This window comes from Oncorhynchus mykiss, chromosome 28 (genome assembly GCF_057628025.1).
Source record: "Oncorhynchus mykiss isolate SJ-2025 chromosome 28, ASM5762802v1, whole genome shotgun sequence".
NCBI classification, from domain to species: domain Eukaryota; kingdom Metazoa; phylum Chordata; class Actinopteri; order Salmoniformes; family Salmonidae; genus Oncorhynchus; species Oncorhynchus mykiss.
Window position 1 is genome coordinate 5,115,511 of NC_143049.1, and position 144,179 is coordinate 5,259,689.

The 144,179-nt window shown below is 42.6% G+C and overlaps 5 protein-coding genes and 1 non-coding gene across 43 annotated transcripts; 5 read left to right on the forward strand and 1 right to left on the reverse strand.

The window, feature by feature from the left end:
- The first annotated feature begins 12,312 nt into the window (after window positions 1-12,312).
- On the forward strand, window positions 12,313-31,896 carry LOC110508370 (MAU2 chromatid cohesion factor homolog). 4 transcript variants are annotated; one of them, XM_021588853.3, is made up of 19 exons: window positions 12,313-13,152; window positions 13,364-13,381; window positions 15,505-15,570; window positions 15,948-16,068; window positions 20,444-20,538; window positions 20,682-20,709; window positions 21,020-21,175; window positions 25,336-25,482; window positions 25,570-25,660; window positions 25,833-25,936; window positions 26,026-26,103; window positions 26,236-26,310; window positions 26,401-26,484; window positions 26,579-26,628; window positions 26,720-26,797; window positions 26,961-27,072; window positions 27,188-27,278; window positions 27,357-27,484; window positions 29,837-31,896. In XM_021588853.3, exons 3-19 carry the CDS (start codon window positions 15,521-15,523, stop codon window positions 29,912-29,914), a joined length of 1,566 nt encoding a protein of 521 aa, XP_021444528.1. In that variant the 5' UTR covers window positions 12,313-13,152; window positions 13,364-13,381; window positions 15,505-15,520; the 3' UTR covers window positions 29,915-31,896. The 4 variants fall into 4 exon arrangements, with proteins under 4 accessions (XP_021444528.1, XP_090081771.1, XP_021444524.1 ...); XM_090225645.1 differs by having other exon boundaries at window positions 26,236-26,301; XM_021588849.3 differs by having other exon boundaries at window positions 15,948-16,043.
- Window positions 31,897-41,137: 9,241 nt separating this feature from the next.
- On the forward strand, window positions 41,138-90,907 carry LOC110508371 (transcriptional repressor p66-alpha). 20 transcript variants are annotated; one of them, XM_090225646.1, is made up of 12 exons: window positions 41,178-41,346; window positions 52,837-52,972; window positions 67,726-68,244; window positions 72,129-72,258; window positions 76,338-76,487; window positions 76,787-76,864; window positions 76,998-77,126; window positions 77,437-77,628; window positions 85,829-86,102; window positions 86,269-86,714; window positions 87,850-88,081; window positions 88,563-90,907. In XM_090225646.1, the coding sequence occupies exons 3-12, from the start codon at window positions 67,730-67,732 to the stop codon at window positions 88,697-88,699; spliced, it is 2,283 nt and encodes a 760-aa protein (XP_090081772.1). In that variant the 5' UTR covers window positions 41,178-41,346; window positions 52,837-52,972; window positions 67,726-67,729; the 3' UTR covers window positions 88,700-90,907. The 20 variants fall into 20 exon arrangements, with proteins under 20 accessions (XP_021444529.3, XP_090081783.1, XP_090081778.1 ...); XM_090225649.1 differs by having other exon boundaries at window positions 76,338-76,466; XM_090225659.1 differs by having other exon boundaries at window positions 76,338-76,466; window positions 87,850-87,964.
- Window positions 90,908-91,463: 556 nt separating this feature from the next.
- Window positions 91,464-95,613, forward strand: LOC110508372 (NADH dehydrogenase [ubiquinone] 1 alpha subcomplex subunit 13). Of its 2 annotated transcripts, none has more exons than XM_021588863.3 (5): window positions 91,464-91,806; window positions 93,345-93,423; window positions 93,523-93,594; window positions 95,099-95,168; window positions 95,365-95,613. In XM_021588863.3, the coding sequence occupies exons 1-5, from the start codon at window positions 91,713-91,715 to the stop codon at window positions 95,482-95,484; spliced, it is 435 nt and encodes a 144-aa protein (XP_021444538.1). In that variant the 5' UTR covers window positions 91,464-91,712; the 3' UTR covers window positions 95,485-95,613. The 2 variants fall into 2 exon arrangements, with proteins under 2 accessions (XP_021444538.1, XP_036822828.1); XM_036966933.2 differs by having other exon boundaries at window positions 91,632-91,806; window positions 95,369-95,613.
- Window positions 95,614-101,130: 5,517 nt separating this feature from the next.
- Window positions 101,131-108,659, reverse strand: LOC110508373 (cold-inducible RNA-binding protein B). Of its 15 annotated transcripts, none has more exons than XR_016492902.1 (8): window positions 108,527-108,659; window positions 107,709-107,818; window positions 107,521-107,627; window positions 107,160-107,277; window positions 106,796-106,964; window positions 105,988-106,049; window positions 103,480-103,578; window positions 101,131-101,452 (listed from the first exon to the last, which is right to left on the reverse strand). XR_016492902.1 is itself a non-coding variant. In XM_021588867.3 (7 exons), exons 2-6 carry the CDS (start codon window positions 107,806-107,808, stop codon window positions 105,989-105,991), a joined length of 555 nt encoding a protein of 184 aa, XP_021444542.2. In that variant the 5' UTR covers window positions 107,809-107,818; window positions 108,527-108,659; the 3' UTR covers window positions 104,778-105,640; window position 105,988. The 15 variants fall into 15 exon arrangements, 7 of the variants coding, with proteins under 7 accessions (XP_021444542.2, XP_021444541.2, XP_090081791.1 ...); XR_005040289.2 differs by having other exon boundaries at window positions 107,133-107,277; XR_016492901.1 differs by having other exon boundaries at window positions 107,112-107,277.
- Window positions 108,660-123,639: 14,980 nt separating this feature from the next.
- Window positions 123,640-129,907, forward strand: LOC110509198 (uncharacterized). The gene is made up of 8 exons (XM_021590179.3): window positions 123,640-126,222; window positions 126,309-126,496; window positions 126,561-126,658; window positions 126,816-126,973; window positions 127,076-127,268; window positions 128,290-128,434; window positions 128,524-128,599; window positions 128,825-129,907. The coding sequence occupies exons 1-8, from the start codon at window positions 124,563-124,565 to the stop codon at window positions 128,929-128,931; spliced, it is 2,625 nt and encodes an 874-aa protein (XP_021445854.3). The 5' UTR covers window positions 123,640-124,562; the 3' UTR covers window positions 128,932-129,907.
- Window positions 129,908-137,778: 7,871 nt separating this feature from the next.
- trnas-uga (transfer RNA serine (anticodon UGA)) lies at window positions 137,779-137,860 on the forward strand. The gene has a single exon. It is a non-coding gene; the product is annotated as a tRNA-Ser (tRNA).
- The last annotated feature ends 6,319 nt before the right edge of the window (window positions 137,861-144,179 follow it).

Consider the following 144,179-nt stretch of genomic DNA (forward strand, 5'->3'; position numbering starts at 1 on the left):
ACAAACAAGGTAAATGTGGTTACAAGAAATGATAGGAGAATGTGCCCTTGTGGGCTAAACCGGCATGGCAGCTTGTTAGACAAAAGGGGAAGTGGGGGTCGACTTAGAAGTCACTACAGAGTGATAATTATAACAATTGAAATGCTAATCCTTTGCACATGAACGCACACTCATTCAGGAACAATTTCTCTCTCTCTCTCTCTCTCTGGGATAGTTCAGAGTGACATTCATTTGTTATAGAATAGATGTTTTGGCGGTTGTCGTTCTTCACGTTCAATGATACCGAATTCCTAGCAGCAGACTAGTAATTAATATCAAAGACTTGTTCTTATTCTGTCGGGTATCGATAGTCTAAGAGTTTAACCACGTAGTATGGTTAAAAGATTCAGCAATGTTCTACAACCTTTGTCCTCCCCTAATGGAGAAAAATATGGTCTGGTGATAATTTCTCAAAGTTGGATTTTATTCGGAATGGTAGAAAAGGGCTGTCCCAGGACGCCTGATCCTAACTGGGCTCAGGGGCGGTCCTCTGATTTAGTTAACTCCAATCCCCTTTTTGAGGTTTCCTTCATTAAAGAGTCCAAAATCATATTACACAATTTTACAAACAGTATCATACTCGTTCATCTTATACAACAATTAGATGTAAACAGGGAGAGGGGGATGGGGGCAGGGAGAGGGGGATGGGGCTTGCTATACCCAAAGAGGCCAACGCCATGACACAGTCATCACCTAGGGGCTCACGGTCACATTCTAAGGACAGTGACTCAGCTGCACCCACACAAATGTGTGACCAGACTATGATACAGGCTACTCACATGCCTATGCCTGTGTCAACCTCACAGTTGACAGACATTGTTATCGCCGTTACCCTACGAGAGATAGGCGGGCACACCTAAATGTTTATAAAAAGTTGCACATTTACTAAAAATACAAAACTTAGATATCACATTTACATAAGTGTTCAGGGCCTTTACTCAGTACTTTGTTGGAGCACCTTTGGCAGTGATTACAGCCCAGAGTCTTCTTGGGTATGACACTACAAGCTTGGCACACCTGTATTTGGGGAGTTTCTCCCATTCTTCTCTGCAGATCCTCTCAAGCTCTATCAGGTTGGATGGGGAGCGTCGCTGTACAGCTGTTTTTAGGTCTCCACAGAGATGTTTGATCAAGTCCGGGCTCTGACTGGGCTACTCAAGGACATTGAGAGACTTGTCCCAAAGCCACTCCTGCGTTGTCTTGGCTGTGTGCTTAGGGTCATTGTCCTGTTGGAAGGTAAACCTTCACCCCAGTCTGAGATCCTGAGCAGGTTTTCATCAATGATCTCTGTACTTTGCTACGTTCATCTTTCCCTCAATCCTGACTAGTCTCCCAGTCCCTGCTGCTGAAAACATACCCACAGCATGGTGCTGCCCCCACCATGCTTCACCGTAGGGATGGTGCAAGGTTTCCTCCAGACTTGACGCTTGGCATTCAGGCTAAACAGTTCAGTTTCATGGTCAGAGTCCTTTAGGTGCATTTTGGCAAACTTCAAGTAGGCTGTCATGTTCCTTTTATGGGGGAGTTGCTTCCCTCTGGCCACTAACATAAAGGCCTGATTGGTGGAGTGCTGCAGAGATGGTTGTCTTTCTGGGAGGTTCTGCCATCTCCACAGAGGAACTCTAGAGCTTCGTCAGAGTGACCATCAGATTCTTGGTCACCTGCCTGACCAAGGCCCTTCTCCCCCGATTGCTCAGTATGGCTGTGCGGCCAGCTGTAGGAAGAGTCTTCTCTTCCTACAGAAGTTCCAAACTTCTTCCAATTAAGAATGATGGATGCCACTGCGTTCTTAGGCACCTTCAATGCTGCAGAAATGCTTTGGTATCCTTCCCTGGATCGGTCGCTCGACACAATCCTGTCTCGGAGCTCTACGGACAATTCCTTTGACCTCATGGCTTGGTTTTTGATCTGACATGCACTGTCAACTGTGGGACCTTTTATATAAACAGGTGTGTGCCTTTTCAAAAAATGTCCAATCAATTGAATACATTGAGACATTTTGATGATCTGTTTAGATTTTTGTGCTTAGAGATGTGGAAATGTACCACTGTTGTTCTGTGCCGTTATTTGCCTGTTTGTGGCCCGCCTGTTAGCTTGCACGATTCTTTCCATTCTCCTTAGACTTCTCATCAACAAGCTGTTTTCGCCGAAAAGACTGCGGCTGACTGGATGTTTTGTTTGTCACTCCATTCTTGGTAAACCCCAGACCCTGTTGTGTGTGTGAAAATCCCAGGAGGCCAGCCATTTCTGAGATACTGGAACCGACGCGCCTAGCACCAATGATCATACCACACTCAAAGTCTCTTAGGTCACTGGTTTTGCCCATTCTAATATTCAATCCAACAGTAACTGAATGCCTCAAAGCCTGCTTTATATTGCAAGCCACAGCCACGTGACTCACTGTCTGAAGGAACAAATCATGTCATAAACGGGGTGGTGTACCATTGGCCACTGAGTGTATATCATACTTTATATGTTTATACTTTACAAACATACATTTTCATTGTAGTTCTCAATCTGTAGTAGAAAACTCAGTTTAAAATCTATAGGTTTAGCAAACGGTTAAGTGATTATCAATTTAGAGCAGTTGAATAAAGAAATAGTCAAATGTATTTTAACAAATGAGAAGACAATCATATCAACAGTAATGTGAGCATTGCATTTTGAAAATAAATTACTTTATTTGAACATGTATTGTAATGTGATGATGAAACTCTTTTCAAGTTTGGTGAAAAAAGTGCCTATGATTGTGTTATACTTATTCAATTGAAAATGTGCTTAGCACTTTGAAACAATTGCCTTTTTGATGATCCGTTTTGTACTAAACTTTGCGAAAATGTACCACATTTTTGTATTGCACCAAAGCAATTGGAAAAAACTTTGTATTTCCAGTTTTGTATTTTCAAATAGTGACACAATTTGCATGCAAAACATGTAAACAATGGCCAACCTTAACTGAACTACAGACCAAATGTTGTCCCACCCCATCAGCTGGCACATTTTCCAAGCACCTCCAACTGATTGCGAGGGAACATGCTTCGGATGACAACCTTTGGTGATTGTTTACATATTGTGTATCACGTGCAATGTGTCAGGAGATTGAAAATACATGAGATAGAACCTACCGGCACCGCAAAAAGTCAGGCAAACAATACTTTACAGTGGATATGTTATCTCCACTTCCTACCGTCTTAAGGACCAACAGCACAAACAGCAGGTAAAGCAAGAGTAATATTTTATTCAACATTCTGGCTTGTAGAGACTATTTGCAATCTATTTGAATAATTCTGAGAACTTGGATTGTAAATTACTGAAGACAATAGCGGACGAGATTGCCACGTATTTAATTTAAAATTTATTTATTTCACCTTTATTTAACCAGGTAGGCCAGTTGAGAACAAGTTCTCATTTACAACTGCGACCTGGCCAAGATAAAGCAAAGCTGTCATGTTCTGACCCTAGTTATTGTGTTAATTGTTTGTTTTAGTTGGTCAGGACGTGAGTTGGGTGGGCATTCTATGTTTTGTGTGTCTAGGTTGTTTTTCTGTGTTCGGCCTAGTATGGTTCTCAATCAGAGGCAGGTGTCGTTAGTTGTCTCTGATTGAGAATCATACTTAGGTAGCCTGGGTTTCACTGTTTGTTTGTGGGTGATTGTTTCCGTGTCTGTGTTTTACACCACACGGTACTGTTTTCGGTTTTGGTTATTCACGTTACGTTTATTGTTTTTGTATGTAGTGTTCAGTTTGTGTTTAAATAAACAACCATGGACACTTACCACGCTGCATATTGGTCCTCCGATCCTTCTCGCCTCTCCTCTTCCGACGAAGAGGAGGAAAACCATTACAAAAGCAGTTACTAGAAAGTGGACGGAAGCAAAAGTTATTCCCCTACCTAAGAATAGTAAAAAAAACTTTACTGGTGCAAATAGCCAACCAATCAGCCTGTTACCGACCCTTAGTAAGCTTTTGGGAAAAAATTTTTTTTGACCAGATGCAATGCAATTTCACAGTAAACAAATTGACATCAGACTTTCAGCACGCTTATAGGGAAGGATATTCAACAAGCACAGTACTTACACAAATTACTGATGATTGGCTGAGAAGAATTGATGATAAAAAGATTGTGGGGTCTGTTTTGTTTGACTTCAGTGCAGCTTTTGACATTATCGATGATAGTCTGTTGCTGGAGAAACGTATGTGTTATGGCTTTACACCCCGTGCTGTATTGTGGATAAAGAGTTACCTGTCTACATGAACACAGAGGGTGTTCTTTAATGGAAGCCTCTCCAACAAAATCCAGATAGAATCAGGAATTCCCCAGGGCAGCTGCCTAGGCCCCTTACTTTTTCAATCTTTACTAACAACATGCCACTGTCTTTGAGTAAAGCCACTGTGTCTATGTACAGTACCAGTCAAAAGCTGACACACCTACTCATTCAAAGGTTTCTTTAATTCTGTAGAATAATAGTGAAGACATCAAAAATATGAAATAACACATATGGAATCATGTAGTAACCAAAAAAAGTGTTCAACAAATCAAAATATATTTTAGATTCTTCAAAGTAGCCACCATTTGCCTTGATGACAGCTTTGCACACACTTGGCATTCTCTCAACTAGCTTCACCTGGAATGCTTTCCCATCAGTTTTGAAGGAGTTCCCACATATGCTGAGCACTTGTTGGCTGCTTATCCTTCACTCTGTGGTCCAACTCACCCCAAACCATCTCAATTGTGTATCCCCCTTTCCCTTTCCCTAAACATAAAATAAAGATGTTTATCTGTCTTTCTGTGACCATCGATAACTTCAGAACAAATGTGACTACAAATACAAAGTTGCCAATTTCTTTGTAATTGTTACTAACAAGCGAAGGAAAAAAATATGATTCAATGAAAAAAATATAAATACAGTAGCCTATATGCTACATAGAGCTATATATATTTCAATGATATTGAAATCAATTTCATGTTCATTCAATTGAGTTTTATTTAGCTATTTGTATGCTACTGTCTAATTTTTGCCTCAATATATTCCATGATGTGTAACGGGTGCAATGATGTGCCAAATCTTGATTTAGTGCATTATTATAGGGTAAGCATTAGAGTAAGCCACCTCAATATTTGTAGCCATAGGTGATAATATATCTCTAGGAGCTGATCCGTCGTCAGTATTGTGGAATAGGAATAATTATAATGTTAAGGTAAGATTTGAAAGGGGGAACACTGATACGAGAGCAGCACTGCCTTTCTTTCAATTCTATCAGAACGTTCTTTCTGCGTGGTGTGTTTTGGGAAAATGCATGTTACATCTTCGGCTGTTGTATGAAGATGCATCTTTAAAAACACTCATAAGCCTAAATTCAATCGCAATCGGGAAACTGGGCCCTGGGCCGGTGTCAGATCTGCCTTTAAATTTTTTAAATTTTTATTAACAACAAATCAATACAGAAAGTACATGGGGAACACAAGTATATATAATAAATAATATACAAAGGACAATTGGGCTAGGGGTTACAAGATCACATTACACAAGTACCTTAAGGGACTTGCACTTATAATTCTAACAGCGTTGTTGTTATTTGAGTATTAATTGTCTTAAAAGAGTTCCATTTCTATTTGTAAGGTAAGAAAATGTGTTGTTTTGTTTGTACATTTACATTTGTGAATATGAAATTTAGCCAAAACAACAAATGAAATTAATTACATAAAATTGTTTTAACTTATCTCTATCTATTGGTATAAAAAAAAGTTTCCTTACATGAATACAATGCCAAAAAAAGATGCAACACCATTTCTGGGCGGTCATTACAAAAGGTACAATTTGAATTCGTTTTTTTCTTAAACTTCTTCATATAGTGGTTGGCAGGATAATATTTATGAATCATTTTAAGTGCCAGATCTGACTGCCTATCGAATCAGACTGACCGTCGTGCCGATCTGCATCACAAACAAACGTTTTGTAAGCTGATTCGCTGATTCTCTCCCTTAACTCCGTCCCATAGTTACTGTTGCTAAGACGAATCCGGGCGTGTGAGATCACGGGAGAAGGGAAGTGTGCAGGCCAGGAATTGTTGTGGTGGTCTGGTGGTGGTAAGTGGGATGGTCTCTTCCCGGGCCTGGATGAGGATACTCCCTATTCTCTCCGCCAGCTGGTCCAGATCTTTGGGGTTCTGAGTTGTTACTGCAATATTTGTTATCTTGTCTGTTTTCTTGTAGTTGTATCTTTGCTTTTCAGGTGCTTGTTGGAGTTGGAGAGAGAAGGAGGCAAGGACAGGAAGGTGGTCACTTCCCACGTCGTGGCTGACAGAGAAGCTAAGAAGCTTAGCAGCCAAGTCCGGGGAGCAGAGGACAAGATCAAGGATGTCTGCCGTGGAGTTTGAAGAATGGATGTGTGTGGGCTCGTTGGTGTTGAGGATGGCCAGGTTTGTGCTGTCGAGGATATCCCTTAATGCTCTTCCCGATGTGTTTGTAGTATTACAGTTGAAGTTGATGTGTTTGGCATTAAAATCTCCCATTATGATGGTGTGGCAGTTGTTGTCTGCAAGGGTGGCGATCAATTTTTCGGAGGGTGTTGTTGCGGATGGACAGTATATGGTGGCTACCAGAAGAGTTGTTTGTGCATTTAGGAGTAGTTTCGCTGCAGTGTACTCATTGTTGTTGTGTTCTTCTTTAGTGAGGTTGAAAACGGCTTCAGAGTACTCTATTCCTTCTTTTAAAAGCAGTGCCACACCCCCTCTGCATCCCTCTAGTCGATCCTTCCTTAGAATGTTAAAGCCAGGAATACAGAATCTTACATTAGTACTTAGGAAGGTTTCGTTGATAGAGGCAATGCTGGTTTGCTTTTCTAGAAGAAGTTGCTTCAGCTCCTGCTTGTTTCCCCTTAACCCTCTGATGTTGATATGTAGAACATTTATTGGAGTAGCCATTTGGTTTGGAGTGTATTTAACTTGGAATCGCCTTCTACAGCCTTAAGAGGGGCCATCTCTGTGTTTCCTTATGCTGTCCATAACTCTCTTTACCATTTCTTCATCTCCGCATATTCCTTTCAGATCCTCCTGCAGGTGAGTGGTGCTGGTGAGAGGCTGGGAGCCGGAGAGGCTTGGTGTTGCGAGATGGTTGGTAGTGGCTGTGCTGATGGTGGTAGTAGTCCTGGTGGGATTGGTGGTGGTGAGGGCTAGATAGGTGGGGCATTGTCTGGAGACCGATGAGTGGGCGCCGCCACAGTTGGCACAGCTGGCATAATTTTTCTCTTTGGGGCACTCTTTATGGTGGTGGTTTTCAGCACATCGCAGACATTTGATCTGTTTTTTGCAGTCTGTGGAGACGTGGTTGAATTCTTGACATTTGTAGCACTGTTTGATAATGGCGGGGGGTGGCCGTGCTTTTTCCACCCTGAAGTGGAAGTAGTTCATGTAGAATCCCTCTAGCAGTAGGCCAGGCGCGTCGTCCGGGTTGCTGAGGTGAAAACGGATGAAAGTGGTCGGTTGCTGTGTGGCTCGGCTGACGATCCTGTATACTTTAGTGGTTGTAATGCGCTGCCTCTCCAGCTCTTGCTGGATTTCGTCGCTTGTGGTTTCCATTTGGATGCCCTTGATGATAAGCTGTTTAGTGGGTTTGTTGTCTTGGGTGGTTTGGTTTCCTCTCTGTGCCAACCTACACTTTATCGTTGTCCCGTTGAAGGCCCCTGTGGGCCAGGGGGAGAGGAGGGAGTTCAGGGAGTGGATATCCTTGACAAATACAAGGATTCCACTTCTTCTCATCTGGATGAGCTTTTGCAGCTGGATATTAGGTTTATTGCGTAGGATTTCTTTGTAGATGTCTTTGTTTGAAGGAGGTGGGAGGGCATCACTGTTCAAGAAGTCAATTACCACAGGAGACAGTTTTTGCTTGTCGCTTGTGCTTTCCCTTCTGGCCTGTTTTTGTGGGTGGCTACTGTACAGCATCCCATATCTTCCCATATTGTGGGTGACAATATCAGAATAGGTATCTTGAGGTGGGGATAGAGGTTGAGCTTGTGGAGGGTTAGTTGCCGTGCCCATTTCCATGAGGGTATCTTGTAGTTGGAGAGCAAAGGGGGCAAGATATTGGAGCTGGACTAGTACTTCATGCTATAGGGTCTGTTTTGTCCTTGGTATGTGGTATTTCTTCTCCGGTGGTGATGCTTGGTGGAGAGATTGAGATGGTGTCCTTGTTTGGTTCAATACACTCCTTGGGTGGCCTGGTAGCATTCATTGGTTTGCTAGGTTCTTCAGGGGTGGGTTCGGGAGAGTTAATCTCTCATGCTGTTGACCAATGATGCAGATTTATGCGGCTGGAATACGCCCCTAGGAGAAACGGGGTGTGGTTTCGGCTAACGTTGTTTAGGGGGAAAAAGACGCAGCTGGCAATGGTGAGTCAACAGTGTGCTCTGCTAACTAGCTAGCAACCTATTTTACTGTATAAAATCAGCTTGATTTGGTTTGTATTTATTTTACTTTTAAATTTTGAATAAAGAAGACTCCGTGTCTACTGGGCTAGCTAGCTACATTAACAACAAGGAGAAAATGTGTGTTTGTACATGAGGTTCCAAGTTAGAAGTACTTGTTTATGAAAGTTTGCAAGCTTAATATGGATTTTACCCATATCAAAGTATACAATCTGGAATAATAAAGACATAAAATACAAAAACAACTGGTTTGACAACAACATTATTTGGGTTAAACAATTATTGAATAATGATGGACAACTATATGAGTATCCAGAATTTATGCCAACACACGATGTTACATTCACTCCTGAGGATTATCAAATTGTTATTAGAGCTGTCCTGAAAGGTGTTGTTAGAGCTGTCCCTGAAGGTGTTGTTAGAGCTGTCCCTAAAGGTGCTGTTAGAGCTGTCCCTAAAGGTGCTGTTAGAGCTGTCCCTAAAGGTGCTGTTCTTCTTTTAGGAGAATATAACAATACTCCAAGTGCAACTGTTGAGGATTTTGTAGCCTCAATACATTTAGAAGGAATTGACATTTTAAACTATAAATGTAATAACATGTATATAAGGTAACTATGTCAATGTGTTACTATTCCCTCTGCTAAAATGTACTGGAATTCAGCCCTAGGACAAGTGAACTGGAACAATGTCTCGTTGTTGTCTGGTAAATATCATATATCTAATAAGGTGAAAGAAGTATCATAACTCATTCATAGAATCTACCCTGTAAAGACTTTATTATATACAGATTTAAAATAGCTATTAATAACAAATGTGTATTTTGTGGTTGTGACCCAGAAACTCTTGATCATATATTTTGGGACTGTTCTTATGTCAGAAGATTTTATTTGAAAAGAAAAGACTATTAATGTTAATCTGAGAGACTCTGATATTATGTTTTATTTTGAACCAAATGATATGGACCCTGATTTAACTTTCATTTGTTACAAAAATACCTGCTACAAAAATAACTATCAAAGCAGATTTGACAGTATTGAGTATTGAGCTTTATGGTTTCAGAAAAGAATGTGTCACAGCGCTGTGGGATACCTGTACAGGCTTCATACATTTCCTTTGGATCAGGGGTCAAACTCATTCCATGGAGGGCATATGCAGCGTTCCAATCAACTGGGAACTCGGACAAAACAAGCTCCAACTGGGGGAAAAAAATTGATTTGAATGGTCATCCAACTCCACAAATTTCTTCTTTCTAGATCTCTGACCTGAAGATCACTGACGTCATAATTTGACCTTGTATTTTTCTGAGATCCCAGTTGTTTTGAACACAGCAATAGTGCCTACAGGTTTTTGTTTTTTCCTTTCAATTAAAGCTTAAACAACAATGTGAGGGGATTTATTTACTCATTAGTTACCTTGATTTACCAATCAAGTACAGGGGAGGAGTGAAAACCTGCAGACATTCAGCACTCCGATGAAATAATTTTGACACGTGCCTTGGATGGTAAGATGAAACGGCTCAATATCATCATCTGCCAGCCTTTGGGCTACTAGCTAGCTAGCTGGTTGATAATCAAATAAACTTTTGCACAAGCGTTGATCTCTTCCCTTGTCGATATCCCCGCACCATCTGTGGATCCCACCGAATAAAATATTCAGTTGACAGCCTGCCTCCACCCCAGGGTCTAAGGTTATTTGAGGTTAGTGATGGCGATAGAACTCATTCTACACCCCAAAATAGCAGGGTTAGCTACAGTTGAAGTTTACACACACTTAGGTTGGAGTCACTTGTTTTTAAACCACTCCACAAATTTCTTGTTAACAAACTATAGTTTTGGCAAGTCGGTTAGGACATCTACTTTGTGCATGACACAAGTAATTTGTCCAACAATTGTTTACAGAGACAGATTATTTCACTTACAATTTACTGTATCACAATTCCAGTGGGTCAGAAATGTACATACACTAAGTTGACTGTGCCTTTAAACAGCTTGGAAAATTCCAGAAAATGATGTCATGGCTTTAGAAGCTTCTGATAGGCTACTTGACATAATTTTTTGAAAATTGGAGGTGTACCTGTGGATGTATTTCAAGAGCAACATTCAAACTCAGTGCCTCTTTGCTTGACATCATGGGAAAATCAAACCTGACTCAGTTACACCAGCTCTGTCAGAAGGAATGGGCCAAAATTCACCCAACTTATTGTGGCAAGCTTCCGGAAGGCTACCTGAAACGTTTGACCAAAGTTAAACAATTTAAAGGCAACGCTACCAAATACTAATTGAGTGTTTGTAAACTTCTGACCCACTGGGAATGTGATGAAATAAATAAAAGCTGAAGTAAATCATTCTCTCTACTATTATTCTGACATTTCACATTCTTAAAATAAAGTGGTGATCCTAACTGACTTAAAACAGGGGATTTTTACTAGGATTAAATGTCAGGAATTGTGAAAAACTGAGTTCAAATGTATTTGGCTAAGATGTATGTAAACTTCCGACTTCAACTGTATCTTTCACGTCGATGTTCAGTCTGTCCACGTTTTGCAAACAAAACTCTTGAAAGTGAATGACTTTCGTGTCATTAACATCTTTAGATCCTGGAGGCACTGTCTGTGACATCTGTTTCATGGCCCAAACTATGACTTTAGTAAATTGCACCTTCCATGTTGTTTGTATTTGCTGTGACTGACACTTTTCGTAGCAAGGACGAATGCAGTGGGATTGTGGGAAATGAAGTCAGTGGGAGGTGACGCATGCTTTACTACATTGTCATTGCTTGGATGGTCCGTTTGAGGGGCTTTTTGGTGGGAATTTCTTTGAGTCTTCTATGAATTTTGCAAGTAACTAAACATGCAACAAATATTGTAATTTACGAAAGCGGGCACACATAGTTATATAAAAAAGTTAATATTATTTATGCAGATTCTAATCAATGTTCACAACAAACAGTGCAAGGTCTTCCTTTATAGTTTAGCAAGTGTGTTAGTGATGGGCTGGAGCAAAAGCCTGCACACCATATAAGCTCTTCTGGACCAGTGTCCTATATAGAGATGAAGTTCATGCATACATATATCATGTATGTATTATCCCTAATCTGATATTGTCCCTGGCCGCTGGGCAACCCCTCAACACCCCCTATCGATCGGCCACAGAGGGGCGCCACTGGTCATTTTAGGACGTTTTGTAACTACGGACACCTGGGAACCCAATGTGAATCAATGAGAGAGCTCTGCAGAAAACAACGGAGTGGCTGCCCATTGTGACTCGCTTGTGGGCGTGCTGGCAGCATATGGCAGCCTTATCGGTTGTGCGTCTAGCTATGTTACTTATATCTGCATTGCATGACAAATATCAGCAAGGGCAAGCTTGCAAAATGGTACATGTCATTTGCAGTAAATGCCTTAGCTAGATTATTTATATCCACTGTTTCACAAGACGACAGTCTGGTTTGCTCGTTGTTTCAGGAGCCCCTAAAACATTAAACGACCATAATTACAATTTCAATTTCATACTCATGTCACAACACCCATAAAGCTAGCCTGTTAGTTAGTCAGCTAGCTTGCTAAATCGCGATTTTCGTAAATGAACTTTGACAAGAAAATATGCATAATCGTTTGTCTCTACATTAACTAACATATTCCTCTCAACATGATTCGTTGTGACGTTATAATCACATTTGCTTCCATCCTAGTATTGTTGTCAGCCACCTTTGCTGAAGAAAGTCTCCAGCCTTGGGTCGCATAGCGTCACATTCGTCATGGGAACCACTCGATATGATTGGCCATCGCCCAGCCGTCTCCGCCGGTGATTTGCATAACAGTGTATAACAGTGTATATGTTTCATTTGGCCCCATCAACACCTGGTAACCCTGTGCACATATAGGCCCAACTCCGCGGATAATCTCTCCCTCCAGCAGGTGGTGTTTCGCCCATCAAGCAATACGTTTTGTATGACGAGTTTCAACAAAACAAGAAACTGCTTATTTGCTACATGAGTTTTATTTGATCGAATATAAATGTATTTTGTTACGAGTGTACTGCTGTAGGACACGTGACTCCCAGGAAACAGAAAAAAACACTATCGGAGTTGTCTCGATGGTAATGCATATTCATGTCATGAGGCTAGTCGCACAGCGTCTCTGTCCATTGAATACATGCGGCTGACGTCAACCCGTACCGAATATTTAAAAGGTGTTACAATAATGAGATGTATCCACCAATCCAAAGTCAAAGCCTAAACTGGACAGCCCGCTTTGTGGATAACGACCCCCACTATTAGGGCGGAGAGACATGTCATCTTTTTAGTATATCCATCATCTTTGTCAATGACAATTTACACAATTTAACCACTACATTCACAAGTCAGAGAGCATAACCGATCTTAGATCAGCGCCCTGGAGCAAACTATCGCTGAACAGCGGCAGTCGTGTGATAGCGACTGTTGCTTTTGTTAGCAAAATGGCGACAAGCGGAGAAGCCCCGGAATCTTGGTATCTGGCTCTGCTCGGCTTTGCGGAACATTTTCGCACCTCAAGTCCCCCCAAGATCCGTCTCTGCGTCCACTGTCTGCAGGCGGTGTTCCAGTTTAAGCCGCCGCAGAGGGTCGAAGCCCGAACTCATCTCCAACTGGGCTCGGTACTCTACCACCACACCAAGAACACGGAACTCGCCCGGAGCCACTTGGAGAAAGCGGTGAGCATTCCCTAGGAAACTTCCTGGATATTGTGGAGGGGAAAGTAAGGCCGCAGTTATGGCAAAGCGGTCTGTGTGTTGCAGATCAGAAAAGTGAACCAACGTTGTTGATTTCATCAGTGAGAATATTACATTAATTGTTAGGACATCAACATTCCATGTACAAAACGGATGATTGAAACTAACTTTCGCACTCTGTTTTCTTCCACAGTGGTTCATATCACAACAAGTATCCTTTTGCATTAGAATGGTTGTGTGTGTGTGAGTATGCCTCTAACGCAGTAGTTCTCAAACGTCTCCTCGGGGGACGCCCCGGCCGTTCCATTTATTTGATCTGTAGAACAGCTAATTCAACTTGTTAATGAATCATCAAACCCTTGACTAGGTGAATCAGGTGAGCTAGTTCAGGCCTACAACAACATAGTGAAACATCTGGCGTTCCCCGAGGAGGGGATATACTGTTTATATGGTTGTTGTTGTTGCGAGCCACTGAGTCAATAAGCATCGTTGTATAAATACTATCTCAGGGATGTGTAACTCCAGTCCTGGGGGGCCTGACTTATGTCACACTTTTCCCCAGCTAACACAGCTGACTTCAATAATCAACTAATCATGATTTTCAGTTTAGAATGCAGATAGTTTAATCAACTGTGTTTGCTAGGGATGGGGAAATGATGTCACGCTGTACTTTCGTGGTTCATGTTGCGTAAAATGCTGCCACCACTTCCGCACTGAGTTCTTGAAAAGACAAGGCTGAGAAGCAAGGGACTTTTTGGTGGTTCGAGGCCCGGGGTTTCGAATATGGAGGACAGGGAAGGGAGGTTGATAGGGGTCAAGTACAAGGGGGAAAACCTGATACAAGAGAGGAGGTTGAGAGAGAGAAGTACATACATGGGAAATCATGCTACAGCAGTTCAGAAGGTGGCATTGACAAGAGGAAGATGGGGACAGGGTCAAGGGAACAAGGAAAAACATTGGGGAAAGAGTAGATGGGTGTACAAAAATGGAAACCATACTTTTAGTAGCTCAGAAAGTGAAACTGATGAGTGACATGGAGTTGAAGAGAGCGAGGATAACGTTTAAAATAATAAAATGGAGGAGAGGAGCTGCAAGGGTTGGCGGTTGATGTGTCTGTGAAAGAAAATGAATGGTTCCTGCCCAGTGGGAGTGAGATTGTTGGAGAGATCCTTGCCTTCTGGCTGATAACATATGTGGTGTCAGGTTGGAAAAGAGTTTGGTGACAGAGTCAGTGAAAGGAACTTAAAGTTTTATTCTGTCCAGAGGGAACGGGCGCTCGTCACCACGCGCCTGGGGACAACCGTGACCTGCTTTGCTCTCTGGGAGTGCGGAGCGTTGAAAGGAGTGATACCTGGTGAAGTGTTAAGGAGGATCAACTGAAATGGAAGATTCCCGGTGTCTGATACCGGCCGTTTAGTGCGTCCCAGGCTCCGTGGAGAGTGTGAAACGGAAGACACTGATGTGAGAAGTGTGCAGTCCGGGCATGAGACAAAGGAATGTGTGGTATCGGTGGAAAAAGGTGTGTGTGTGTAACTGTAGGGGTACCCATGGTGCTGGAGATCAGAAGGGTCCTGTGAGAGAGGGGCAGGTTGAGGTTGCCAGGATCAGAGTATTACAGAAGTTGTCGTATGTTGAGTTAGTGAAGAGAGGAAGATAGGATCCCTTGCCCTGAACCCAAGAGGCCCCCCTTTGAGTAGGCATACACCAATAGAGAGTGATGGGAATAATGTGCTTCAGAAAGGTTGGTTTCTTCCCTTTCAAAGCTGTGGTTGTCAACTGTAGCGCAGAAATTGAACGTGAATCTCAGAAGATAGATGTGGTGACAACTGCAGAGAAGAATACTCGGGTGTAGATTTTACTGCAGAAGAGTTACAAGGTGTGTTAAACGATAGTGTCCCCTCCTCCAAGGCTATTTGTCTCCACTTTTCCCTGGCCCTTTTCCCCACAAAGTTGAATGAATTCACACTCCAGAAGAGTAGGTGGAAACACAGGGCTACATAGAAATGTAATCTGGCCTCATACTCCAGAAGAGTAGGTGGAAACACAGGGCTAAGTACAAATGTAATCTGGCCTCATACTCCAGAAGAGTAGGTGAAAACACATGGCTAAGTAGAAATGTAATCTGGTCTCATACTCCAATATAGTAGGTTGCGGTGTATGCACCTCTCGGTTGCAGTCCGCCAATACATATTTAAAGAGAGGTTTGCTAACCTCTGATCTAACTGGAGAAGTGTTGACCTTGCTTTCAATTATTTATTTTTTAATCTTCATTGATTGTAGTGTTGTTGTGCAGATTGCAGAGAAACATTTTTTTTCCTTTACAAATAATACCAGATCCCTCAGTTTGAAGATGTCAAATTTGAGGCTGCAAGTCTTCTGTCAGAGCTCTATTGCCAACAGGTAAGGGAAGTGTTGTTATCCTTGGCACCCTGTTGCCTTCCTCCACCTTGCACTAGGCCATTTCCTGCATTTAAAAAGTTCTGTTCACATGTTTGTCTTTGCGATTTTATTTGTTCATCCTTTCTGTAGTCATTCAACCTTTTTTCAAGATGATGTCATACTCATGTCAAAATGTCATACTCATTCATTTTACTTTTTGGCTGTTATGTCATCACAAAATAAGCTTGATCAGTAATCCTTGCATTGTCTTTTCCCTCATTGAGCTGCTTTTGCATGTAAGTGAACTCTGAAACTAAGATAAAGTAGCATATGGTAGTTTAGAAAACACTTTTGATTGTAGGTTTTGGTAAAAGTGATTTTCTCTGGTCTGTTTTTAGAATCTGGTTGACTCTGCAAAGCCCTTGCTGCGGAAGGCCATTCAGATCTCCCAACAGACTCCCTACTGGCACTGCAGATTACTCTTCCAACTGGCGGTACGTCAATCTAACAACTAAACCTGTACGTTTTGAAATAACCTCTATTTAGTGCCTTCAGAAAGTATTCACACCCCTTGACTTATTCCACATTTTGTTGTTACAGCCTGAATTCAAAATGGAATAAAACAAAAAACATTATCACACATCTACACACAACACCCCATAATGACAAAGTAAAAAAAATACAAAAAGTTTTTAAATGCTTGCTAATTTATAGAAAATGAAATGCAGGTCTCACGTTAGAACCACCGTTGGCAGCTATTACAGATGTGAGTCTTTCTGGGTAAGTCTTTAAGAGCTTTGGACACCTGGATTGTATAATATTTGCAAAAATCCTTCAAGCTCTGTCAAGTTGTGTTTTGATCTTAGCTTGACAGCCATTTTCAAGTCTTCCCATAGATTTTCAAGTAGATTTAACTAGGTCACTCAGGAACATTCAATGTCGTCTTAGTAAGCAACTCCTTGTGTTTTAGGTTATTGACCTGCTGAAAGGTGAATTTGTCTCCCAGTGTCTGCTGGAAAGCCGACTGAACCAGATTTTCCTCTAGGATTTTGCCTGTGCTTAGCGCTATTCTGTTTGTTTTTATCCCAGAACACTCGCTTGTCCTTGCCGATGACAAGCATACCCATAACATAATGCAGCCACCACCATGCTTGAAAATCTGAAGTGGTAGTCAGTGATGTCCTATTGGATTTGCCCCAAACATAACGCTTTGTATTCAGGACATGAAGTTAATTTCTTTGCAACATTTTTTTGTCTCTACAGTTTTATACCAAACAAACGCAACATGTAAAGTGTTGGTTTCATGAGCTGAAAAAAATAAGCTTATTGCTCTCAAATTTTGTGCACAATGCTTCCGGTTTAGCAAGTGGCCATCCTTAAGACACAAATGTATGCACCGACGCTGCACAAATGTCAACCTGCTGTCTCCATTCGCTGGGGAAAGGAGACATTGGGTTTGGATAGGAAGGGAAGGGGAGTGACCTTTGGTCGTGTAAAATGTTTTGTCAGTTTTCTCTTATTTTTGCAAATGCTTGGTCTGTTCACACATTTTTCCTTTCAATATTTTAGATGGCTAATAATAGTAATATTGGAAATAGGTAGGCCTAATCCTATAAAGTTTTTTTTATCTTGGAATACTAAGAAGATGCATAATATTGTCAAGGGTCTTCTCCCAGTTGGAAAAAGCTAACAGCAAAGGTAGTATTTTTTTTACACGAGACCCATTTACTCATTAAAGATCAGTCAAGGCTACAAAACTCCAGGTTCAGTCAGGTTTTCCACTCAGACTCTAACTCCAACTCCATAGCCGGAGGGGTTGCACTTTTGGTTAGTAAAATCATACATTTCTCTACTGTTATTTCAGACACCATTATTTTTCTCGTATTGAGTATTACTTTATTGATCGTAAGTTACTTCCAAATGTCACCGCTTCTGATTATTTACCCATTGTAATTTCTGACCATGGACCTTTAGCCCTCGACACAGTCCTATCAGGACAAACCCGTACTCCTCTCTGGAGATTTAATTATCTTCTCCTGTCTGATTGTAGACTTCTGTAAAGTTATCTCTACTTCTATTGATCATTTTATTTTTTCAAATCATACAAGCTCAACCTCTCATTCTCTTTTATGGGAATCACTTAAGGCCTTATTTTTCTCATTTAAACAAAACTCAGGAAGCTAAACTAGAAGAACTCTAGAGCCATCCTTCACTTAGACCACTAAAATGCCTTGATGCCTTCTCCAGAGCTGTAAAAGCAATGGTTGAACTTACAATCTGAATTCAATCTCTTGTCCACTACAGATGCAGAACGGTTACTATTGCGTTCACGTGGTACCTAGTATGAACATGGCGACAGGGCAAGTCGTCTGCTCGCACACCAATTTAAAAGGCTGCGCTTCTACCCGTCCGATTCCCCAAATTAAAGATTCCTTTCATAGCTTGATTTCTGATACTACTGGGATCAATGACACCTTCAAATGTTTATTCCTCCCTGGCCTGTATATGTCTACATTTCCATCAGATTCTGCCAATATGACTACATTTCTGTCTTAACTGGAGATGCCCTTGATTCTCCTCTCAGCCTTGAGGTTCATCTATCAAGTTGATGCAGAGCAGTAAGGCTCCAGGGCTGATGGGTTTCCAACTTCTTTAAGAAATTCTATACCAAGTTAGCCCCTTTAATTTTGTCTATGTATAATGAATCACTTTAAAGTGGCTCACTGCCACCTACCCTAACATCCCTTAAAGGTAAAGACCCTACTTCCTGTTCTTCATTTAGGCACCTAAGCCTCAATGTGGATGTAAAGGTGCTAGAGGGGTCTGGGAGTAAGTAGTCTTACCAGGACTCTTATCACAGGAAAAAACAGCCTTTTATAAAGGATTATTTGCTGCTGTTAAAAAAAATCTGGATCATTCCTGCAGTGCTCCAGCAGACAGACTTGCCTTTTCAGTTTAAGCTCTCTTTTCTCAAATACCTTGGAGTGAATGTAACTTGTTCATTTCATTCTCTTTTTTCCCCTGCAAACTTTGCTCCCCTGCTTACGCAAATGAAATCTGATTTTCAGAGCTGTGGTAGCTTACCACTGTCACTTATAGGAAGGGTTGATGCTGTAAAAATGAACAGTTTACCAAAATTCCTTTATCGATTTCAATCTACCCCATTTTTAAATTTTTTTTTATAAAGAATTAAAAAATGTTTTTGTTTTTTAAAAGTCAATCAGACTGTTACCACATTTATCTGGGGAGGAAAGGTACCCAGAGTTAGATCTTTACTTCAGAGATGCAAGGTTAGTGGAGGGCTGGCACTGCCCAACTTTTTACACTATTACCAGGCAGCCAACATAATTGCCATTCTGGTTACAAGTTCCAGATACCCCATGCTGCCACCTAGAGGCACATTCTGGTATTTCTGCTTCTCTTCCTGCTTTACTCTGCTCTTCTCTCCCAGCATCCCCTTCTGGCTATACTGGCAATCCTGTAGTGCTTTCCACATTTAAGATTTGGTACCAGTTTTGACGGCATTTTAAAATTCTCCTCTGCATCTACTATGGGCCTTATTGATAAGAGTCACTTATTCTCTGCTTCCCTAATAGATAATAGCTTTCCTTTTCCAGTGAGAGAGCATTAAGTCCTTCCAAGGCTTTTAAATGTAAATGTCATTGTTCTAGTTTTCCCAACCTGGCCTCTAAATACTCTTTGCCTCCATCTCACTTTTTCCGTTACCATCAAATTAGGCATTGTGTCTCCTCCCAATTTTCTGGCTTCCCTGCTCCACCCCCTTGCCAACCCTGGGATGGCTTATTGCCTCTATTACCTCGACAGAGAGCAGTCATTTCTCAGATGTATCTGTGTATTATGTCATTGGACAAACACACCACCAACAACTAAATCTGCTTGGGTACGGGAAATGGTTGTTGAATTTACACAGCAGTGGTGGGATGAAGCTATTGATAGAGTAGAGCTCCACTACATCTTGTGCTCGGCCTCATACAATTTTAAGGTTTTACATAGAGTGCATCCATCCACCTGACAGGTGTGGCACATCAAGAAGCTGATTAAACAGCATGATCATTACTCAGGTGTACCTTGTGCTGGGGACAATAAAAGGCCGCTCTAAAATGTACAGTTTAATCACACAACACAATGCTACAGATGTCTGAAGTTTTGAGAGCGTGTGCAATTGGCATGCTGACTGCATGAGCTGCAGAGCTGCTGTAAAACAGTTTTTCTTTCAGTATACTCTAGTGCCTTATTGTAAACAGGATGCATGTTTTGGATTTTTTTCTTCTTCTGTCATTTAGCTTAGTATTGTGGAGTAACTACAATGTTGTTGATCCATCCTCAGTTTTCTCCTATCACAACCGTTAAAATCACCAAAATCACTCATAGTGAAGTCCCTGAGCGGTTTCTTTCCTCTCCGGCAACTGCGTTAGGAAGGACGCCTGTATTTTTATAGTGACTGGGTGTATTGACACACCATCCAAAGTGTAATGAATAACTTCACCATGCTCAAAGGGATATTCAATGTCTTAATATTTCTACCAATAGGTTCCTTTCTTTGCACGGCATTGGGAACCTCCTGGTCTTTGGTTGAATCCTTTTGAAATTCACTGCTCGACGGAGGGAGCTTACAGATAATTGCATGTGCGGGGTACAGAGATGAGGTAGTCATTCAAAAAAAATCATGTTAAACATTGTACACAGTGAGTCCATGTGACTGAACATGTTTAGGCTTGCCATAACAATGTAAATGGAACCCATTTTAAGTTCGTGCTGTAACACAACTAAATGTGGAACATGTAAAGGGGTGTGAATACTTTCTGAAGGAACTGTACTTTATATATTGATCATTAGTTACTTTGCTCAATGGTCCTGTTTTTCTTCCCCTCAGCAACTGCACACGCTGGAGAAGGATCTAGTGTCAGCCTGTGACCTCCTGGGGGTCGGGGCAGAGTATGCCCGGGTAGTGGGCTCCGAGTACACCAGGTAGTGTATCATGGTACAACATAAGTTGAACCATTTTGAGCAGTTTCCGTCACGCACGTACATTGTCAAGGTGTTTTACTGCTCTGATGACTAGTAGTCTGGTTATGATGTTACTGAACCTTGTTTTCTATCCTCCCGCACAGAGCCCTCTTTCTTTTGAGCAAAGGAATGGTAAGTTGAGAAACATACAGATCATCTCAAGATTCTCTCATGATGATGAATTCAAATTAAGTAATGATAATTTTTATAACGTAAATTCAATATTAAATTCTGCTGGAGGCACTTGGACCATTGCTTCCTGAACTGTTTTAATGAAAGTCTCGATGCCCACCTAATAAACAAAACAAATGTTATTTTGTGCTGTTTAATTAAAGGGATAATCCACCCCTATCCACTAATTCCTAAGATTAACAGTGTTAAATAACACAATGTTCCTTTTTTTTAAGGAAAGTGAAATGTCACCCTGTGTGTTTGTCTAAAGCTGCTGCTGATGGAGAGGAAGCTGGGGGAGGTGCACCCCCTGTTGACTCTGTGTGGGACCATCGTGGAGAACTGGCAGGGAAACCCCATCCAGAAGGAGTCCCTCAGGGTGTTCTTCCTGGTTCTGCAGGTCACACACTACCTGGACGCTGGACAGGTACAGAATCAGTATCGCCTTCTATTCGCCAAGAGCATTTACACATACAGGATAGACTCTATATCACACACACAGTTGAAGTCAGAAGTTTACATACACCTTAGCCAAATACATTTACACAATTCCTGACATTTAATCCTGGTAAAAATTTGCTGTCATAGGTCAGTTAGGATCACCACTATTTTCAGAATGTGAAATGTCAGAATAATTTTAAAGAGAATGATTTATTTCAGCTTGTATTTCATCACATTCCCAGTGGGTCAGAAGTTTACTTACTAATTCAGTGTATTTGGTAGCATTGCCTTTAAATTGTTTATCTTGGGTCAAATGTTTCGGTAGCCTTCCACAAGCTTCCCACAATAAGTTTGGTGAATTTTGGCCCATTCCTCCTGACAGAGCTGGTGTGACTGAGTCAGGTTTGTAGTCCTCCTTGCTCATGCATGCCTTTTCAGTTCTGCACATACATTTTGTATAGGATCGAGGTCAGGGCTTTGTGATGGCCACTCCAATACCTTGACTTTGTTGTCCTTAAGCCATTTTGCCACAACTTTGGAAGTGTGCTTGTGGTCATTGGTCACAAATGGGTCTTTCAAATGGACAATCTTTAACTGATGTCTTGAGATGTTTCTTCAATATATCCACATAATTTTCTTTCCTCATGATGCCATCTATTTTGTGAACTGCACCAGTCCCTCCTGCAGCAAAGCACCCCCACAACATGATGCTGCCACCCCCGTGCTTTAAATAAGCATGCCCCATTCAAGAAATGTAGAACCAGGAACAGATATAGCCCTTGGTTCTCTCCTGACCTGACTGCCCTTAACCAACACAAAAACATCCTGTGGCGTTCTGCATTAGCATCGAACTGCCCCCGTGATATGCAACTTTTCAGGGAAGCTAGAAACCAATATACACAGGCAGTTAAAAAAGCCAGTGCTAGCTTTTTTTTTTTAACACCTCCTCCCAGCTGCCCACTGCACTGAAGATAGGAAACACTGTCACCACTGATAAATTCACTATAATTGAGAATTTCAATAAGCATTTTTCTATGGCTGGCCATGCTTTCCACCTGGCTACCCCTACCCCGGTCAACAGCATTGCACCCCCCCACAGCAACTCACCCAAGCCTTCCCTATTTTTCCTTCTCCCAAATCCAGTCAGCTGATGTTCTGAAAGAGCTGCAAAATCTGGACCCCTACAAATCAGCCGGGCTAGACAATCTGGACCTTTTCTTTCTAAAATTATCTGCCGAAATTGTTGCCACCCCTATTACTAGCTTGTTCAACCTCTCTTTCGTGTCTGAGATTCCCAAAGATTGGAAAGCGGGGATACTCTTGACCCAAACTGCTACAGACCTATATCTATCCTACCCTGCCTTTCTAAGGCCTTCGAAAGCCAAGTCAACAAACAGATTAGCGACCATTTTGAATTCCACCATACCTTCTCTGCTATGCAATCTGGTTTCAGAGCTGGTCATGGGTGCACCTCAGCCACGCTCAAGGTCCTAAACGATATCTTATAACCACCATCGATATGAAACAATACTGGCCAAGGCTTACGACTCTGTCAATCACCACATCCTCATCGACAGACTTATAATTGCCTTCGTTTCTCAAATGATTGCCTCGCCTGGTTCACCAACTACTTCTCTGATAGAGTTCAGTGTGTCAAATCGGAGGGTCTGTTGTCCGGGCAGTCTCTATGGGGGTGCCACAGGGTTCAATTCTTGGATCAACTCTCTTCTCTGTATATATCAATGATGTCGCTCTTGTTGCTGGTGAGTCTCTGATCCACCTCTACACAGACGACACCATTCTGTATACTTCTGGCCCTTCTTTGGACACTGTGTAAACAACCCTCCAGGCGAGCTTCAATGGCATACAACTCTCCTTCCGTGGCCTCACTACTCTGGACGACTCTGACTTAGAATATGTGGACAACTACAAATACCTAGGTGTCTGGACTGTAAACTCCTTCCAGACTCACATCAAACATATCCAATCCAAAGTTAAATCTAGAATTGGCACCCTATTTCGCAACAAAGCATCCTTCACTCATGCTGCCAAACATACCCTTGCATAACTGACCATCCTACCAATCCTCGACTTCGGTGATGTAATTTACAAAATAGCCTCTAATACCCTACTCAATAAATTGGATGCAGTCTATCACAGTGCCATCCGTTTTGTCACCAAAGCCCATATACTACCTGCCACTGCGACCTGTATGCTCTCGTTGGCTGGCCCTCGCTTCATACTTGTCGCCAAACCCACTGGCTCCATGTCATCTACAAGACCCTGCTAGGTAAAGTCCCCCCCTTATCTCAGTTCGCTGGTCACCATAGCAGCACCCACCTGTAGCACGCACTCGAGCAGGCATATCTCTCTGGTCACCCCCAAAACCAATTCTTCCTTTGGCCACCTCTCCTTCCAGTTCTCTGCTGCCAATGACTGGAACGAACTACAAAAATCTCAAACTGGATACGCTTATCTCCCTCAATAGCTTTTAGCACCAGCTGTCAGAGCAGCTCACTGATTACTGCACCTGTACATAGCCCATCTATAATTTAGCCCAAACTACCTCTCCCCCTACTGTATTTATTTATTTTGCTCCTTTGCACCCCATTATTTCTCTCTACTTTGCACATTCTTCCACTGCAAATCTACCATTCCAGTGTTTTACTTGCTATATTGTATTTACTTTGCCACCATGGCCTTTTTTTTGCCTTTACTTATCTCACCTCACTTGCTCACATCGTATATAGACTTATTGTTCTACTGTATTATTGACTGTGTTTGTTTTTACTCCATGTGTATCTCTGTGTTGTATGTGTCGAACTGCTTCGCTTTATCCTGGCCAGGTCGCAATTGTAAATGAGAACTTGTTCTCAACTTGCCTACCTGGTTAAATAAAGGTGAAATTAAAAAAATGGTTGGGATGGTGTTCTTCAGGTTGCAAGCCTCCCACATTTTCCTACAATGTTGGACATCATGGTCAAACAGTTCTATTTTTGTTTCATCAGACCAGAGGATATTCCTCCAAAAAAGTACGATCTTTGTCCCCATGTGCAGTTGCAAACCGTAGTCTGCTTTTTTATGGCGGTTTTGGAGCAGTGTCTTCTTCCTTACTGAGCGGCCATTCAGGTTATGTCGATATAGGACTCGTTTAACTGTGGATATATATACTTTTGTACCAGCATCTTCACAAGGTCCTTTGCTGTTGTTCTTGGATTGATTTGCACTTTTCACACCGAAGTATGTTCATCTCTAAGAGAAAGAACACATCTCCTTCCTGAGCGGTATGATAGCTGCGTGGTCCCATGGTGTTTATACTTGCGTACTATTGTTTGTACAGATGAACGTTGTACCTTCAGGCTTTTGGAAATTGCTCCCAAAGATGAACCAGACTTGTGGAGGTCTACAAAAAAATGTTTAGGTCTTGGCTGATTTTTGATTTTCCCATGATTTCAAGCAAAGAGGCACTGAGTTTGAAGGTAGGCCTTGAAATACATCCACAGGTACACCTCCAATTGACTCAAATGATGTCAATTAGCCTAACAGAAGCTTCTAAAGCCATGATGATATGATGATATGATTTTTTTAATTTTCCAAGCTGTTTAAAGGCACAGTCAACTTAGTATGTAATCTTCTGACCCACTGGAATTGTGATACAGTGAAATAATCTGTCTGTAAACAATTGTTGGAAAAATTACTTGTGTCATGCACAAAGTAGATGTCCTAACCGACTTGCCAAAACTAGTTTGTTATCAAGAAATTTGTGTTGTGGTTGAAAAACGAGTTTTAATAACTCCAACCTAAGCGTATGTAAACTTCCGACTTCAACTGTGTGTGTGTATATCTATATCAGGAATTCACACGCTCTAGGTACAGTAGCTATATACACTTAACAGACAGGGTATGGCCTGAGTAATCATCGCAAAGGCCTGCTTTCTGTATTTGAGTGTGGTGACTAGTCACAAAATATAAGGGCCTGTTATTGAAACCTGTTTGAAATGGGACTTAATCTACACGACAGGAATTGTGAGCAATAAGCACACAGAGATTAAGTTATAATACAACGCTCAGGCATTATTTCATATGTAGCCCGACTTGTAAAGGCACATAACAGATGTGATGAATGCATTGTATTTGGGCTGATAGGTGAAGAGTGTGAAGCCGTGTCTGAAGCAGCTGCAGCAGTGCATCCAGACCATCTCTACACTCCACGACGATGAGATCCTACCCAGTAACCCTGCCGACCTGTTCCACTGGCTGCCCAAGGAGCACATGTGTGTCCTCGTCTACCTGGTGGGATACAGACACTGCACATGACGTTTGACCTCTATGGGTCATATTGTTGTCACTACATATGTTAAAGGGGACTTTCTCCCACAGGTGACAGTCATGCACTCCATGCAAGCAGGCTACCTGGAGAAGGCCCAGAAATACACAGACAAAGCTCTCATGCAGCTGGAAAAGCTCAAAAGTAAGTCCTGGGAATCCTCACCTATAGAGGTAATTTAATAGGATCTTTGTGGTCCTCTGAACCATACCGTCTCTCAACAGCTCCCAGTGCTTTTTTTCATTCAGCAGCAGTAGTAGTATTCATGTGTTTGTTGGTAACGTTCTGTTATTGATTGTATTGTTGTGTTTTCTAGTGCTGGACTCCAGCCCCATCCTCTCCACGTTCCAAGTCATCCTACTGGAGCACATCATCATGTGTCGACTCGTCACTGGTCACAAGGCCACGGCACTGCAGGAGGTATGGAACTAACATTCATTCATGTATACAGAGCGCTAGACTGAAGCGCACGTGACCTGCTTGATTTTTCATCTCCCCCCTATTCTCAGATCTCTCAGGTGTGTCAGCTGTGCGCTCAGTCCCCAAGGTTGTTCACCAACCACGCATCCCAGCTACACACCCTGCTAGTGAGTATCAGTCATTTCTCAAGCCTTTTAATGTGATTTCTTGTATCTATACGTTATAAATGGTAGTCATTGTTTCCTGTTTTTCTGTGTTGTGCCAATCACATCCCTTATCATGCTTGTGGTCTGTTCCAGGGTCTGTACTGCATCTCCGTGAACTGCATGGATAACGCAGAGGCGCAGTTCACTGCTGCCCTGCGGGTGAGTGACGTGAGTGTGTCTAAGATACCTATTGGCAACATTTAGTAACCTCTTATATTTCTTGGTGTGTTTACTGAAATACTTGTTTCACTCTTCCAGCTGACGACGCATCAGGAGCTGTGGGCGTTCATCGTGACCAACTTGGCCAGCGTCTACATTAGGGAAGGCAACAGGCACCAGGAGGTCAGAGGGCATCAGCTGCATTCAGAATCGCATGGTTGTAGGGATGAATGGCACTTCTTGACTTGGGTCTAATGTCCCTTTTTTGTTATAACAGCTTTATAGCCTGTTGGAGAGGATAAACCCAGATCACAACTTCCCTGTCAGGTAAGAGAATGTGTTTATGTATTTTGGCAGCTCCAAGTGCAATCTTGCCATGTTTGAGTCTAAATGGACCTCTCTACCCCTCCTGTTCCAGCTCTCATTGTCTGCGAGCAGCAGCTTTCTACATCCGTGGACTGCTCTCCTTCTTCCAGGGACGATACAATGAGGCCAAGTAAGTTCACCTATGACTCTCCAGACATTGTAGCAACAATTTGTTTATGTTTCCAATACATGACATACAAATAATACCTTTGAATACTTGCTCAGTTGGGAAGAAAGCCTAAGAGCACAACTGTGAAGCCTAAACAAATGTGCGTACGACTGTGTCCCATTAGGCGGTTCCTGAGGGAGACTCTGAAGATGTCCAATGCTGAAGACCTGAATCGTCTGACCGCATGCTCTCTGGTCCTATTGGGCCATATCTTCTATGTGCTGGGGAACCACCGGGTGAGATCACAGGGCACTCCAGGGTTTTCTAGCAGTGTTTCCCAGACCACATAAGAGCAATGCTAGGAGGTGTGATTGAATCTGAACCATGCATTTGGTGCTGTGTTTCCTCCAGGAGAGCAACAACATGGTTGTTCCAGCTATGCAGTTGGCCAGCAAGATCCCCGACATGTCAGTCCAGCTCTGGTCCTCAGCTCTGCTCAAGGGTAAGATGACGTGTGTGTGTGTGTGTGTGTGTGTGTGTGTGTGTGTGGTACTGACTGGGACTGTTTTCCTCCCTGTAGATCTAAACAAGGCGTGTGGGAACACGATAGATGCCCACGAGGCGGCTCAGATGCACCAGAACTTCTCCCAGCAGCTCCTGCAGGACCACATCGCTGCCTGCAGTCTCCCTGAGCACAACCTCATCAGTGTAAGGATCCATCAATCAGGCTATCAATATGTATATAATTCATGCACAGCCTTCTAAAGCATAACTTCATTAGAACTCATCAATCAATATCAGTTAGTCATCATACGTCAATATTTTTGTACTGCACCATGGTGAATATTTATCCACCCAAAATGTCCAACATCTACACTACTGGTCAAAAGTTTTACAACACCTACTCATTCAAGGGTTTTTCTTTATTTTGATTATTTTCTACATTGTAGAATAATAGTGAAGACATCAAAACTATGAAATACTACATGATTCCATATGTGTTAACCAAATCAAAATATATTTGAGATTCTTCAAACATCCACCCTTTGCCTTGATGACAGTTAGATAGCGCTTGATGGTTTTTGAGACTGCACTTGAAGGTACTTTCAATGTTCTTGAAATGTTCCGTATTGACTGCCCTTCATGTCTTAAAGTAATGATGGACTGTTTCTCTTTTCTTTGAGCTGCCATAATATGGACTTGGTCTTTTACCAAATAGGGCTATCTTCTGTATACTAACCTTACCTTGTCACAACACAACTGATTGGCTCAAACGCATTAAGAATGAAATTCCACAAATGAACATTTAAAACCTCTTATGGCTGAGATCCCGTTAACGGGATCGACTTAACAGCCAGTGAAATTGCAGGGCGCCAAATTCAAACAACAGAAATCTAATAATTACAATTCCTCAAACATACAAGTATTATACACCATTTTAAAGATAAACTTGTTGATAATCCCACCACAGTGTCCGATTTCAAAAAGGCTTTACGACGAAAGCACACCATGCGATTGTTAGGTCTGCACCTAGTCACAGAAAAACACAGCCATTTTTCCAGCCAAAGAGAGGAGTCACAAAGCAGAAAGACAGAAAATGAATCACTAACCTTTGATCTTCATCAGATGACACTCATAGGACTTTATGTTACACAATACATGTATGTTTTGTTTGATAAAGTTAATATTTATATCCAAAAATCTCACGTTATGTTCAGTAATGTTTTGCTTCCAAAACATCCGGTGATTTTGCAGAGAGCCACATCAATTTACAGAATTACTCATAATAAACATTGCTAAAAGATACAAGTGTTATGCATGGAACTTTAGATACACTTCTTCTTAATGCAACCGCTGTGTCAGATTGCAAAAAAACTTTACGGAAAAAGCAAACCATGCAATAATCTGAGTACAGCGCTCAGGCATCAAAACAAGCCATACAGATACCCGCCATGTTGTGGAGTCAACAAAGTCAGAAATAGCATTATAAATATTGACTTTGCTCTTCATCAGAATGCACTCCCAGGAATCCCAGTTCCACAGTAAATGTTTGTTTTGTTCAATGAAGTCCATTTATGTCTAAATACCTCCTTTTTGTTCGCGTTTAGTTCACAAATCCAAATTCATGAGGGGCGAGCACTAGGTCCAGACAAAGTCAAAAAGTTCCGTTACAGTTCGTAGAAACATGTCAAACGATGTATAGAATCAATCTTTAGGGTGTTTTAAACGTAAATCTTCAATAATGTTCCAACAGGACAATTCCTTTGTATTTAGAAATGCAAAATGGAACGCAGCTCGCTCTCACGGCCGCGTGCATGACTTGGCTCAAGGCCTTCCCACCGCTTACTCAATCAGCTCTTATTCTCTCCTTCACAGTAGAAGCCTGAAACAAGGTTCTAATGACTGACATCTAGTGGAAGCCTTAGGAAGTGCAAGTGTAAACTTGGTCCAATATCTTGGATAGGCAAAGAGTTGAACTACAAACCTCAGATTTCCCACTTCCTGGTTGGATTTTGTCTCAGGTTTTTGCCTGCCATATGAGTTCTGTTATACTCAGACACCATTCAAACAGTTTTAGAAACTTCAGTGTTTTCTATCCAAATCTACTAATAATATGCATATCTTAGCTTCTGGGCCTGAGTAGCAGGCAGTTTACTCTGGGAACCTTATTCACCCAAGCTACTCAATACCGCCCCCCCAGCCATAAGAAGTTTTAACAAGGCACCCCTGTTAATTGAAATGCATTCCAGGTGACTACCTCATGAAACTGGTTGAGAGAATGCCAAGAGTGTGCAAAGCTGTCAAGGCAAAGGGTGGCTACTTTGAAGAATCTCAAATATAAACTCTATTTTGATTTAACACTTTTTTGGGTTACTACATGATTCCATAAGTGTTACTTCATAGTTTTGATGTATTCATTATTATTATTGTACAATGTAGAACATAGTAAAAATAAAAACCCTTAAATGAGTAGTTCTAAAACGTTTGACTAGTAATGTACATGCACAGCTAGAGGAATTAATGTGAGACGGTGAGCTGATGGACTGAATGTTGTTGCAGTGGACGGATGGACCACCTCCAGTGGGCCAGTTTCAGGCACAGAACGGACCCACTACCAGCCTGGCCAGCCTGCTCTGAGCACCACCACGCCATGACCGGCTGAGAGGGGAAGGGACCGGCTGAGAGGGGAAGGGACCGGCTGAGAGGGGAAGGGACCGGCTGAGAGGGGAAGGGACCGGCTGAGAGGGGAAGGGACCGGTAGGAGGATAGAAGTGAAGGGAAAGAAAAGAAGAGGGAGACTCGTAATGCTGCTGATCTGCATACAGCCGGTCTGTTTGAACATTGTTGTTACCATGCCAACGAGAAGCGCTAACTAATGCTGAAATGGAATACTACAGAGAGAGAGAACCTCAGACTGCCACCGGACATTTAATGAAAGTAGAGTACCTTGTAGAGTTGAAACCTCACATCTAATCTTTATTTTTTCTCAAGTTTTTACTGATATCCACATGGCAGTCAAAGCTAGCTTTTTGGTCTAGCCGGTGGTGTGTATGGTTGACTTTGAATTGCTGACAACAAGGGTTCCGTAGAAGGTTTTTACACACAGAGAGAAAAGACACCGCCCCTACCCCAAGTTCAAAGCAGAACAATAAACCAGTGAGAAGACAGTCACTGGAGCGAGAGAACTTAAAAAAATGGTTAGGTCCTACACAACAGTCCTAGTGGGCAATAAAGGCATTGGATTGGGTGAATATTTTAGTCGTTTTTATTATTATTTTATTAGTTTTTACTCAACTTTTTAATGGCAGCGGTGTTGGCACCCCCCTTTTTTCGCATCTAAAAAGTTGTCTGCCTGAACTCTCCTACAGTACCCATTGCAGCCAGAGGGGGGCACTGCAGTCATATTTGAGAAACCTGTTGGTGAAATGGCAAAGGACACTTTTTTTACTTGTATTTTATGAAACCGTTTTTAAATGGTGATAGGTTTTTCAAGAATACCACAATTCTTATTCACTGTGTAATTATGTGACAGTCACTTTTTTCTTTGGTGTTTCACAATGCTGATTCTTATTTTCCAGACTTACAAACCATTTTGCAATGACACCTATGTGTTGTAAATATTAACCATTTATTTTACCAAATGAATCATTTATTAGATTTTGTAAAGTTTAACTATTTATATACCAGGTTTGACAATATATTAGTTTCACTTTTCTTTCTTTATGCAGATATGTTTTTGTAATATGGCATGTAAACATTTAGACTTTTTCCCCGTTGTGCATTTTGCTGTTTCTTATGAATTATTGAAACATGTAGAAGCTAGGTTTGGTCAGTTGTGGAGCAAACTGCTCGAGCTACGACAGCCTTATCAAGTCTTTTATACTGTGGGGTTATTATGGGTTGGTTATTTTCTTTGCTGGTATTGTTTTAAATAATTCAACACGTTATCAAGAAAAGTCTCAAATAGAATTGCTAAAAGGAAATTGAGTTATTTTGCATTGATTTACATTTTTTTTTTTTAAATGCTGATCTGAACACTCCAACATACAAACGTTACCTTCAACTTTTCTTTTGAGACCAAATAAATAGGCTATTACAGAGCATTGGTCCTGATTTGATTTGAGACAACAGATCATCTAACCGCTCTGTTCAACTCATGTAACAGACACCTTGACCCCAATCCTATGAGAATTGGCTTTACACAACACTTAAAATGCTCATTTTCACATTTTTGCTTGAGGGCACATTTATGCCCACAATGTAGGCTGGAAGAGATGTGTGGAAATGGCTGAAGGCCAGGCAATGGTGCTTTGAAATGAATTATTATTAAGAACATTGTTTCTGCATTGGAAATGTCTCTTCCCCTCTATACCCCTTCCTGAGAGAACGGTAAAACCAAAAGTCTAATTGTGTGTAGTAACCAAGGTTTGAATTACACGTTTAAAAAAGTTGGCCAGACCAATCTTCACATTCTTAACCATTTGAGGTTTCCATGTTAATATTGTGAAGCTTATGGGAGAGCCCAGCCCTTCAATGGTCTTGATTTTTGTCCTCCAGACATTGATCAAACCTAAATGAATAATGATGTGAACAGAAATAAATTTATAGAAGTCCCAGTGGCCCTGTCCCAGTGTGGCGTGCGATCTGTATCTGAGGTTGTACACATAATTCTACTTCTTATTCCATATGAAACTAGTCTAACCTTGACTCAGGTCCTTCATTCCTCAACCTCTTTCACAAAATGCAAGTTTCTCCCTCAGACCTTCTCCAATGTGTTTTGAGAAGGTAGAATCAATGACTCAAGGAAAGACATGCGCTTTATTCAATGGTTGCTACCACAGGGAAGTTGGTAGAAGTCCATATTATCATCCCCTAATGGATTGGGCATTGGTCCAGTAAGCGGCGGCGGAAGGTTGCTGGTTCGAATACCCGAGCCGTCAAGGTGAAAAATCTGTCGGTGTCCTTGAGTGAGGCACTTAACTCTAATTTGCTCCAGTGACAACATACTACTATGGCTAGGGTTGTGGTGGCATACACTGATCCTACATATGTAGTTAGAGGCGTCTTCTACCTCGAGCGGACATGAGCCAGTTACTGAGAACGGTCCTTCAGAGACTTGTCGCATAATTCTCTTTATGTCTGACTTGCCGAGACACTGACACCACAGTGGAAGGTAGAAAGTGCACTTAACCGCAGGTCTAGGATCTGACTACCCCTGATCTAAATCTTAACTGTTAGGGAGATGACAAGACATGAATGAGACAATGTCTGCAGTAGTCTTCTATAGTAATATTCTACTCTTTGCTCCTAGCCCTCAATGACCATAATGCTGGTTGTACACAGGAAAGGCCAGGCAAACGGAGAGAAAAGAATGGAATCAAATAAAATCTTATTTGTCACGTGTGCCGAATACAACAGCATTTCACCTTACTGTGAAATGCTTACTTACAAGCCCTTAACCAACAATGCAGTTCAATAAATGGAGTTAAGAAAATATTTACTAAATAATCTAAAGTGAAAAATCAAATACCGAAATAATAACAAGGCTATATATACAGGGGGTACCGGTAACGAGTCAATGGGCGGGGGTACAGGTTAGTCGAGGTCATTTGTACATGTACGTAGGGGTAAAGTGACTATGCATAGATAATGTAAAGGGTGGGATCAATGTAAATAATCTGGGTGGCCATGTTATTAATTGTTCATCAGTCTTATGGCTTGGGGGTAGAAGCTGTTAAGGAGCCTTTTGGACTTAGACTTGGCGCTCCGGTACCACTTGCCGTGCAGTAGCAGAGAGAACAGGCTATGACTTGGGTGACTGGAGTCTACATTTTTTGGTCCTTCCTCTGACACCGCCTAGTATATACAGTTGAAGTCGGAAGTTTACATACACTTAGGTTGGAGTCATTAAAACCAGTTTTTCAACCACTCCACATTTCTTGTTAACAAACTATAGTTTTGGCAAGTCGGTTAGGATATCAACTTTGTGCATGACAAATGCAATTTTTCCAACAATTGTTTACAGACATTATTTCACTTCTAATTCACTGTATCACAATTCCAGTGGGTCAGAAGTATACATACACTAAGTTGACTGTGCCTTTAAACAGCTTGGAAAATTCCAGAAAATTATGTCATGGCTTTAGAAGCTTCTGATAGGCTATTTGACATAATGAGTCAATTGGAGGTGTACCTGTGGATGTATTTCAAGGCCTACCTTCAAACTCAGTGCCTCTTTGCTTGACATCAAAAATGGTAGACCTCCACAAGTCTGGTTCATCCTTGGGAGCAACTTCCAAACGCCTGAAGGTACCACGTTCATCTGTACAAACAATAGTACACAAGTATAAAGACCATGGGGCCACGTACTATTGTTTGTACAGACGAGCGTGGTGCCTTCAAGCGTTTGGAAATTGCTCCCAAGGATGAACCAGACTTGTGGTCTTGGCTGATTTCTTTTGATTTTCCCATGATGTCAAGCAAAGAGGAACAGAGTTTGAAGGTAGGCCTTGAAATACATCGACAGGTACACCTCCAATTGACTCAAATGATGTCAATTAGCCTATCAGAAGCTTCTAAAGCCATGACATAATTTTCTGGAATTTTCCAAGCTGTTTATAGTCAACTTAGTGTATGTAAATTTCTGACCCACTGGAATTGTGATAGTCAAGTGTAAGTGAAATAATCTCTCTGTAAACAATTGTTGTACAAATGACTTGTGTCATGCACAAAGTAGATGTCCTAACTTGCCAAAAATATAGTTTCTTAACAAGAAATTTGTGGAGTGGTTGAAAAACGAGTTTTAATGTCTCCAACCTAAGTGTATGTAAACTTCCGACTTCAATTGTATGTAAGAATGCGGTTCATTGACTACAGCTCAGCATTCAACACCATCCTACCCTCCAAGCTCACCAACAAGCTGGAGGCCCTGGGCCTCAACCCCACCCTGTGCAATTGGGTCCGGGACTTTTTGACGGGCTGCCCCCAGATGGTGAAGGTAGGAAACAACATTTCCACCTCGCTGACCCTCAACACTGGGGCCCCACAAGGGTGCGTGCTCAGCCCCCTTCTGTACTCCCTGTTCACCCATGACTGCATGGCCATGCACGCCTCCAACTCAATCATCAAGCTTGCAGACGACACAACAGTAGTGGCCTTGATTACCAACAACGACGAGACCGCCTAAAGTAGGAGGTGAGGGCACTCTGCGTGTGGTGTCAGGTAAACAACCTCTCACTCAACAAAACAAAGGAGATGATTGTGGACTTCAGGAAACAGCAGAGGGAGCACCCCCCTACCCACAGAGGGGACAGCAGTGGAGAAAGTGGAACGTTTTCAGTTCCTCAGCATATACATCAACAACAAACTGAAATGGTCCACCCACACAGACAGTGTGGTGAAGAAGCAACAGCGCCTCCTCAACCTCAGGAGGCTGACAAAATTTGGCTTGTCACCCAAAACCTTGACTAACTTTTAGAGATCCACAATTGAGAGCATCCTGTCGGGCTGTATCACCGCCTGGTACGAAAACTGCACCACCCACAAACGCAAGGCTCTCTAGAGGGTGGTGCAGTCTACACAACGCATCACCGGGGGCAAACTACCTGCCCTCCATGACACCTATAGCACCCGATGTCACAGGAAGGCAAAAAAGATCATCAAAGACCACAACCATCCGAGCCACTGCCTGTTCACACCGCTACCATCCAGAAGGCGAGATCGGTAAAGGTGCATGAAAGCTGGGAGTGAGAGACTGAAGAACAGCTTCTATCTCAAGGCCATCAGACTGCTAAACAGCCACCACTAACTCAGAGAGGCTGCTGCCTACATGGAGACCCAATCACGGGCCACTTTAACAAATGGATCACTAGTCACTTTAATCAATGCCACTTTAAATAATGCAGCTTTAATAATGTTTACATATTTTACATTACTCATATCATATGTATATACTGTATTTTATACCATCTATTGTATCTTGCCTATGTCGCTCGGCCATCACTCATCCATATATTTATATGTACATATTCTCATTCACCCCTTTTAGATTTGTGTGTATTCGGTAGTTGTTGGGGAACTGTTAGATTACTTGTTAGATAATACTGCACTGTCGGAGCCAGAAGCACAAGCATTTCGCTACACTCACATTAACATCTGCTAACCATGTGTATGTTACCAATAAGATTTGATTTAAACTAACATTACATTTACGTTTTAGTCATTTAGCAGATGCTCTTATCTAGAGCGATTTACAGGAGCAATTAGTGCCCTCGCTCAAGGGCACATCTGCTCAGGGATTCAAACCAGGGACTTTTTGGTTACTGGTCCAATGCTCTTATCGCTAGGCTACATGCCACCTTCATTAGATGTAAGAAGGGCTTTATAAATACATTTGATTGATTGATTAGGGAGGGGGGGGGGGAACACAAAACTGACCTCAGATCAGTTTATAAGGCAACTTTGTTGGGAAGAACAGCAGGACAATTAGCTGACAAAGCATTCACTTTAAGTTTCCCTTCTTGAGTATCCCTTCATAGATACTCCAAAGAGCAGGGGGACCGATCTCCCCTCTTCTCCCCCATCACCCATAACCTGAGTACTTTGGAGTAGGATGAAGTTCACACTGGTCTAAGGTCAGTATGGTTAGCATTTGGGCAGAGCAAGGTAAACTAATCTGATCCAATATCTGTTTGTAGAGGAAACCTAAAAACTCACATCTCCCCACTTCCCTCTCACACAGAGCATGCATTTAGGTGAGCTGTGGTCATTTCTCATTTGGAGATAAACTAGATTAGAAGACTGAAAATGAACATTACACCAAAGGTGGGGTCTCAGTCATACATGCCAATGGGCAGGCTATTCACGATGGTATGATATTGCTGACGTAGAGACAGTTTGTTTCTGTATTATCTTCTGACCTATTATGAAGAGAGAAGGGGATATGGCATCCATCACTGTGCATGTGAATAGGGCTACTCAGATCCATGCCTATGGCAACTGATCTGGGATCAGTTCTACATATTAAAGTTCTCAATATGGCCATTGTAGGCTGAAAAGCAAGTCGGATCCTGTTACAGGTATTGAAGGCAAGAAGCAACCACAAGACCTAGGGACCCTGGCATGGTGGTGCTGCTTTGCCCCTTGATGGTCAGTGGTTAAGATGTGCACTTACAAAACACAGGTTCCTCCCCTCAGACCTTCTCCTCCAATGTGTTTTGAGAAGGAGGTTGAGGAATCAAGGAAAGACATTTGAGATTTACCTCATGGTTGTGCTACCACAGGGACACTGAAGAAGTGGGTAGAAGTACCCCCATACTGAAACAGGTAATTTAATATGTGGATTGGGAATTGGGCCAGTGACCCCAGAAGCCCGCAGCAAAAGGTCGCTGGTTTGAATACCCAAGCCGTCAAGGTGAATCATCTGCCGTAAGACTATGGCTAGGGTTGTGGTTGCATACACCGATCCTACATACAGTGCCTTGCGAACGTATTCGGCCCCCTTGAACTTTGCGACCTTTTGCCACATTTCAGGCTTCAAACATAAAGATATAAAACTGTATTTTTTTGTGAAGAATCAACAACAAGTGGGACACAATCATGAAGTGGAACGACATTTATTGGATATTTCAAACTTTTTTAACAAATCAAAAACTGAAAAATTGGGCATGCAAAATTATTCAGCCCCCTTAAGTTAATACTTTGTAGCGCCACCTTTTGCTGCGATTACAGCTGTAAGTCGCTTGGGGTATGTCTCTATCAGTTTTGCACATCGAGAGACTGACATTTTTTCCCATTCCTCCTTGCAAAACAGCTCGAGCTCAGTGAGGTTGGATGGAGAGCATTTGTGAACAGCAGTTTTCAGTTCTTTCCACAGATTCTCGATTGGATTCAGGTCTGGACTTTGACTTGGCCATTCTAACACCTGGATATGTTTATTTTTGAACCATTCCATTGTAGATTTTGCTTTATGTTTTGGATCATTGTCTTGTTGGAAGACAAATCTCTGTCCCAGTCTCAGGTCTTTTGCAGACTCCAGGTTTTCTTCCAGAATGGTCCTGTATTTGGCTCCATCCATCTTCCCATCAATTTTAACCATCTTCCCTGTCCCTGCTGAAGAAAAGCAGGCCCAAACCATGATGCTGCCACCACCATGTTTGACAGTGGGGATGGTGTGTTCAAGGTGATGAGCTGTGTTGCTTTTACGCCAAACATAACGTTTTGCATTGTTGCCAAAAAGTTCAATTTTGGTTTCATCTGACCAAAGCACCTTCTTCCACATGTTTGGTGTGTCTCCCAGGTGGCTTGTGGCAAACTCTAAACGACACTTTTTATGGATATCTTTAAGAAATGGCTTTCTTCTTGCCACTCTTCCATAAAAGGCCAGATTTGTGCAATATACGACTGATTGTTGTCCTATGGACAGAGTCTCCCACCTCAGCTGTAGATCTCTGCAGTTCATCCAGAGTGATCATGGGCCTCTTGGCTGCATCTCTGATCAGTCTTCTCCTTGTATGAGCTGAAAGTTTAGAGGGGCGGCCAGGTCTTGGTAGATTTGCAGTGGTCTGATACTCCTTCCATTTCAATATTATCGCTTGCACAGTGCTCCTTGGGATGTTTAAAGCTTGGGAAATCTTTTTGTATCCAAATCCGGCTTTAAACTTCTTCACAACAGTATCTCGGACCTGCCTGGTGTGTTCCTTGTTCTTCATGATGCTCTCTGCGCTTTTAACGGACCTCTGAGACTATCACAGTGCAGGTGCATTTATACGGAGACTTGATTACACACAGGTGGATTGTATTTATCATCATTAGTCATTTAGGTCAACATTGGATCATTCAGAGATCCTCATTGAACTTCTGGAGAGTTTGCTGCACTGAAAGTAAAGGGGCTGAATAATTTTGCACGCCCAATTTTTCAGTTTTTGATTTGTTAAAAAAGTTTGAAATATCCAATAAATGTCATTCCACTTCATGATTGTGTCCCACTTGTTGTTGATTCTTCACAAAAAAATACAGTTTTATATCTTTATGTTTGAAGCCTGAAATGTGGCAAAAGGTCGCAAAGTTCAAGGGGGCCGAATACTTTCGCAAGGCACTGTATGTAGTTAGAGGAGTCTTCTACCTCAAGCGGACATGAGCCAGTTACTGAGATCGGTCCTTCCGAGACTTGTCTCTTTATGTCTGACTTGCCAAGGAGACTGTGACACCACGGCGTAAGGTAGAAAGTGCATTTAACCGCAGATCTAGGATCTGACTACCCTACCCCTGATCTAAATCTTAACTGTTAGGGAGATGACAAGATATCTGAACCTGTATCAGATTGTAGAGGCCACTTCTACCCCCTCAGACAGCTCCACTGAAAGGGCAGGAGAAAAACACAAATACCCCCACATAGAATCTGCTTCATCTCAATGCACATGTGTACCCCCCCAATGGTTTTTCAAAGAATAGAGTGAAAAGAGATGAGCTTGGAAAGAGAGGAATAGAGAGAGAAGGAAAAGGAGAGGAGAAGGAGGAGGGGGAGATATTCCAAGGCAATGCTGTAAGCGTGATACTAGCCACGGATACTTATTAGGTAATAGGTGTCTTAGCAAAGCTATGAAGAGGAAGCCACTTCCTGCCAAATAGTGAGTGGGGCTGATAGTGACTGGGACAGCTACTTTGTGCTTTGTTATAGTACTTAATGGGAATTAAGTTGAAGCTGTCATGTTGTTACTGGTGGCCATTACCTCATGCAGGGAGAGTAGAGAAGCCACAGTCCTGACCAAGCCACAGCCAAAGAAACGCAGTGTGAATCTGAAATTAGGACGTGGTTCTTTGTTCTCATCGATTGATCATTATAATGTGTTGTGGTTGATGAATATTTAGCAGAGAGCATTCATTCACATTGTCACGTCTTTATGAAAGACGCATAATGAATGTGGTCTGTTTTCTCACTAATGCTTACTGTAAATAGAGAGAACAACAGAGTGAGTTAGAGAGCGTGAGGGAGTCAGGGAATAAAAGGGGGCCATAGCATGAACAAACTTACATCACAAGCACAACACTTCCATTGTATTACTACATTTACAAACTTACAAGGGTATGGGAAATAAAGTTGTACGACAGGACAGCAGGTAGCTTAGCGGTTAAGGGCGTTGGGACAGTAACCGAATGGTCGCTGGTCCGAATCTGCCATTTAACGCTAATTGCTCCTGTAAGTCACTCTGGATAAAATGATCTGCTAAATGACAAAAAAATGTAATGACACGGCAGTGCTAGAAGGAGGGCTGAGAGTGTTAAAGAAACCCAGTTGCTGTCTGAAGAGAGTGGTATTCAGTCTTCGATGGATGGGTCGCTTCTCGGACTGCAGTAGGTCGTTTCTCACTGAGAGACCAGAACAAAGAAGCCACCTGAATGTCTGCAGTAGTCTTCTATAGTAATATCCTACTCTTTGCTCCTAGTCCCGGGAGTCTGTAGTCTCAGCCTAATGCCACATAGATGAATCCCATCATTAAGTACCCTACGCAAACGGAGCGACGGAGTGTCATATGCGGTTCGTTACAGAATTTGAGCTGGACTAAAGTACATAAAATGTACGCTCAGTCACTGGGGCGGGCACCAAAGCATAGCACACACAATTGCCTCAAGGACTATATTGCTGGTTGTTCACAGGAAAGGAAAGACCAGGCAAACAGAGATGGCAGAATGGAGAGGTCTGGCATCATTCAGGCAAAGGGAGAACAGCCCCATTCACTGCATTAAAAACAAGCAACAAGCTTTACTCTGACACTAGCAGACACAGGAACCTGTGAAGAGATGATAGAGATGTGTGTAGTAACTTAGGGCCAAGGATAAGACTACCCTGCAGCTTACAGGATATATCAGGGGCCTTTTGTGCTCCAGGTATGAGTTACCCATAGGCACAGCCTAATCTATAACTAACATTACATTTACTTTTGAGTCATTAATCAGACGCTCTTATCCAGAGCGATTTACAGGAGCAATTAGGGTTAATTACATGCTCAAGGGCACACAGATTTTTCACCTAGTTGGCTCAGGGATTCAAACCAGCAACCTTTTGGTTACAGGTCCAACGTTCTTAAGCGCTAGGCTACCTGACGCCTTCATTAAGGAGGGGAAACACAAAACTGACCTCAGATCAGTGTTTATGGCAACTTCATCCAGCTCCTCCTTTTGTGTCTTTTGGGATAAACAGCAGGGCAGTTAGCTGATAAAGCATTCACTTTCAATTTCCCTTTTTGAGTATCCCTCCCCCGGTCCCAATGCTCTTTGGTGTATCTATCTCACCACTTCACCCACCTGAGTACTTTGGAGTAGGATGAAATTGACACTGGTCTAAGGTCAGTATGGTTAGCATTTGGGCAGAGAAAGGTAAACTAATCTGATCCAATATCTGTTTGTAGAGGAAACCTAAAAACTCACATCTCCCCACTTCCCTCTCACACAGAGCATGCATTTAGGTGAGCTGTGGTCATGAACATTACACCAAAGGTGGGGGGGGGTCTCAGTCATACATGCCAATGGGCAGGCTATTCACGATGGTATGATATTGCTGACGTAGAGACAGTTTGTTTCTGTATTATCTTCTGACCTGTTATGAAGAGAGAAGGGGATATGGCATCCATCACTGTGCATGTGAATAGGGCTACTCAGACCCATGCCTATGGCAACTGATCTGGGATCAGTTCTACATATTAAAGTTCTCAATATGGCCATTGTAGGCTGAAAAGCAAGTCGGATCCTGTTACAGGTATTGAAGGTAAGAAGCAACCACAAGACCTAGGGACCCTGGCATGGTGGTGCTGCTTTGCCCCTTGATGGTCAGTGGTTAAGATGTGCACTTGGTCCCCCTGGCGTGTTGAAGGGCGCATGCCCACTGCGGTGACGCCGCAGCTCCATGTGTGTTGAGAAGCGCACTATTTGGCAACAGAGGCGATAGCGGGGAGGGCAGAAAAGATACAAGGTATACCCTGAATTTAAAAAAAATACATCGAATAATTGCAGCAATTGTCACCCTAAATACCTTGGACGAAGCGCAGTCGACGGATCGCTGTTGAATCGACCGAGTAAGTTGATTGAGGTGTTCCGAAGTTTTTGGGGGGGAAGTGGATTGAGGGAAGCCTTTTATTTGGATTTATCGAGAGCCAGCTCCTCTTCCTCCACCTATCTGTGACGATAGAGAAACTGATGGGCTGTTGAAAAGTAGCACTTCTCCGCAGAATGAAAGCGTTTACGGTTGGGAACGGGCTTCATACGTTTATAGAAGTTGCATCTCCGGGCTTTATTCTTATGGACACACATAGTTTGACAATATTTCGTATTTTAATTTCACCTCACCAATCTAATTTTAGAATGGGCTCGATCGAACAGAGACTGTCAATCTGGATTGTCGTGGACTGGGATTATTTTTAGAGCAGCACATCGTTACTTAGTTATCTTTTTTTGTCAACCCAGGTAGATGGTTTGCCAGTGCGAATATTCATTATCATGAAGTACTTAACACATGTAATACGTTATACTACTATTTAAATAGAAAGCGACTAGATTTAGCCAGTTTTGGAGTTGGCATTCTCCCCAACGAAGACAAGCTAGCCCTGGCTAACGTCCTAGTAGCTACTTGTTTCTCACGCCTGCTACTTTAGGTTAGTCATTTACTAGATTGGCTTGGTCCAGGTACCTGGTTTATTTTCTAATGCAACAAAAAAAAACTCGCTACCGTAGCGCAATTTGAGCTTTTCGTGTAACTTAAATGCACCAAGTTGTGGTTTCGTGAACTGCGTGTTGGTGTTTCACTTTTTTGGGGGCAAATAAATAACTGGACAGGTACTTGTAGCTGGCAAAGTGGACAATACTAATTCCTTGGCATTATTTATGCTCGCTGGCAGCTAGGTTATTTTCACGGTTGCGCGGTTTCTAGACATGTTGTGGTCGAACGGTCAGAATACAGCGTGGGCTGTGTTTCGTTTTTAAAGGGGGGAGTTTGCCTGTTCGGGATTTTGATGGTTAATGTGGGGTAGACGGTGGCGTAATGGTGGACGGTGCCTTGGTTTGAGCCCCTACCCTAGTCGTGCCACTTAACCCTACCGGCAGCCAGTGTTCTACTGTATCAAAGTAGTCCTTGGTATCTTCCTACTTCTGCAACGACCATGGTCTTCCTCCTCTTAAAGCTGAACGCACACACATTTACACAAACTCGCACACACTTTCTCTCCTCCCTAGCGGTATGAGTCGGTGGATGCAGTGCAAAAGTATCTGAGCCAGTCACTGTACTGTAAGGCATGCACAGATTCAGTGAGTTGTGTTCAGTTGTCAGTTCCTGTACACCTCGGGTGTGTCCAGTTTTCTTTCGGCTGCTCGGAAAAGTGCTTTTTTTAAAATGTGCTTTTTTGTTCACTTATGTCAGTTTTGGGCTCACTTTGGTTGGTGAAATATAGGCCAATAATGCAGAGGATTCTTGTTGCCAGAGTGTCATTTAAGAGTAGCCTCTGGGTATGGGTCCTTAGTTGTTCCTGTTCAGGTCACATAGTCAGGAAATACTCAGGCCCCTAGTTATGTGTAACAAAGTAGTATGCCATTGGCTCCTGTTTTTTTTTTTAGAAACAATTAGCATATGAAAATGGTTTGCATGATAAGGCTATCTGCCTGCTGTCGTGCTGACTGGTTTATCTTAGGGATTCTAGAGTAATATGAAAAAAAGGTTCTGGAATGGTCAATCATTTGTTTGGCAGAGCAATCACTTTGGGGGTTCTTTGCAATGTGTTATCACATGGTTGCATTAATAAGCACCCTAATGGAGACAGAGATCTGTATACAATGACAAGATGCTCATGTTTCCGCCCCAGCAATGGGAGTCGTTGTCCCGAAGGCAGGCAACAAGCATAGGTTCAAAATAAGCCCATAGAAACGCATTGGGCTTATTTTGGCGAGTCCAATCAATTGCTTTGCCTCTTCTTCTCTGACAGGGGCTTCTTTAATCAGGGGGACCTTATAGGGAAAGGTGGATACCTAGTCAGTTATGCAACTTAAATGTGTAATGCATTTAACCCTACTCCTCTGAATCAGAGAGGTGCAGGGGGCTGCCTTAATCGGCATCCACATCTTCGGTGCCCGGGGAACAGTGGCACGACTAGGGTAGGGGCTCAAACCAAGGCTCAGGGGCAGAATAATACATTTTTACCTTGTCAGCTCGAGATTCGATCCAGCAACCTTTCGGTTACTGGTCCAACGCTCTAACCACTAGGCTATTCAGTAAGACATTCTGGGCACATTGTAATATGGACTTGGGTGGAGAGAAGCAGAGTAGAGACTTTATATCACTTGGCAGGCCTAAACAGGCTGCCATTTCAGGCAGTCTTTTCAAAGAGCTCTTACACTGAAAGTGCATCATCAATTTCCCAGTATTATTCCAACCTCAGTGTGTGGAAATATATATCAAACACAGGACAATCATGTTTTTGACTGCACTGGGTCTTCAAGTTAGGAGCACAACATATCATTTAATATTTTTTCTATCAATTTAGATATAGCCTATGGGCATTTTCATGTAAAAGGACCCATGATCACCAAAATGTGAAGTTCATAGGAGCATATCAAAATGGGTGTAAAATGAATGCTAATAGTATATATTTTTGGGAAATTAAGACTTAGATACATTTTTCAACCATTTTACATCTTAAAAATAAGTAAGTAAAAGCTTTGATTTCTGAAGAAACACATGGAAAAGGGGTCTTAGAAAAACATCTACCAGAAAAGGTCTTCAGAAATACATCAAAGCACAATGTTGATAAAGACCCCTGCCAACTAATATGAACACTTTCTGTATTTCGTTTTGGATAACATTTTTGCGTTTTGTAAGTTTAAGAAACATTGCCTTTTGCCTTGAAATGCCATTTCCAAAAACCCACTTTAAGATATTTTCAAATTTCTCTCCCTCATGAGGGAGAATAATGAAAGTTCACAGAAGTATCAAGTTATGTAGACTTATCAATTAGTTATAGTGATTTTACCAATATAAATTTTGTTTTTGAAGTGAATAAAACTCATAATTCCGTTGTTGGGTCACCTGCTACTGTCCTCCCTTCCATACTGTTATGTTCAGTTCATAACTTTTTCTTTGTCTTTCTGTCATCTGGTGTTCAAACCAAGAGTGTTAAACCAGTCTGAGTCTGGAGTCGAGTCTGGACTCTTGCTCTCATATATATATATATATATATATATATATATATATATATATAGAGAGAGAGATATTTATAACTCAGCAAAAAAAGAAACATCCTCTCACTATCAACTGCGTTTATTTTCAGCAAATTTAACATGTGTAAATATTTGTATGTACATAAGATTCAACAACTGAGACATAAACTGAACAAGTTCCACAGACATGTGACTAACAGAAATTGAATAATGTGTCCCTGAACAAAGTGGGGGTCAAAATCAAAAGTAACAGTCTGTTGTGGCCACTAGCTGCATTAAGTACTGCAGTGCATCTCATGGACTGCACCAGATTTGCCAGTTCTTGCTGTGAGATGTTACCCCACTCTTCCATCAAGGCACCTGCAAGTTCCCGGACATTTCTGGGGGGAATGACCCTAGCCCTCACCCTCCGATCCAACAGATCCCAGACGTGCTCAATGGGATTGAGATCCGGGCTCTTCGCTGGCCATGGCAGAACACTAACATTCCTGTTTTGCAGGAAGTCACGCACAGAACGAGCAGTATGACTGGTGGCATTGTCATGCTGGAGGGTCATGTCAGGATGAGCAAGGAGGATATCTTCCCTGTAACGCACACCGTTGAGATTGCCTGCGATGACAACAAGTTCAGTCCGATGATGCTGTGACACATTGCCCCAGACCATGACGGACCCTCCACCTCCAAATCGATCCCGCTCCAGAGTACAGGCCTCGGTGTAACACTCATTCCTTTGACGATAAACGCAAATCCGACCATCTCCCCAGGTGAGACAAAACTGCGACTTGTCAGTGAAGAGCACTTTTTGCCAATCCTGTTTGTCCAGCGACAGTGGGTTTGTGCCCATAGGCGACGTTGTTGCCGGTGATGTCTGGTGAGGACCTGCCTTGCAACAGGCCTACAAGACCTCAGTCCAGCCTCTCTCAGCCTATTTCGGACAGTCTGAGCACTGATGGAGGGATTGTGCGTTCCTGCTGTAACTCGGGCAGTTGTTGTTGCCATCCTGTACCTGTCCCGCAGGTGTGATGTTTGGATGTACCGATCCTGTGCAGGTGTTGTTACACGGTGTCTGACACTGCGAGAACGACCAGCTGTCCGTCCTGTCTCCCTGTAGCGCTGTCTTAGGCTTCTCACAGTACAGACATTGCAATTTATTGCCCTGGCCACATCTGCAGTCCTCATGCCTCCTTGCAGCATGCCTAAAGCGCGTTCACCCAGATGAACAGGGACCCTGGGCATCTTTCTGATGGTATTTTTCAGAGTCAGTAGAAAGGCCTCTTGAGTGTCCTAAGTTTTCATAACTGTGACCTTAATTGCCTACCGTCTGTAAGTTGTTAGTGTCTTAATAACCGTTCCACAGGTGCGTGTACATTAATTGTGAAAGGTTAATTGAACAAGCATGGAAAACAGTGTTTAAACCCTTTACAATGAAGATCTGTGAAGTTATTTAGATTTTTATGAATTATCTTTGAAAGACAGAGTCCAGATAAAGGGATGTTTCTTTTTTTTTGCTGAGTTTATATACACAGTACAAGTCAAACGTTTGGACACACCTACTCATTCCAGGGATTTTCTTACATTTTTACTATTTTCTACATTGTAGAATAATAGTGAAGACATCAAAACTATGACATAACACATATGGAATCATGTAGTTGGCAAAAAAGTGTTAAACAAATAAACAAATATTTGATATTCTTCAAAGTAGCCACCCTTTGTCTTGACAGCTTTGCACACTCTTGGCATTCTCTCATGAGGAAGTCACCTGGAATGCATTTAAATTAACAAGTGTGTCTTGTTAAGTTCATTTGTGGAATTTCTTTATTTTCTTAATGCGTTTGAGCCAATCAGTTGTGTTGTAGCGGTGGTGGTATACAGAACATAGCCCAATTTGATCCATATTATGGCAAGAACAGCTCAAATAAGCAAAGGGAAACGACAGTCCATCATTTCTTTAAGACATGAATGTCAGTCAATCAAGAACATTTCAAGAACTTTGAAAGTTTCTTCAAGTGCAGTTGCAAAAACCATCAAGCGCTATGATGAAACTGGCTCTCATGAGGACCGCCACAGGAATGGTAGACCCAGCGTTACCTCTGCTACAGAGGATAAGTTCATTAGAGTTACCAGCCTCAGAAATTGCAGCCTATATAAATGCTTCAAAGAGTTCAAGTAACAGACACATCTCAACATCAACTGTTCAGAAGAGACTGTGTGAATCAGGCCTTCATGGTTGAATTGCTGCAAAGAAACTACTACTAAAGGACACCAATAATAAGAAGAGACTTACTTGGGCCAAGAAACATGAGCAATGGAGATTAAACCGGAGGAAATATGTCCTTTGGTCTGATGAGTCCAAATTTGAGATTTTTGGTTCCAAGTGCTGTGTCATTGTGAGACGCAGAGTAGGTGAACGGATGATCTCCGCATGTGTGGTTCCCACCTTGAAGCATGGAGGAGGAGGTGTGGGGGTGCTTTGCTGGTGACACTGTTTGTGATTTATTTAGAATTCAAGGCACACTTAACCAGCATGACCACCACAGTATTTTGCAGCGATACGCCATCCCATCTGGTTTGCGCTTAGTCCCACTATCATTTGTTTTTCAACAGGACAATGACACCAACACACCTCCAGGCTGTGTAAGGGCTATTTCACCAAGAAGGAGAGTGATGGAGTGCTGCATCAGATGATCTGACCTCCACAATCACCTGACCTCAAGTGTGCAACGCTGTCATCAAGGCAATGGGTGGCTACTTTGAAGAATCTCAAATATAAAATATATTTTCATTTGTTTAACTTCTTACGGCTGAAATCACTTTAACGGGATCGATTTGACAACAGCCAGTGATATTGCAGGGCGCCAAATTCAAACAACAGAAATCTCATAATTACAATTCCTCAAACATACAAGTATTATACACCATTTTAAAAATAAACTTGTTAATCCCACCACAGTGTCCGATTTCAAAAAGGCTTTACGACGAAAGCATACCATGCGATTATGTTAGGTCAGCACCTAGTCACAGAAAAACAGCCATTTTTCCAGCCAAAGAGAGGAGTCACAAAAAGCAGAAATAGAGATAAAATGAATCACTAACCTTTGATGATCTTCATCAGATGACACTCATAGGACTTCATGTTACACAAAACATGTATGTTTTGTTCGATAAAGTTCATATTTATATCCAAAAATCTCAGTTTACATTGGTGTGTTATGTTCAGTAATGTTTTGCTTCCAAAACATCTGGTGATTTTGCAGAGAGCCACATCAATTTACAGGAATACTCATCATAAATGTTGATGAAGATACAAGTGTTATGCATAGAATTATAAATATACTTCTCCTTAATGCAACCGCTGTGTCAGATTTCAAAAAAGCTTTACGGAAAAAGCACACCATGCAAAAATCTGAGTACAGCGCTCAGGCATCAAAACAAGCCATACAGATACCCGCCATGTTGTGGTCAACAGAAGTCAGAAATAGCATTATAAATATTCACTTACATTTGATGATCTTCATCAGAATGCAGTCCCAGGAATCCCAGTTCCACAATAAATGTTTTTGTTTGATAAAGTCCATCATTTATGTCCAAATACCTCCTTTTTGTTCACGCATTTAGTTCACAAATCCAAATTCACGAGGCGCAGGCACTTAGTCCAGACAAAGTCAAAAAGTTATATTACAGTTCGTAGAAACATGTCAAACGATGTATAGAATCAATCTTTAGGATGTTTTTAACATAAATCTTCAATAATGTTCCAACCGGACAATTCCTTTGTATTTAGAAATGCAAAGGAACGCAGCGCACGCTCATGGCCGTGCGCGAGACTTAGCTCATGGCATTCTGCCAGACCTCTTAATCAAACAGCTCTTATTCGCTCCACCTTCACAGTAGAATCCTGAAAACAAGGTTCCAAAGACTGTTGACATCTAGTGGAAGCCTTAGGAAGTGCAATCGGACCAAATTTTACACTGTGTATTGGTTAAGCGAAGACTTGAGAACCTACAAACCTCAGATTTCCCACTTCCTGTTTGGATTTTTTCTCAGGTTTTTGCCTGCCATATGAGTTCTGTTATCCTCTCTGGGATAGGGGGGACGCTTGCGTCCCTCTTGGCCAATAGCCAGGGAAAATGTAGAGCGCCAAATTAAAATAAAATACTATAAAAATCAAACTTTCATTAAATCACACATGTAAGATACCGAATTAAAGCTACACTCGTTGTGAATCCAGCCAACATGTCAGATTTCAAAACGCTTTTCGGCGAAAGCATAAGATGCTATTATCTGATGATAGCACAACAGTAAACAAAGAGAGAAAGCATATTTCAACCCTGCAGGGGCTACACAAAACGAGAAATAAAATATAAATCATGCCTTACCTTTGATGAGCTTCTTTTGTTGGCACTCCAATATATCCCATAAACATCACAAATGGTCCTTTTTGTTCGATTAATTCTGTCAATATATATCCAAAATGTCCATTTATTGGGAGCGTTTGATCCAGAAAAACACAGCTTCCAATTTGCGCAACGTCATTACAAAATATCTCAAAAGTTACCTGCAAACTTTGCCAAAACATTTCAAACTACTTTTGTAATACAATGTTAGGAATTTTTAAACGTTAATAATCGATCAAATTGTATACGGGACTATCTGTGTTCAATACAGGAAGACCACAAACTAACGCTACCTTTCTGGTCTTGCGCAAGCAGTACACATAACGTGACAGTCATTCAAGATGGCTGTACTTCTTCATTACACAAAGGCATAACCTCAACCAATTTCTAAAGACTGGTGACATCCAGTGGAAGCTGCAAACAAGTCTCTTAAATCTAGTTTCCCAATGAAAACTCATTGAATAGACAGTGACCTCAAAAAAAAAAAAATCTGAATGATTTGTCCTTGGGGTTTTGCCTGTTACATAAGTTCTGTTATACTCACAGACATGATTCAAACAGTTTTAAAAACTTCAGAGTGTTTTCTAATACTAATAATATACATATCTTAGCTTCTGGGCCTGAGTAGCAGGTAGTTTACTCTGGGCACCGTATTCATCCAAGCTACTCAATACTGCCCCCCAGCCATAAGAAGTAAACCAAAAAAGTGTTAACATGATTCCATATGTGTTATTTCATAGTTTTGATGTCTTCAATATTATTCTACAATGTAGAAATAAAGGAAAAACCCTGGAGTGAGTAGTTGTGTCCAAATGTTTGACTGGTACTGTGTGTGTGTGTGTGTACATGCACAAACACTAACGTTCAAACGTTTGTCACTTATTAATGTCCTTATTGTTTTGAAAGAAAAGCAAAAAAAATATTGGCCATTAAAAATATCAAATTGATCAGAATTACAGTGTAGACATTGTTTATGTTGTAAATGACTATTGTAGCTGAAAACGGCTTATCTACACAGGTTTACATATGCCCATTATCAGCAACCAATACTCCCATGTTCCAATGGAATGTTACCTAATCCAAGTTGATCATTTTTAAAGGCTAATTGATCATTAGAAAACCCTTTTGCAATTATGTTAGCACAGCTGACAACTGTTGTGCTGATATAAAGAAGCAATAAACCTGGCCTTCTTTAGACTAGGTGAGTATCTGGAGCATCAGCATTTGTGGGTTTGATTGCAGGCTCAAAATGGCCAGAAACAAAGACCTTTCTTCGGAAACTCATCAAGTCTATTCTTGTTCTGAGAAATGAAGGCTATTCCATGCGAGAAGTTGCCAAGAAACTGAAGATCTCGTACAACACTGTGAACGGTTCCCTTCCCAGAACAGCGCAAACTGGCCCCTAACCAGAATAGAAGAGGAGTGGGAGGCCCCGGTGCACAACTGAGCATGAAGACAAGTACATTAGTGTCTAGTTTGAGAAACAGACGCCTCACAAGTCCTCAACTGGCAGCTTCATTAAATAGTACCCGCAAAACACCAGTCTCAACATCAACAGTGAAGAGGCGACTCCGGATGCTGTCCTTCTAGACAGAGTTGCAAAGAAAAAGCCATATCTCAGACTAGCCAATAAAAATAGAAGATTAAGATGCTCAAAAGAACACAGACACTGGAGAGAGGAAGATTGGGAAAAAGTGTTATGGACAGACGAATCTAAGTTTGTGGTTTTCGGATCACAATTAAGAACATTCATGAGTTCAGAAAAAAATGAAAAGATGCTGGAGGAGTGAACCATCTGTCAAGCATGGTGGAGGCAATGTGATGGTCTGGGGGTGCTTTGGTGGTGGTAAAGTGGGAGATTAGTACAGGGTAAAAGGGATCTTGATGAAGGAAGTCTATCACTCCATTTTGCAACGCCATGCAAAATCTTGTGGACGGTGCTTAATTGGAGCCAATTTCCTCCTACAACAGAACAATAATCCAAAGCACAGCGCCAAACGATGCAAGAACTATTTAGGGAAGAAGCAGTCAGCTGGTATTCTGTCTATAATGGAGTGCCCAGCACATTCACTGGATCTCAACCCCATTGAGCTGTTGTGGGACCAGCTTGACCGTATGGTACATAAGAAGTGCCCATCAAGCCAATCCAATTTGTGGGAGGTGCTTCAGAAAGCATGGGGTGATCTCTTCAGATTACCTCAACAAATTGACAACTAGAATGCCAAAGGTCTAAAAGGCTGTAATTTCTGCAAATGGAGGATTCTTTGATGAAAGCAAAGTTTGAAGGACACAATTGTCATTTCAATTAAAAATCATTATTTATAACCTTGTCAACATCTTGACTATATTTCCTATTAATTTTGCAACTTTCTAAGTGACCCGAACTTTTGAACGGTAGTGTATGTGTGTGCGTCATCTCTCCTGGATCTTACTGACACCTACCCATGAGCCTCCTCTCTTTACGTTTAATGTAACCAGCATCCTCACCCACTGAGTACCAACCGAGTTGAAATATACTTGACATTTGGTCAGTCCACCCTGGCCTGGATGTTAACGTCCACAGACGGACTGGACCAAATCCAAACCCATCATTGATGTTTGGATAGCATAGTATTGAGTACAGACCAGTACAGCACCATACTGTACAGTGAGTTGAGCACAGTACAGTACAATACAGTAAGTACAGGTACTGTATTGTACTGCACTGTGCTGTACTGAAATTAAGAAATATCAGAACGAAGCTGGAATATTTATATATATTATATGTACATATATTTATATCTACATATGGTGGTGTTTTGTATGTAACAGTATTAAAGTGACCAGTGTTCAATGACTAGAATACAGTATATACCTTGCGTTTGAAAAGTATTTAGACCAATTGACATTTTCCACCATTTGTTATGTTACAGCCTTATTCTAAAATTGATTAAATTGTTCAGGGGAAAAAAACTATCTACACACAATATCCTATGATGATGAAGCAAAAACTGTTTTATTAATTTTGGCAAATGTATTCAAAATAAAAAACTGAAGGGCTTCCCGGGTGGTGCTTGAGTCCCGGGTTCGATCCCAGGCTGTGTCACATTGCATTTCCTTGTCCCATTGTGCTCTAGCGACTCCTTGTGGCGGGCAAGGGCACCTGCAAGCTGACCTCAGTCGCCAGCTGGATGGTGTTTCCTCCGACATGTTGGTGTGGCTGGCTTCCGGGTTAAGCGAGCAGTGTGTCAAGAAGCAGTGTGGCTTATATTGTGCTTGCAAAATAAACAAATGTGACTCTGGGTGACAACATAAGGAAGACCGTTTTTTCCAACATTAGTACTGTTTTCCTCAAAACATTTATTCAAATCAAAAGGAAATTTTATTTGTCACATGCGCTGAATACAACAGGTGTACAGTGGAATGCTTACTTAGAAGACCTTAACCAACAATGCAGTTTTAAGAAAAATAAGTGTAAAGTCAACATTTAAAATAACAAATGGTTAAAGAGCAACAGTAAAATAACAGTTGCGAGGCTATATACAGGGTATTACGGTACAGAGTCAATGTGGAGGCTATATACAGGGTATTACGGTACAGAGTCAATGTGGAGGCTATATACAGGGGGTACCAGTACCAAGTCAATGTGGAGGCTATATACAGGGGGTACCAGTACCGAGTCAATGTGGAGGCTATATACAGGGGGTACCAGTACCGAGTCAATGTGCAGGGGCAGTCGAGGTAATTGAGGTAATATGAACAGTTGAAGTCGGAAGTTTACATACACCTTAGCCAAATACATTTAAACTCAGTTTTTCACAATTCCTGACATTTAATCCTAGAAAAAAGTCCCTGTTTTAGGTCAGTTAGAATCACCACTTTATTTTAAGAATGTGAAATGTCCGAATAATTGTAGAGTTATTTATTGTAGCTTTGACGGCTGCGTGGTCCCATGGTGTTTATACTTGCGTACTATTGTTTGTACAGGTGAACCTTCAGGCGTTTGGAAATTGCTCCCAAGGATGAACCAGATTTGTGGAGGTCTGCAATTTATTTTCTGAGGTCTTGGCTGATTTATTTTGATTTTCCCATGATGTCAAGCAAAGAGGCACTGAGTTTGAAGGTAGGCCTTGAAATACATCCACAGGTACACCTCCAAGTGACCCAAATGATGTAATTTAGACTAACAGAAGCTTCTAAAGCCATGACATCATTTTTGGGAATTTTCCAAGCTATTTAAAGGTACAGTCAACTTAGTGTATGTAAACTTCTGACCCACTGGAATTGTGATACAGTGAATTATAAGTGAAATAATCTGTCTGTAAACAATTGTTGTAAAAATTGCGTGTGTCATGCACAAAGTAGTTGTCCTAACTGACTTCCCAAAACTAGTTTGTTAACAAGAAATTTGTGGAGTAGTTGGAAAAACGCGTTTTAATGACTCCAACCTATGTGTATGTAAACTTCCGACTTCAACTGTAGGTAGAGTTAAATTGAGTGCATAGATAATTATCGAGAGTAGCAGCAGCCTAAAAGAGGGAGGGGGGGGGGCAAATGCATATAATCTGGTTAGCCATGTGATTAATTGTTCAGCAGTTTTATGGCTTGGGGGTAGAAGCTGTTAAGGAGCCTCTTGGACCTAGAATTGGCGCTCCGGTACTGCTTTTCGTGCGGTAGCAGAGAGGGTCTGGAGTCTTTGATCAATTTTAGGGCCTTCCTCTAACACCACCTGGTGTAGAGGTCCTGGATGGCAGGAAGCTTGGCTCCAGTGTTGTACTGGGCCGTATGCACTACCCTCTGTAGTGCCTTGAGGTCGGAGGCTAAGCAGTTGCCATACCAGGCAGTGATGTAACCATGCTCTTGATGGTGCAGCTATAGAACTTTTTTAGGATCTGAGCACCCATGCCAAATCTTTTCAGTCTACTGAGGATAGTCTTTGTTGTGCCCTCTTTATGACTGCCTTGGTGTGTTTGGACCGTGGTAGTTTGTTGGTGATGTCAACACCAAGGAACTTGAGTCTCTCAACCTGCTCCACTACAGCCCAGTCAATGAGAATGGGGGCGTGTTCGGTCCTCCTTTTCCGGTTGTCCACACTGCCAGGTCTCTGACCACCTCTCTCATCGTTGTCGGTGATCAAGCCTACCACTGTTGTGTCGTCTGCAAACTTAATGAGGGTGTTGGAGTCGTGCCTGGTCATGCAGTCATGGGTGAACAGGGAGTGCAGGAGGGGACTAAGCACGCACCACTGAGGGGCCCCCGTGTTATGGATCAGCATGGCAGATGTGTTGTTACCTACCCTTTCCACCTGGGGCGGGCCTGTCCAGGATTCAGTTGCAGAGGGAGGTGTTTAGTCCCAGGGTCCTTAGCTTAGTGATGAGCTTTGAGGGCACTATGGTGTTGAATGCTGAGCTGTAGTTAATGAATAGCATTCTCACATAGGTGTTCCTTTTGCCCAGGTTGGAAAGGGCAGTGTGGAGTGCAATAGAGATTGCATCATCTGTGGATCTGTTGGGGTTGTATGCAAATTGGAGTGGGTCGAGGGTTTCTGGGATAATGGTGTTGATGTGAGCCATGACTAGACTTTCAAAGCACTCTATGACTACAGACGTGAGTGCTACCGGTCTGTAGTCATTTAGGCAGGTTGCCTTAGTGTTCTTGGGCACAGGGACTATGGTGGTCTGCACGAAACATGTTGGTATTACAGACTCTGTCAGGAACAGGTTGGAAATGTCAGTGAAGACACTTGCCTGTTGGTCAGCGCATGCTCGGAGTACATGTCCTGGTAATCCATCTAGCCCCCCGGCCATATGAATGATGAATGTTGGCCTGTTTAAAGGTCTTACTCAGATCTGCTACGGAGAGCGTGATCAGCGTTTCCCGGAACAGCTGATGCTCTCATGCATATGCCTCTCATGCATGCCTCAACGCTAGCATAGAAGTCATTTAGCTGGTCTGGTAGGCTCGTGTCACTGTGCAGCTCAGTCTGTAATAGTTTGTAAATCCTGCCACATGTGACAAGTGTCGGAGCCAGTGTAGTATGATTCAATCTTAGTCCTGTATTGATGCTTTGCCTGTTTAATGGTTTGTCTGAGGGCAGAGCGGGATTTTTTTGTAAGCTTCCGGGTTAGATTCCTGCCCCTTGAAAGCGGTAGCTTTCATTGTGGATGTTGCATGTAATCCATAGCTTCAGGTTGGGGTATGTATGTATGTACAGTCACTGTGGGGACGATGTCATCGATACACTTATTGATGAAGCCAGTGACTGATGTGGTGTACTCATCAATTTCATCAGAAGAATCCCGGATCATATTCCAGTCTGTGCAAAACAGTCCTGTATTGAAGCTTCATCTGACCACTTTCTTATTGACCGAGTCACTGGTGCTTCCTGCTTTAGTTTTTGCTTGTAAGCAGGAATCGGGAGGATAGTCTTATGGTCAGATTTGCCAAATGGAGGGAGAGCTTTGTACGTGTCTCTGTGTGAAGTCAAGGTGTTCTGGAGTTGTTTTCCCTCTGGTTGCACATTTAACATGCTGGTAGAAATGAGGTAAAACGGATTTAAGTTTCCCTGCATTAAAGTCCCCGGCCACTAGGAGCGCCGCTTCTGGATGAGTGTTTTCCTGTTTGTTTATGGCCGTATACACCTCATTGAGTGCCAGCATCGGTTTGTGGTGGTAAATAGACAGCTACTAAGAATATAGATGAAATCTCTCTTGGTGAATAGTGTGGTCTACAGCTTATCATGAGATACTCTACTTCAGGTGAGCAAAAGCTCGAGACTTCCTTAGATTTTGTGCACCAGGTGTTGTTTGCAAATATTCATAGACCGCCATCCCTTGTCTTACCAGAGGACACTGTTCTGTCCTGGCGAAAAGCTTAAAACACGTCAGCTGTATGTTATTCATGTTGTTGTTCAGCCACGATATTACAGCTTTTAATGTCCCGTTGGTAGGATATACGTGATCGTAGTTCGTCTATTTTATTTTTCATGGATTGTACTTTGGCTAATAGGACCGATTTAGTAAAGGAGTGGCAGGTAGCCTAGTGGCTAGAGCATTGGGCAAGTAATCGAAAGGTTGCTGGATCGAATCCCCGAGCTGACACGGTACAAATCTGTCATTCTGCCCCTGAACAACCCACTGTTCCCCGGTAGGCCGTCATCGTAAATAAGAATTTGTTCTTAACTGACTTGCAAAGTTAAATATAAAAAAATAAAGGAAGATTACCCGCTCGCCGTCGGTTCCTTACAAGGCACCCAGACCTTTGCCCCCGATATCTCCGTCTCTTTCTCCTGTGAATGATGGGGATGAGGGCCCTGTACGGCTCGTTAAAGAGAAAGTATTCCTCCAGTACTGGGTGAGTAATCGCTGTCCTGATATCTAGAAGCTCTTTTCGGTCGTAAGACACCAGTTACAACAATGAGAAGTCCCACATTTGCATCAATATTGTTAGATTGACCTCATTCAAATTTGACCATTGCTGATTTCCTTTGTGATGAGAATTTCTCTATGAGTGTATACTTCTGGAAGTTTGATGACCACATACCTCAAGTCCATTTGTTTTGTAACAGCCCACTGGTTTCCTCTGTCCCATTGTCTTTAACTGAATGCCCGTTCTCTTTCCCCTGACGTTGAGGTCTGACAACCTTCTCCGTACAGAATGTTGCTGAGCTGCCGGTATATAAAAACTCATAGGTCTGTATGATTTTGTTTTCTTTAGTATGTTTGATTTGCACAGGCACGATGGCGAGACGACAGCCTTTGTTGCCGACCCCAGTGTGGCCACTAGTGGAAAGAGAAACCATAGCATTGCACACAGTGTCCTCTGTTGTCTCTCCAGCAGACTCTCTGGAAGACCTTTCAACCCTGTCCTTTAAGCGTGCGGAGCACACTGGGTGTTTTTTTCCGGCAGAGTTTTTATATACAGGCAGCTCAGCAACATTCTGTACGGAGAAGCTTGTCAGACCAAGTGTAGCATAGCTTCCTGACTTCAGCTGAAGCTTTGGTTTGACAGTATTGCTTTTGGAGTTCTATTCCCAATGAAAGGGTCTTGGATATCTGCCTCTCAATGAAAAGCACAAGGTTAGTTCATTCTTGAATATCACAGGCTACAGAACTCAAGTTTGAATGGTCATTTTAAAAGGATTATTCTCATGTTTGAGGTGCTATTCACTTAATCCATAAATCCAATATGTTGTATAGCATTGCAGCATCCTTGCACGAAAAGTGCGTTTGTGTGAAGAGCTGACTTGCCTAGTTAAATTAAATAAATACAATTACCATCCTCAGTTTCAATGGCAGACCAGCCCAATTCTCCATGTAAGCAGTAGATATTATCATTTCACTTCCAAAATGCTGTTCTAATAGCCTCCTAGCTTCCCTGTAACCCACCCCAGCTTCCATATGATGACAGCTGCAGACTAGTTCTCTTGCTTGACCATTTGTAAGAAATAAATCTTGTCTTGACTCCTGTCAGCTTTACTGTCTATACTGTGCTCAAAGGCTCTTATGAATGACTGGAATTTCTCTGACAGGAAGTAGACAACCTTTGCTGCTTGACAATGTGTTTAGTCACTTTGCTTTGTCTGTGTAGAACAGCAGCAAATATATAAATTATATAAATTGTTTGGCATATTGGTGCCACCTGTTGGCCATGATGATATATGCTGGTGGCTACTCCTAGGCCATACATCTTGACTGCGCTTTGGGTTCAGGCGAGGACTATTGTACATTTCATCCTCCTCTGGTGAGTTCTCCACAGAAGACGGATTTACCTTTTCCAGGGTTCTAAGAGGCCTCATTATTCTGAACTCCTCATGATATAAATTCATGCAAATCCTTTTGTGTCTTTGGTCCCATTTGTAAGGAATCTTCATGTTCTTCCAGAACTTTTACTTTGGCATTAGATGGGCTTGCATTTCCAGGTTTTACTTTTTGGCGTTTAGCTCAGCTAGTATTTCTGCTTCTGAGTGCTTCTGCCTTGGCCAATAGAGCAGCTCTTATCCTACTTGAAGTTGTGGAGGAAGCCTTTGAGGATCTCCTCGAGTTTTGTGACGCACTGTCATCGGCATCTATTTCAGGGTGATGTTCAGTCACCAGAGATTTTGCATCACCAACCCATTTATCCATAAATTCAACAAACCTTATCATTTTTGGGTCAAACCAATCCATTTGATCCCCACCCTTGTCAGCATCCGACAATAGAGTTTGAACGGATTTATGAAGCTGTATTTTTTTAAACATTTTTTAATTTATTTAACCTTGTATTTAACCAGGAAGGGCTCATTGAGATTTGACATCTCTTTTTCAAGAGCATCCTGGCCATGATAGGCAGCACCAAGTCATTACACAATTACAGACAGACAACATGAAAAACTACAGGTAATCTAGTAAAAAAAATTATAAAATTCACAAGAGTATAACAATAAAACAGCAAATTTAAAAACTTTGACAGGTCAGGGAATCAGCCTCAAATCCTTCTTCAATGATTTAAAAACACCAATCGGGACAAGTTCTTCCAGTTTAAAAGTATTTTGTAAGGCGTTCCAAGTAAAGGTCGACCGATTATGATTTTTCAACGCCGATACCGATTATTGGAGGACCCAAAAAGCCAATACCGATTAATCGTCCGATTTTATTATTATCATTTTTTTAATGTATTTGTAAATATAACAGTTACAACAACACTGAATGAACACTTATTTTAACTTAATATAATACATCAATAAAAATCAATTTAGCCTCAAATAAATAATGAAACACGTTCAATTTGGTTTAAATAATGCAAAAACAAAGTGTTGGAGAAGTAAAAGTGCAATATGTGCTATGTAAAAAAGCTAACGTTTGAGTTCTTTGCTCAGAACATGAGAACATATGAAAGTTGGTGGTTCCTTTTAACATGAGTCTTCAATATTTCAAGGTAAGAGGTTTTAGGTTGTAGTTAATATAGGACTATTTCTCTCTATACCATTTGCATTTCATATACCTTTGACTATTGGATGTTCTTATAGGCACTATAGTATTGCCAGTTTAACAGTATAGCTTCCGTCCCTCTCCTGGCCCTACCTGGGCTCGAACCAGCAACACATCGACAACAGCCATAATCAAAGCTGCGTTACCCATCGCTCCACAAAAGCCGCGGCCCTTGCAGAGCAAGGGGAATAACTACTCCAAGTCTCAGAGCAAGTGACGTTTGAAACGCTATTAGGGCGCACCCTGCTAACTAGCAAGCCATTTCACATCGGTTACACCAGCCATTAGGCTGATAGGCTTGAAGTCATAAACAGCACTGTGCTTGCGAACTTGCTTGCGAGCTACTGGAAAAACGCACGAAAGTGCTGTTTGAATGAATGCTTACGAGCCTGCTGCTGCCTACCATCGCTCAGTCAGACTGCTCTATCAAATCATAGACTTAATTATAACATAATAACACATAGAAATACGAGCCTTTGGTCATTAATATGGTAGAATCTGGAAACTATCATTTCGAAAACAAAACGTTTATTATTTCAGTGAAATACGGAACCGTTCGGTATTTTATCTAACGGGTGGCATCCCTAAGTCTAAATATTCTTGTTACATTGCACAACCTTCAATGTTAAGTCATAATTACGTAAAATTTTGGCAAATTAGTTCACAATGAGCCAGGCTGCCAAAACTGTTGCATATACCCTGACTCTGTGTGCAATGAACGCAAAAGAAGTTACACAATTTCACCTGGTTAATATTGCCTGCTAACCTGGATTTCTTTTAGCTAAATATGCAGGTTTAAAAATATATACTTCTGTGTATTGATTTTAAGAAAGGCATTGGTGTTTATGGTTAGGTACAGTCGTCCAACGATTGTGCTTTTTTCGCAAATGCGCTTTTGTTAAATCATCCCCCAGCGTTGCATTGATTATATGCAAAGCAGGACACACTAGATAAACTAGTAATATCATCAACCATGTGTAGTTATAACTAGCGATTATGATTGATTGATTGTTTTTTATAAGATAAGTTTAATTCTAGCTAGCAACTTACCTTGGCTTCTACTGCATTCGCATAACAGGCATCCTTGTGGAGTGCAACGAGAGGCTGGTGGTTATAGCGTTGGATAAGTTAACTGTAAGGTTGCAAGATTGGATCCCTCGAGCTGACAAGTTGAAAATCTGGCATTCTGCCCCTGAACAAGGCAGTTAACCCACTGTTCCTAGGCCGTCATTGAAAATAAGAATGTGTTCTTAACTGACTTGCCTAGTTCAATAAAAAAAAAAAAAAAAAATTTAATTCGGCAAAATCAGCGCCCAAAAATACCGATTTCCGATTGTTATGAAAACTTGAAATCGGCCCTAATTAATCGGCCATTCCGATTAATCGGTCGACCTCTAGTTCCAAGCTGATGGCGCGGAGTACATAAAAGCCCTTTTTACCAAGTTCAGTTCGGACATTTGGAACAGTTAGCAGGATAAAGTCCTGCGAACGAAGAGAGTACCCACCACATTTCTGAACAATAAAAATTCTCAAATAAAAGGGTACTAAACCCAAATGGCTTTGTAAATAAACGTATACCAGTGACTGAGTCTACGAGTGACTAGAAAAGGCCAGCCAACCCTGGTATATAAAGTGCAGTGGTGTGTAAGGGTTTTGCAGTTTAAAATAAATCTCAATACTAAAATAAAATCCCAACTTCCGATTAAATTTTTTTGTAAGTTGTTGAATATGCAATTTAAAAAAGAGGCCGTCATCAATTAAAATTCCAAGATATATATGAGTTTACAGTCTCAATCTCATTGCCCTGACATGTCGTAATAGGTGAAAGGTTCAGTGGTCTATTTCTTGCTTTAGAAAACACAATTATTTTAGTTTTGTCATTATTGAGGATAACCTGTTACGGCTGTTTCGACAACATCCGGTGAAATTGCAGAGCGCGAAATTCAAATTAAATTATTAGAAATATTTAACTTTCATAAAATCACAAGTGCAATAGACCAAAATAAAGCTTAACTTCTTGTTAATCCAGCCACCGTGTCAGAATTCAAAAAGGCTTTACGGCGAAAGCAAACCATGCGATTATCTGAGGACAGTGCCTCATCATACAAACGCATAACAAATCATTTTCAACCAGGGAGGTGCGACGAAAGTCAGAAATTGCGATATAATTCATGCCTTACCTTTGAAGATCTTCTTCTGTTGGCACTCCAAAATGTCCCATAAACATCACAAAACATAAACATCACAAATGGTCCTTTTGTTCGATAAATTCCTTTGTTATATCCCCAAAATGTCCATTTATCTGGCGCATTTGATTCAGAAAAACACTGGTTCCAACTCGCCCAACATGACTACAAATGATCTAATAAGTTACCTGTAAACTTGGTCCAAACATTTCAAACAACTTTCCTAATCCAACTTTAGGTATCTTAAAACGTAAATAATCGATAAAATTGAAGACATAATATACTGTGTTCAATAGCGGATAAAATCAAAGTGGAGCGAGCAGCAGGTCGGGCGCCCCAAACAAAAGAGTCCACTTGGCTTGACACTCACTCAGTCTGAACAGCTACTTCTTCATTATTCAAAAGAAAAACATCAACCAATTTCTAGACTGTTGACATCTAGTGGAAGCCATAGGAACTCTAACCAGGTGCCTCATAAATCTAGTTTCCCATAGAAAACGAATTGAAAACACAGTGAACTAAAAAAAAAAAAATTCACCAAACTTGTTGAGGTCTACAATTAGATTTTCTGAAATCTTGGATGATTTCTTTTGATTTTCCCATGATGTCAAACAAAGAGGCACTGAGTTTGAAGGTAGGCCTTGAAATACATCCAGAGGTACACCTCCAATTGACTCAAATTATGTCAATTAGCCTATCGGAATCTTCTAAAACCATGAAATAATTTTCTGGAATTTTCCAAGCTGTTAAAAGGCACAGTCAATTTAGTGTATGTACACTTCTGACCCACTGGAATTGTGATACAGTGAATTACAAGTTAAATATTCTCTGTAAACAGTTGGAAAAATGACTTGTGTCTTGCACAAAGTAGATGTCCTAAACGACTTGCCAAAACCATACTTTGTTAACAAGGAATTTGTGTAGTAGTTGAAGAGTTTTAATGACTTCAACCTAAGGGTATGTAATCTTCTGACTTCAACTGTATCTTGTTTCTTGTCACAAGTTCAGGAATGGTTAAAAAAATCACAACATGCACTTAAAATGAACCTTACAAATAACAATGTTGGGTGATTTGGAAAGCCATAGCCAGTCAATAAATAATATAATAATACTCACAGGAAAGGTTTTCATCTTTCACAATCTGTGGATACTGTACGATTTAGAAAGATTATGTAAAACATCACTGCACAATTGAAAAATATATGGCACATGGAAACCAAACGAGGATAGTCTATGGTGATAGGTGGGATGGACTGAGGGTTGGGTTAGAGAGCTGAGGTCTATGGTGATAGGTGGGATGGACTGAGGGTTGGGTTAGAGAGCTGAGGTCTATGGTGATAGGTGGGATGGACTGAGGGTTGGGTTAGAGAGCTGAGGTCTATGGTGATAGGTGGGATGGACTGAGGGTTGGGTTAGAGAGCTGAGGTCTATGGTGATAGGTGGGATGGACTGAGGGTTAGGTTAGAGAGCTGAGGTCTATGGTGATAGGTGGGATGGACTGAGGGTTGGGTTAGAGAGCTGAGGTCTATGGTGATAGGTGGGATGGACTGAGGGTTGGGTTAGAGAGCTGAGGTCTATGGTGATAGGTGGGATGGACTGAGGGTTTCCCTGCCCCCCCGTGTGTCTAATTTTTAAAGATCACATGTGTTTTGGAGGAGCCTTATGTTGGCAAAATGCCAGGCCCAACCATGATTCTAGAGCTATCATAACGTGTGGCTCTGCATAGATCCTTTGAGATCGGTCGAATCCCGCGGTGCGGATTGAAAAATGTCTTCTCACCAGGGTTAAGGTCTGTATTGGTGAGTAAACAGCAGGCTGAAGACTGATGTGGCTGCAGATGACAGCTGCTGAGATTAATTTTTTTGCTGATTATCTGATCTTGGAAAATCAGCAATATCATTGCAAGCATACCTACATCTGTATCCAATAGTTGGAATCAACCTGTCAGGTAGCCTGTTTTCCTGTTTTCTCCATGTCGTGTGTTGATGATGTCCTAAAGTTGATACTTGGATATCAGGAACAAAATTATATAGATATGATACTCAAAACAATCTTCAACATCTTGTATACAATTAGGCCTAGTTGGACAGGGACGTACAGAGATTGGGTGAATAGCGGAGTAAACAAAAATAGTATAATTTGGTCAGGAAGGACAAGATGTCACGGAGACAAAGGACTGAAATACCACAGAACAAACAGATGCAGTGATGCAGACGGAGACGCTGTGTTAACTCCTATTGGTCGGTGGTGGTTGTGCAGACACCCTCAGCGTAATCTGCAAAAGTCTGGTTTTCAGGGGAAAAGGAAGAAACCCTGTAACTTCTGCTTTTGGACGTGCCTCGCTGTTTACAGTCCCCGGTGAAACATGTTGCTTTTGGACGTGCCTCGCTGTTTACAGTCCCCGGTGAAACATGTTGCTTTTGGACGTGCCTCGCTGTTTACAGTCCCCGGTGAAACATGTTGCTTTTGGACGTGCCTCGCTGTTTACAGTCCCCGGTGAACCATGTTGCTTTTGGACGTGCCTCGCTGTTTACAGTCCCCGGTGAAACATGTTGCTTTTGGACGTGCCTCGCTGTTTACAGTCCCCGGTGAAACATGTTGCTTTTGGACGTGCCTCGCTGTTTACAGTCCCCGGTGAAACATGTTGCTTTTGGACGTGCCTCGCTGTTTACAGTCCCCGGTGAAACATGTTGCTTTTGGACGTGCCTCGCTGTTTACAGTCCCCGGTGAAACATGTTGCTTTTGGACGTGCCTCGCTGTTTACAGTCCCCGGTGAAACATGTTGCTTTTGGACGTGCCTCGCTGTTTACAGTCCCCGGTGAAACATGTTGCTTTTGGACGTGCCTCGCTGTTTACAGTCCCCGGTGAAACATGTTGCTTTTGGATGTGCCTCGCTGTTTACAGTCCCCGGTGAAACATATTGCTTTTGGATGTGCTTCGCTGTTTACAGTCCCCGGTGAAACATATTGCTTTTGGACGTGCCTTGTTTTGTCACATATTTGTCACATGTGCTGAATACAACAGTGACATTACAGTGAAATGATTACTTACAAGCTCTTACCCAACAATGTAGTTTTAAGAAAAGTAAGTGTTAAAGTATTTACTAAAATATAAACTGAAGTTAAAAAATATATATATTAAAAATAATACATTGAAGGAAATAGAAAAATAACTTTGGGGTAGAAGCTGTTAAGAAGCCTTTTGGACCTAGACTTGGTAGCAGAGAGAACAGACTAGGGTGGCTGGAGATTTTGGCAATTTTTGTGGTCTTCCTATGACAATGCATATATAGATATAGAGGTCCTGGATGGCAGAAAGCTTGGCCCCAGTGATGTACTGATCTGTACACACTACCCTCTGTAGTGCCTTGCAGTCAGATGATGACAATGCATATAGAGGTATAGAGGTCCTGGATGGCAGGAAGCTTGGCCCCAGTGATGTACTGGTCTGTACACACTACCCTCTGTAGTGCCTTGCGGTCGGAGGCCGAGCAGTTGCCATACCAGGCGGTGATGCAACCAGTCATCTGATCAGGGGACCCATGCCAAATCTTTTCAGTCTCCTGAGGGGGAATAGGCTTTGTCGTGCCCTCTTCTCGACTGTCTTCGTGTGTTTGGACCATGGTAGTTCGTTGGTGATGTCGACACCAAGTATCTTGGAAGGTCTCAACCTGCTCCACTACAGCCCTGTTGATGAGAATGGGGGCGTGCTCGGCCCTCCTTTTCCAGTAGTCCACGATCATCTCCTTTGTCTTGATCACGTTGAGGGAGAGGTTGCTATCCTGGCACCACACTGCCAGGTCTCTGACCTCCTCCATATAGGCTGTCTCATCATTGTTGGTGATCAGGCCTACCACTGTTGTGTAGCCGGCAAACTTAATATTGATGTTGGAGTCATGCCTGGCCATGTAGCCATGGGTGAACAGGGAGTACAGGAGGGGACTGAGCACGCATCCCTGAGGGGCCCCCATGTTGAGGATCAGCATGGCGGATTTGTTGTTACCTACCCTTACCACCTGGGGGCGGCCCATCAGGAAGTCCAGGATCCAGTTGCAGAGGGAGGTGTTTAGTCCCAGGGTCCTTAGCTTAGTGATGAGCTTTGTGGGCAATATGGTGTTGAACGCTGAGCTGTAGTCAATGAATAGCATTCTCACATAGGTGTTCCTTTTGTCCAGGTTGGAAAGGGCAGTGTGGAGTGCGATAGAGATTGCATCATCTGTGGATCTGTTGGGGGGGTGTGCTACTTGGAGTGGGTCTAGGGTTTTTGGGATAATGGTATTGATGTGAGCCATGACCAGCCTTTCAAAGCACTTTTTGGCTACAGACGTGAGTGCTACGGGTCAGTAGTTTATTTAGGCAGGTTGCCTTGGTGTTTTTGGGCACAGGGATTATGGTGGTCTGCTTGAAACATTTTGGTATTACAGAATTGGTCAGGGAGAGGTTGAAAATGTCAGTGAAGACACTTTCAAGTTGTCCCTCTCCTTGAAAGCGGCAGCTCTACCCTTTAGCTCAGTGCGGATGTTGCCTGTAATCCATGGCTTCTGGTTTGGGTATGTATGTACTGTCACTGTGGGGAAGACACCTGCTACATTAGGTTATTGTGCAGAGGCCTGATTGTGTGTTGTTATTGGCTGATAACTGTTGTATAAGAGAACCAGCGGTCAACTTCCAAAGGTGATGGTGGAGATGATGTTGGTGATGATAAAGATCATGCCGATGTAGACCTGGTAGCCTAGTGGTTAGAGCGTTGGGGTTGCTGGATTGATCTGTCGTTCTGCCCCGGAGCAAAGCAGTTAATCCACTGTTTCCCGGGCGCCGAAGACGTGGATGTCGATTATGGCAGCCCCCCGCACCTCTCTGATTCAGAGGGGTTGGGTTAAATGCGGAAGACACATTTCAGTTGAATGCATTCAGTTGTGCAACTGACTAGGTATCCCCCTTTCTCTTTCCTGTGTGTAGCGAAGGGGGAGAGCTTTCTGATGGACATGTCATCTTGGTGGATGTGTGTGAGCTGCCATAGAGATGTAACCTGATACATGTCTGCCATTACGTCATTCAGATCCTTCCCTGTTAAAAAGCTGAACTGCCCTTGGGCCGGCTGCTGACGTGGTCAACTTCCACTACACTCTATAGACAGTGACACTGCACTTTTCACTGTAACAATAGGATCAAGTAGAGTTTAAACCAGGGGTGGGAAATGAACTAAATATACTTTAAAATGACTGAAACCAAACGGTGTAGAAATGATAATGGACTTACGTTCATAGACAGTCAAAAATGAGTTTGACACTAATCGAAAGTTAGTTTTGCGATTTCTGCCCTAATAGATGAGTTTAGGATTTGAGGAGGGTGAGCTGATCCTAGACCTGTGCCTTGTTGGCCCTACTGCCTAGGGCCTACAGAAAAGTTCTACCCAGAGTTGTAGTCTTGACAGCAGCAGACATGAGTGTGCTTCAGTATTTTGGGCGATTTATTCCTCCCTCCTTCTCTTTTTTTTCTTCCCTCATCTTCCCGGCAGACGTGTGTTTTGGAACGCTACCTCCCTCAACCCCCCCCCCCCCCCTCTTTCCCCATTCCTCTCGTCCCCCCCCCCCTCTCTCACTCCCTATCCCTAATACAAGCGTCTGTTAGTGTAAAAACTGAGTTTCTGTTCTGGCCCTCAAAGGGTTAAAAACTGCTTCAGCCTCTCTCACACACACACACACACACAAAATCACTCGCCATCCGGTTTAGACTGGTTCTTAGAAAAAGTGCTTTGTGTCTCCCTATGAATCCTGGGAAGGGTCATGTGTGCCTCAGTGATGTCAGAGAGGTTGAAAACAACTTGAGTCAGCTTTCTTTTATCAGATGAGATGTGTGAGCGCGTCTGTGTGGCCCAGGTACAGCCATGAGTGTGGCAGTGTGTGCTGCATATTTGCCGCCATAACTACCCTGTTCTGAGAAAAGGAAAAAGGAGGGTGGTGAAAGGGTTAATGTGGCAGTTTTTTTCCCGAAGCCGTAGCTTCCTGCCGTGCGTCACTGGGCAGACAAGGGGCCTGAGTGAGTGAGTGTTCTGTTTATTTATGGAGGACAGCAGTGGGACCCCAGTCCACATGTATGACGCAGGACACAACTCCTCACACTACTGTCTGTCTGTTTCTTAGTATGACTGTGATTAGTCTTGGAGTATCTCCTACAGACAGTCTAGTCTTGTCTCAGTCTAGTCAAGTCTCTCAACTTCTTGTTTCCTGGCACCTCCTCTGTCTGTCTGTTTCCCTATTGCTGTGTGTGTAAACGGGAGGTAGGGATTAAGACCCGCTAGCATCTGGGTAGTGGGCACCAAGGTGGTCATGTGTGTTCCAATCCCATAGCCATCGGTCGCATTGACAGACAAGGGAGAGGAGAGAGCGAGAGAAAGAACTAGCTACTGTAAGTCTGTCTCCATTCTGTTCCACAGGACAACATCGGGAGCCCACTTAGCGAGGTTAATAGAGAGGGACTGAATCTGGCGTTGTGTTTTGCCTTTGTCCTCAGTAAATGCTTCAAGGTCAGCTGGGCTTTATCTCTAAAAAGGGATTCACGGTCAGCTATGCCTGTCCAAGTTCTATAGACTTTATGTTTTACAACTGATTTGAGGTCAGCTATACCCATCCTGGTCCAAGGCTGTATGCTTTACTGTCTATTGTTGTCAGCTTTGTCTATTCAAGTGAATGTCTGACCAAGTCTTCTTCTGTCTCTTTGTAGGGGGATGTCTGAGGAGGCTGTTCGCCAGACGCGCAGTCAGAAGAGGGCGCTAGTGAGAGAAGTCCCTCCCACTGAGTCTGACCGCAAGAAGCCCAAACTAGACCGGGCAGAGACTGGAGCTCCAGACCAGGATGATGAGAGCTCAACTAAACCGAAACCACAACCCGAAACCACAAAAGATGACCTAGACCAATTTAAACATGTGGTCATGCCTGAGAAGGCACCAGAACTACCCAAGTTAAAATTATCGCTAGTGTTACCATCCCAACCAGCAAAGGAGCCAGAGCGGGACCGGGCCCCGAAACGGTCAGATCCAAGCTTAGACAACTGGACTGAGAGGAATGACCACAGCGACCAGGTCAGGGTGAAGAGTGAGGTGCCTCTAGATGGGCGGAACAGGACCGTGAAGTCTGAACCGATGGTGGCTAGTGGTATGATGACGGCAACGGAGGTGAAGGCTACCATTAAAGTTGAGGTCCAGACAAGAGAGCAGGCGCTGGACATGAGCACCTCTAGAGGGTGAGACCACACTATTTATTATCCTAAAAACTGATGTGAGATCAGCTCCTTTTACTATAGTTCTAGTACCATTTACTCTATGCCATTCAAAACTGACTTGAGGTCAGTTTCACTGTCTACTCAAGTAGTTTCAAGATGGCACTTAGTTAGTTTTAGAATTCTGTTCTGACTGAAGTCAAGTCTTTAAAACCTGTTTGGTGTGTGGGGGGGGGGCATAGTGTGAGATCAATGAGAGTGTGTTTTTAAGAAGATTTTGCAATTGTTATCTAAATTGCTTTTATTGAATGGAGTACCTACTATTGGGGGGAGGTGCAGTTTTTAAAATATTTTTTTTCAAAAGAAAACGGTCCTTCAAAACTTCCAGTGTCTGTCCCTCCCTCCATTTCCCCTGTCACCACCTGAACCCTAAAACTCCCCTCCACAAAATGAAGCCTGTGTTGTCACAAACCGGTTCCAACCAGCCGTTGCCATGGTTTCCACTGTGGAAGGAAAGGGGGGGGACGTGAGAGGCAGGGTCACGTGATGATGCCTGAGTGGAGGGTCATGTGACCTGCTTTGGATGAGTGATTAATCCACAGGAAGTGGTAATGGGGCGACACACACACACTCTCAAGGTGCTAAGCCCTGGGGAGGAGAAGGCTGCGTATTGTAATGCCCACTTCTGAGGATTGACAATCTGTCTCATTCGAGTTCATAATTTACTCTACATTTAACTTTCATTTTCCAATCTAAACTGGGTTATTCATATCCATAAATGTTTACAGCAATCCACATTTCAATGATGCTGATCAAACTCAAACAGAATGTCATTAGACTAGCGGCAACTGGCAAGCCCACAGAAGCTTCTGGACCCGGGTCGGACATACAACAGATATAAACTGGTAGCCTTCCAATACAAACCCTGCTACTCCTTATCAAATCAAATTGATTTGTCACGTGCAGAATACAATGGATGTAGAATTGACCATGAAATGTTTACTTACGAGCCCTTTCCCAGCAATGCAGAGTTAAGATGTATGACAATTTGCAACAACAACAATAAAGATAGTAACACAATAAAATAACAATAATATACAAGGAGTACCGGTACTGAGTCAATGTGCTGGGGTTATGAGGTAATTGAGGTAATACTGTGTGTACATGTAGGTAGGGGTAAAAGTGACTAGGCAATCAGGATAGATAATAAACAGTAGCAGCAGCGTAATGAATAATGGCGCCGGAGGGGATAGCTGCCGTTTTACGGGCTCCTAACCAACAGTGCTATTTTGTTTGTAACTCATTTTGTACATAATGTTGCTGCTACCGTCTCTTATGACGGAAAAGAGCTTCTGGATATCAGAACAGCGATTACTCACCTCGAACTGGACAGTGATTCTTTCTTTAATGAGTCTGACGCGAAGGATTACCCGAGACCAGGCACAAATCCCCGTCATCAGCTTGAAGAAATGATGGAAATAATTGGCGAGTGGGTAAACCGCCTTTACCATCCGTTCTATTGGCCAATGTGCAATCACTAGAAAATAAAAAGTGGATGATCTTCGATCGGGACTATACTACCAACAGGACATTAAAAACTGTAATATCTTATGTTTCACCGAGTCTTGGCTGAATAACAACACAGAGAATATAGAGCTGGCTAGGTTTTCCATGCATCGGCAGGACAGAGCAGCTTCGTCTGGAAAGACGAGGGGCAGGAGTGTGTGTCTATTTGTCAATAACAGTTGGTGCGCGATGTCAAATATGGAAAAGTCTTGAGGTATTCCTCGCCTGAGGTAGAGTACCTCACGATAAGCTGTAGACTACACAATCTACCAAGAGAGTTTTCATCAATATTATTCGTAGCCATCGATCTACCACCGCAAACCGATACTTGCACTAAGACCGCACTCAACGAGCTGTATAAGGCCATAAGAAAATGCTCATCCTGAAGCGGTGCTCCTAGTGGCCGGGGACTTTAATGCAGGAAAACTTAAATCCGTTTAACCTAATTTCTACCAGCATGTCACATCTGCAACCAGAGGAAAAAACAGAGACGCATACAAAGCTCTCCCTCACCCTCCATTTGGCAAATCTGACCATGATTCTATCCTCCTGATTCCTGCTTACAAGCAAAACTAAAGCAAGAAATACAAGTCACTCGCTCAATATGGAAGTGGTCAGATGGCGCAGATGCTATGCTACAGGACTGTTTTGCAAACACAGACTGGAATCTGTTCCGGGATTTATCCAATGGCATTGAGGAGTATAGCACCTCAGTCACCGACTTCATCAATAAGTGCATTGACAACGTCGTCCCCACAGTACGTACATATCCCGACCAGAAGCCATGGATTACAGGCAACATCTACATCGAGCTAAAGGCTAGAGCTGCCGCTTATAAGAAATCCCACTATGCCCTCAGACAAACCATCAAACGGGCAAAGCGTCAATACAGGAATAAGATTGAATCCTACTACACCGGCTCTGACACTCGGTGGCTGTGGCAGGGCTTGCAAACTATTACGGACAACAAAGGGAAACGCAGCTGTGAGCTGCCCAGTGATGCAAGCCTACCAGACCAGCTAACTACCTTTTTTTATGCTCGTTTGTAGGCAAGCAACACTAAAGCATGCATGAGAGCACCAGCTGTTCCGGATGACTGTGTGATCACGCTCTCCGTGGCCGATGTGAGCAAGACCTTTAAACAGGTTAACATTTCACAAGACCGCAGGGCCAGACGGATTACCAGGATGTGTACTCAGAGCATGCGCAGACCAACTGGCAAGTGTCTTCACTGACATTTTCAACCTCTCCCTGACCGAGTCTGTAGTACCTGTTTCAAGCAGACCACCATAGTCCTTGTGCTCAAGAAAGCGAAGGTAACCTGCCTAAATGACCACTGCCCCGTAGCACTCACGTCGGTAGCCATGAAGTGCTTTGAAAGGCTGGTCATGGCTCACATCAACATCATCATCCCGGAAACCCTAGACCCACTCCAATTCACATACTGCCCCAACAGATCCACAGATGATGCAATCTCTATCGCACTCCACACTGCCCTTTCCCACAGATCTAGGGAAGGGTAACAAAACATGTCTGCAGCATTGAAGGTCCCCAAGAACACAGTGGCCTCCATCATTCTAAAAAATGGAAGACGTTTGGAACCCACAAGACTCTTCCTAGAGCTGGCCGCCCTGCCAAACTGAGCAATCAGAGGAGAAGGGCCTTGGTCAGGGAGGTGACCAAGAACCCAATGGTCACTCTGACAGAGCTCCAGAGTTCCTCTGTGGAGATGGGAGAACTTTTCAGAAGGACAACCATCTCTGTAGCACTCCACCAATTAGGCCTTTATGGTAGAGTGGCCAGATGGAAGCCACTCCTCAGTAAGATGCATATGACAGCACGCTTGGAGTTTGCCAAAAGGCACCTAAAGGACTCTCAGACCATGAGAAACAAGATTCTCTGGTTTGATGAAAACAAGATTGAACTCTTTGGCCTGAATACCAAACATCTCGTCTGGAGGAAACCTGGCAATATCCCTACGGTGAAGCATGGTGGTGGCAGCATCATGCTGTGGGGATGTTTATCATTGGCGGGGAGTGGGAGACTAGTTATGATAGAGAAAAAGATGAATGGCGTAAAGTACAGAGAGATCCGTGATGAAAACCTGTTCCAGAGCGCTCAAGACCAGTGCCAAGTATGTAGCATCATATCCAAGAAGACTTGAGGCTGTAATTGCTGCCAAAGGTGCACCAACAAAGTACTGAGTAAAGGGTCTGAATACTTATGTAATATTTCAGTTTATTCATTTTTATTAATTAGCAAACATTTCTAAAAACCTGTTTTTTCTTTGTCATTATTGGGTATTGTGTGTAGAATTAATCACTCTTTTCTTCTTTGATTAGCGCTTTAAAGAGGGAGAAGTGTTCCCTGTCCCCAGACGATGATGTCATTGTCCTGTCGGATAATGACTCCTGCAGTCCGCCAATGAACGGCTTGAACCACCTCAAGGAGCTGAACACAGACCTACTTATGGTTAGTGAAAGAACTATACCAGTACCCTGAACTTTAAGTCACTGTTTCTACCCAGTACTTAATCCTGCACCTTCGAGACTGATGCCCCATGTACATTGAACACTGGTCCCTTTAATAATGTTCGTTTTCTAACCACTTCATATGTACAGCACATTCAGAAAGTATTCAGACCCCTTCCCTTGTTACGTTCCAGCCTTATCCTAAAATGTATTAAATTGTTTTGAAATATACCATTTACTTAAGTATTCAGACCCTTTACTCAGTACTTTGTTGAAGCACCTTTGGCAGTGATTATGGCTTTGAGTCTTCTTGGATATGACGCTACAAGCTTGGCACTAGTGATGCACCAATATGACATTTTTGATATCTAATATTTTCCTTGCCAAAAAAAAACGATACCGATATTTCAACTTTTAACGGCCTTTTAAGCATTCTAGTACAGTTTAAATAGTTAACGCACACACATGGACACAGCGGCCTAAGGCACTGCATCTCAGTGCAAGAGGCGTCACTACAGTCCCTGGTTCGAATCCAGGTTGTATCACATCCGGCCGTTATTGGGAGTCCCGTAGCGCGACACACAATTGGTCTATCATCGTCTGGGTTTGACCGGGGTAGGCCGTCATTGTAAATAAGAATTTGTTCTTAACTGACTTGCCTAGTTAAATAAAGGTTACACACACACACCACACTGACCAAAAAGTTATTTTGTTAGGATTTACCTATGTCCCCATTACCAGTAAAACATAATCAAAACCTATTTCTTTCACTGTGCTGTTTCATTGTTCATTTGTTCAGTCTCAACCAGGATTTCATCATACATGTCAAGCAGTGGAGTTTCAGCTCCGTCTGTCCGTGGCCTCTTCTTCGGTGCGCACGGTCACTGTGGCTGTTTCCATCTTGTCCAGCTGTGTCTAACATTCCACGTAAACCCTGTTTCTTGTCTGCATCGAAGTAGCGGTCCTTGTACCTAGCATCGAGCATAGTTCACAGCCTGTGAACCATGCTCTTGTTCACAGCCTGTGTCGGCAGTTTTGTTGAGCAGGCGTTTCAGTGCCATGACAGAGGGTATCACATCTGCTGCAGGCACAGTTGATGAGCTTATTTCTCAAGTCAGTTGTTCGAATGGAGCTAACCAATGTGTTCATGTTTCCAAGTTTTCAAACACCATTGAAATGGCAGCAGCGGTGTGACAACCAGCACATTCATGAGCATACAATATGACTTTCCTCAGTACGAAATCCTCGACGACCCACTGTGCTGTCAGACTCCGCATGCCCATGGGGCTGATATCGCTGGTCCAAGTGTCAGTCGTGACGCTAATAGCAGTGACGCTGTTACTGTGTAACTCCGGTAGGGCAACATCTGAAAAATAGCGCACTTGGTCACCCACGACAGAGAATGGTTGTCTGTCAAGGACAATGAATTCCGTTATCTTGAAGTTAATGGATTTCGCCATTGAGTTGTCTCTCTGAAATTTTCTTACTCTTTCAAATGACTGCTGGACTTGTTGACTGCTCGAACCACACAGCAGACATTCTGGGTTAGGTTAGGAATGCTGTGTTGCACGTGTAGCGCCACATTTTACGTTATATAGGAATGCATGTCAGCTTTAACATCGGTTTTGCACATCAGCGTTAAACTAGACATCGTCCGATACCGATGTTGGCATTGTAAGCTAATATTGTCCGATTCCAATATGTTCACCGATATATCGTGCATCCCTACTTAGCACACCTGTACTTGGGGAGTTTCTCACATTTTTCTCTGCAGATCCTCTGAAGCTCTGTCAGGTTGGATGGGGAGCGTCGCTGCACAGCTATTTTCAGGTCTCCACTGAGATGTTCGATCAGGTTCAAGTCCAGGCTCTGGCTGGGCCACTCAAGGACATTTAGAGACTTGTCCCGAAGCCACTCCTGCTTTGTCTTGGTTGTGTGCTTAGGTTTGTTGTCCTGTTGGAAGGTGAACCTTCGCCCAGTCTGAGGCCCTGAGTGCTCTGGAGCAGGTTTTCATCAAGGATCTCTCTGTACTTTGCTCCGTTCATCTTTCCCTCGATCCTAACTAGTCTCCCAGTCACTGCTGCTGAAAAACATTGCTACAGCATGAAGCTGCCACCACCATGCTTCACCGTAGGGATGGTGCCAGGTTTCCTCCAGAAGTGATGCTTGGCATTCAGGCCAAAGAGTTCAATCTTGTTTTAATCATACCAGAGAATCTTGTTTCTCGTGGTCAGAGTCCTTTTAGGAGGTTTTTGGCAAACTCCAAGCGGGCTGTCATATGCATTTTCCTGAGGAGTGGCTTCTGTCTGGCCACTCTACCATAAAGGCCTGATTGGTGGAGTGCTGCAGAGATGGTTGTCCTTCTGGAAGGTTCTCCCATCTCCTCATAGGAACTCTGGAGCTCTGTCAGAGTGACAATCGGGTTATTGATCACCTCCCTGACCAAGGCCCTTCTGCCCCGATTGCTCAGTTTGGCCGGGCTGCCAGCTCTAGGAAGAGTCTTGGTGCTTCCAAACTTCTTCCATTTAAGAATGATGGAGGCCACTGTGTTCTTATGGACCTTCAATGCTGCAGAAATGGTACCCTTTCTTCGACCTCATGGCTTGATTTTTGCTCTGACATGCACTGTCAACTGTGGGACCTTATATAGACTGTGGGACCTTATTTTCACAGGTGTGTGCTTTTCCAAATCATGTCCAATCAATAGAAATTACCACAGGTGGACTCCAATAAAGTTGTAGAAAAATCTGAAGGATGATCCATGGAAACAGGATGCACCTGAGCTCAATTTCAAGTCTCATAGCAAAGGGTCTGAATACTTATATAAATAAGGTATTTCTGTTTTGTTTTTGTTTTTTTAATTGGCAAAACTTTCTAGAAACCTTTTCTAGAAACTTTAGCATTGTAGATAATTAACAACTTTAGCATTGAAGATCATTAACCACTTTAGCATTTAAGATAATTAACAACTTTAGCATTTTAGATCATTAACAACTTTAGCATTATAGATAATTAACAACTTTGCAACTACTTACTACTTTTTAGCTTCTTCTCTCTGTCTGCTGTACTGGTCTCTCTCTCTCTCCGTCTCTCTCTCCGTATCGCTGTCTCTCTCTCTCCGTCTCTCTCTCTCTGTCTCTCTGTCTCTGTCTCTGTCGCTCTCTCTCTCTGTCTCTCTCTCTCTGTCTCTCTCTCTCTGTCTCTCTCTCTCTGTCTCTCTCTCTCTGTCTCTCTCTCTCTGTCTCTCTCTCTGTCTCTCTCTCTCTCTGTCTCTCTCTCTCTCTCCGTCTCTCTCTCTCTGTCTCTCTCTCTCTCTGTCTCTCTCTCTCTCTGTCTCTCTCTCGCTCTGTCTCTCTCTCTCTGTCTCTCTCTCTCTGTCTCTCTCTCTCTCTCTCTCTCTGTCTCTCTCTCTCTGTCTCTCTGTCTCTCTCTCTCTGTCTCTCTCTCTGTCTCTCTCTCTCTGTCTCTCTCTCCGTCTCCGTCTGTCTCTCTCTCTCTGTCTCTCTCTCTCTGTCTCTCTCTCTGTCTCTCTGTATCTCTCTCTCTCTGTCTCTCTCTCTCTCTGTCTCTCTCTCTCTCTGTCTCTCTCTCTCTCTGTCTCTCTCTCTGTCTCTCTCTCTGTCTCTCTCTCTCTCTCTCTCTCTCTGTCTCTCTCTCTGTCTCTCTCTCTCTCTGTCTCTCTCTCTCTCTGTCTCTCTCTCTCTCTGTCTCTCTCTCCGTCTCTCTCTGTCTCTGTCTCTCTCTCCGCCTCTCTCTGTCTCTCTCTCTCTCTCTGTCTCTCTCTCTCTGTCTCTCTCTCTGTCTCTCTCAATTCAATTCAATTCAAGGGCTTTATTGGCATGGGAAACATGTGTTAACATTGCCAAAGCAAGTGAGGTAGACAACATACAAAGTGAATATATAAAGTGAAAAACAACAAAAATTATATATATATAGTCTCTCTCTCTCTGTCTCTCTCTCTGTCTCTCTCTGTCTCTGTCTCTCTCTCTCTCTCTCTCTCTCTCTCTCTCTGTCTCTCTCTCTCTCTCTCTGTCTGTCTTTCTCTCGTCTAATTGGTCTTTATCTGGTCTCTGTGTGTAGAAGACCAGTCCAGAGGACAGGGATCGCATCATAAAGCAGTTGAAAGAGGAGCTGAGGCAGGAGGAGGCCAAGCTGGTGCTGCTGAAGAAACTACGACAGAGCCAGATACAGAAGGACACACTGCAGAAGGTATGGACGCATATAGCCAAGGTGAGTTGTCGTGATGAGGTAGCCCTGCCTGTGACATAAAATCAGTGTCACCCTCTGCCCAAGAAGGAATTTGGTTTCCCAAAGCAGAAAACAGGAGTTCAGATCCCAGCTCTCTCACACTCACTCTCACACTCACTCTCACACTCGCACTCGCACTCGCACACACACACACACACACACGGTACAGAAAAAGCCACACAGGTAAACACATACATTCACCCAGATGCATACTTCCACAAACTTACAAATAGACACACACACACCCAGCTCATTCTATCCATCTCTGTCTTGTTCCACAGCCATCAGTATTGTCAGGTTCTGCAGCTCCTCCATCTCTGATCCGGGGATCCATTACAGCCAGCAAAGGCTCCCAGCAGGTCAGACATCTCTCTCACACAAACAAGCTTGTATATTCACACAGAAGTTTTTTTAATGTTTACCACGTTTCTGTTATTGAATAGTTTAGTTTAAGACCGAGACATGAGTCCGAAGACTTTATTTCATCCCCAGGTGGGGTCAAGTAGGAGTTCAGGCACAGTCATTCCTCCTCCTCTGGTGAGGGGCGGGCAGCAGATCTCCTCCAAGCATGGGTCCCACAACTCCCAGATCATCATGCCACCCCTAGTTAGAGGGGCACAGGTAAGAGAGACCACAATCTACCTGCCAAACTGGTCATCAGATGATATCAATCCACACTACTAATGACTGACTTGTGTGTCACCTGTTTTTTTATTTTCTCTCTCTTTTTGTCTCGGTCTCTTTCATTCCCCTCTTGTCTCTCCACCCTCCCTTACATATTGCTGCTGTGTCCCTCATCCTCTTCTTTCCCATGAGCTGTCCAATGCTCTCTTCTATATGCCCTCTCTCTGTCCAATGTTGGCCCTCTTTATCCCTGCCCTGTCCCTCTTCTCCTCCTCGGTCCAATCTCTCCCCTGACCCCCTTTTGTAGCCAATTGCTGTGTCTCCTCAGCAGATCCAGTCTCTCCGGCAGCAGCAACTGTCAGGGTCTGGCTCTGGAGGCTCTGGCCCCCCTCCCCTGCTGCTGGCCTCCAGGGCCAACGTACCCGGCACCCAGGCCCAGAGAGGCCTCATCAGGGTGGGAAACGTCAACAATACCAGCCTGCTGGTCAACATCTCACAGGTGGGGCAGAGGAAGGGCTCTATTTTTTTTTATAGATTCAAATGCAGCCTATGTGAATTCTAGCTACTTCTGAAGCACATGTTGTGCCCTCACCTAATGTGTAACCCTGTAAAGACATTTGTTTATCATAAAAACCTAAAATGTTGATATAAATACCTGTGATTGAAATAAAAAATTAATTTGTGGAATATTAGGTTTCTACATGATTTAAAAGCACTATTTTCCTAAAATTGTACACTGCCTCTTAAGAGCATCACGTTAGTGTTGATAATAATAACAACTAGATGGTTTTTTCCATTAATAAAAATTGTGACTTCCTTCAGTATTTTTGTGGCAGTGGATAGAATAGCCTGAACGTGTGAAAATTGCTTTGGTGTCTCATCTTGAACAGTTCAAGAGTTAGGAAAGGGAAAGAGGGATACCTAGTCAGTTGACCAACTGAAATGTGTCTTCCGCATTTAATCCAACCCCTCTGAATCGGAGAGGTGCGGGGGGCTGCCTTAATCTACTGTTGGTGGGACATTTTTATGCTCATTTATACAGTTATAGTTGATTAACGTTTTAAGGAATTTGAAGTTAGGATAGCCAGAACATGTGCAAGTTGGTTTGGGATATCTAGCTTGAACGGTTCAAGAGTTACTGTTGGTATGTTGCTTTATGCTAATTTATGCAAATGTATATGTAGGTAGTTGATAAAGATTCTAAAGAACTTGAAGTTTGCATAGCCTGAATGTTTTGAAGTTGGTCTTGTAGCTTCATTGGCCAAGGAGCAGAACCATTTGTATTCCTATGTGTTTATGCACATTTTAAATGGTTATAGTTCCAAAAGTATATATCAACTCAGCAAAAAAAGAAACATCCTCTCACTGTCAACTGCGTTTATTCTCTGCAAACTTAACATGTGTAAGTATTTGTATGAACATAACAAGATTCAACAACTGAGACATAAACTGAACAAGTTCCACAAACATGTAACTAACAGAAATTGAATAATGTGTCCCTGAACAAAGGGGGGGGGGTCAAAATCAAAAGTAACAGTCAGTATCTGGTGTGGCCACCAGCTGCGTTAAGTACTGCAGTGCATCTCATGGACTGCACCAGATTTGCCAGTTCTTGCTGTGAGATGTTACCCCACTCTTCCATCAAGGCACCTGCAAGTTCCCGGACATTTCTGGGGGGAATGGCCCTAGCCCTCAACCTCTGATCCAACTGGTCCCAGACGTGGTCAATGGGATTGAGATCCGGGCTCTTCGCTGGCCATGAACACTGACATTCCTGTCTTGCAGGAAATCACGCTCAGAACGAGCAGTTTGGCTGGTGGCACTGTCATGCTGGAGGGTCATGTCAGGATGAGCCTGCAGGAAGGGTACCATATGAGGGAGGAGGATGTCTTCCCTGTAACGCACAGCGTTGAGATTGCCTGCAATGACAACAAGCTCAGTCCGATGCTGTGATACACAGCCTCAGACCATGATGGACCCTCCACCTCCAAATCGATGTAACACTCATTCCTTTGACGATAAACGCAAATCCGACCATCAACCCTGGTGAGACAAAATCACGACTCGTCAATGTGCCCATAGGCGATGTTGTTGCCGGTGATGTCTAGTGAGGACCTGCCTTGCAACAGGCCTACAACGGGCCTCTCTCAGCCTATTGCGGACAGTCTGAGCTGGGAAGGGATTGTGCATTCCTGGTGTAACTCGGGCAATTGTAGTTGCCATCTTGTACCTGTCCCGCAGGTGTGATGTTCAGATGTACCAATCCTGTGCAGGTGTTGTTACACGTGGTCTGCCACTGCGAGGACCATCAGCTGTCCTTTCTGTCTCCCTGTAGCGCTGTCTTAGGCATCTCACAGTACGGACATTGCAATTGATTGCCCTGGCCACATCTGCAGTCCTCATGCCTCCTTGCAGCATGCCTAACAGGCTGACCACACTGCTCGTGTCGCGTGCGTGAGCATTGCAAAATAAATTTAGAAATCCATGTTTTTCAATTATTCCAACCACACTGCTCGGGTGCGCCAACGAGCGTCTGCGTTGCCAAGGGCTAAAATAGAAATCAGTTCTATTTCTGACGCAGATCGCGCTGCAAGTCCTGCCTCTCCCATCTCCTCATTGGTTTATAGAAGCAGGTACCCATCTCTTCATTGGTTATACCCACGTGGGTGACTGAAAGACGAACGAGGTCAGTGACGGTAATGCAGCTAATTTATGAAAGTTGCCAATCGCAATATAAAGTTAAGGCCTGGAAGGAAGAGATGACTAGAAACGATTTGGTTGACCGTTTTATGTGTGGATTAATTGTCGGAGTAGAGGACCTTGTACATTACAGGTAAAATAACAACTCAATGTTTATATCCCAGGACAAATTAGCTAGCAACAGCAAAAGCTAGCTAAATTAGACAAATTGGTATATATATACTAATTAATATACTAATATACTATACTAACAATTTGATACCACAAAATTGGGGAGAAAAGGAAAAAATAAATAAAGAAATATATATATATATATATATATATATATATATAAATATATATATATATATATATATTATATTTATATATATATATATATATATATTGTATATATATATATTATATTTATATATATATATATATTATATATATTTATATATATATATATATTATATATATTTATATATATATATATATATTATATTTATATATATATATATATATATTATATTTATATATATATATATTATATTTATATATATATATATATATATATATATATATATATATATATATATATATATATATATATATATATATATATATATATATATATATATATATATATATATTATATTATATATTTATATATATATAAATATTTATTTTTTTATTTTTTATTTTTTTCCTTTTCTCCCCAATTTTGTGGTATCAAATTCAGGTCAGGTTCAGTCAGGTTCTTCCTTGGGAGCAATTTCCAAATGCCTGAAGGTACCACGTTCATCTGAACAAACAATAGTACGCAAGTATAAACACCATGGGACCACACAGCCGTCATACCGCTCAGGAAGGAGATGCATTCCGTCTCCTAGAGATTAACATACTTTGGTGCGTAAAGTGCAACTCAATCCCAGAGCAACAGCAAAGGACCTTGTGAAGATGCTGGAGGAAGCAGGTACAAGGTATATATATCCACAGTAAAACGAGTCCTATATCTCGACATAACCTGAAAGGCCGCTCAGCAAGGAAGAAGCCACTGCTCCAAACCACCATAAAAAAGCCAGACTATGGTTTGCAACTGCACATGGGGACAAAGATCGTACTTTTTGGAGAAATGTCCTCTGGTCTGATGAAACAAAAATAGAACTGTTTGTCCATAATGCCCATCGTTATGTTTGGAGGAAAAAGGGGGAGGCTTGCAACCCGAAGAACACCATCCCAACTGTGAAGCACGGGAGTGGCAGCATCATGTCATGTGGGTGCTTTGCTGCAGGAGGGACTGGTGCACTTCACAAAATAGATGGCACGATGAAGAATGAAAATTATGTGGAAATATTGAAACAACATCTCAAGATGTCAGTCAGGAAGTTAAAGATTGGTCGCAAATGGGTCTTCCAAAATGGACAATGACCCCAAGCATACTTCCAAAGTTGTGGGAAAATGGCTTCAGGACAACAAAGTCAAGGTATTGGAGTGGCCATCGCAGGACAACAAATCCCTGACCTCAAAAATCTGTGGGCAGAACTGAAAAAGCGTGGGTGAGCAAGGAGGCCTACATACCTGACTCAGTTACACCAGCTCTGTCAGGAGGAATGGGCAAGAATTCACCCAGCTTATTGTGGGAAGCTTGTGGAAGGCTACCCAAAATGTTTGACCCAAGTTAAACAATTTTAAAGGCAATGCTACCAAATACTAATTGACTGTATGTAAACTTCTGACCCACTGGGAATTCTGACAATAAAATGGTGATCCTAACTGACCTAAAACAGGGAATTTTTACTAGGATTAAATGTCAGGAATTGTGAAAAACTGAGTTTAAATGTATTTGGTTAAGGTCATTAGTTTTGTATTTGTGATCAGTAGTTGTGTGGTCAGTAGTTGCGGTTGATAGCTGTGGTCCGTCGTTTTGGTAAGTAGGTGTGTGGTTCAGTAGTTGTGTGGTTGTGGTCAGTAGTTGTGTGGTCAGTAATTGTGGTGATTAGATGTGGGGTCAGTGGTAGTGTGTTTGTGGTCAGTAGATGTGGTCAGTAGTTGTGTGGTTGTGGTAAGTAGTTTATTGTTCAGTTTTGTGGCCAGTAGTAATTGTGTGGTCAGTAGTTGTGTGGTTGTGGTCAGTAGTTGTGTGGTTGTGGTAAGTAGTTTTGGTTAATAGTTTTGTGGTTCAGTAGTTGTGTGGTCAGTGGTTTTGGTCAGTAGTTGTGTGGAAGTGGTCAGTAGTAGTTGTGTGGTTGTGGTCGGTAGTAGTTGTGTGGTCAGTAGTTGTGGTTGTGGTCAGTGGTTGTGTGGTCAGTAGTTGTGGTGATTAGATGTTTGGTCAGTAGTAGTGTGTTTGTGGTCAGTAGTTGTGTGGAAGTGGTCAGTAGTAGTTGTGTGGTCAGTAGTTGTGTGGAAGTGGTCGGTAGTAGTTGTGTGGTCAGTAGTAGTTTGGAAGTGGTCAGTAGTAGTTGTGTGGTCAGTAGTAGTGTGGAAGTGGTCAGTAGTAGTTGTGTGGTCAGTAGTTGTGTGGAAGTGGTCAGTAGTAGTTGTGTGGTCAGTAGTTGTGTGGAAGTGGTCGGTAGTAGTGTGGTCAGTAGTTGTATGGTTGTGGTCAGTGGTTGTGTGGTCAGTAGTTGTGGTGATTAGATGTGTGGTCAGTAGTAGTATGTTTGTGGTCAGTAGTAGTGTGTTTGTGGTCAGTAGTTGTGTGGTTGTGGTCAGTAGTTGTGTGGTTGTGGTCAGTGGTTGTGGTCAGTAGTTGTGTGTTTGTGGTCAGTAGTTGTGTGTTTGTGGTTACTAGTTGTGTGGTTGTGGTCACTAGTTGTGTGGTTGTGGTCACTAGTTGTGTGGTTGTGGTCACTAGTTGTGTGGTTGTGGTTAGTAGTTGTGTGGTCAGTGGTTTTGGTCAGGAGTTGTGTGGTTGTGGTCAGTAGTTGTTGGGTCAGGAGAGGTTGTGAGAGGTTATTTATTAGATTAAAGAGGTTATTTATTAAATAGATATATATAATTATTGCTAGTTATCAGTAGGTCTACATACAAACCTATTCTACATAGTTCTTCAACTAACACAAAAATAATTTTTAAAGAGCTGTCATCACTAGATGCACCATCATATTTCTCTCCCCAAATAATAACCTAAAACGTTCTAATCATTACATCATCATTCAACTAAAATCAAACTTAATTTACACTGAATGCTTTACAAAAGTGTATCGTGTATCTATTTATCTGAAACCCACAGCATGAATATGATTCAGTTGCTTTGCTTTCCTACAGGTGTTGTCCACATCGTGCCCTTTATTGCCATCTTCTGATAGAAGATCACTTTGTCTTTCTTCTTTCAATTGTTTAGACATTTTTGTGATCTAACTGCCCCACAAATCAAAGTTAGAACGTTTGAGAAAGTAGTCTATCAAAGTAATCAGACCAATTATTTTACTGAATTTAACTTTGACTATATTAAACTGCTTTGCTTTAAATATTAAGGTAAAACTTTTTAAACTCCATAACGTAAAATGTTATAGAGGACTAAAGTACTGATGACGTTCTTGAAAACTTGACATCTGACATGCAAAACATTTTAGAACTGTATCAGTGGACTAATGGGGGAACAATACAAACATTTTAGAACTGTATCAGTGGACTAATGGGGGGGGAAATACAAAACATTTTAGAACTGTATCAGTGGACTAATGGGGGGAAAATACAAAACATTTTAGAACTGTATCAGTGGACTAATGGGGGAAAATACAAACATTTTAGAACTGTATCAGTGGACTAATGGGGGGAAAATACAAACCTTTTAGAACTGTATCAGTGGACTAATGGGGGGACAATACAAACATTTTAGAACTGTATCAGTGGACTAATGGGGGAAATACAAACATTTTAGAACTGTATCAGTGGACTAATGGGGGAAAATACAAACATTTTAGAACTGTGTCAGTGGACTAATGGGGGGAAAATACAAACATTTTAGAACTGTATCAGTGGACTAATGGGGGGAAAATACAAACATTTTAGAACTGTATCAGTCGACTAATGGGGGGAAAATACAAACATTTTAGAACTGTATCTGTCGACTAATGGGGGGGAAAATACAAACATTTTAGAACTGTATCTGTGGACTAATGGGGGAAAATACAAACATTTTAGAACTGTATCAGTGGACTAATGGGGGAAAAATACAAGCATTTTAGAACTGTATCAGTGGACTAATGGGGGGGAAAATACAAACATTTTAGAACTGTATCAGTGGACTAATGGGTGGAAATACAAACATTTTAGAACTGTATCAGTGGACGAATGGAGGGAAAATACAAACCTTTTAGAACTGTATCAGTGGACTAATGGGGGGAAAATACAAACATTTTAGAACTGTATCAGTGGACTAATGAGGGAAAATACAAACATTTTAGAACTGTATCAGTGGACTAATGGGGGAAAATACAAACATTTTAGAACTGTATCAGTGGACTAATGGGGGAAAATACAAACATTTTAGAACTGTATCAGTGGACTAATGGGGGGAAAATACAAACATTTTAGAACTGTGTCAGTGGACTAATGGGGGGAAAATACAAACATTTTAGAACTGTATCAGTGGACTAATGGGGGAAAATACAAACATTTTAGAACTATCAGTGGACTAATGGGGGACAATACAAACATTTTAGAACTGTATCAGTGGACTAATGGGGGAAAATACAAACATTTTAGAACTGTATCAGTGGACTAATGGGGGAAAATACAAACATTTTAGAACTGTATCTGTGGACTAATGGGGGAAAATACAAACATTTTAGAACTGTATCAGTGGACTAATGGGGGAAAATACAAAACATTTTAGAACTGTATCAGTGGACTAATGGGGGAAAATACAAACATTTTAGAACTATCAGTGGACTAATGGGGGACAATACAAACATTTTAGAACTGTATCAGTGGACTAATGGGGGAAAATACAAACATTTTAGAACTGTATCAGTGGACTAATGGGGGAAAATACAAACATTTTAGAACTGTATCTGTGGACTAATGGGGGAAAATACAAACATTTTAGAACTGTATCAGTGGACTAATGGGGGAAAATACAAACATTTTTTTGAGTGTGAAAATGGATCTTGTTCATGAAAGATTAAATGCATGAAGTTTTTTGCAACATTCTGGTTTTGATCAGCTGATGCCCACTAGATGTGGTTCACACTTGACTAATCTTAAAAATGGCACAACTACCAATCTCTATTTCTTTTCACCGAAAAGGATGGTCCAAAGTGGTTATGGTAAATTCACCTCAAATATGATCATTTATATAATTATAAATTAGAACACACACGCAATGCATTTAATATACTCATAGCATCATCTGAACTTTTTCATTGCTGGCGCGAGCTTGCTGGCAAGTTACAGTACTTGTCTATGTCATGTAGCAAGTCAAAACAATATTTATCACGTCTCAACCTACTGTCTATGATATCAGCATATTGTACAAAATAACGTTTTGCGTGTATACTTTTAGCCATTTCTAATTAGCTAGCTAGCCACTCAATACTGTTGCATCTTTTCTGGCCTCCCTGTAGTGGCCATTCAAACTGTAGCCATCAATGGCATTCATGTTTCAGATATATTGAACCACTCGAACTCAGCTACCCTTTCCCCCTGAATGTGACACCGTTTTAATGAATCTGATCTGTCATGCTGTATTTGCATGACAACCTCAACTGGACACCTCTCCCCCACTTGTCTCCGGAGTGGCGCAGCGGTCTAAGGCACTGCATCGCAGTGCTAGAGGCGTTACTACAGACCTGGGGACGATCCCGGGCTGTATCACAACCGGCCGCGATTGGGAGTCCCATAGGGCGGCGCACAATTGGCCCAGCGTCGTTCGGGTTTGGCCGGGGGAGGCCGTCATTGTAAATAAGAATTTGTTCTTAACTGACTTGCTTGGTTAAATGAAGGTTAAATAAAAGATCTTACCCCCTTCTTTCTCCCTCTCAACCCCTTCTCATTCGTCTCTCCCCCAGGCCTCCGCAACTAACATGAAGGGTCCTTCTATGACCTCCCAGTCTGGAAACAGCAGTGTGTCTGTGGTCAACGTGAACGACTCTCCTGCTGCCTGTCAGGCCGCAGCTAAGCAAGCCCTGCGTAAGCAGCTGGAGAAGACCCTTCTGGAGATCCCTCCTCCCAAACTTCCCACCCCAGAGCTAAACTTCCTGCCCTCGGCAGCCAACAACGAGTTCATCTACCTGGTGGGCCTGGAGGATGTGGTGCAGAACTTGCTGGACTCCATGATGAGAGGTACTATACATATTATGCTTGTGTAAACACTATATAACACTATGCTATCAGAGGTGAAAACACTACATACAGTATTCCATCATATTACATACAATTAATTTACACAATAATATCACTTCCTTACTCACCCCTCCCCCTGCTGCGCTATCCTTTTTGTGTTCTCCAGCTAAAACAGGGAAGCCCCCGGTCAAGCCCTCCATCAAAGAGCCCTTCACCTGCACCCAGTGCAGCACCGATTTTACCTGCCGTTGGAGGCAAGACAAGGCCAAGGGCGGGACCATCCTCTGTGCGGATTGCATGTCCTCCAATCAGAATAAGGCCCTGAAGGCCGAGCACACCAATCGGCTGAAGGCTGCGTTTGTCAAGGCCCTGCAGCAGGAACAGGAGATAGAGCAGCAGATCCTCCAGCAGGCTGCCACCCCCGTCTCTCACACCCCCTCCTCCTCTTTCTCCTCCTCATCCACCTCTCCGTCGGTGAAGGCGGAGCATCTAGTGTCCCAGCAACTGAAACAGGCCCAGGCCCAGGCTAGGGCCTCCTCTCTGCATCACCATCACCAACAGCACAACAGAGGACAGAGCATTGCACGCCACCACTCAACCAACATCAAACAGGTAGGGGTGACACACTACTCCGCAGTTCCCTGAAACTGTCACATCATCACCTGTGCCACTCCAGGCCCTGTCACATTCAATTACTACAGGCCCTGTCACATTCAATTACTACAGGCCCTGTCACATTCAATTACTACAGGCCCTGTCACATTCAATTACTACAGGTCCTGTCACATTCAATGAGTACAGGTCCTGTCACATTCAATGACTACAGGTCCTGTCACATTCAATTACTACAGGTCCTGTCACATTCAATGACTACAGGTCCTGTCACATTCAATGACTACAGGTCCTGTCACATTCAATGACTACAGGTCCTGTCACATTCAATTACTACAGGTCCTGTCACATTCAATGACTACAGGTCCTGTCACATTCAATGACTACAGGTCCTGTCACATTCAATGACTACAGGTCCTGTCACATTCAATGACTACAGGTCCTGTCACATTCAATGACTACAGGTCCTGTCACATTCAATGACTACAGGTCCTGTCACATTCAATGACTACAGGTCCTGTCACATTCCATTAGATATAGATGGTATTGGTGGTATATTATATATGGTATATTATAATATTCACTTACATATGGTTCCCTTTTTAATATTTTGAACAACTACAATACAACATCAATACAAATGGCTGCTCCCATCAGTGGGTGTTCTGATCAGTGGTTACGCTCGCCCCCACCCGGCCTGAGATGCTTTTCCAAGGGCGGGAAGGACCAAGGCCCGCCGACGCCCGGGCAGGCATGGAAGCAAGTGCACCCATAACCACCAGGACCAGCACACCCTTTGCTCACAGCGTGAAACGAAAACACAAAACACACAACTCAACGCACCCCCACCCTCAACCCTGATTAGAGGACCTCAAACCTTTCCACTGTGCATGTGTGTATGTATTTATCCCATCACTCATTCATTCCAACATGCAGCCACAGATCACCCCATCTTTCCCATTAGATCAGCATTGTATCATTTCCTGTTGCAGTACATCCCTACATTCTACCATGGTGTCTCACTAGGGACTTGAACCTCCCCATCTGCAACAGCCCAATGGTTCCCTTGGCTTGTGTTGTATGTTCTTGTCACTCAATCTTCTTTTTCCTTCTCCCCCCCTCCCTTCCACCTCAGGGCCAGCTCTCCCGTGGCGGTGTCCCGTCTGTGGGGGTGAGGGGCGCGTCCCACTCTTTCTCCTCCTCTCAGCTGCAGAGTGCAGTGGCCGCTGCAGGCTTGGTCAGCCGGCCAGGTAAGCATGCCCATGTGCGCTCGGCTGCCCAGGGTTCAAAGGGCAGCTCCAGTGGGAACAGCAGCAGTGGTAGCGCCCAAGCCACTGCATGGAGGAAGCAGAACAACATCAACACAGGTAGACTAATACCGTCTCGGACTCCAACCCACCACCACACCTCACTGCCCCCCCCTCCCCCCCAACCTCTATCTCTACACCCTGAACTTTTGTCCTGTCCAAAAAATATCCCCTAGCCCCTTTTACTAGTCACCCCCACCGTGGTGTTTGCAGGTCTCAATGAAAACAAGTACAAGCATTTAAGCAATATGGCTGGGGCTCCTTTTCGCCCATCAGAGGGTTAGATGGATCAGGCCAGGGATTGTTTTTTGACTAGGCATCTGACTGCTCTTTGTGTCCCCAATGCTCTGTTTCCTTCTCTCTGCTTCAGTCCCTCTGGTGGCTGGCATTCTCCTTTGACTCCCTGGCTAGCTCACCTCCCCAATAGTAGAGTTGGTCCATGATTTCCCTGCTATGATATCAATGTTATGTGTGTGTGTTTTATTCTGCTCAGTGCACCCTCCCACTCAGAGACTGACCCCTCTCCCCTCTTTCTCTCCAGGTGTGACCATGGCCTATGTGAACCCCAGCCTGTCAGTCCATAAGACCTCGTCCACAGTGGACGCCCGCCAGAGAGAGTACCTCCTGGACATGATCCCCTCGCGCTCCATCTCCCAGACAGCTAACACCTGGAAATAATCATCTCATTATCAATAACCTTTTACCAATAGCTACTGTTGTCAACGCAAACAATGCAATTTACAGTTAAGGAAACGCAGTCTTCAAACTTTTGAGGAGAAGCATTCTCCTTTCTTTTTTTTTTTGTTGCAGTGTTTTTGTTTCTCTTATGTTATTTTTCATGTCTATTGTTTGTTCTGAAGTTCACCGATGTTTGGTCAGTGTGCATAATCAGCGATTTACTCCGAAGGAAAGAAATACACGTGCCTAAAGGGCTTCCTTCCATTTGTTCGTCAGCCATGATGTCTGCGAGTTCATGATGGTTTGAGAATGCTGCTTTTCTGTGCATTGATATCCGACCATGAAAAGGATGTATGGAGCTTTGCCTATTGGACGGAACAATGAGCTGATTGCCCTTTTGTCATCACAGACTCAGCCATGGGATGCAGACAAACTGTCGAGGTGTGTTCAAGATTAAATGACTGACTAGTTGAACTGTTTGCCTTATATTCAAGAGTACCCCCAAAAAATATAAAAGACAAAAAATATGATCAATAAACTGAAAAGTTAGCTTTTTACAACCAAATCTCTATTTTTCATGTAAATTGCATGTTATAGAAGGGTCCACACACTTTCTGCGATTTCCCTTCAAAAAGAAATGTACTTACCTGAACCAACAATTCACTTCCTCATGTTCATTGTCCAGTACGGGGGCTCTGAAAAAACATGAACAAATGCTCCAAAAACACCTAAATACAGAAACGCTCTCAGTATAGTGACGCAGGTCTTTAGATGTTGTACACATGCAATTGTGTCATTCCAAACTTCATCCGCAACGTTATATTCCATTTTGTACAACATCTAAAGACCTGAATCACAATAGAGCATTTCAGTCTCTAAAAGGGTGTTTTTAGAGCATTTGTTCATGTCTTTTCAGAGCCCCCCGTATGGCACAACGAGGGTGAATGGCTGTTTGGGGTAAGTTTCTCAAAAACAAGTGAAACTGGGAAAAAAAAGTGTCTAGACCTTTCGAAAACATGCTATTTGCTTATAGAAAAGGAAAATTCTCTTTTTAAAGAAACTGAGCCGTGATGATTTCAGTGTATAAACTCAAACGGTTGACTTAGATATGTTGGGGTATTTACAGTAAGTTATTGGTTATTTTTTGGGACTGATGTATAAATGAACAATTCCTGTTTTGGTGTTATGGTTTTAAAAACTGAACAATTAATACTCGCCTCATACACATGTATGTTATTCAGCTATTTACAGTTTGACAGAGCCTCTCCTTTCATATGTTTCGCATACGCAGAACAAGTAGAGATGATCTCTTTATTATATTGTCTGTAGCCTCTGCTTTGGTTTTACATCATTTAATTCCCGAGTTGCCCCTTCATATGTGTAATAACATGTCTGTAAAGAGAACTAGTGGCATAATAAAGACTGTCTGAATTACATGCAAACAAAGTTTCAGTGGAAGACAATACTCTAGACTCACAGGAGTCGTATCCCAGATCATTTTACAAAATTATCTCATCTGGTGATAAGAAAAAAAGTTAACATTGCAGGTATTGTCACCTGCTCAGGTACATTTCAGGTTTTTGGATTCCATGTCATGAAGCTTGGTTAGGTACGGCAACTTTTTGGTGAAGTTTGAGGATGTACAAAAGACCTTAGGAGAGAATAAACATGTCTTATATTGAAATCACTCATTGATTGTGTATGCTTGGCATCAGGACCAATAACTTGTATCTCAGACAGGCCTGTGGTGAGGAAATTGGGTTTACTACAGTGCTTCTGTAGGCTCATTTTACTTCCTCAACTACAGTCTCATACTCGCTTTTCAGTTTTGTTCTCTTCTACTGTAATTCTCTTCTGTAAAAGTTCCATAGGCCTGCTATGTGGTTTATAAATGAATTAACATCTGTGTTTGGGTTTCTGTCTACTGCTGTCAAAATTGTTTAGGAAATCATTTTCAGTGCTAGTTCAGATGCCATCACTGAGAAATATGAAAAACGTGACACCTAGCGCAAGAACTGAAGTTGGACCACAGAACCACTACGCAACACTGATCGCCTGCAACCACCCCGTTTCTTAGGGTAGCTTGGGCTCTTCACTGTCAAGCGTAACCCCCCATCCCCCCCCCATCCCTTCATGGAAACTGATTGTCCAATTTGTTTGGTTTAATGTTTCCCAGCTCCAAGAAGTACCAATAAAAATACAAAGTCATTTGAACTCTTTCATTTGGTGGGAATGTGTCATTAAATTGTTGCTTCTGCCAGTCATAGTATTATTTTTCAGGACTTGATTTTCTATTACACTTTTGCTTGGTCCGGGGGCGAAAGAGCCCATTCTCCCGTGGTGGTTGTCGCGCTAGACAAGAAGTCGATTAATATGGTATCACGCTCAGATGACCGAAAGTGACTTTTCGTAGCAGGTTAGGATCGCATTTTACCTAACCCTAAACGTTTTCCTAATGTAACCTTATTCTCCTAACCTGCTGCACAAAATATCCTAACTCCTCAATTACACAGACAGGGAATTTGCGTTTTGGTACACCAAAAGTAGATACATTTCCAGAGGCAGTGTGTTCTCGAACATATGCATAACGTGTATGTGTTGAAGGCTTGGCAGAAAGGGTAGCAGAAGGAGAATGTGGTTGCGCACATATCCAGATGATGCGATTGGACACTCGGTGTGATCGAGGCGTTATTGTGCAAATTGGCACGCAAGCATCATCTGGATATGTGTGCAAAATAAATTCAACATTCACCTTCTGATACCATTTCTGTCAAGCAGTTTGCATACAATATGATGTATACATTCGGTAAATGCAACGCCACCCAGAACAGATCGCACTGCAACTGCCTCTGCAACGCAATATTGAAAGGCACTTCTGGTGTTCCAAAACGCAAAACATTGTGTGGGATCGAGGAGTAACCTCCTACGAAAAGTCACTTCCGGCCGTAGCTGTATACCACCTTGTCAAAACCGTCACGCTCCGGTCTGTTTTGGAGAAGGGAAGGAGTGGAAGATGGCGGCGTCCAAGGTGAAGCAGGACATGCCTCCTCCTGGAGGTTATGGCCCTGTCGACTATAAGAGAAATCTCCCGAAACGGGGACTTTCTGGTCAGTATACTAGTTACAGTTGTAATGGCCGAAGTTCTGAGGAGATCATTTTACAGTCAAACAATTACGCCAATGCTAGTGGCTAACAAGTTCAATATTTTAGCTAGCTAGTGATATTAGCTATTTATTCTACCATGAAATAGTTGTTACCATGTTTATTATCCCACTATTGTACTTTATAAATATGGAAACCGATGTAGCGACGTGTAGTTGCTACCAACTATAGTTTGTTGGTTCAGCTTGCTAGCTTAGCTGGCAAACTAATCAGTTGCCTAGCTTCATGGTGAAGTCCAATCAGTTGCCTAGCTTCATGGTGAAGTCTAATCAGTTGCCTAGCTTCATGGTGAAGTCTAATCAGTTGCCTAGCTTCATGGTGAAGTCTAATCAGTTGCCTAGCTTCATGGTGAAGTCTAATCAGTTGCCTAGCTTCATGGTGAAGTCTAATCAGTGAAACATCATGTACATTCCCCCTTGTCAGTTGTTTGAAAATTAAGGCTGTGGTGTCTTTATTGGAACGTATGCCATGCATGGCGCAGTAATGTAAACAATAAACAGATCAGTCCAAGTTCAATTTAACAGATCTAACTACAAAACAGTAGTAGCTAGGTTTCCATCCAATTGGCCAAAGATTTTCATTGGAATATTCAAAACTCACCATAAAAACAATGTGCATTTTCCCACCAGAGATACGTTTCCATCAAATTGACTTGTGGCGGATAAAAATATTTGCTTGATGAAGTAGTGCACATAAACAAACAGTTTGCGGATAAATTCACATGTACCGAATAAAACAATAGAAGTTAAATGAGTTTCCATCGAATTTGAAATAGTGAGTGTGCCCACTGGTATATTGGCATATGCCAACAGCTCGCAGATACAGTGCAGGTAGGATAGTCTACACCACGTGTTCCCAAACTTTTTCACTCAGGCCCCCCTTCCAGCATTGGGGAACATCTTGTGCCCCATCCGTCTATTTCTATGAGCACAAACACTGTTCATGACAGTTTGCCTAATTTAAGTTTGTGACAAAACTACTTAGTATAGCGTAGAGAATCATTGTACAATATAAACCAATGTGAAATATGTGTTCCATAACCAAAAATATTAGATTTTCGTCTGTTTGAAGCTGGTGTACAAAACTAAGTAAAAAATGAATCTCAAGCATGGAAATGGCACACAAAATATATCTACAACTTCTTAAACTTGCTTTCAATGCCAGTAACATCTATAACACAGATTTCTATGTGAATTTGGTCAGGTGACCCAAAAAGTAACATATTGCAGCTTTAAAGCTAAGTGTCTTCAATTCTACACATTTTGCCATGTCTAATGTGTATTCATGTGATATTTGAGGGATTCAAACATTACAACAAAAGGCCTATTCACATTTTTTTTTTTTTTATCAGATATGTACTTTACTTGCATAAAGGTTGGATGGAAACCTGATTAGTAACTTGCATTAGTGGTCAAATTGGTTGTTGTGATTCTTATCTTGCTGAAATAAATGGCTGACAATTAATATACATTCTTATTTTCAGGGTATAGCATGCTCACCATTGGAGTTGGTGTCATGTGTTTCGGTTATTGGAGACTCTTCAAATGGAACAGGGAGAGGAGGTAAGAATTGCCATAATCCAGTTAATGTCACTGATTCATTGCACCAATTCAGATCATTGTGACGTTATTGTTGGTCAATGTTCTGCTGGTGTGTTGTAGGCGGTTGCAGATTGAGGAGCTGGAAGCGAGGATAGCTCTTCTGCCTTTGCTGCAAGCAGAGCAGGACCGGAGGTAAGGGAGAGAGAGTCAAAGGCTACTTCAACAGGGGTATAGGTGATGTGCCAATGAACAGTGTTGGGGGTAACGCATAATCAGATTACTTTTATGAGTAAGGGAGTGAAGTAAAGCATTCTTTTTCCTAATTAGGTAATATTATTAGTCTGTACAGCTGTTTGGCTTACAGTACATATGACTAATTAAGCAGCTGATATGATAGTGCAGCACTTGTAGACTAGCACAGGAAAGCAGCGCCACGGATGAAAGGAGAAACTAGTGATCAAACCTAAGTTAGTAAGTAGCCTATCTTTTACGACTCGGGGAAACCATGCAGTTTAGGCTACCGATGAAATAAGTTATGATGAACTTCATAGGGTGGTGAAAGTGCAAGGTCATTCCAATAAATATCAAGGGTTTTATTCTGGTGACATGATGGTCGATGCTTGACTACCGTTTGGGAAAAATATAAATATATTTAATACATAGTGGCTTGCGAAAGTATTTACCCCCTTGGCATTTTCCCTATTTTATTGCCCTACAACCTGGAATTAAAATTGATTTTTGGGGGGTTTGTGTCATTTGATTTTCACAACATGCCTACCACTTTGAAGATGCAAAGTATGTTTTATTGTGAAACAAACAAGACCAGAACTTGAGCATGCATAACTATTCACCCCCCCAAAGTCAATACTTTGTAGAGCCACCTTTTGCAGCAATTACAGCTGCAAGTCTCTTGGGGTATGTCTCTATAAGCTTGGCACATGTAGCCACTGGGCTTTTTACCCAAATGTTTCCCCTTAAACCACTCGAGTGTTGCTTCAGCAGAATGCTTAGGGTCATTGCCCTGCTGGAAGGTGAAACTCTGTCCCAGTCTCAAATCTCTTGAAGACTGAAACAGGTTTCCCTCAAGAATTTCCCTATATTTAGTGCCATCCATCATTCCTTCCATTCTGACCAGTTTCAAGTTTTTTTTTTTTTTTTTTCCACTTCACCAATTTGGACTATTTTGTGTTTGTCCATTACATGAAATCCAAATAAAAATACATTTAAATTACAGGTTGTAATGCAACAAAATAGGAAAAACGCCAAGGGGGATGAATACTTTTGCAAGGCACTGTAATAATCTTATCATGTAGACTAGCCTACCTGCACATATCTGCACTGTATCGTGCTATTGGCTAGCGCAAACATGCCAAGACCAGACTAGGCACATGTACTATTTACGTGTTTGTGGCAAAATTATCAGTACAGAAAAATACGAGGGAAGCACATTGAACTTTTTATTCGTTACATAAAAAATGTAAGCAGAAAAAGTACACATTTTCTGTGGATGACATCATGCAACTACATTTTTTTTTATCCGCAATAAGTCAGTTTAATGGAAACAACACTTGGGAAAATGTGAATATTTTCTTCATGTAGAACATGAACATATGTCGTCAATTGGATAGAAACCTAGTTACTGGATTATCTGTTTTAGGAGCTCTAAATTTAGCTGATGATTTTTTTCTCTCTCTAGGCAACTACGGATGCTGAGGGAGAATCTGGAGGAGGAAGCAGTTGTAATGAAAGGTGTCCCCGGCTGGAAGGTAAAGAGAAGCTTGATTCTATTTCAGTCTAGACACACACATCTGTTTTATTTGTCAATTGTCATGAAGCGGGAAATGGTAGTTCTAAATGTTCTAGAATATGCACTAAAATGAAAGCAAGAAAATGTAATAACCCTGCAATGCTGCTTATTCTACGGTGAGGATGAATACTAAGCTCCTATTTGTTTCCGTCTAGGTAGGCGAGAATGTCTTCCACACAGACCGCTGGGTGGCCCCCCTCACAGAGGAGCTGTTTAACCTTCGACCCCGTGAAGAGCTTCTCCACAAGCGCTTTGGCTTCCTGTGGTACGTGTAGCCGCACCCCAGTCCAACTGTGTACACCTCAGCTACCATACCAGCCACAGCCAGTACCCTTTTGACAGGAGTCCACAACTCCACACAGCTTGTAAATGTTCTATATTAAAGTCATCTTTTCTGTACCCCATACTGATTCTCTGTCGGTTTTGTTTATTTTAATTACTGAAGGAATATTACAGGATTACCAGGATCTTGAATGTATTCTATAGCCAGGCCTACATGGTTGTCATCGAGTTCCTGCTTCTTTTTCCCTCCAGGTTAGTGAAAGTGTGTAGTCTACCCAACGTAAGCACCTATTCAAATCACAAGCCTGAATTCTTCCCTTATGCAATAGAATAACATGTTGTCAATGCAATGTGGATTTCCTTTATTAACAATGGCTGTCTGTGCAGCCCCGAACACAGTCTTCCAGCCCTAATGGACGGAGTGATTCTGTTGAGCGTTGCCAAACAGGCTACTCTTCAGACTCCTTTGAGCCTTGTTGGGGAATTTCAACCAAATAAAGTTGTTTTCCTTTTAGCCTGCTATTCAGTGAGATGCAGTCATGTTAAATTGCTCTTCATTGTGCTGGCACCTGTTACAACAGGAAACCTGACTGCAGCGGTCAGTGGAGGCAAGGACCATCACCAAGCTTATTCAGGATTGCTCTATATTATAGAATGCCTAGCCGCATGATAGAAATGTGTTGTGTAGAACAGACATGCCTCTGTCATGTGGAGAACTGTGTCTGCCAACTACACATTACTATTTGCAACCAAAATCCAGTCCAAACAGGCCAACATATCTGATCTTAAGTCAGTTGTGCATGTTATTTATTGTTTTGTTATGGTTAAGATTGGGGCAAGAGGTAGGGAACTGGTCTATCTTCCCAATATAAAAGTCAACTGGCAGACAAATAAAAATAGCATAAATAGGAAAGTATATCAGTTTAATTTGAGGACCAGGATGTTGACAGCTGCGGAGGGGGAGGTTTTTCGGGCGGTAGAGGGGCAGCTCTCGGGGAACGGTGGGGGAATCTTGAATGGTTGGCCTAGCGGTTGGGAGCTTGGGCCGGTGGCTGATAGGTCGCTGGTTCGTGTCCCCAATTTGATTTGGCTGGAGATCTGTTGACGTGCCCTAAGGTGGGGCGCTTGACCCTGTTGCTCCTGTGGGTCGCTCTGGATGGGAGTGTCTGCTAGATGACTGAATTTAATGTAAATGTTGTGCGGCTTCACTGCAGGTAGATTGTACGTTTTAAAATACAATAAATGCCCCCCCCCCCCCCAACAAAAAAAAATTGATTGGGGAAAGAAACGCTGATCCTACATCTGCTTCAGTGGTAATGTCCTCAATTATTTTGTCCCATTCAACAAAGGGGGCCAACACTTGTCACTCCACCCAGACTATGTTCAACATTCACACTGAAAGAAAAACTGTGACCGATGAAGAGACTTGCCCTTTCCTTGTTCTTTTCAGCCTCTTGTGGTCTCTGGATGACACCTATCTGCTGTTGGAAACACTGCTTCATTATGTGCAGATGGAGTGAGAGGCCTCAATGCTTTGATTGTTATGTCCAGTTCATCGGTGGGAGCTTGAAAATCGGTTACTAGGTCCCTGCATCTGGCACACACCCACATACCCCTCTCAACTGCTTTGCATTCCAGCGGTGTGTCACCCTTTACTTTAGCTTAGTTAGACTGTTTACTTTGAAATAATCAGATTCACCCACATTGAGTCCTGAAAGGGCATCACTGTGAGTTTGAGAGACGAGACAAACAAAAATACCAATTTGTGGGAGATTCTGAAGATGAACTACAGCTGTTCTGACCTGGAGGAAATGCCCAGAAAGCCTCCCTCAGGTGAGACTGAACACCGTCTCACTCATGTAGCTACTCTTGTTAAGGCATTCTTGTCATTGGATTGTTGTTTCATGTGTAGTGTTTGAGGAAGTTCTCGCTCCTTCCACAATGCTGAAAAAATATTGTTTCCATGTCATGATTAGCTGTTATTCTCTCAAAATTCTCACATTCCTGTTACAAGTATTTATGTAAATATTCTTGTAAAAATTGTGTCAGATTGATGGTATGTTATGAATAATCCCGCTGTGTGACATTTGAGGATTACCGTGGCCCCATAGGGATTAGTAGAGGGGTTGGGAGGTCTTTACCTGCCTTTAGATGTTCTCTTTTAAATCATTTTCTCACAGAATTCCTAACTAATCGTCTAAATCCCAAAAAAGAGAGAATTTAGTGTATCAGATGAAGAAAAAACTCCCTATGGAGGAAGAACCATTTAGAGAAACCAGTTGCAGCAGTCCAGCCCTCCATCCACCATGCCACACTCCCCCTCATTTCCCCTACCCATCACCAGCTTCCAATCTGAGGCAAAGAGGCCGTGCTAGATACCCCCCAGCATCACTCATTCATGATGGATATACACTGAGTATACAAAACATTAAGGACACCTGCTCTTTCCTTGACATAGACTATCCAGGTGAAAGCTATAATCCCTTATTGACGTCACCTGTTAAATCCACTTCAATCTGTAGAGATCAGGGTTCCCCAACTGGCTGCCTGCGGGGGTTTTATTTTGTCCTCATGTTTTCTGAGCTCCCCAAAGGTTTGTTTCTTTCTTTCAATGTAGGATATAAAACAATGAAACACCAGGAATTCAGCTGTTCCCAAGTGTAAATCTGTTCAAGTATTTCCATGTATAAGAGAGATCATATACAAATGTAAGCAAGGTTTGAAATAATGTTTTTGTCCAATTATCTGTTCGGGCTTCTTGCGGTCAATTTACAGTATACAAATTATTTGTAATTATGTTCCGGCCACCCACGGCTGTATCTAGTTGATGGTCCCTGCTGTAGATGAAGGGGAGGAGACACGTTAAAAATCGACCCACGGCTGTATCTAGTTGATGGTCCCTGCTGTAGATGAAGGGGAGGAGACACGTTAAAAATCGACCCACGGCTGTATCTAGTTGATGGTCCCTGCTGTAGATGAAGGGGGGGAGACACGTTAAAAATCGACCCACGGCTGTATCTAGTTGATGGTCCCTGCTGTAGATGAAGGGGAGGAGACACGTTAAAGAAGGATTTTAAAAACTTGAGACATGAATTGTGTATGTGTGTCATTCGGAGGGAGAATGGGTAAGAAAAAATATTTAAGTACCTTTGAACGGGGCATGGTAGTAGGTGCCAGGTGCACCAGTTTGAGTGTGTCAAGAACTGCAACACTGCTGGGTTTTACACGCTCAGCGGTTTCCTGTGTGTATCAAGAATGGTCCACCACCCAAAGGACATCCAGCCAACTTGACACAACTGTGGGAAGCATTGGAGTCGACATAGGCCAGCATCCCTGTGGGACACTTTGTCCATGCCCCAACGAATTGATGCTGTTCTAAGGGCAGAAGGGGGTGGAACTCCAATATTAGGAAATTGTTCCTAATGTTTTGTACACTCATTGTATATGCTGTTCATAGACCTGTGTATTAGAGCAGGATGCACTGAAAGTTCAACGCTTGCTTCCTGATCTCACAGTGGCCATTGATTAGACAGCAGAGGGTGGTGCGTACTGCCCAGTACATCACTGGGGCCAAGCTTCCTGCCATCCAGGACTTCTATACCAGGTGTCAGAGGAAGGCCCTGAGTGCTCTATTCTTGCCCTGCACCGGGACTTTACAGCAGTGTGAGAGAACTGACTTCCCTTTCCTCTCATTTCTCCCCGCAGAGGTAAGGGAACTCCTATGAATCAATGAATGCTAACCAAGATTCAAGCATCTTGCTTTCCCTCAGACACCGAGGCATCCCCATCGCCAGCGTGGACATCCCCTCATGTGACTACAACGTATACACACACTTGGATGAAAGCATCAAGACAGCCTAATCAATAATAAACTGCTTGATATGATATCTACCTGCAGGATTACCAGGGGCTAAAAACCTATCCAAGGTTAGTGTTATTTGATAGGGTTGGACTGACGATGCCGTAATGTGTTCTTTTACTGCCAGTACAGTATAAGATAAGACATATGATATTGTTGGATAATGGTGCTGGAGGGGATGGCTGCCGTTTTAAGGGCTCATAACCAACTGTGCTATTTTGTTTGTTTTTGTTTGTAATTCATTTTGTACATAATGTTGCTGCTACCGTCTCTTATGATCGAAAAGAGATTCTGGGCATCAGAACAGCGATTACTCACCTCTAACAGGACAGAGATTTTTTCTTTAATGAGTCTGACGCGAAGGATATACTGCTTTGTCAAGACAAGGCCCAAATCTACAATTAAGATTATCCAATCAACGGGACATTAAAAACTGTAATATCTTATGTTTCACCGACACGTGTCTGAAAGAAGACACGGATAATAAAAAAAAAAAGAGCTGGCTGGCTTCTCCATGCATCGGCAGGACAGAGAGAGCAGCTACGTCTGGTAAGACGAGGGGTCTATTTGTCAATAACTGCTGGTGTGCGATGTCTAATATCAAAGAAGGCTTGAGGTATTGCTCGCATGAGGTAGAATACTTCATGATAATCTATAGACCATGGGTCCCCAGATCCTCAAAAAGTTTTACAGCTTGTCAATTGAGAGCATCCTGGCCGGTTGCATCACCGCCTGGTATGTTAACTGCTCGGCCTCTGACCATAAGGCAGTGCGTACGGCCCAGTACATCACTGGGGCCAAGCTTCCTGAGATTCAGGACCTATATACTACGTGTCAGGCCCCAAAAATTGACTCGTCACCTGTTCTTTCTGCTACCGCACGGCCAAGTCTAGGACCAAAAGGCTCCTTAACAGCCTCTATGCCCAAGCCATAAGACTCCTGAACAATTATTCAAATGGCCACCTGGACTATTTATAGTGTCATTTTTTCCCCTTCACTTTAGGTTAACTATTTCTTGAACTACATTGTTGGTTAAGGGCTTGTAAGTTAACATTTCACAGTAAGGTCTACACCCGTTTTATTTGATGACCTCTAATTTGTGTGATTTCAGGGTGAGACGAGGCCAATGTCGACTGTATAAACCCGACAGTGCTAATACATGGCACCAAAGAAGTGTGCTGTCAGTTTCGGTGGGCAACATTACCTGGTGGGACTAGTTCTTAATTTGAGCCTGATCCTGTTCATCTCTCAGGAACTCAATTTTCCAGGATCCGGTACCTTTCATGACATGACTTTCAGTTTATGCAACATTGTAGCCTATATAGACCAATGTGTGGCCAGAAGTGCACCTATCACATTCTATTATCTCTCCCTGCTGTGATAGACATGAGCATGCAATTAAAAATTCTCCAGGCATCTAAAATGGTGTAGATTTGTATGAAATCAAAGATGTTCCCCATGTGTGCAACTTCTGCAAGTACCGCTTTACACCAGTACGTAAAAGCAATAAGGCATGCAATGCTCTATGGGATCTCTTTCATGCGTTCCGATTCACCAGGTCACCCCAATTTACAAATTAAAACACTGGGCAGGATACATCTTTCCCTATGATAAATGCTCCAGAGTACTGCAACACAATGTCTGAGCTGGGATAACCAAACATTGCTTGCCATCTTTCAGGGGTTTTAACTGATCAATTCTATGTCTAATTGAAAGACTCAAAACAGAAGTTTGACCCCATCTTCTATTTCCTTAGAGAAATAATTTGATAGATAAGCACTTAATGATTTGCACCTTTATTGAAGATACTTGAATTCACAAATACATCATGTACAAATTCATCACATTAAAACTAGTTGAACACATGCACCAACATGTTGCACAGCCATGAAATGTTGAAACTCAAATTAAAACAAGTGCATTTGTTTCTTCTGTAACATGTCAGTATAGCGAAAAGTGTCACCTAAATGAGGTGCAGCTTGTAGGACCTTAATTGTTGATTCGTTGGATTTTTTTATATTTTAATGTACAAAAGTCTTCGGACTAATGCAGATTTCTGACTCCACTTCTGCGTACACGCACGTCAACGCTTTACACTGGACCTGAGACCGAGGAATGAAAGAAACCAATTACAATCAATGTATTGTCAGAGCATTAGAACAGTAGCGGCTTAATGGACACGCTTAAAGGATCAACGTAATATTTTTTGCATTGAAATAAATTTAAAAAATCTTTAATATCTGCAGTAATATTGTTTCAAAAATGTTGCATTCTAATGAAAAATTGCCTTCTAATTGTGCAGCCCTCTGATTTCTCAACCAAAGCTGGTCTGTCTCCATTTATCAAATTGGAAGGCTGCACCATCCCGCTCTTCAGGCATCTCAAGCAAGCATTCAAAAGATATCACTGCCATTTCCTAGTAACCAAAATCCTACATTAGCCTAATTTCAGTTTGACAAAACAAGCGTAAAGAATCATTGTACCATCTAAATTGCTGCAAAATGCTGTCTCTTTTCAATAACAAAAAAGTTGTATGTTCAGCTATTAGAGAAAAACAGAAGACTAAAAAGAGAGTCTCCAATGAGGTTGTGGTGGAAGGGAAGCATCTGAATTCAGTGGTTACAAGTCACCCTAGTTTCCATTAGGAGACTTCATTTTACACTATGCCCCTTTAAAAAAAAGGCAATGTCACCCGTAGACAATTTCTGCCCTTGAGCGGAAATGCTTTAGGTTCCACCTCCGAAGAATGACACAGGCTACTTATACACTGAGCAATAAAACTCAACGTATACATGACCTTTTTGGCCATGATAAACAGTTGAAATATGCAGGAGGAAAGGGTTTTGCCTTGAGTATTCTTTTGCGAAGGAGGAGCCTAAGCTTCCTTCACACAACGGTTAATTAATTGTTAACGACATTCCCCAGACGAACACAAAATTAAACATTCGCAAGATATCTGCACTACCCAGAAGTAAAGTTAAGGCTGGTTCTGGAGCTGGATTTGTCAATCAGATTAGGGAAAACTTTGCAACAGATGGCAAAGTCAAAGATACTGGTTTCCATCTATTTGTTGATATTTCCAAACGTTTTTCATCTTCCATAGTATATAGATTTGATTTATATTGTGCTTTTCTACCAACTGAGGAAAGCACTTACATAGTAAGGGGGAAACTCACCTCATCCACCACCAATGCACGGCAACCATTGTGCCAGAACGCACACCACAGTTATCAGATGAAGGTGAGTGACGCCAATTAGGAATGAGGGGATGATTAGGTGACAATGGAATGGTGGCAGGTTAGGTATTTAACCCTGGGGTCGTGGCTAACACCCCTACTCTTACATTAAGTGTCATGGGACTTTTAATGACCACAAGGGTCATGACAACTGCTGGCTTGCCGCTGGTAAAAGGTGCAAATACAAGTTAGCAACCCCTATTTTTAATTTGTGCCATGGCTCAGGCAGGAGTTTCACATCGTATGGTAGAATCCTGGCAGGCTTTGGCACAGCCAACCTATGCTGATGGTTCTCACAGGGGAAGTGGAATGAGATGCTATAATGACTGCTCATGCACATCGCAAATTACATGTAACATCCTGAGCACGTCGGACCTGAGATGCCAATACAAATCTAACAGCACAACAAGTTACAAATTCCTTGAATTTTTTTTGCAGATGCCTGTTCATTGTAGGATAGACGTGTGGTTTAGCTGCACCAAAGCCGTGAATCGCATAGTGAAGCAAAACCATTTGTCTTGGGGACACATGGGGAGCAGCAGCATTGTAAAATGCAGTCAAATCATAAATTGTTCATTTTCAGGTCAAAAATAATAGCAGGGCAAAAACATGTTTGCAACCCTTTATTTTAATTTGCTCCATGGCTCAGGCAACCAAGTGTAGGCTATGAAAAAAAATCTGTTTGGATTAGTCAAAGAATTGAAGGCGTTTCTTTCTGATTAATAAACAACGCCATGCTGGTGAGTGGTAATATTCAAATACAACCCAGCCCTGAAAATAAAGACCAAAGTACTAGCACATATCAAATAGTAAAGCACGGCATTGCCAACAGAAAATTATTTTCCGCTCATGGGCCTTTAAAAATCAAGACTTTACAGGAACAAGAGACAAACCTGAAAAATGTAGCTGCAGCAGTAACTGCAACTCCAGCTCACCACCATCTGTCACATGGAGAGTTCAGGACAGGTTAGTCTCCAGAGGGTAAATTCATCCTAACGAGAAGACATTCAAGAGATTAGAACAGAAGCTCACACCAATACTTTAGCAAGCAGTCGTTTCATAACATGTTCATCTACCCAGACTTAACACAATGCTTAGAACCACACTATAAAAACAGGGGGGGGGGGGGGGTTGTTAAAAATCAGGCCTGAAGGAGGGGACAATTGAGCCAGTTGAGGTAATTTCTGAAGGACATGATGCAAAAGTAATTGGACTGAGGCCAGGTGAATGGTAATTTTGCTAAGGCACATTTGAAAAGGGGGGGACAGTTTTCTATGTGGATTTAAGAGTGTAGAGTTGTGAAATTCAGAAGTGGCCAAGGAACATTGGACTGTGGCAATCTTTGCAGCAGAGGGGGACAATGGATAACATATTTCTGGAAATAATGAGAACTCAGTTTGAAGGATGTGAGCAGGAGAGCAAAAGGAGATTACCTCACGTGAACTGGCCTATCGATTCTCCACAAATGAACTAGGCAAGAGAGCAGCTTTCACTTCTGACGAGCACTTGTTGGTAGGCGCAACACTTCATTCTCCAAGGACTTGTAGGCATTTTCTGTAGCTGAGCAATGGAGCATTAACAGGACCACCACCTACTTCCCACTATTAGGCCCCACTTAAGTCATGGAAGATTAGTCAACCCAAGAGGTTGAAATGTACCCCTCAATTGTCATATGCATGTCTTAGCACTGTTTGACAAACTTGTTAAACAAAGTCATACTGAACTGCCAATTTGGAAACTGCCATTGACTACAACTAGAGGATTATATGACCATTTACCAACCACTGCTGTGCCCTGCGGTGGCAAGCCAGCAGAAAATGAGAACAATACTTCAGTGAAATTTTGCTTTGAGGAAACTGGAAAAGTGCATTGACTATACTTTACCAGTACCCCACTCACTGTTAACCACTTAAAGGCAAACACCACACTTGAGTCAGTGGCAACATAAGCCACCAGAGAAGCATCACTTAAGTAGGCCAAAGACTAGACAAATACTGGAACCATGTCACTTCCTATGAATCTCTGTAAAATTTCAAAGTTCTTGTTCTCACTTTTGGGAAGTTTAAACCATAGAAATTAGCTCTAAAGCCCCACATAAGGGAAACAAGCCAACGCTATGAAGATAAACTATTATAATCACTGACAATAAACCAGCCAATTCCCCCATAAGCATGTTCAAGGCACAAGAAAGTATTTTCAACAAATCGTTTTAATAGGCTCCATGAAGCCAAAATTGACAAAATAATCTTCAATGTTGATGATACAAAGAACAGAAAGTACAAAATCGTTCCCAGGTGGAATACTATTGGGCAAGAGCAGTAACATTGATGTTGATCTTTGTGTTCAGTCCATTATAACAAGCACATTTAAAATGCAGGCATTGAGCAGAGCAAAATAACAAAATACCGTGAGCAGACTGAGCATGCTGCAATTTGCAACTTCATGAACAGTTTTACCAGTCTGAAAGGAATTCACTCTTTTTGGAAACTGAACATACAGGACCCTCAGCTATTTTAAGAACCTCAATTGTATAGATAAAGGTTGTCAAAGGAATCATTTTATTTCTCGCTCAGTTTAAAACTTGGCAGGAGGTAGGTCGGACATTGTCGTTTAAAACAAAGGAAAACAGGAAGGTAAACAAGCCTCGTTGGTATCCACAATACTAATATCAAGGATTTAAATGGAGATGTCAGTGCTGATAGGGACAGGGAGTAGAATGTAAAGAACAGTGGGCGTTTATATACAAACAGCCATGTGAAGCAACGTTTTGGTTTTTACAGCACCAACAAGTCAGACATTATGCTTTATCAATTGAACTAAATGCCATAAGAGCAAATTGAGATGCATCCTTTAGAGATCATTAACTTTTTAAACATGGTTTGTAAATTAATGGCCAAAACTCATGGCTAAATTTAAAGACGCTCGAGCTACTTAAACACAGAATAGGACTACAAAAATCAGGTCAACATGTGGACAAATTTCTTGAGGAGCTTTTTAAATACAGCCAGCCAAGGGATGATCTTGAATCAGGGGTGGATTTTTACTCGTGTGCAGCTGAGGACAAGAATTGGGCACACAGGTAAAGACACTGAGTTTAGGAAACAAGTTTCACGAACATTTGAGCTTGATAACATCCCCACGTACCCACTAAACCAGGGTTCTCCAAACAATATTCCTAGAGAGCTACCCCCTGTAGGATCACTCCAACCACTTGTAACTAACCCGATTCAGCCAGCTAAGTATTAGAATCAGGTGTGCTAGATTAGGGTTGGAGCAGAACTAGATCTCATCCTAAACTATTCAGCCGCAACCTAGTAAAAGGTTCAAGTCCAGAACCTTGGAATGAGGAAGTGGCCTAACGCAGGCTAGGCCTATGAAGAAACAAATACATTAGCACATACCTTAACTGTCGTAGCTGTCTCTATAGGAACCCCCAGAGCGGTCCCCATAGCCTCCCTGGCCCCTAACATTGGAAGGGAAAAAATATAGGTAAGGTCCCTGCTCATTAGTGCTTTGGGGTCAGTTTGGTTCCAGCACAATTGTTAATAAATAATTACTGTTTGAATTATTTTCAACATGAAATGTCATTAGCATAAAAAAAAGAAATTCCAGTCAAATATTCAATTGCCAAAACATTCCAGTGTTTGGCAGGTTCACATTGTCTAGACAATAGAAATAAAGTTACTATGAAATAAGATAGGTGTATATTACATAGTTTGATGACTTAATTTCCCAATCCTTAAAATCCAGTCTCTGCTCCCCCTCATGTGTGCATCCAACCTACCATGCAGGCATAAAGTGTAGGCCTATCCGTCCAGAGAGCTGTACACAATTACGTGATTATCATGTTCATGCCCACATTGGGCTTATTTTTGGGCAGATTTTAGCAGGTGTGAAACCTCTTAAACCCCCTCTGCCGAGATGGGGGGTAAAAATGTAAAAAGCCAGTCGAGCAGTCTTTCTGGTTAATTACCACGCCTCTACGCTGTACCAAGCTGAAAACCTCAACTCCCTTCAACCCAGCATCCCCCAGTTCTTGACATCAAGAACTGTGGGGGAAAAGGGGCACGTTGGGCTCAAACACCTGAGCTAAATGGAATTTATAACATCAGTTAATCATTCACCACTACAGTTCATTGTAAAGGATGCAAGAGGGGAATGTCCACAAACACCAATTTAGGAAATGTGTAATCAGACGTGTCGCCTCACCTATTGTCTCTGTATCCTCCGCCACCAGAAGAGTACCCTCCGCCACCGCCGCTCCTGTATCCACCGCCACCCCCGTAACTCCGGTCTCCACCCCCATAGCTGCGGTCTCCTCCACCACCATAGCTCCTCTCACCATATCCCCTGTCACCGCCACCATATCCTCCACCACCTGGGAACAAACACCACGAGACTTCAAAAACAAACTCACGGCTAAAGCAAACTCACACTGAAATGTAACTACGGCTAAGAGGGAGGGCAAGACAAAACGCTAATGGATGATGGGGAGCACACCATCTTGCAGATTGCCTGCCCATACCTCGCGAGTAAACTCGCCCACCTCTTCCTCTCCCCCCTCCATAGCCACCTCCACCACCATATCCGCCACCGCCTCTGGAACCTCTGAATCCACCGCCACCTCCACCTCCTGAGCGACCGCCACCCTTGCCGGCTTCATCCACACGAATGGTTCTGCCATCGACAGACTGCAAGAGACAGGAGAGTTACTCAGCATAGGCCATAAACATGTGACTTTTCATAATGGGATAAGGCGTTAACAGGATTAATAAATTACCTGGCTAACGTCGATATGATAAAACCAGAAATAACTTTATGGTTCATTAAGCTACACCTAGATGTATTCTTAGTAAGCTAGTCAGTTATGTCATTAAGGTTATTAAAACAAAAGCAACTCCGATAATTGGTAAATATAAGTGATAGCGATATACCTTGCCGTTCATTCCCTCCAATGCGTCCTTCGCATCCTCGGCATTATCGTACTTTACGAAGCCGAATCCACGAGACCTTCCCGTTTCTTTGTCCCTGATGACATCAACTGTGCGAGAGAAACATAAATTAATATTTCTGGAAGTAGCCAGCGATCACTTAGCAAATGAAATAAATGTCTAGAACGCACCTTTTGCGATGTTTCCATACTTGGCGAAAGCTTCCGCCAGAGACTCCTCTGTGGTGTCGAAGCTCAGGCCTCCGACGAAAAGTTTTCCTTCGTCGGACATGATTCTTTGTCTGCAAGGGATCAATCCGGGTCAAGTAAAAAAAAACTACTTTTTACATTGTGATACTTGCAGCTAGGAGTTGTAAACGTAGGTCACGCCGTGTGCGGGAGCTGTTGTCCGACATATTGCGCACAGAATTAGCCAGATAGTTGGCCTACCGCTAGCTAAGGTGCTGTAGTTGGCTAGCTGCACATAGTAAATCCAATTCAGGCAAATAACCATTTCAATGTTATTTGATATAACGTGTTACGGTTTGGACAACAGACTGAGCCCACTAAATGAGTCTGGCTAAATGCGTGTTGGGGGAAAAAGCAGGCCAAGAATGTAAGCGCCATTTTGCACCACGTTGGCCTGCTTCGCCACTTGGTGCTAAGCTAACAGGCTAAAGGCGGATGCAATCTTTACAATGAAGTTGATCACTAGCGTAGTTAAATACGGTTCATTATATATTTGCAAGAGTGAAACCCCCGTCGTGTGTTTAACAGATGTTAATATAGCCCGTATAAATGTTCACAGGTTAAGTAAACTGGCAAATTGGTGCGTGTGAAGAATAGCTACTACAGCTAATGTTAGATAACAGCTAAAGCCGCATTCCAACCATGTTTATTCACAATAACTCAAGTCTAGTCATTTACACATTAACTACTACTTAGAATACTTAAATAATAATATGACGAAATTGTGTAGTCAGATAAACACGACCTTGTATAAAATGTACCTTTGACAGACCGAGTGCGAAGAGCTGGTGCTTGAAGAGGCTCGTCGTCGCAAGATAAATGGAAGGTGGTGCTCTGTGGAGAGTGCTGGCTAAATAGGAGGAGGGCGTGATCTCGTCTTATTTGAATATGGACACGTCTTTTTGGCGGTAACATTCTGTTGGAAATGTCCTGATCAAACGAATTGATCAAATTATAACAGCTATTCAATAATATATGAGTTTGCTATTTATCAATTAAGCAGACACTAGTTTTATTTAGGCAACATTTCAAAACATTTGTATTGGAAGTGGAAAAGAGACAAATAATGATAATTGTGTCCATGTATCTATCCCACAGTCCACTTTTTCTGCAAGCATGGCACTCTTTCTGCATATGACACTTAAAATTGTAAACATTCAACATTGGCCATGCTGTCAATCCAGCATGATTTCGGCCGCGCACAAAACAACTGTTAACTCTGGAACTGGGAAATCTGACTTCAGTGAGTTCAAGACTGGGAACTCGGGGAAAAAACGAGTTCCGACTGGGAAAATAAGTTTTGAACGGTCATTGAACTTGGAATTGTAAGTCGGTAACTCAGGCCTCTTTCTAGAGCTACGACGTGAAGATTACTGACATCATCATGATTCAACCTTGTTTCTTTCAGAGTTCGAAGTTGTCTTGATAGCACCATAAATCCAGATAATTACTGACTTTGATGACAAAGTGTGATGACAAAATCTGCCCACGAAGGACCTCCGTGCCACCTCCTGTTCAAGTGAGCACAGCACAACAGGTGAGTCCAAAAGTGTCTTGTATGTTGCTGCATAAATTATGTAATATGCCAGGGAGATGTGTATACTGTAGATTAGAAAGTAATACTAAGTGTATATTGTGTAGTAAGCTGTTTGTAGCCTATTCCCTCTTAATTTCACCTACTGTTCTGACTTGGTGATGCACATGTAGCCTATAACCTGTTTTAGAGAAATGTAATCATTGAATATTGTAAGAGTTTTCATTGTCTGCTTATTATATGCCTCCTTTATTCATTCTATGGTTATGACTTGGTGTACAGGGAGAATTCTGTCACTGTACATTTCAAAGGTGCTGAACAAATAGTGATATTGACTACGTCCGTCCTAGCTCGCTCATTAATGTTTTTATTTGAAATTACATGTTGCCTCGTATTCGCTTGTTGTTCCCTTATGTTATAGTTTGTACATCTCAATTGTCAGTATGAAATCACATTTGCAAGTTAGCTGATATGGCTATGTTTTTTAAAGGCAGTAAATGAGGCTGCCAGACCAGGCTCCCCTGATAGCCAGGTGTTGCAGTGGTAAGGTGTTGGAACTGCTGTTGGGACTCTGCTGATGTAGGTCCTAACAGTTTGTGGGCTTCGTTTGTCACCGTTATAGTGCAATTAATGTATTGTTTTTATTTCACCTTTATTTAACCAGGTAGGCTAGTTGAGAACAAGTTCTCATTTGCAACTGCGACCTGGCCAAGATAAAGCATAGCAGTGTGAACACAAAACAACACAGAGTTACACATGGAGTAAACAATAAACAAGTCAATAACATAGTAGAAAAAAATAATCTATATACATTGTGTGCAAAAGACAGGAGGAGGTAGGCAATAAATAGGCCATATGAGTGAATAGTTACAATTTAGCAGATTAACACTGGAGTGATAAATGATCAGATGAACATGTGCAGGTAGAGATACTGGTGTGCAAAAGAGCAGAAAAGTAAATAAAATAAATAAAAAAAACAGTATGGGATGAGGTATGTAAATTGGGTGTGCTATAGTGTTAGTGTAGTGCCTTTGCTTGCATGCATCCCAAATTAGTTTCCTTTGTTTGCCCCACCAACATTTACATGCTAAAAATGCAACTGGGAGAGATACGTTGGTTTTGTTTGGAAGTGTGAAAGGTTCTACGCTCCACCAGGGAAGGTTGGTCCCTTCAGGTTCATGACTGTACTTTGGATACGTGTCCCTACAGGGGTGACAGTCGGTTGTTGGTGAAACATCTACCCCTCCCATCTAGAACAACATTGAAGGGACCATCCCCCACATCACTGAATACAATGTGAGACAAACTGGGGTGGATGGCTGTCCCATTCACAGTCAACTCTTGATTGTGTGAATGGAAATGAGACAATTCTGTCCATGTGGCCAAGATATCGGCATTTACATTAACAACAAAACCTCTACAGAATATACAGTAAATGTAAAGCTGTCAAAATCATCAATTACAAAGCAGGTCCTGAAATGTTGAAGTATTTAAATCTATTTTAATTATCTATCGAATCCTTTCCATGTGGAATTTTTCCATTCCTTTCTCTTTACACAAAGTACATGATCAAAGTGTTCCTCTCAATACCCCAAATAGTGCAACAGGGCCATCTGCTGGCAGACAGTATGAAAAGATGGAATTTTCTTGGTCATTAGACGTCCTCAACCTTTCTTTATCTTCCTCCTCCCTCCCCCTTCCTGTATGGCTTCTAGTTTTACACATACATTTTCTTTTTTAATTCTCTGTTATAACATAATAACATTGAATTTAAAATAATTGCCAAATGTTATCCTCACCCATCCGAATTAGCTATTTGATGAGGAAACGGTTTACTGAGACCAGAAGAGCAATGAGATACAATATAAATACTCTATTTCATGTGGCTGAGGGACAAACAAATACCAACTCAATCATTTTGAGTCAATGGTGTGATGATAAAGTAAGCAATCCTGATGGAAATCTGCTTCCATATTTATAAAGTGTCTCAGAGTAGAAGTGCTGATCTAGGATCAGGTCCCCGCTGTTCATATAATTTTATTCTGGATCAGTATATTATGAATACTGGTCTAGATTGTTCAAATCTATCCAGAGACATTAAATGCATCACAAACATATCCACTGTTTATTGAATCAAATATAAAATCTAAATCTAATTTTATTTGTCACATGCTTCGTAGACAGCAGGTGTAGACTAACAGTGGGGTATTGTCGCTATCCAGCCAGACTCTTCAGCCATCAGACATCATCGCAGGGAGGTAACCCAAGTTCATCGTGCAACAACCAAAGGATCAAGGTAAAACCCCAACCTTCCTTCAGCATCCAGATGTAGAGGGCTGCCCATAGAACGCCCTGGGGACTAGGTCACAGTGCTCAAGCTCTAGAGACTCTAGGTAATCAAACCTGACATCAGCTAGTGCTGAAGCTGCCATGTCACAACGCATGAGTTCCACGCATTCAAGTCACTCTAACCTGCCATCAACTAATGCTGCAGCCACTAAGGCTTGTCCTAATGCAGAGGCGGCACACGCACTGGCTTCTTATACTGTACGTGAAGAGGATATCATTAGAGAACAAGCCTACATAGAAGAAGAGCAGCAAAGGCTTACGGCTGAAGCAGCTGCCCTGGCAGCTAGAAGGAAAGCAGGGGTAAACGTCCATTTGCATGTTCTCAAACAGGAGAAAGCTGCTAGTGCAGCCATAGCAGAAGCTGAGGTTCTGGAAGCAGCCGCCGAAGATGAAAACATGGAGTCACATCGTCTGATAGAAACACAGATGACACCTCTCAGCACAGCTCAATGGATCAGTGAGTATGTACAATCGCACACAACCATGTACACTGTTCCATCTCATCATGACCCAAGGTCATTGGAGGTCCATTCAGCAGTGGTCAACGTTTATACAGCCAGATGCTACAAAACTGAACCAGTCCTCCGATTTGGCAAACAAAGTGGTCATGAGCACAGAGGTCTACCTGTCAGTCCTTCAGGTAACCAGCAGAACTGCAACATATTCACCCCTCTCCAGAACACCATTAAAAGCTACAGAAGAGAGATCATGTCTGTAGGAGAACAACTCCACAACATTGGGCCGTCCAACCAAGCTCACCTGCCGTCTCCTCAGCCACAACCACGGCCTGTAACTGCCTTCAGAGAGGATCCACCTGATTCATCAGGAGCTACAGATGTAACGAAATACCTGATACGTCGTGAAATGGTGAGTTCCGGCCTACTGAAGTTTGATGACCATCCAGAAAACTACTGGGCCTGGAAATCATCCTTTCTTAGCAACACCCAATATCTAAATCTGACAGCCAGAGAAGAGCTGGACCTACTCTCCAAATAGCTTGGACCCGAGTCATCTGAGCAGGCCGAGAGGATCAGATCGGTGCACGTCCACAACGCAACAGCAGGGCTGGCGGTGGTATGGCAGAGACTTGAAGACTTTCCGAATAAGTGCTTCTAGAGCTGGAGGCAGCTAAAGCTGGTGGACACGTGCCAGGTCTCTCGTATCTGGACGCATCTTGCGGTGTCAATCCAATCATAGAGAAGCTTCCCTACAGCCTACAAGAAAGATGGATCTCACAAGCGTCAAAATACAAGGAAATCATCGGGTTGAATTCCCACCGTTCTCCTTCTTCGCCAGTCTTATTGTCAACCAAGCGAGGACCCGCAACGATCCAAGCTTCACCTTCCTAAACACAGTAGGTTAAAGATCCACAAAGACTGAAAAATCACCAGAGAAGCACAACAGAGAACACAGAACTCCAGTGTCCGTACAGAAGACAGGCGTTTCATCCGTCTAAAGCTAACCAGGCTCATCCCTCAGGAAAGACATTTGAGGACCTAAAATAGCAGAGTTCATTAGACAACAAGCCTCACCCTCTGAGAAAATGCTGCAGCTTCAGGAGCAAGACACTTCACATAACAACCTTGACCACTGCTATCAAGGTGTCCCAAGAATTAGACAATACCTTCACATAACAACCCTGACCACTGCTATCTAGGTGTCCCAAGAATTAGACAATACCTTCACATAACAACCCTGACCACTGCTATCAAGGTGTCCCAAGAATTAGACAATACCTTCACATAACAACCCTGACCACTGCTATCAAGGTGTCCCAATAATTAGACAATGCCTTCACATAACAACCCTGACCACTGCTATCAAGGTGTCCCAATAATTAGACAATGCCTTCACATAACAACACTGACCACTGCTATCAAGGTGTCCCAATAATTAGACAATACCTTCACATAACAACCCTGACCACTGCTAACAAGGTGTCCCAAGAATTAGACAATACCTTCACATAACAACCCTGACCACTGCTATCAAGGTGTCCCAAGAATTAGACAATGCCTTCACATAACAACCCTGACCACTGCTATCAAGGTGTCCCAAGAATTAGACAATACCTTCACATAACAACCCTGACCACTGCTATCAAGGTGTCCCAATAATTAGACAATGCCTTCACATAACAACCCTGACCACTGCTATCAAGGTGTCCCAATAATTAGACAATGCCTTCACATAACAACACTGACCACTGCTATCAAGGTGTCCCAATAATTAGACAATACCTTCACATAACAACCCTGACCACTGCTAACAAGGTGTCCCAAGAATTAGACAATACCTTCACATAACAACCCTGACCACTGCTATCAAGGTGTCCCAATAATTAGACAATACCTTCACATAACAACCCTGACCACTGCTAACAAGGTGTCCCAAGAATTAGACAATACCTTCACACAACAACCTGACCGGATTTACAGATCCTATGTCCACATTTTTATGTCGAGATAGTAGGCCTCAATATGCACAAATAAGTAAAAAAATGTTTTTTATGAATTGCCAACTTTTGGTACAACTGTTTATTAGAAACAATAAATACATAGCAAAATCAGGAGCCCATGTTGTATTATAACCATATAGAGTTACAGTTTGTGTCTGAGCTGCTGTCTTGCTGTAATCGGGATATTTCCAACAAACCTTTACTTGGTGATACTTTCTTCGTTATTGGTTCGAAAGGTTCCAGTGTATGTAGGAAATGCCTGGAGTAGCGCACTTCTGTGTCTAGTTGCAAGTGGAACTAAAAAAAAAGAGAGAATATTCAGAAAATTATTATATCCACGATTTGCATAGATTGAGAAACGCCTCTTGCACGTGTATAGATCTTTGTTTTGGACGCACTGTGTGACATGCTGTCAGCCACGTCGCATAGAAACGACTAGTTCCTGCAAAGATGTTGGGAAATGCAAGATGTCTGGCAGCTAAAATCAGGAGGCCACCTCTCACTCTGTGCAAAAAGTGGATTTAATATCTTTCTGAATATTCTCAGATTTTTTGGAGTACCACTGGCAACTGGACACGGACGTTTCTTCCAAATCAAGAACAAAGAAAGTATCGGCAAGAAAAATGTCTTTCACTACCTCTGCTGTAACGGGTATGGAAGTACAGAGTACATTATTTCATACCCCATTACAAACTGTAGCTGGTTCAATTAGTGGTCTGAAGGGGAGACAGGCTTTTTGTCAACCAGGACCCCTTCTCCACTGGAGACCACAGCATTCTGTATAGTCTTCCTCTGAGCAGCAGCAACATCTCTCCCTGAAAAACACCACGGAAACAGATAAGAACAGAACCTGGGTCATGTTCACAATAACATCTGAACGTAGAAGTGTTGATCTCGGATCAGTTGTCTGTTAAATCATAACGATTAAGATTATGGACAGGGAGGATCTGATTGGAGATCAGCACTCCTACTCTGAGACACTTTAAATATGGGCCATGGTGCCCAAGCAAGGCCTTTATAAAGGGAGAACCACTACCTACTTTGCCTGTTGCATTTCGGTTCACAGGAGACCCCTGGAGTAGGGTAGCACACAGATGTACTACAGTGGATGAAAATCTGTAAAAAGAGTACAGAATAAAAGAAGTTTGTGAAAAGTAAATAGTATAATGAAGTTTCTATTATAAAAAAGCCAGCCAATTACCAAATCTTTCTGGGGAGACAGAGTGTGATCCACAAAGGTGAACATCGAGGGTGAAACGTTTGAAGTGGTTGGGGTACAGGAAGTCAGAGGAACGTTCCACAGGGACCATGTTGGTCAGGTAATTATCATTCTGGTAGGAACATCTGGAAAGAAAGGGGAGTAATAGAAACTTCATGTTGCAAAATGTCATACAACCCTTCCAGTCCAAAGCACTTTCCATGCAAGCCTCAATAAAAAATAAATAGTGGTACATGATACCTTTGATGTCACATAACGAAGAGATCTCAAACATATTGTTCAAAATACATACAGTATTAGTAAAAAGAGCAAGTCCTATAATCAGGGAGCAGCAAGCGTGGAAATCAGGTGGATAGTACTGAAGTTACTCTTCAATGATGAGATCCCACCTGTACTTTACATATCTGATCTGGAGTTTTGGTTACTGCTGGCCTCTGGGGCTCTGGCCTCTGGGAAGTCTGCAGCTGTGGCCTCTGGATCACTGGCCTCTGATGAGTCTGCAGCTGTGGCCCATGTGGCTCTTGCCTCTGGGTCTCTTGTCTCTGGGGGGTCTGCTGCTGTGGCCACTGGGGCTCTGGTCTCTGGGGAGTCTGCAGCTGTAGCCACTGGGGCTCTGGTCTCTGATGAGTCTGCAGCTGTGGCCACTGGGGCTCTGGCCTCTGATGAGTCTTCAGCTGTGGGCACTGGGGCTCTGGTCTCTGATGAGTCTGCAGCTGTGGGCACTGGGTCTCTGGTCTCTGATGAGTCTGCAGCTGTGGGCACTGGAGCTCTGGTCTCTGATGAGTCTGCAGCTGTGGGCACTGGGGCTCTTGTCTCTGATGAGTCTGCAGCTGTGGGCACTGGAGCTCTGGTCTCTGATGAGTCTGCAGCTGTGGCCACTGGGGCTCTGGTCTCTGATGAGTCTGCAGCTGTGGCCACTGGGGCTCTGGTCTCTGATGAGTCTGCAGCTGTGGGCACTGGGGCTCTGGTCTCTGATGAGTCTGCAGCTGTGGGCACTGGGTCTCTGGTCTCTGATGAGTCTGCAGCTGTGGGCACTGGAGCTCTGGTCTCTGATGAGTCTGCAGCTGTGGCCACTGGGGATCTGGTCTCTGATGAGTCTGCAGCTGTGGCCACTGGGGCTCTGGTCTCTGATGAGTCTGCAGCTGTGGCCCATGTGGCTCTTGCCTCTGGGGAGTCTGCAGTTGTGGCCACTGGGGCTGCCTAGGCGTAGAGTCTGTAATTTGGGGTTGGGGGTTGTTGTATGGAGGAAACCTCCAGTTAGGATGTGCATCAGCATAACATGCAAACACTACCAACAACACAAACCTAAAGGAACACCAACTCACTGCCGTACCTGTTAAAAAATATAAGCTATTCTCATTCAGACACAATACTGCCTATACTGCCTAATACAGATTTATACCTGATTGAGAATGATAGAATGCAAGAAACTGCCTCCTGTAATCAAAATCAATCCCTTTCCAACCCTGTGCAATGAAATAATCTGCACCTTATTGTCTAGAGTCCGTGGATTTATCCTGAAATAACCCCTAGTAGTCTCAGTGGATACAAAACACAATACAAGTTGCAAAAATAGATTTCCACAAAGGAGCAAAATCAGCTTCAGTGGATATTTGTTTCCCAGCCTGTATTAGAAAGAACACAGCTTTCACAGCCTGAGAGGTACGGTTTAATAGATCACTATGTGTGTACATGTGTCCTCAGTCCTAGGACCTTCAGCGATGAGCTGATGCCGATTACTATCATCAGTGAACGAGACAAATGTGGAATCATTCCAAATACTCAGTCGACACCTTGAGTCTATGCCTGTAGACTAAATAATATGTGAATCATGTGGGTTACAGAGACTCTGAATATGTTATGCATTATGTCAATCACACACAATCTAAATACAGTATTTCTTGGTCGACTCATGTCAGACGTGTCCCCCTGCTTAAGCCAGTACATGTCCAGGCCCGTCTGAAGTTTGCTAGAGAGCATTTGGATGATCCAGAAGAAGATTGGGAGAATGTCATATGGTCAGATGAAACCAAAATATAACTTTTTGGTAAAAACTCAACTCATCGTGTTTGGAGGACAAAGAATGCTGAGTTGCATCCAAAGAACACCATACCTACTGTGAAGCATGGGGGTGGAAACATCCTGCTTTGGGGCTGTTTTTCTGCAAAGGGACCGTGTAAAGGAAAGAATGAATGGGGCCATGTATCGTGAGATTTTGAGTGAAAACCTCCTTCTATCAGCAAGAGCATTGAAGATGAAACGTGGCTGGGTCTTTCAGCATGACAATGATCCCAAACACACCGCCCGGGCAACGAAGGACTGGCTTCGTAAGAAGCATTTCAAGGTCCTGGAGTGGCCTAGCAGGTCTCCAGATCTCAACCCCAGTTGAAAGTCTGTGTTGCCCAGCAACAGCCCCAAAACATCACTGCTCCAGAGGAGATCTGCATGGAGGAATGGGCCAAAATACCAGCAACAGTGTGTGAAAACCTTGTGAAGACTTACAGAAAACATTTGACCTCTGTCATTGCCAACAAAGGGTATATAACAAAGTATTGAGATAAACTTTTGTTATTGACCAAATACTTATTTTCCACCATAATTTGCAAACAAATTCATTAAAAATCCTACAATGTGATTTTCTGTATTTTTTTCTCATTTTGTCTGTCATAGTTGATGTGTACCTATGATGAAAATTACAGGCCTCTCATCTTTTTAAGTGGGATAACTTTTGGTGGCTGACTAAATAATTGGTGGCTGACTGGTGGCTGATTAAATACTTTTTTGCCCCAATGTATCTACAGTTTGTTTTCCTCCTGTATTGAACACAGATTATTCCGTCTTCAATTTTATCGAGTATTTACGTTAAAAAATACCTAAAGTTGTATTACAAAAGTAGTTTGAAATGTTTTGGCAAAGTTTACAGGTAACTTTTGAAATATTTTGTAGTCACGTTGCGCAAGTTGGAACCGGCGTTTTTCTGGATCAAACACGCCAAATAAATTGACATTTTGGATATATATCGATGGAATTAGTCTAACAAAAGGACCATTTGTGATGTTTATTGGAGTGCCAAAAAGATATGCTTCTCTCTCTTTGTTTACTATGGTGCTATCCTCATCGTTTGCTTTCGCCGAAAAGCCTTTTTGAAATCTGACATGTTGGCTGGATTCACATCAAGTGTAGCTTTAATTTGCTATCTTGCATGTGTGATTTCATGAAAGTTAGATTTTTATAGTAATTTATTTGAATTTGGCGCTCTGCATTTAGCGTCCCACATTTAAAGGCAGTAAATGAGGCTGAATGAACGGTTTTGCTGCCCGACAAGGCCCTAATGATAGCCAGGTGTAGAAGTGGTAAGGATTCACTCCATGGTGAATGAACGGTTTTGCTGCCAGACAAGGCCCCACTGATAGCCAGGTGTAGAAGTGGTAAGGATTCACTCCATGGTGTTGAAAGAAAGCTCTGCTGTTGAGACAGCTTTATGTTGGCCCTAACAGTTTGTGGGCACAGTTTGTCACTGTTATAGTGCAATTAATGTATTGTTTAGTGTTGTGTTGTGTTGTGGCTTTGCTGGCATGCATCTAAAAAAAATGTTGTTTCCCCCACCAAGATATACATGCTAAAATCACCACTGGCTCTAGCCAAGAGCTGGCAGATACAGTGCGGTTAGGCTGTGCTGGTAGGCTAGTCTACATGATGAGATTATTATGGATTACAGCAAGAATATTTTTATTTGTCAATAAAAACGATGGTTATTAGATCGGTATGATGGTTATAATATCGGTATGACGGTTATTATATTGATATGATGGTTATTATATCGGTATGAATGTTATTATAGCGGTATGACGGTTATTATATTGATATGATGGTTATTATATTGATATGACGTTATTATATTGATATGATGGTTATTAGATCGGTATGATGGTTATAATATCGGTATGATGGGTGTTATATTGATATGATGGTTATTACATTGATATGCTGGTTATTATATCAGTATGATGGTTATTATATTGGTATGACGTTATTATACCGGTATGATGGTTATTATATTGGTATGATGGTTATTATAATGGTATGATGGTTATTATATTGGTATGATGGTTATTATATTGGTATGATGGTTATTATATTGGTATGATGGTTATTATGTTGATATGATGGTTATTATATTTATATGATGGTTATTATATTGATATGACGTTATTGTATTGATATGATGGTTATGATGGTTATTATATTTATATGATGGTTATTATATTTATATGATGGTTATGATGGTTATTATATTTATATGATGGTTACGATGGTTATTATATTGGTATGATGGCTATTATATTTATATGATGGTTATGATGGTTATTATACCGGTATGATGGTTATTATATTGGTATGATGGTTATTATATTTATATAATGGTTATGATGGTTATTATATTTACATGATGGTTATGATGGTTATTATATTTATATGATGGTTATGATGGTTATTATATTTATATGATGGTTATGATGGTTATTATATTGGTATGATGGTTATTACATTGGTATGATGGTTATTATGTTGATATGATGGTTATTATATTTTTATGATGGTTATTATATTTATATGATGGTTATTATATTTATATGATGGTTATTATATCGGTATGATGGTTATGATGGTTATTATATTGATATGATGGTTATTATATTGGTATGATGGTTATTATATCGGTATGATGGTTATTATATTGATCTGATGGTTATTATATTGATATTTGAGCATAAAGGTGTTTCCACCACCATTTCTCGCATAATTAATTTATAGACAATAAGATATCACACCATGTAGAATGAACAAATTATATGTCTGTATTTATACAATTGTACTGAAACTCCCTGTTTCCATCACAGCTGTCTTGTTTTTTTTTTTTATACAGTATGACTTTACTCGCATAAAATCTGTGGATGGGAAAAGTGGGTTAGTCATGTTCATATTTAGATTGACTGTGATTGTCAAAATAGAGAACATATTCAGACTCGGTAACCAACATGATTCACATACTAGTCAATTCTGTAGTCTCCAGACAAACACTCAAGGTGTCGACTGAATATTTGGAATGGTTTTACATTTCTCTTGTTCACACAGGGGCGCAACTTTCACTGGGGACATTTTTGTCCCCTCCCCCAGTTGAATCATTGCACTGTGATACAAAACGCAGCCCAGTGTACTTTAGGACCATGCAGATGCATCAGAGTGGTCGGGAGGCTGTTTTCCGTTTTCAGCAGGCCGGATTTAGGACCACACGGACACCACAGAGCGTGAGGACAGGCTATGTGAAGGCAAAGCTTCTGAAAGGCTGGCGTATAGGACCAGCACAGGAGAGATGAACATAGGCAGCTGCTGTCTGTGTTGCACATAGTTCAGTGTGTATGTGTTGCACTCTTCCACTGAGTTGTAAAAGCAAGCAGAGCAGAAACTGGTTATTCTTTAGTTGACTGATCTAGCTGGCAAGGCAACTGCTGTTTGACAGAAAAAATGGTGCTGAGCTTGTAGTGTAACTGTCATGTGAGGTTCGCTAATGTTTCATCCCCTCTCGACTGAAGTGAATGAACTACTAGTAGCTCGTTAGCTAGCTAGTAGCTAACACAGCCAGTTAAGCTCTAGCTAGCCTTTAGCTATCTGTCAGGTAGCAATATCTAAAAGCTGTTTTGTGTATGGAAATGTTTAGAAGACTTTGTTTTGTCCCATTTCAACCGAAGTACATTTGATGATGTACCATTAGCTAGAGCTTGGCTAATTTTAGCTAGCTAGCTCATTAGCTATAGCTATTATTTTGTCTCAATCACACTAGACCTGAATCAAACAATGAAACCAGTGGCCAAACTATTTAGTTTTTATGAGTCAGTATAGCAACGTAACCTTATTGATCTGTCCTTTTCCCTAGCTAATTCCCTACTTTTCACAGTGACATGGTATGTAAAGCTCTGCATGCTTCACTGTCATGGTGCACAGTCAGTACACAACACTATGCTCATCATGTCAGATGGATCAGGTGGTGACAGGAGTCTCTGCAGGGTTAGACAGCCAGGGAAGACCAGTCTATGGAGCTCAGGTGAATTTTGCAGTGTATTATAACAATCAGTGAATGGATACAAAGTTCCGTCTTGAATTGATCTGTCTGGGATCAGTCTGGGATCTGGGAATTAAGGTCATTTGAATTATGAAACAATTTATACTCTTGGATAATATAATGTATAAATGTACACCAAGGTAATTCTTTATCATGCCTCATCTGAGCAGGATCAGATGGTGACAGGGGTCTCATCAGGGTCAGACAGCCAGGGAAGACCAGTCTGACGGCGCAGAGGTGAACTTTTGCAGATAGAGGGCATTCTGAAAATATTCAGACCCCTTGACCTTTTCCACATGTTGTTACTTTACAGCCTTATTCTAAAATGGATTAAATAAAACAAAGACAATCTACACACAACACTCCATAATGACAAAGTGAAAACAGGTTTTGTTGAAATTTAAGCAAAACGGAAATACCTTATTTACTTAACTATTCAGACCCTTTGCTTTGAGACTCAAAATTGAGGTCAGATGCATCCTGTTTCCATTGATCATCCTTGATGTTTCGACAACTTGATTGGAGTCCACCTGTGGTAAATTCAATTGATTGGACATGATTTAGAAAAGCACACACCTGTCTATATAAGGTCCAACAGTTGACAGTGCATATCAGAGCAAAAACCAAGCCATGAGGTCGAAGGACTTATCCGTAGAACTCAGAGACAGGGTTGTGTCGAGGCACAGACCTTTGGCAGGGTACCAAAAACATTTCTACAGCATTGATGGTCCCCCAGAACAAAGGTCTTGAATGGAAGAAGTTTGGAACCATCATTCTTAAATGGAAGAAGTTTGGAACCACCAAGACTTCCTAGAGCTGGTCACCAAGCCAAACTGAGCAATCGGGGGAGGTGACCAAGAACCCGATGGGTATTCTGACAAAGCTCCAGAGTTCCTCTGTGGAGATGGGAGAACCTTCCAGAAGGACAACCATCTCTGCAGCACTCCACCAATCAGGCCTTTATGGTAGAGTGGCCAGAGGGAAGCCATTCCTCAATAAAAGGTATGTGACAGTCCACTTGGAGTTTGCCAAAAGGCACCTCGAGACTGTAATTGTGGCCAAAGGTGCTTCAACAAAGTACTGAGTAAAGGGTCTAAATACTAATGTAAATGTCATATTTCAGTTTTAAATTTGTAACATTTGATCAAAATGATCAAAAACTGGTTTTGCTTCGTCATTTTGGGGTATTGTGATGTCATTATGGGGTATTGTGATGTCATTATGGGGTATTGTGTGTAGTAGATTGATGAGGGGAAAAAATAATTGAATCAATTTTATAATAAGGCTGTAATGTAACAAAATGTAGAAAAAGTCAAGAGGTCTGAATACTATCCGAATGCACAGTTCAACAATTCTCTCTGTGCAGTATACACTGGACAAGCAAGAAGCTTCAAAGATTGAAACTATTTTAAGGCAGTCTGACAAACCTCTAAAGTTGCTTTCCAAACTGCATCAAGGGTTGACAGAGGCTTTTCCCGATGACACAAAACATGTGAAATAAAAATAAGGAAGACCTGGGAAACGCTATTGATGATGATGAATGGATACAGATCTGTTAGAATGCCCAGTCATGTTCATATATTCTCAGACATAAATTACTGCAGTTTAAGACCATCCATAGAATGTTGGTTGTCACGCTGGCCTTGGCCTAACCCACCTGAAACCAATAATGAATGTTTCACTAAGATCCTAAAGCTGAGTGGGGTGTGTTGGGTTGGGGAGCTGCTGAGCCGTGGACCCCTAGGGGCAGGACGGAGTGACCCAGCTCTATTGTGTGCAAGTAAAAAGACCTCTACAGTACTATTAGGCCAATGATATGAATTATATGGAGGATGTAGTGTTTCTGCGCGTTAATGTGTAGGTGTATTTATTATTAAGCCTTTGCTTTCTAAAACTTTCCCTTGAGACATATAAAAAGTGATGGGAAGGAAGTAGTGTTGGTTGAGAGTTTAGTTATTGACTAGGCTGGTGGCGATCGGGTGTACAGGCGGCTCGGGTTGGCTGGGCGGTCTGGCTGACATTTGATGTAGAGGGAGTCTTAAAATAAAGACAATCAAAAGTTGTCTTGGTGCGGGCCGGGCGCAGTGCGCACTAGCCAAGGTTGCCAGGTGCACGGTGTAGCCTCCAACACATTGGTGCGTCTGGCTTCCAGGTTGGATTCGCGCTGTGTTAAGAAGCAGTACGGCTGGTTGGGTTGTGTATCGGAGGACGCATGACATTCAGCCTTCGTCTCTCCCGAGCCCGTACGGGAGTTGTAGCAATGAGACAAGATAGTAGCTACTACAACAATTGGATACCACGAAATTGGGGAGAAAAAAGGGGTAAAATTTAATAAAAAAACAAGTTGTCTTGGTACTTTATTTGTAAGAGTTGTTCATTTGTTAGGCTACTGGTTCAAGGTGCAGCACAATATTAAATGATCAAAGATCTAGTTCAGTCTTGTTAATTAAGCATATTTAAACACAATCTCTTACCTAGCTTGATGACTGTGGGTATTTTTTGCTTACTTTTTGTTGTTCTACATAGAGACAGCTAGAAGGGTCATATTATATTTGTGTAGAAATGCAGGAAATAAGCTTTAGATGCCCCCCAAAGTTTGAGGACCCCCAGACACCCGCAAAGTTATGTCCCCCCCACTTCTAAAACCAAAGTTGCGCCCCTGTGTTCGCACATGATAGGAATTTGCGTCAGCGTCTCACTAAAGGTCGTAGTACAAGGACTGAGGACACACAGGAACACGTACACACATAGTGATGTATTACATCATATATCTCAGGGTATATAAGCTGTGTTCTTCATAATGGAAGTAGAAAAACATTTCTGCACTGAAGCTGGTTTTTGTTTCCTTGTTGCGATCTATTTTTGCAACTTGTATTGTGCTCTTATTTTCACAAACTACTAGGGGTTATTTCTGGATAATGCCACTGACTCTAGTCTAGCAAATACGGTGCTGACCATTTAATTGCACAGGGTTGGAAAGGGATTTGTTTTACAGGAGGCAGTTTCTAGCATTCTATCATACTCAGGTATAAATCTGTATCAGGCCGTATAGGTTGTATAGGCAATATTGCACATACCTGTATTATTGAAGATAGCTTATATCTTTTTGAGCAGGTATGGCAGTGAGGTGGTGTTCCTTTGGGTTTGTGTTGTTGGTAGTGTTCGCATGTTGTGCTGATGCACAGCCTAACTTGAGGTTTCCTTCGTACAACAACCCCCAACCCCAAATTACAACCTCCACGCCTAGACAGCCCCAATGGCCAGAGCCCCAGTGGCCACAGCTGCAGACTCCCCAAAGACCAGAGCCCCAGAGGCCACAGCTGCAGACTCCCCAGAGACCAGAGCCCCAGAGGCCACAGCTGCAGACTCACCAGAGGTCAGAGCCCCAGGGACCACAACTACAGACTCTCCAGAGGCCAGAGACCCAGAGGCCACAGCTGCAGACTCCCCAGATGCCACAGCTGCAGACTTCTCAGAGACCAGAGCCCCAGAGGCCACAGCTGCAGACTCAGAGACCAGAGCCCCAGAGACCACAACTACAGACTCTCCAGAGACCAGAGCCCCAGAGGCCACAGCAGCAGACTCCCCAGAGACCAGAGCCCCAGAGGCCACAGCTGCAGACCCCCCAGAGACAAGAGCCCCAGGGGCCACAGCAGCAGGCTCCCCAGAGGCCAAAGCAGCAGACATCCCAGAGACCAGAGCCCCAGGGGCCACAGCTGCAGACTCCCCTGAGACCACTGCACCAGTGGCCACAGCTGCAGACTCCTCAGAGGCCACAGCAGCAGACTCATCAGAGACCAGAGCCCCAGGGGCCACAGCAGCAGACTCATCAGAGACCAGAGCCCCAGTGGCCACAGCTGCAGACTCCTCAGAGGCCAGATCACCAGGGGCCACAGCTACAGACTCCCCATAGGCCAGAGTCCCAGTGGCCACAGCAGCAGACTCCTCAGAGGCCAGATCACCAGGGGCCACAGCTACAGACTCCCCAGCGGCATGAGCCCCAGTGGCCACAGCTACAGACTCCCCAGAGACCAGATCACCAGAGGCCACAGCAGCAGACTCCCCAGAGGCATGAGCCCCAGTGGCCACAGCTACAGACTCCCCAGAGACCAGCTCACCAGAGGCCACAGCAGCAGACTCCCCAGAGACCAGTGATCCAGGGACCACAGCAGCAGACTACTCAGAGGCCAGTGATCCAGTGGCCACAGCAGCAGACTCCCCAGAGACCAGAGCCCCAGTGGCCACAGCAGCAGACTCCCCAGAGGCAAGAGCCACATGGGCCACAGCAACAGACTCCCCAGCGGCCAGAGTCCCAGTGGCCACAGCAGCAGACTCCTCAGAGGCCAGTAATCCAGGGGCCACAGCAGCAGACTCCCCAGCGGCCAGAGTCCCAGTGGCCACAGCAACAGACTCCTCAGAGACCAGTGATCCAGGGGCCACAGCAACAGACTCCCCAGCGGCCAGAGTCCCAGTGGCCACAGCAGCAGACTCCTCAGAGGCCAGTGATCCAGGGGCCACAGCAGCAGACTCCCCAGCGGCCAGAGTCCCAGTGGCCACAGCAACAGACTCCTCAGAGACCAGTGATCCAGGGGCCACAGCAGCAGACTCCCCAGCGGCCAGAGTCCCAGTGGCCAGCAGTAACCCAAACTCCAGATCAGAGATGTCAAGTACCGGTTCGGGATACAGTGCAATGTGGAACCCCAGATATTACTCCATCTCAATGTCAGGCTATCTACTGCTGCTTCAATGGACAGCAGTGCTACTATGGGAAGGCAGGTGAGTGTCTGATATTGTTTCTGTCTTGTAATGCTCAGATAATATTGTAATGCTCAAAACATGTACTTTTTCCTCTCTTTCCCCAGTGACTGTGCAGTGTACCAGGGATGCTCAGTTTGTGGTGGTGGTGGCCAGGGATTCCACTTGGCCCAAAATAGACATTGATTCCATCAGTCTGTTGGGGGGAAATGACCGCCCCTGCAGTCCTGTTGGCATCACTTCAGCCTTCGCCATATACCAGTTCCCTGTCACTGCCTGTGGCACCACTATAAAGGTGAGTAGAGATAATATGAATGTTATACACTGGCTCGGTATTAACTGTGGACTCTCCCCTGCAGGAGGAAAGTGGTTATGTGGTTTACGAGAACAGGATGGCATCTTCCTATAACGTGGGGGTGGGACCTCGAGGCTCTATCACCAGGGACAGCCATTTTGAGTGAGTCTTCTCTCTGTAAGATTGAATTGACTTGATTGATTCCCCAGAGGCGATTCAGAACGTCACGAGTGTGTAAGGACTTCGATCTGGCCCATAAAGTAGTGATACAGTATGCTTGAAGATCCTATTGTATCACTGCTTTTTTCTCCCTATCTAGGCTCCTGTTCCAGTGTAAGTACTCTGCCACTGCAGTAGAGGCTCTGGTTACTGAGGTGAACACTGTTCCTGCACCCGCTCCTGTTGCTGCTCCGGGACCCCTCAGAGTGGAACTGAGACTGGCCAAAGGAACATGCGACACCAAGGGGTGTAATGACGGTAACGTTCTGTGTCAATTTCTAATATTTGAACGCAATGAAGTGATTTTTTAAAATGTTTTATTGACTTTTACAAGTTTTTCCAATCCCGTCTGACTTCCAGAGTCGAGATCCTTCACGTTGTATTACACTGAGGAAGACTACCCCATCACTAAAGTCTTGAGGCAGCCTGTGAACGTTGAGGTTCGCATCCTGGAGAGGAAGGATCCCAACCTGTTCCTGATGCTGGAGCACTGCTGGACCACCTCTGACCCCAGCCCTGTCAGCATGCCCCAGTGGGATCTCATCATTGAAGAGTAACTACAGTACTATCCACCTGATTTCCATGCTTGCTGCTCCCTGATTAAAGGACTTGCTCTTTTTACTAATACTGTATGTATTTTGAACAATATGTTTGAGATCTCTTCGTTATGTGACATCAAAGGTATCATGTACCACTATGTATTTTGAATTATAGATACACTGAGTGCACAAAACATTAGGAACACCTTCCTAATATTGAATTGCACCCCCTTTTGCCCTCAGAACAGCCTCGATTCGTCGGCAAGGTGTCGAAAGCGTTCAACATGGATGCAGGCCCATGTTGACTCCAATGCTTCCCATAGTTGTGTCAAGTTGGCTGAATGTCCTTTGGATGGTGGAGCATTCTTGATACACAGTGGAAACTGTTGAGCGTGAAAAACCCAGCAGCGTTGCAGTTCATGACAAAAACCGGTGCGCCTACTATATCCTGTTCCAAGGCACTTAAACATTTTGTTTTGTCCATTTAAGTACCGGTTCGGGATACAGTGCAATGTGGAACCCCCGATATTACTCCATCTCATCTCTGATGAGTGTATAGTTCCCTTTTAATTAATGGACTTATTAAAGGTATCACTAGTCATTTTAAATAATGCAGCTTTAATTATGTTTACATACCCTACATTACTCGTCTCATATGTATATACTGTATTTTATACCATCTATTGTATCTTGCCTATGCCGCACGGCCATCACTCATCCATATATTTATATGTACATATTCTTTTTCATCCCTTTACATTTGTGTGTATAAGGTTGTCGTTGTGTATAAGGTAGTTGTTGTTAGATTACTTGTTAGATATTACTGCATTGTCGGAACTAGAAGCACAAGCATTTCCCTACACTCGCATTAACATCTGCTAACCATGTGTATGTGACCAATACAATTTGATTTGGGACAAGTCTATGTCATGGAAAGAGCGGTTGTTCCTAATGTTTTGTACACTAAAGTGCTTTGGACAGGAAGGGTTGGATTTTGCAACATGAACTATCTATTACTCATCTCTCTCTTTCCAGTTGTTCCTACCCGAATGATAATTACCTGACCACCATGGTCCCTGTGGAACATTCCTCTGGCCTTCTGTACCCCAACCACTACAAACGCTTTACCCTCGAGATGTTCACCTTTGTGGATCACACTCTGTCTCCCCAGAAAGAGCGGGTAATTGGCTGGCTTTTTTATAATAGAAACTTCATTTGATATACTATTTACTTTTCACTAACTTATTTTATTCTGTACTCTTTTTACAGATTTTCATCCACTGTAGTACCTCTGTGTGCTACCCTACTCCAGGGGTCTCCTGTGAACCGAAATGCAACAGGCAAAGTAGGTAGTGGTTCTCCCGTTATAAAGGCCTTGCTTGGGCACCATGGCCCATATTTAAAGTGTCTCAGAGTAGGAGTGCTGATCTCCAATCAGATCCTCCCTGTCCATAATCTTAATTGTTATGATTTAACAGACAACTGATCCGAGATCAACACTTCTACGTTCAGATGTTATTGTGAACATGACCCAGGTTCTGTTCTTATCTGTTTCCGTGGTGTTTTTCAGGGAGAGATGTTGCTGCTGCTCAGAGGAAGACTATACAGAATGCTGTGGTCTCCAGTGGAGAAGTGATCCTGGTTGACAAAAAGCCTGTCTCCCCTTCAGACCACTAATTCAACCAGCTACAGTTTGTAATGGGGTATGAAATAATGTACTCTGTACTTCCATACCTGTTACAGCAGAGGTATTGAAAGGCATTTTTCTTGCCGATACTTTCTTTGTTCTTGATTTGGAAGAAACTTGTCTCTTATAAACGTCCGTGTCCAGTTGCCAGTGGTACTCCAAAAAATCTGAGAATATTCAGAAAGATATTAAATCCACTTTTTGCACAGAGTGAGAGGTGGCCTCCTGATTTTAGCTGCCAGACATCTTGCATTTCCCAACATCTTTGCAGGAACTAGTCGTTTCTATGCGACGTGGCTGACAGCATGTCACAGAGTGCGTCCAAAACAAAGATCTATACACGTGCAAGAGGCGTTTCTCAATCTATGCAAATTGTGGATATAATAATTTTCTGAATATTCTCTCTTTTTTTTTTAGTTCCACTTGCAACTAGACACAGAAGTGCGCTACTCCAGGCATTTCCTACATACACTGGAACCTTTCGAACCAATAACGAAGAAAGTATCACCAAGTAAAGGTTTGTTGGAAATATCCCGATTACAGCAAGACAGCAGCTCAGACACAAACTGTAACTCTATATGGTTATAATACAACATGGGCTCCTGATTTTGATTACAGCAAGACAGCAGCTCAGACACAAACTGTAACTCTATGGTTATAATACAACATGGGCTCCTGATTTTGATTACAGCAAGACAGCAGCTCAGACACAAACTGTAACTCTATATGGTTATAATACAACATGGGCTCCTGATTTTGATTACAGCAAGACAGCAGCTCAGACACAAACTGTAACTCTATATGGTTATAATACAACATGGGCTCCTGATTTTGATTACAGCAAGACAGCAGCTCAGACACAAACTGTAACTCTATATGGTTATAATACAACATGGGCTCCTGATTTTGCTATGTATGTATTGTTTCTAATAAACAGTTGTACCACAAAGTTGGCAATTCATAAAACATATTTTTTTACTTATTTGTGCACATTGAGGCCTACTATCTCGACATAAAAATGTGGATATAGGATCTGTAAATCTGGTCAGGTTGTTGTGTGAAGGTATTGTCTAATTCTTGGGACACCTTGATAGCAGTGGTCTGGGTTGTTATGTGAAGGTATTGTCTAATTATTGGGACACCTTGATAGCAGTGGTCAGGGTTGTTATGTGAAGGCATTGTCTAATTCTTGGGACACCTTGATAGCAGTGGTCAGGGTTGTTATGTGAAGGCATTGTCTAATTCTTGGGACACCTTGATAGCAGTGGTCAGGGTTGTTATGTGAAGGTATTGTCTAATTCTTGGGACACCTTGATAGCAGTGATCAGGGTTGTTATGTGAAGGCATTGTCTAATTCTTGGGACACCTTGATAGCAGTGGTCAGGGTTGTTATGTGAAGGCATTGTCTAATTCTTGGAACTGGATAACCAGGGATGTTCTCTGTTTAGTGAGTCCTCCAGATCAGAGGCAGTAGGGATGACCAGGGATGTTCTCTGTTTAGTGAGTCCTCCAGATCAGAGGCGGTAGGGATGACCAGAGATGTTCTCTGTTCAGTGAGTCCACCAGATCAGAGGCAGTAGGGATGACCACGTGTTCTCTTGATAAGTGCGTGACATAGTCCATTTTCCTGTCCTGCTAAGCATTCAAAATGTAATGAGTACTTGGTGTCAGGGAAAATGTATGGAGTAAAAAGCACAATATTTTCTTTAGGAATGTAGTGAAATAAAAGCCAAAGTATTTTTACAGATACCCCCAAAGTACAGATACCCCCAAAAATGACGTAAGTAGTACTTAGATAACAATCCCCAACCTATTACTAAGGGCCTCATCATAACTGTAGATAACAATCCCCAACCTATTACTAAGGGCCTCATCATAACTGTAGATAACAATCCCCAACCTATTACTAAGGGCCTCATCATAACTGTAGATAACAATCCCCAACCTATTGTTCAATAATTGTTTTGACCATTATTCCCAGATCCCAGAAAGTAGCTTTACGCTGCTGTCCTGTATCTACTGTGGGTCTACCCATCAACTCAAGATGGAACTTTGTATCATTCACTGATATTGTTAAATATGCTGCAAAATTCAACTGAGCTCTGAAGACTGGTCTTCCCCTGCTGTCTGAGCCTGCTGGGACCTCTTTCACCTAGTGTTGCCAACTCCTCAGTAAGGAAAGTAGCTATTGGCTGTCCTAAAAGACGCTAGAAGTCGCTACATGACGTCATCACCTAATTTGCATAATTGGCCATGATCATGTAATTGTGATGGATGCTGTTGGAGAGAGGAATAACTCCGTGGGAGAGACAAGAAGTGAGTAAAAAAAAAACTAAATATGTTTAGAACTACAAATGAACTTTCTTCTGTCGATTCTTGTTTTTTTTTATGTCACAATTCCAAACCTCCTCCTTTATCTGGGCTTGGGAAAAGTGACCCAAAAGAGACACTCTGGCGGAGTTACTTAGTTAAAAAAAAAAAGTTTAGTTTTCTTAATTTGGTTTGGTTTTTAACCTTATGGTCCACTTAGGAGCCTACAACAAGTCACAGTAAAACATTAACATTTTTAACAACAGTATTTAAAAAAAAATTTTTGTATACAATCTACATTAACAATCGAAATGGACCAAAAAGAGACAATAGAAAAAACTGTCAATGGCAATGTGAGAAAATGATGGTAATTAGTCTGGCCCTAATTTAGGTTAATTGTTTTTTTTTCCCAGACCCCCCTCCACACACACAGTCTGTGCTAGCTCATAGAAAGAGTGGGTCATCGTCATTTTGGTCAAGGCTCTCTATGGCAGGTTCAGCAACTAAGGGAGCTGACTTAAATGAGTAAGCAGCTGATGTGCCAAAAAGCTGCAAAACATCAGGTGCTCATAGTCCATGTTGACCCACTGAAACATTCTATTATGCTCTTTAATAGAGGATGCACTGACTCATAACAACATCAACAGTATATAGGCTACTCTTTAGAGATGCCTGCAGTGCAGAGAGGAGAGAGAGATACATGTTTAGATTACAACCCTCTCAGATGCTACAGAAGAGAGGGCACAACAAAAGAGGGAACACCCATTAGGCTCGCTGAATAAATGTTTAGGTTTCCCAGCTCCTTTGTTCCCGTTCGCAGCCTTCGGACTGTTCGGAGCGCTCCAACTCAAGCTGCAGAGGAAATGACAATACGGAGGAAAAACAACCAGGGGCCAACGACACATACCAAGCCCCTCCCTCCCTCCCTCCCTCCCTCCCTCCCTCCCTCCAAGCATCTCTCTCTCTCTCTTCTCTTCCCTCCCTCCAAGCCCCTCTCTCTCTTCCCCTCCCTCCAAGCCCCTCTCTCTCTTCCCCTCCCTACAAGCCCCCCTCCCTCCAAGCCCCTCTCTCTCTTCCCCTCCCTCCAAGCCCCTCTCTCTCTTCCCCTCCCTACAAGCCCCCCTCCCTCCAAGCCCCTCTCTCTCTTCCCCTCCCTCCAAGCCCCTCTCTCTCTTTCCCTCCCTCCCTCCCTCCCTCCCTCCCTCCCTCCCTCCAAGCATCTCTCTCTCTCTCTTCTCTTCCCTCCCTCCAAGCCCCTCTCTCTCTTCCCCTCCCTACAAGCCCCCCTCCCTCCATGCCCCCCTCCCTCCAAGCCCCTCTCCCTCTATCCTCCTTTCCTTTCGGTCCCTCACTAGCACTATGGGACTCGTCTCCAGCTTTTGACAATGGAAACTGATACATCAGGCATGCACGTGCACCCACCCACCCAGACTCATCCACACACTCCCTCTCCACAACCCCATCTGCTGTCATGCTCCTGGAACCCAGGAGGCAGGTTTCTTGGGGAGCTGTGGCCCAGAACAAGAGCCAGACCTTAGGGTGTGGACCTTACACAACTCCCCCTGAAGTCCCCAGCAGAAGATGGATGGATGGGCTAAAGCCAACAACCCAACTGAGACTCTGGATGTGGTTGGGCTTCCTGCCACCCATCGACTACTTCTAGTCGGGAGTTTATTTTTTAGTTCAACATGTGGACGAGAACAGACGGTTGCTCGGTCGCTAACTTATCGGTGCGCGTGTGTGTGTGTGTGTGTGTGTGTGTGTGTGTGTTATGGAAAGGCTTAAAGTGTTTATAATCCACAACAGCCTTAATCCAAATCTCTGAATGAAAAATGACTTTCTCTCCTCCCTCTCTATGGCTGTTGGGAAGGAGAGTCATAAGGAATCAGTGGGATATAGTTTAACATCAACCCAATAGGGATGGGAAAAACTCTATACAGTTAACCTGCCGTTCAAAAGTTTGGGATCACTTAGAAATGTCCTTGTTTTTGAAAGAAAAGCGTTTTTTTTTGTCCATTAAAATAACATCACATTTATCAGAAATACAGTGTAGACATTGTTAATGTGGTAAATTACTATTGTAGCTGGAAACGGCCAATTTTTTGATGGAATATCTACATAGGCGTACAGAGGCCCAGTTTATTGCTTCGTTCTGACCGGTTGCATCACCGCCTGGTATGGCAACTGCTCGGCATCTAACTGTAAGGCGCTACAGAGGGCCCAGTACATCACTGGGGCCAGGGTTCCTGCAATCCAGGACCTATATAATAGGTGGTGTCAGAGGAAAGCCCATAAAATTCTCAGAGACTACAGTCACCCTGGTCATAGACTGTTTTCTCTGCTACCTCACGGCAAGCGGTACCGGAGCACCAAGTCTAGGACCAAAAGGCTCCTTAACTACCCCCAAGCCATAAGACTGCTGAACAATTAATAATTAAATGGCCACCGGACTATTACAAATGGCCACCTGACTATTACATCTATTTTTATTGGCCAGTCTGAGATATGGCATTTTCTTTGCAACTCTGTCTAGAAGGCCAGCATGCTGGGATGCTGGCCTTCTAGGCAGAATTGCAATGAAAAAGCCATATCTCAGACTGGCCAATAAAAATAAAAGATTAAGATGGGCGAAAGAACACAAACACTGGACAGAGGAACTCTGCCTAGAAGGCCAGCATCCCGGAGTCGCTTCTTCACTGTTGACATTGAGACCTGTGTTTTGCAGGTACTATTTAATGAAGCTGCCAGTTGAGGACTTGTGAGGCGTCTGTTTCTCAAACCAAACATTCTAAGTACTAGTCCTCTCGCTCAGTTGTGCACCGAGGCCTCCCACTCCTCTTTCAAATCAAATCAAATAAAATGTATTGATATAGCCCTTCGTACATCAGCTGATATCTCAAAGTACTGTACAGAAACCCAGCCTAAAACCCCAAACAGCAAGCAATGCAGGTGTAGAAGCACGGTGGCTAGGAAAAACTCCCTAGAAAGGCCAAAACCTAGGAAGAAACCTAGAGAGGAACCAGGCTATGTGGGGTGGCCAGTCCTCTTCTGGCTGTGCCGGGTGGAGATTATAACAGAACATGGCCAAGATGTTCAAATGTTCATAAATGACCAGCATGGTCGAATAATAATAAGGCAGAACAGTTGAAACTGGAGCAGCAGCACGGTCAGGTGGACTGGGGACAGCAAGGAGTCATCATGTCAGGTAGTCCTGGGGCATGGTCCTAAGGCTCAGGTCAGTTGAAACTGGAGCAGCAGCACGGCCAGGTGGATTGGGGACAGCAAGGAGTCATCATGTCAGGTAGTCCTGGGGCATGGTCCTAGGGCTCAGGTCCTCCGAGAGAGAGAAAGAGAGAAGGAGAGAATTGGAGAACGCACACTTAGATTCACACAGGACACCGAATAGGACAGGAGAAGTACTTCAGATATAACAAACTGACCCTAGCCCCCCGACACAAACTACTGCAGCATAAATACTGGAGGCTGAGACAGGAGGGGTTAGGAGACACTGTGGCCCCATCCGAGGACACCCCCGGACAGGGCCAAACAGGAAGGATATAACCCCACCCACTTTGCCAAAGCACAGCCCCCACACCACTAGAGGGATATCTTCAACCACCAACTTACCATCCTGAGACAAGGCTGAGTAGCCCACAAAGACCTCCGGCACGGCACAACCCAAGGGAGGGGGGGGGGGGGGGGGGGGGGGGGGGGCAACCCAGACAGGATGACCACATCAGTGAATCAACCCACTCAGGTGACGCACCCCCTCCAGGGACGGCATGAGAGAGCCCAGTAAGCCAGTGACTCAGCCCCTGTAATAGGGTTAGAGGCAGAGAATCCCAGTGGAAAGAGGGGAACCGGCCAGGCAGAGACAGCAAGGGCGGTTCGTTGCTCCAGAGCCTTTCTGTTCACCTTCCCAATCCTGGGCCAGACTACACTCAATCATATGACCCACTGAAGAGATGAGTCTTCAGTAAAGACTTAAAGGTTGAGACCGAGTTTGCGTCTCTGACATGGGTAGGCAGACCGTTCCATAAAAATGGAGCTCTATAGGAGAAAGCCCTGCCTCCAGCTGTTTGCTTAGAAATTCTAGGGACAATTAGGAGGCCTGCGTCTTGTGACCGTAGCGTACGTGTAGGTATGTACGGCAGGACCAAATCAGAGAGATAGGTAGGAGCAAGCCCATGTAATGCTTTGTAGGTTAGCAGTAAAACCTTGAAATCAGCCCTTGCTTTGACAGGAAGCCAGTGTAGAGAGGCTAGCACTAGAGTAATATGATCAATTTTTTTGGTTCTAGTCAGGATTCTAGCAGCCGTATTTAGCACTAACTGAAGTTTATTTAGTGCTTTATCCGGGTAGCCGGAAAGTAGAGCATTGCAGTAGTCTAACCTAGAAGTGACAAAAGCATGGATTAATTTTTCTGCATAATTTTTGGACAGAAAGTTTCTGATTTTTGCAATGTTACGTAGATGGAAAAAAGCTGTCCTTAAAATGGTCTTGATATGTTCTTCAAAAGAGAGATCAGGGTCCAGAGTAACGCCGAGGTCCTTCACAGTTTTATTTGAGACGACTGTACAACCATTAAGATTAATTGTCAGATTCAACAGAAGATCTCTTTGTTTCTTGGGACCTAGAACAAGCATCTCTGTTTTGTCTGAGTTTAAAAGTAGAAAGTTTGCAGCCATCCACTTCCTTATGTCTGAAACACATTCTTCTAGCAAGGGCAATTTTGGGGCTTCACCATGTTTCATTGAAATGTACAGCTGTGTGTCATCCGCATAGCAGTGAAAGTTAACATTATGTTTTCGAATAACATCCCCAAGAGGTAAAATATATAGTGAAAACAATAGTGGTCCTAAAACGGAACCTTGAGGAACACCGAAATTTACAGTTGATTTGTCAGAGGACAAACCATTCACAGAGACAAACTGATATCTTTCCGACAGATAAGATCTAAACCAGGCCAGAACTTGTCCGTGTAGACCAATTTGGGTTTCCAATCTCTCCAAAATAATGTGGTGATCGATGGTATCAAAAGCAGCACTAAGGTCTAGGAGCACGAGGACAGATGCAGAGCCTCGGTCCGATGCCATTAAAATGTCATTTACCACCTTCACAAGTGCCGTCTCAGTGCTATGATGGGGTCTAAAACCAGACTGAAGCATTTCGTATACATTGTTTGTCTTCAGGAAGGCAGTGAGTTGTTGCGCAACAGCCTTTTCTAAAATTTTTGAGAGGAATGAAAGATTCGATATAGGCCGATTGTTTTTTATATTTTCTGGGTCAAGGTTTGGCTTTTTCAAGAGAGGCTTTATTACTGCCACTTTTAGTGAGTTTGGAACACATCCGGTGGATAGAGAGCCGTTTATTATGTTCAACATAGGAGGGCCAAGCACAGGAAGCAGCTCTTTCAGTAGTTTAGTTGGAATAGGGTCCAGTATGCAGCTTGAAGGTTTAGAGGCCATGATTATTTTCATCATTGTGTCAAGAGATATAGTACTAAAACACTTGAGCGTCTCTCTTGATCCTAGGTCCTAGCAGAGTTGTGCAGACTCAGGACAACTGAGCTTTGAAGGAATACGCAGATTTAAGGAGGAGTCCGTAATTTGCTTTCTAATAATCACAATCTTTTCCTCAAAGAAGTTCATGAATTTATCACTGCTAAAGTGAAAGTCATCCTCTCTTGGGGAATACTGCTTTTTAGTTAGCTTTGCGACAGTATCAAAAAGGAATTTCGGATTGTTCTTATTTTCCTCAATTAAGTTAGAAAAATAGGATGATCGAGCAGCAGTAAGGGCTCTTCGGTACTGCACAGTACTGTCTTTCCAAGCTAGTCGGTACAGGTTTGAACCCTGTTCACAGAGCTTTGCCAAACCAGTATTTTGAACTTATCCTTGGTGAATTGATATGGATAATCTCTTTAATACATGGACTTGTCCAGTGATTCAATGCTCAGAATACTGAAAGCTGTGATGGACAAGTGGTTAAAACGTGATTTGGCGCAGTAATATCAATATGTCGTGCCATCAAGTTTACCATTTTACACCAATGATGTCTGTTTCCAAATCCCAATCCCTTTACTTGCATTCCAACAGCTGCAATGGCCGAGTTCTTTAGACGTTGGACCTGAATTTCAATGGGGTCTCCCCACCCATGTTTTAACATTGCTCGAAGCGAATAGCCCACTTGCTCTTTCTCCTCATCACTTTCCTTAGATTCCTACTGCTGCCATGGCCAAGTGGTTTAAACATTGCAAATGAACTCCAGTGTTGTCTCCCCGTACAGTTTTTAAAACTGCTCGCAGCGCATTGACAAACCAGTCTTTATTTGTAAAATAGCATTGGTGACTTGATATTGATGAAGTGCTTAATGCGTAGACTTGTCCTTTGATTCAAGTGCTCAGAATATGTATTCCTTGAAAAACAGTTTAAATAGGCTCTTCAGTAGACAGTCTAGTCTTTACAGAAGTAAAATTGACAGAATGAGATAACCGACTGGTTAAGGCCTGGTAGTTAAAGTAGCAAGCTGCGATGGCCGAGTGGTTAAGGCATTGGACTTGAAATCAAATGGGGTCTCCCTGCGCAGGTTCGAACCCTGCTCACAGCGCTATTACAAACCAGTTTTTATTTTTAACATATCCTTGGTGACTTGATATGGATAATGTGCTTAATGCATGGACTTGTCCTTTGATTCAAGTGCTCAGAATATTTCTTCCTTGACAAAGAGTTCAAATAGGCTCTACAGTCCAGATCCTGCTGGTTCTGTGGAAGTCGAGCTGTTAAGGACTGCAAGATAACAGAATAAGTTTTGATGGCAGAGTGGTTAAGGCTTTGGACTTGAAATCCAATGTTGTCTTCCTGCGCAGGGTTGAACTTCGCTCGCAGTGCTATGATAAACCAGTATTTTGAACATATCTTTGGTGACTTGATATGGATAATGTGCTTAATCCATGGACTTGTCCTTTGATTCAAGTGCTCAGAATACAAATTCATTGAGAAACAGTTCAAATTGGCTCTTCAGAAGATAGTCTAGTCTTTACAGATGTAAAATGGACAGAATTAGATAGCCGACTGGTTAATGCTTGGTAGTTAACGTAACATGCTTTGATGGCCCAGTGGTTAAGGTGTTGGAAATCTAGTGAAGGCTCCCGTACAGGTTTGAACCCTGTTCACAGAGCTTTGCCAAACCAGTGTTTTGAACTTATCCTTGGTGAATTGATATGGATAATCTCTTTAATACATGGACTTGTCCAGTGATTCACATGCTCAGAATACTTTTGTCTTTGTGTGAGCTAATTCAGAAAGCTGTGATGGCCGAGTGGTTAAGACGTGATTTGGCGCAATAAGATCAATATGACGTGCCATCAAGTTTACCATTTTACACCAATGATGTCTGTTTCCAAATCCCAATCCCTTTACTTGCATTCCAACAGCTGCAATGGCCGAGTTCTTTAGACGTTGGACCTGAATTTCAATGGGGTCTCCCCACCCATGTTTTAACATTGCTCGAAGCGAATAGCCCACTTGTTCTTTCTCCTCATCACTTTCCTTAGATTTCTACTGCTGCCATGGACAAGTGGTTTAAACATTGCAAATGAACTCCAGTGTTGTCTCCCCGTACAGTTTTTAAAACTGCTCGCAGCGCATTGACAAACCAGTCTTTATTTGTAAAATAGCATTGGTGACTTGATATTGATGAAGTGCTTAATGCGTAGACTTGTCCTTTGATTCAAGTGCTCAGAATAAAGATAACCCTGAAGGAGTTGCAAAGCTCTACAGCAGAGATTGGAGTGTCTGTCCATAGGACCACTTTAAACTTTACAGTCCACAGAGCTGGGCTTTACGGAAGAGTGGCCAGAAAAATGCCATTGCTTAAAGAAAAAATAAGCAAACACGTTTGGTGTTCGCCAAAAGGCATGTGGGAGACTACCCAACCATATGTAAGAAGGTACTCTTGTCAGATGAGACTAAAATGTAGCTTATTGGCCATCAAAGAAAACGCTATGTCTGGCGCAAACCCAACACCTCTCATCACCCCGAGAACACACAATTAACCTGCCGATGAAAAACATCCCCTCAGCATGATGCTGCCAACACCATGCTGTGGGGATGTTTTTCATCGGCAGGTTACTGGAAAACTGGTCAGAATTTAAGGAATGGTGGATGGCGCTAAATACCAGGAAATTCATGAGGGAAACATGTTTCAGTCTTCCAGAGATTTGAGTCTGGGACGGAGGTTCACCTTCCAGCATGTCTGTGGAACTTATTCAGTTAATGTCTCAGTTGTTGGATCTTGTTATGTTCATACAAATATTTACACATGTTAAGTTTGCTGAAAATAAACACAATTGACAGTCAGAGGACGTTTCTTTTTTTGTTGAGTTTCTTTTAAATTTATAGGTATAAGCCATATCTGTTTATGATCCAATAACACATTTAAAATCATCCATCTACCTTGAGGATCTGTTTGGACAATTTGCACATTTGGATCAAAATTACTGTTAATTAATGTCATCCCCCTTTTGAATTTCTTTGCCCATGGGAGAAATATATTTTGCCCTCCCCAGTCCTTTTCCCACAAAACTTCATCTAAAATTGTTGAATGAGTTTCCTGTAAACAATAGATATTATTTTCTTTCTCTTTTAGCCAGGTAAATACTGATTGTCTTTTGTTATTTCTGCTAAGTCATTACAATTATAACTGGCTATACTTATTTAACCAATTACCATAATGAGACACAGGTTTCAATTCTATTTATCACATCCCACATGCATTTTGGCGAACACCAAACATGTTTGCTTATTTTCTTCTTTAAGCAATGGCTTTTTTCTGGCCACTCTTCCGTAAAGCCCAGCTCTGTGGACTGTAAAGTTTAAAGTGTTCCTATGGACAGACACTCCAATCTCTGCTGTAGAGCTTTGCAGCTCCTTCAGGGTTATCTTTGGTCTCTTTGTTGCCTCTCTGATTAATGCCCTCCTTGCCTGGTCCATGAGTTTTGGTAGGCGGCCCTCTCTTGGCAGGTTTGTTGTGTTGCCATATTCTTTCCATTTTTCAAATAATGGATTTAATGGTGCTCCGTGGGATGTTCAAAGTTTATGATATCTTTTATAAACCAACCCTGTACTGATCTGTACTCCACAACTTTGTCCCTGACCTGTTTGGAGGGCTCCTTGGTCTTCATGGTGCCGCTTGCTTGGTGGTGCCCCTTGCTTAGTGGTGTTGCAAACTGTAGGGCCTTTCAGAACAGGTGTATATATACTGAGATCATGTGACAGATCCTGTGACACTTAGATTGCACACAGGTGGGCTTGATTTAACTACTTATGTTACTTCTGAAGGTAATTGGTTGCACCAGATCTTATTTAGGGGCTTCATATCAAAGTGTGTGAATACATATGCACGCACCATTTTTCTGTTAAAAAATATATAATTTTGGAAACAAGTAATTGTTTTAATTTCACTTTCACTTGGACTATTTTGTGTATGTCCATTACATGAAATCCAGCTAAGGGGGATGAATACCTTTTCAACAGAATTGGAATAATGTGTCCCTGAACAAAGGGGGGGGGGGGTCAAAATCAAAAGTAACAGTCAGTATCTGGTGTGGCCACCAGCTGCATTAAGTACTGCAGTGCATCTCCTCCTCATGGACTGCACCAGATTTGCCAGTTCTTGCTGTGAGATGTTACCCCACTCTACCACCAAGGCACCTGCAAGTTCCCACATATTTCTTGGGGGAATAGCCCTAGCCACCACCATCCGATCAACAGGTCCCAGACGTGCTCAATGGGATTGAGATCCGGGCTCTTCGCTGGCCATGGCAGAACATTGACATTCCTGTCTTGCAGGAAATCATGCACTGAACGAGCAGTATGGCTGGTGGCATTGTCATGCTGGAGGGTCATGTCCGGATGAGCCTGCAGGAAGGGTAACACATGAGGGAGGAGGATGTCTTCCCTGTAACGCACAGCGTTGAGATTGCCTGCAATGACAACAAGCTCAGTCCGATGATGCTGTGACACCGCCCCAGACCATGACGGACCCTCCATCTCCAAATCGATTCCGCTCTCGGTGTAATGCTCATTCCTTCGATGATAAACACGAATCCGACTATCACCCCTGGTGAGACAAAACCGCGACTCGTCAGTGAAGAGCACTTTTTGCCAGTCCTGTCTGGTCCATCGACGGTGGGTTTGTGCCCATAGGGGACGTTGTTGCCAGTACTGTCTGGTGAGGACCTGCCTTACAACAGGCCTACAAGCCCTCAGTCCAGTCTCTCTCAGCCTATTGCGGACAGTCTGAGCACTGATGGAGTTGTGCATTCCTGGTGTAACTCGGGCAGTTGTTGCCATCCTGTACCTGTCTCGCAGGTGTGATGTTCGGATGTACCGATCCTGTGCAGGTGTTGTTACACATGGTCTGCCACTGCGAGGACGATCAGCTGTCTGTTCTGTCTCCCTTGTAGCTCAGTACGGACATTGCAATTCCTTGCGGCATGCGTAAGGCACATTCACACCGATGAGCAGGGACCCTGGGCATCTTTCTTTTGGTGTTTTCAGAGTCAGTAGAAAGGTCTCTTAAGTTTCCTAAGTTTTCATAACTGTGACCTTAATCGCCTACCGTCTGTCTGTAAGCTGTTAGTGTCTTAATGACCGTTCCACAGGTGCATGTTCATTAATTGTTCATGGTTCATTGAACAAGCATGGGAAACAGTGTTTAAACCCTTTACAATTAAATCCATGATGGCGTAGCAGTCAGACATATTTGTCTTTGTCTCGTCCCATGTGTATATATTTTTCTTCGCGTTCTTTTGAATATTTTTCCTAAACCTCAACTTCAAAATACTCTCCTGCAACGCGCCTCACCCAATGTGGATCTGTTTATTTTCTCCTAAAGTATTTCTATTTACCTCCGAACTGGAATACCTCAACTGAAGCTAGCTAGCTAACTAGGTATCAGTCAGCTAACCACTGCTAGCGGTCATCAGCTAACCTTCAGCTGGTGGCAAATCTGATGGCCGAATGGTAAAGAACATCTATACACGTATATATGCCTTGCTTCAGTCATGTGTTCTCTTATGGGTCAATGATTTTATTGGCAATATTTAGGAATTATGTTCTCGCCTCAATTACTTAGAAGTTCATGTTGTCCCGCCCTTCCCATGTATGCCCAGGTGCATATTTGATAGCCCATGTACATTCAGGATGTAAGGCTTACTAGTTATGGCAAATGTTAGGAAGACATGGTTGTCATAAAATAAAATACAAAAATCATTAAGAACAGCAAAGCTTTACATTGACCACATCTTTTCACATATGTTTTACTTGGGTCTTTTTCATTTACCCTGTTGATTAGCTCCAGCCAATGGAAGCTCGGTGCAAAGAACAATAATGCAATTCATCCATTGATGGACGGTGACAAAAATAATGACAGTATTTCAATGTTTTATTGGTGGAGTTTATGGATTTGCATGTGGCTGTGCATTACATTATGTCTGAATAGGACAGAGGATCTGAATCAAGCCTATTGGTATTCTTGATCAATTATTGATCCAAAAAGACACTGTTTTGACGTTAAATCTGCTTGCATTGCTTGGTAGTGTATTAGCACGGTGTGAGACAAGATAAATAATACCATTTAAGTCAAATAAAAATAAACTGTATTTTCCTAAATTGAGACATGAATAAAAAATGTTGTCACATCAACATCATTCAGAATGTATCTGTTATCAGTAAGAGAATGATATGTATACAGATTATTTTACAACTTTTTTGTGTTTTTTCTCAATGATTGTTCTTTAGTAAATAGGAAACTCTACCGTGTGTTAGTCTGAGAAACAACTCTATAGTTGTTTTATGTTTGTGAAACCTTGAAATGTACACAATGAGAAGTGATATTGTAACAACAGTTTTGAATGGGTAATTGTATCAAATATAATTCATTTATATCAAAATGTATATCAAATGTATATCATTAGCGCAAATATAAACTGCTTTCATCACTGCCATGTAAAACCATTCTTGTAAGTTGGAGCGACTGTACACGATTGTCTGGGGCTGCTGTACAGAGAAGTTATAGAGGGGCAGCAGGGTAGCCTAGTGGTTAGAGCGGTGGACTAGTAACCGGAAGGTTGCAAGATGTTCCATCGTTCGTAGTTGATCCGCAGGGTCAAATAATAACCAGGGTGGCTATAGAGTGGGCAGAAGTTCAACACTCAGGAGTCAATGTCATGTAATTAGTATTTTTCATAGCCTGAGAGAGAGAGAGAGAGAGAAACAGATCGGGGAGACAGACAAACAGAGACATCATTAAAGGTAAATTACATTTTCTTTTCAAATGTTTTTATTTTCTTCTAAATCTTTAGTACAGAAATGCATACATATTACAATTATTAAAAGTTTACTATGCCATATTAAACTGTACCACTACTGTTTGTTTTACTAAACCTTTATAGAAATCATACAAGGTATTACTACACAATACATGTTTATATGTATAATACTTTTTGTAGGAAAAACTGGTCATTATTACTTTTTTAGCGAAAAAGAAGAGTCAGCATTTCCCTCCTTTTCAGGGGCTATTGTAATCAGTTTCCAAGTCCTCGTCTTCACGCTGTAAGGGCCTCTTCCACTCCGGCTCTCCATGGCCTTCCAGGTTTCGTATGTTTTTATTATCGATGATAGATCAACCTTCTTGCCGTTAAGCCCAAGTTTTGTGTTGAGGACAGAAGGGACCATCTTCGTAAATGTTCTCGATGGTGGAAAAACTGTTGCACTTGTTTCATCAAATCAAGTACCTTAATTAAACCAATCTCGCCACTTGAAGCTAAAGACAGGCACAAAATAGTTGACCCCTGTGCAAGCGTTTGAAAATACATACGAACGAACAGATTTGGTTTTCACATAGCCTTCTAGGTGAAAAATCT

Coding starts and splice junctions, on each gene's coding strand:
- LOC110508370 (XM_021588849.3), top strand. CDS start 12,919: ATGGCGACAAGCGGAGAAGCCCCGGAATCTTGGTATCTGGCTCTGCTC. Junction 15,571..15,947: donor CAGAGCTCTATTGCCAACAG/GTAAGGGAAGTG, acceptor GTCTGTTTTTAG/AATCTGGTTGACTCTGCAAA. Junction 27,073..27,187: donor ATGTGCTGGGGAACCACCGG/GTGAGATCACAG, acceptor TGTTTCCTCCAG/GAGAGCAACAACATGGTTGT.
- LOC110508373 (XM_090225665.1), bottom strand. CDS start 107,808: ATGTCCGACGAAGGAAAACTTTTCGTCGGAGGCCTGAGCTTCGACACC. Junction 107,628..107,708: donor GTATGGAAACATCGCAAAAG/GTGCGTTCTAGA, acceptor TCTCTCGCACAG/TTGATGTCATCAGGGACAAA. Junction 106,050..106,795: donor GGAGGATACAGAGACAATAG/GTGAGGCGACAC, acceptor TTCCAATGTTAG/GGGCCAGGGAGGCTATGGGG.
- LOC110509198 (XM_021590179.3), top strand. CDS start 124,563: ATGGCAGTGAGGTGGTGTTCCTTTGGGTTTGTGTTGTTGGTAGTGTTC. Junction 126,497..126,560: donor CCTGTGGCACCACTATAAAG/GTGAGTAGAGAT, acceptor TCTCCCCTGCAG/GAGGAAAGTGGTTATGTGGT. Junction 128,600..128,824: donor ACCGAAATGCAACAGGCAAA/GTAGGTAGTGGT, acceptor GGTGTTTTTCAG/GGAGAGATGTTGCTGCTGCT.
- LOC110508371 (XM_021588854.3), top strand. CDS start 67,730: ATGTCTGAGGAGGCTGTTCGCCAGACGCGCAGTCAGAAGAGGGCGCTA. Junction 68,245..72,128: donor GACATGAGCACCTCTAGAGG/GTGAGACCACAC, acceptor TTCTTTGATTAG/CGCTTTAAAGAGGGAGAAGT. Junction 76,865..76,997: donor CCAGCAAAGGCTCCCAGCAG/GTCAGACATCTC, acceptor TTTCATCCCCAG/GTGGGGTCAAGTAGGAGTTC.
- LOC110508372 (XM_036966933.2), top strand. CDS start 91,713: ATGGCGGCGTCCAAGGTGAAGCAGGACATGCCTCCTCCTGGAGGTTAT. Junction 93,424..93,522: donor AAATGGAACAGGGAGAGGAG/GTAAGAATTGCC, acceptor GGTGTGTTGTAG/GCGGTTGCAGATTGAGGAGC. Junction 95,169..95,368: donor AAGGTGTCCCCGGCTGGAAG/GTAAAGAGAAGC, acceptor CCGTCTAGGTAG/GCGAGAATGTCTTCCACACA.